Genomic DNA, 111,181 nt, shown 5'->3' on the forward strand with positions numbered 1-111,181 from the left:
TCCCTGTCATGGCGGAATTGGGCGAGGGAGCAACTCGCATGCAACGTACCCACGGGTCAGAACGCCTTTATTTCAGCGAACCTTAGCACCATGCGGTCACCGGAGACGTCGCGCATAGTGACTCTGGTCGCTGGTCAACCTCAGACATTATCTCTCTGAACGGACTCAGGAAGGATACGCATCCCCACGGGCGTCATCAGGTTTCGAGTAAAACGATTCAAGCTTACCAGCACACCAAGTCGGCTATACACACGCGCACCGTCCTCTAGAGTCCCTGTCTCAGCGCTACAGCTTCGCGTCGGCTTTGCTAAGTGAATTCCTTGTTGCTATGCAAGCACACACCACTTGTGACGGTGCATCATCTGTTTCCTTGCTGCGGCGCCGCCCCGTCCGAGGCACGGAGGTGTGAACACGACATCTGGGGCCTCTCGCCCCGAACGGTAAGCGACCGGCCAGTGACCTTGAACATGTTAAGAGGAAGTTGCCCACTAAAAGCAGAATGCTTTGTTTGGGAAACACAACGTTTTCACTGAGTAAGCACAGCGGAGCATGTCACTAAGTCATACGATGCACGAAAAACAACCCAGCCACCGTTAGAAAACAGTTTCCACGGCCTGAAAGAAAAAACTGTTTATCGGTTAGCCTTCGCCACACGCTCGATTTCGTCCTTCTTCTTGATGGCGTAGGCATTGGAAGACTCCTTGGCGCAGTTCATGATCTCGTCTGCCAGGCACTCAGAAATGGTCTTGATGTTACGGAAGGCCGCCAGTCTGCAGGATCGCCACATGCACTCGAAATAACGGCGCGTGGAGACTCCAAAGACTCGAGTTCTTTCCAGGGACCCCGCACACCCCGAAACTCGCGACTGTCAACCAATAGTGTAAGAGAAGAACTTGCATACAAAACCCAAAAGATGAAAATCGAGCTTCGACCCTAAACGCGGATATACACATACATATATATATATATATATGCATCCATACGTATATAAAAGTGAGTAGATTTATTCACACGGGAACAGACAAATTGGAGAACTTTGACTGCGGGTTGGGACTGACCTTGCGCCGGTGCAGATGAGGTAGATGGCCTGGTTGACTCTGCGGAGGGGAGACACATCAACAGCCTGACGTCTGACAACACCAGCGGATCCGATACGCGTGCTGTCTTCGCGGGGGCCGCCGTTCTCCACAGCGTTGACGAAGACCTGGATGGGGTTCTTGTCTGTCATGAGGTGGATGATTTCGAAGGCATGACGGACGATACGGACGCAGAGGGTTTTCTTTCCGTTGTTGCTGCGAAAAGACACAAAGGCAACACGCCGGATCTACAACTGACATGAACCCGGGACCTGAGCTCCGGCGCCCTCGACGTCTACGGCCATTCAGACGTCACGGTCGCACGATCTTCACGGTTTTACGGTCGCGGTGGCGTTGCGTGTAACCATAGACACACATGTATACATATGCGTGCACGGTTCCTCTCCTGCCAGCGACCAGCCGGCTAACTTCTCAAACTGGAGATTGTCCCCCGAAAAAGAGAACTTACCGGCCGTGCATCATCATGGAGTTGACGAGGCGCTCAACAATGGGGCACATGGCCTTGCGGAACCTCTTCTTCTGGTAGCGGCCGGAAGTGTGAGGCACGAAGACGCAGGCCTTATCCTTGACCGCGATGTAGTCGACGAGGGAAAGATCACTGACGTTCACATCGTCGTACGACCAGCGGCCGAAAAGCTTCGCCTCGGTCGCCATCTTGTCAACTCTCACAACGCGTCTTGATCTCCTTTTCCTGTCGAAAAAAACAGACACAAACAGTCTTCCAGACGTCGAACTGAGACTCGCGCAGCGCGAGGTCGGATGCGAAACGCGATGCACGCATCAACTCCCTGTCAGTAAACACGCGAGTGCATATTGACATAAATATGTACATATACATCGATGCCTAGAAGCCCCGCCGACCATATGCGACGGCTTCTGGGGTCCGAGAAGAGAAGAAACTGGAAAACTGGACGGAAACGACACATAACAGAGAACGCGGACTTTGAGGACCGAAACCCCGGTAGAACAAAATGAAAGGGCATGCAAAAACATGCGAGCATCCGCCTGTCACTACACATGAGATGCATGCTACAGAGGATAGGCTTCTTTGACAGATGTCATGCATGTCGGGAGGCAACCCGTGCCATCGCGACATGCATGCCCCGCCCACACAACACGCTTTCCTCTGCAACGAGACAGGAGAAGGTGTATGATAGATCTATGAAAATATAAGTGACGGGCTTCCGCCAGTCACACACGCGGGAGTTGGGAGGGTAGCGTAGGTCAGGCGCGCCGGATTTCTCTTCGGACGCGGATGTCGAGAACAGAAATGGAGGTTGAGAGATTTTCCCGACACCAGAAAAACTCAGTGCTCAGCACAGAGTGAACTGGAAGATCGAATAAAGCAGATTTTCTACTCTTCCGTGCGTTTCTCATTGCAAAAAATTCACCGCCGGTTTCCTGTCGAGACAGTGGGGAGGAGCGAGAAAAGGCCTCGAGCGGGTACTGCTTGCCATCTCTTCCCCAGATTCGAGCGTCGCACGAGAAAGATGGCCGAAGCGACAAAAAATCGAACAAAAATAATTCTCTTTCACGGTGTCAATCTGCCCCACCACCTGAAGAAAAGGAGACAAATACGAACGGAAAAGTTCAGTCCCCACTGTGGAGAGAGGGAAAGCAGGCGAGCCAGCAGCAGACGCTTACCCGTGTCGAAAGGGCTCAGTACTTCGAGGGAAAGAAGATCTTTTCCATACACATATATATACACGTCCATATATATATGTATATTTTCCTAGTTGTGGCGGTTAGAAACTCTGGAGCTGTTGGAGAGCGCCCCCCCCCCCGAGTCCCATTTTCCTTTGCTACGCTAACGTCTCTCGACTCGGTTAAACCCAGCGCAGAGATGAGGTAGGGTGGATCTCGCTCTTCCCCACTGTATTTTTTGCATGCGCACGCAGTCGTCCTGAAAAGAGTGGGGAAAAGAGGGGTCAGAACGCCGCAGCACACGAAACGGTGGCAAGTCAGCCGCGTGCTTATATTTGAATGCGTTGCAGAGACACCCGGTGTATGCGCATGTGAGGGAGGCTTAACTTTCTGAAGCCAGGGAGGGACCTGCTACAAGCTCTTCACTTTTTCGGGTGTCGTTTCATCTCTGATCCATTTTCTCTCGCGTTTCTCCTTTTTCCTACTCGCCTGCGGCACTTCTCAAAATGACGAACCTCTTCAACACCAGACCGAAGAAATACGGACCCGGCAGTCGGCAATGGTGAGATTCTTCGAAACTCAAAGCACGGGGAACTCAACTTCCGTTCTTGTTTCCGCGTGGGGATTGTTGCAGAGGTCGCAAGAAGGTCTTCGTGTGTGCAGAAGTGCCCGTTTAATTTTTTTTCCCGTGGTTCTGTCGTCGAATGACGCAGGAGTCCTGGAGTAGAAAAGGTGGGGAAGATGGGACGCCGACGGTCGATGGTAACATCGTGGTGTTGGCGCCGCGACAACCACGCCAGACCCTATGTTTAGAACTTTTGCCGGTCCGTTTTGATGGGGAAAGCCTCTTTTCCGAAAGCGCGTTTTCTTTAGTACACCGGATTAAAGCCAAGAGGTCGGATGACAGACGTGGAAATCGCGGATTATGTGGATCTTCGGTTTCTGCATGTGTAGATACCGTACTTCGAAGCCGGCTGGCCCTTTGTAAGGAGGTGCGCACATCCATACAAGCATTTATGTCGGAAGATTTACCATTAGGAGTGCATGCGTAGTGGTTTTTGTTTATCTGTTTGGGCGAAGGAGCTGATAGGAATAGAGGATGATCTGCGCGTGTTTTCTCCGTGTGATATTTACCTGCAGCCGGGTGTGCTTCAACCGCCACGGTATGGTGCGCAAGTATGGCCTGATGATGTGCCGTCAGTGCTTCAGAGAGCGCGCAACCCAGATCGGCTTCGTCAAGGTAAGCTCGAGGACATCCGCCTTCCCTGCTAGCTTTGTCGCCGCGTTTTTCTTCCGGGGTATGGGTTCGACAGGGAACAAAGAAGACTCAAGATTCCACTAAACGCGGTGGAGTGTCGGACTAGAAACTTTCGTCGTGCTCGGACGTACACGCACTACGGGTAGCCATTGTCCATGCGTTCATTCCTGCTACGTTTCCCACAGCTGCTGCGTCTATCGCGGATACACACGGCCTCACATCCGTTTGTAGAACGCCCTTCTGGCTTCTTAATCGCACGCTTTGCAGACGCCAAGGTTGTCTTTTTCCAGAGGCTGACACACAAGTTGAGGGGGTACGGCGAATGGAGAAGATGGCGTCAAAAGTCGATATAACTTTTGGGCGTCAGCAGCGGCAGGCTTGGATGCTGTGTTGAGTGTATGCAGCCAGTTGAGGCATTAAAGGACGCGATTTTTTGCGTACCACACTCTGGTGGATTCGCGCAAGAATGTTGTCATATGCTGCGCTTGGCTCATGGCGGATTGTGTTCTTTTTGCAGTACCGATAAGTCAAGGTGTTCTGCGCTGACGACGCCACCTTCGGGCAAGCCGTGATACGATGCAACGGAAAGGCACCAGCGGATGGCAGCACTGCTTGTGTTAATCCTTAATGGGCCGCCCCGTACACAGCTGTGTCTACCCGCAAAAGCGTCTGTGTATGTGGGTGTACATAGTAGAGTGTGATCGTGCGTGCTGCGGAGGGAGAGCATTCTTAGGCGTGAATTAAGGGAGAAGGAAGTCCACTTCCGATCCTGTTTTCTCTCAGTGCGTGCCAAAAGTTCTGGGAGAGTGTCTGTTGTTTTACTGACTTTCGTGTGTAAGGATTGAAACGCACAGCGACATCGAAGCTCGCCCTAGGCGAGCAGTTGACAAGCTACCACGTACAACGGTATACGGGAGTTCCCTGTCCTCGATGCCGCGAACTGACAGTTACGGTGTGAAGCAAAGCTGGGTTCCCGCTTTTGCTTGCGACAGATATTCGGCGTAGAACCAGACGCACTGACACTAGCGAAGCGTTGCGCTGTTCGCCAGCACATTTTTCGTATTCCAGGGAAGAGGCACGACGTAGTAATCGTTGCTCAAAGGTGACAACCCAGTGTCATAGTTCGCCGCGTCGTGTGCTGGCCGAACAAGTTGTTATGAAAAGGAGAATCAGCGATGTGGCTTAGGGGGTCTAAGCACACAAAGTGCTTCGTAATGGTGTTGTTTTTCAGATTGGTACCGACGGCTGCATCTGCAGAGCTCGATGAAGAAACACGTCCATGGCAGTTCTTCTTTTATCCATATGAGACGCTGTTTCTAGAAGCCCATATTCAGAGGACCGTAAAGTTTCAACAACTCGTGCAAGCATCACAAGTCCGTGTTCAGGTCACTGAATCAGCTTCGAGTATACCCACAGTTGGTTTCCTCACCACTCGGAGCACTGGGTTTCGTACTCAGTGTCAGTGATTTTTAGATCAGAGAAATATGCTCTTCTTCGTTACAAAGCTGGGTTATCACGAACTCACGCACGATTCCTTTGCCGCCTTGGGTCTACGAGTACCTACTCGTAGTTCCCTGGGAGTAACGCCTAGCTGTTCCACGACCACTTAAGTAGGTGGTCTGTAGGCGCTATAGGCGCAGACATCTACGGGCTTTGTCCAGAACTTCCTTCCGGATTTTGAGGAAATCTGGCTTTTGCCGCAAGACTGCGTGGCATGCAGTGATTGCTTTGACGGGCTGTTTAGCCTTTAACAAGGTGTCAGCCAGTCGGTATCCCACTGTCAAATTCCGTTCGTTGCCGAGCTTCCACGCCTGCGCAGGGACAATGGACCCTACATGCCGTTCTTTTTTCTGTCAGAACTGGCGTTAGATTAGCTTGAATATACTAGTCACATTACATCAGTGCTAATTCACAAACGCATGACAATGAAAATACGACCAGCAAACCAGAAATCTGCCTATCGGCACGTTATTTGTATTCTTTTTGAAGACCTTCAGGGGTTTCCTACAGGTCATAGGTGTGTTTTGGTGACGTCGACTAGGAAAAAATGGGAAAGACGCTTTCCTACGGAAACTATATCGTAACTCCGACGTGGCACAACCGGAGTGGAGCCAGCAAACGTTCACAAAAACATATGTATCTGCCTACATCTTATATATGCAAAACGTACACCTTTATTCTTGTACCTACCCGCATGAATGCGTATATATATATATATATATTTATATCATGTGATCACGATATTAAAGAGCCTTTTACCTTTCCATAGTGATCGGCACTTTGTTCGTATTGTCCTCGCTTTTCGGCGCACATGCCCAGGAGCTCCCAAGCGCGGGCACACTCTTTATTCCTGTTCGTGACGAGGGTGATGAGAGGAATAGCATTGTCAGTCTTTCCGGCCTGAATATGCAGTTCAGCTAAGAGTAGCGAGGCTCGTTCTGTCTCTGCCTCGGCAATTGGATCGATACCGACCTTCGCCAACTCATATATACGCTTGAGATGCACGCGAGCTTTGCTTGTTTGTCTCATCACAAGCAACGTTTCGGCAGCAGCGAGTAGGAGCGGCACATCGTCCCGATGCTGCAGCAAAAGGTCTCCGACAGCCTTCAACGCAAGATCCATCTTCCCTCTGTCCTTCGAGAATGCGAGTGCCTCAATCTGCCACGTCATCAGCCGTCGCCGCATTTCCACGGGCGGCCCCGCAGCATGCCACTCTTGCAGGAGCCTCTCTGCCTCGAAAGCGTTGGTGGCGTGAGCTTTTGGTGCAGACGAAAGAGTATGCTGATCTGCATCATTCGCCACTGAAGAAGCCAGGGAACAAGAACCCCTTCCGAGCGACGTCGTACTCGACCACGAAACGAAGTTGCGAAGCGGTAGGAGCACGCCGCCAGTGCCGCCCAATCCATCAAGTGAGGCTGTAGGGGAGGAGCGGAGCGAAAGCGTTAAGCGGCCACAAAGAGCCTCAACTGTGATACGGTCACCAGGATCCAAGCATATTTCCACCATATGCCTCATGCTGTCATGGTAGAAACTTGAGTGACGGCGGGCGACGTTCAGGTGCTGAAGAGCTTCGTGAGGAAAATGCCTCCACCTAGTAGAGAACTCGAGAAGACAATTAACTCAACTGTGCTCCTTTAAAGGCAAGAAATCTCTGTTCCAACGAGGATACCGGGAACCCTGCCAGGCTACTCGGTCGCCGACCACATCGCTGGCGCTGGCTTTTTTCCGGCGGGCAGGCGCACGAATGTGAACAGTCTTTCAGAGTGTTGCAAGAATTACTTTGTGGGTAAGCTCCTTTGTTTTACATTGTTTCTAAGCGATGGTCAAAGCTGACAACATCAGAGGCTCTATTAAAAGATAAGCCTCGGACAATATACCTCTATGTTTTGACAGGAAGCTGTTTCTCTGAGAGGTTCATCAACGACTTGTGAATGGACTCCGAAGTACGTCGAATCAGGGTGAGCGCTGTGAGCCTATGTGACTGCTCACTCACACTTTTGTGAAGAGACAAAAGTGGTTTTTTACTGGGATACAGCATCGCAGGCACACTCCCGCTGCTGGGAGCGGCTAACGGTGAACATGTGCCGTCTGCAGACAGGGAGTTTGTGGCGGTGGTTTTGTCACTCTACTCTCCGGAGTTCCGCTGCTGGCTTGTGTTCAGAGGAAAACAAAATGCTGCGTTTTTACAGCGCACCTCTTGATGATGCCTAGACAATAGTTTGTGCCTGCCTCAATGTAGAGGCTCCCGGTGCTTTGTTTCAAGTTTTCGATGGCTGTTATAATGGTACTGTAGTTCTCGATCAGAAGGCCTTGCTTCCTCATCAGGGCAAGAGCGTCGCCCAGCGCCTTGAAGTGTGGCAGGTGAAGACGCAGGAGAGAGAAACAATGGCTGACGAGATCACAGGGACTGTGTCGTACGTTGTCCAAGAGAGCCGCAGCAACAATCTCCGACTTGATAAGTGATACTGAGAAAGAACACAACACCCAAAGCTCGGAATGCGCACCTTTAGTTTGGGGGCTCCATAGCGCGTCAAATGTGCCACACATATTCGTGCTCGAGTGGCTCCTGTGTGCCAAACCTCATACATTAACCACTGTGCTGCGTGGTCTTTTTGTCAGTTGCACAGTTTTTCTAAACTGAGTTTTCAACGACAAAAAAGGACAGTGGGTTGTTGCGTCCCCTGCAGGTCTGCAGGTCTGGCGAGTTAATGTTTCTGGTGCAGCTCTTTGTCGTGGGATACTCTCTGTTCGATACGGTATGTGGAGGCGTATGACGAATCTGCAACTCTGTGGAAATACGCCATGACAACTCATGGAAACCTGCTCCATGACTCTCCATATTTATGTCCACTGTGGCTGAGTTACACATTTAGTTCCTTCTTTGGATTTCTTTCGATAAGGACGTACGGCAACGGCTTCCTCAAAACGCCATTTTATAGCGTAGACCCAGATCCCGCTTCTGTCTCATGAGCTCCGGTTCTACCAACTCGGTCCGCACCTTCTCAGGCGTCTATAACGTATGTATAGTATCCTGTGTTGCAGGTATCGACTTCACCATTTTTATCAAACTTTCCCCCTTTCCATGACCTTAGCACAGGCAAACGTTAGCTGTTAGCTGCCATGCCATGCAAGTCTATTCACGAGTCCTATTTGGATTTGAATGCCCAGTCAACTGCGACTGGGTCCTCCAAAGGCATTCATCCTATATTTCGTCTGTCAGTAATGCGTTGTATCCGGTATGGTTAGCCACTGTTAGACTCCGACGATTGGAAACCAGAGACACGTTACGAACAAAAGGCAAATGAGTTAATACGTCCAAGACGCGTGCCGGAAATCGAGAACCACTTTTCACTGTCCAGGTTCTGTCAACTACCGTGTAAAGCACCATATTCGAGAAAACAATCCGTCTTTGTAAATTTTGCTATCTGGTTAAATAAGAGAGCCTCAGGTTCATTTTCGTCAGTCACTCACCGCCTTCATTGGTCGGATCAAGGCGTTGGAGCGCGGAAAGGTATTCCTCGGCAGCTTGCAGGTGGCCCTGCCTCAAACGAATTCTGGAAAGAGCAAGGAGCGCTGACGTTCTTTCGCTATCTAGCTCTCGGGCTTCCTCGAAACACTGGGCTGCCTGCTCTGCCTCGCCTTTCCTCCTTTCCAATATCGCCCCGAGCTGGCAGTAGACATCCGCCCCTAAACGGGATATTCGCCAGGCCCCTTCACCGGACGCGGACTCAGCACTGCGCTGATGAAGCTCGAGATACCTTTTTATCGCAACTCTACAGCGGTGAAGGGTACGAAGGGCACTGTGGAAGCAGCAAGGGAGAATGAACATCAAAGTGCCAAACTGTTGCTGACGATAAACCGGCAGGCGTAGAAAGTGCGACGGGGGGTTCTTGCACAGGAAAGACATTGACAAAAGACTCATTAGTGGGTCACAGCATCTGCTACTGGCCAACCTCCCTATGAAGGTCGTACGATGGAGCCGGCTTCATGGAAAGCATCATAGATTTGGCGGAACAGATTGCTGTGGGCGGTTTATGGAGCAACATCGTTTGAGAGCTCGTGTAGCTGAACCTGAGTGATGGGTACCTCTGCACTTTATCTGGCGGAACATCCAGCCAACCGACCCTAGATCCACACCTCTACCAAGCGTTGCTTCACAGATGTCATGGACTAACAGTGCATTAGAGCATCAGCGTAGGAATGCTAATGATATAAAGAATATGTCTGAGGGGAACGGTTGATTCACGGCAGAGATCAACTGCCAGATGTGTGATATCGAGTCATCTGGTGAAGAAATGCTACTTCAGCTGTCAACGCCGTAGACAAATAGTGAAGACCTGGAGAATATCTCATTCGCGACGTTGTGCTTGGTTAACATGAGCGCTGCTTCCGCTGGAGTAAAATGTCTGTGTCTCCCAGAGGAAAATCCTGGCAGCCTTCCCACAGTTACAGAAATACATATGTTGTGGCGATCTGGAAGAGATCTCTTCGCAAGCTCCTGGTCTTGTGAGGAGGTGCATGTGCCCGTGTACGGCAGTTCAATTCTCTGGTTTCTACGGTAGCCTACTCGGTGCAGCTGTTTGGTGATTCTACACTGCGGCCAACTCCGGATCGTCCTCGACGACCTCTTCAGAAGTGCGTTTAAAGGGAGTTTGTCCAATGCACCGCCATACCTGTCTTCTAACTCTGCTTCATCTCCCCGAGCTGAATACGAGGATGTTTGAGAGAGCAGCGCCTTGACCTTAAGAAGCAATATTTGGACTTTTGCACCAAGCGAAAAGGATCCGTCATACGCAGTGTTATCACCGTCTACAACTGAAGCGGTTTCGATTGCCTCCTGCCATCTTCTCAGCCTGAAAAGCAAAGCTACCAAGTCTAGTCGAAGCTCCAGATCTTCTGGCTGTTCACGAAGAGAATTGCTGGCGTAGGTACTTGCTCTTTCGTACTGGTGCGTCTTCACAAGCGCCGCGACTGAGAGAAATTGAGTTCAGAGTTGGAGCGAAGGAAAAAGTTTCACACACACAAAAAGCAAATGTTGCCACAACTCGTAGAGTGTATAGTGTAGACGAGTGAGACGCTCTGGTCTCCAAATTGGGTGAGAACGTGTGCTTCCGCCACATGCGCTTTAAATTATGCGGCCCTGGATCGGAACCTGCTGTTGATCTACAGATACTGTACGCTTTCCTGATGCAGTGTGAAGAGAGGCACGTTCAGGGCACCGTTACATATAACAGATTCTATTTTCCTTTAGGCGCATTGACGTAGACAGGAAATCTTGCACAGGTCTTGGAGTGTGGCTCGAACCATTGCAAGCTGCTTACCGATGCGTCTGATGAGCTTGCGGTCCCCCGGCTTTGCATGTAACGCTCGTTCAAACGCTTCAACAGCTCCTCGAGGCTCGTAGACTTCTAGAAGGGCCTCTCCGATGGCTGTGAAGTTTTCTGGTGTCGGCTGAACAGCAGCTATGTCCCGGAAGCAGCGTGCATATGCCGCCCTATTCTTTTCTTCTGTCAGGAAAATCTGGGCAAGGCTCATTTGTGCCTTCACATAGAACGGATTAGATGAAGGGACAGAGCTCAAAAGCCGGGCTGCCTCAGCACTGTCACCTGAATCAGCAGCTATTGACGCCCTGCATAGGACAATCTTCCCTTCAAGAGGACTTCCTGCCAACGACGAAGAAGCGCGACTGAGTATTTCAAACGCTTGATCGCCACGATTATTCTTTGCGGCTGCAGTTGCCAGAAGACAGTGAAGCTCCACCCTCTCAAGATCAGTTCCTCGAAAACATAGATATTGGTAAGGACGCCGCGAGGACGGCCCTATGGCCGGGTTCGCCGCCGTTGTAGTAAGATCAGCTGCCTGCCGCTCAGAGTTTATTTTCTGGGGTGTTTCCGATCTCACAGTAGCCAGCTTCTGGGACTCTTCCAGCGTACTGACAGCTTCATCAAATTCCGTCTTCTGCAAGTGGAGATCAGCTGAGGTAAGCGGACAGAGGGTCGGCATCGCCCGTGTGGCGTGAACGAGGCGTTCTCACATTCTGAGACGGGTTTACTACAGTAGCGGTGGAAAAAAGGACGTGGCCAACTAGACAGTACCTTCCTCTTTTTACTCTGACCCTTCGCCGGGTGCCGTCACAAAAATGCAAGTGTTTAATTTCCAGGGGCAGTTTAGAGCCTTGGATGTCTGACAGTAGAGAGACCCCCTACTGCGCGCGACTGTGTCTATATCTACTGTTACGCCGCGGATGAGTGCCTGAAGTGTCCGAAGAAGGTCATACATTCCTATAGTTCTCTCTCCCTCTGCGACGTGCGCATCTCTTCGCAGTGGCGTTGGTTGGATCACGTATCTCTCTACTTGCAAGTTAACCTACAGTCAAAAGGTGTTTATCTACGAAACCGAGATTTCAGGGGGAAAACAAGTGTCAATTCTCCAGGCCTCTGGAATAAAAATTAGTATCAACAAGAGAAGTCATTTGTGTGGGTCGAACCAGTAGCCACTCACACAAGAGAGGGCAATCGTTGCCATAATCAATCAGCGACCTTGCCATGTCCAAGAGTATCCAGTCGTGTTTAACTGCATAAATGCACCGCAATGTCCTTTCGCTAGTAACAGCCTGCTGGGAAATGTGGATGCTAGTTGCAAGTTTGCCTATCTGAATGGCGAACCTATACGATGGATTTCTTTGTCCGGTATTCGCTTGGACAACACATGTCGAAGTAAACTTGTGTGGCGTGACCAAGCAGGCGTACATCCGGTGTTTTCGGTACCTTTGATGAGGTAGTAAGGCAGGGTGCTCTTCAAATGAAGATCGAAGGATAGAGCCTTTTCCAACTGTGCCAGCCCTTCCGCAGGCTGACCTGCGAGCTGTTCTAGGCGAGCCAACATAAGGCAAAAGTGAGCTGCAATGCTGCTTTTTGTGCCTCCTAGATCGTCGCTGAAAGCCCGAGACGATAAGGCATCCCTCAATGTTCGGCGTGCTGCCTCCGTATCGCCTTGCAGGAGATGCACCCGAGCCATCATCGCCTGGCGAATACAAATATCACAACAACGGGCGTCCTGCGACGAGTGATCAGTTGGAAGAAGCAGGCAACCCAGTCGTCGAGGAGATGGGGTATGTATACCAGGGAAGAAGGTCCCCCTGCAGTGCGTCTTAGTCTGATAGGAATTCTGACAGACCCTTGTTTTGACTTAGGGCAGTACAAGCTTTAGAGTTGCATGGTGGGGCGCCGGAGTCAGGAAGAGAGGAGTGCCGAGGGCTGCCTGGTAGAACCACATCTGGTAGAAGGCCAACAGTGACATGAAATGGGAATAGCATGGACGTATTTTTGGAGTCGCTTGTCAATGTCGATCCGTGACCGTCGATACATATTTTCCCAATTCTTCGGGTTCATTATAAATGCTTACCTTCGCCATTCCATGGCCCGGCATGAAGTGACACAGGGTCCCCAACACTGACGAGGCTTTGGCGAGAGCTTCAGCAACGAAACTAGTGTCCTTCGAAGGTGTTGCCGTTGTCAGAAATCCCACACTAAGCTCAACAACGCTATTCCCGGTTCTGCAGGTTTTGCCACACGTTCAGAGAAAGAGCACGAACGAGCAAGTAGCAACCCCAAAGATCCAAGAATTGCTGGGTGACAATCGAGCGACCACCGGCAGATGGTAAAGGTAGGGAAGTGAAAACGACCTAGATCACCTGGGGTGGATCAACGCCTTTCTGGTTCCGTCCTTTGGGCCCGGGAGCTGGAATTCGACGCTTCATGAAATTACAGTCAATATAACTCAACTCCACATAGTTTGAAACTAGAGTTAGAGCACTTTGCAACATCCTCGATATGAATTCAACAACCATAACTCCCGCGCGGTAGTCCGACAGCTTCATTGGTCTCGCCAACTTGCGTGAGCTAAGGTGCTGCCCACCCCCCACAGGATAAACCAACGGAATACAGCAAATCTTGGGCCAGTCAGAGTGTAGAATTAGCCCCTCCGCGCTCTGAGTGGTGGGGAGGGGAAGTTCGGTTCGGTCTTAACCGAGTGTTGTTTGCGTGAACTTCACGGCACTTCGTTCCCCAGTGCCCGCGCGGCTACGTGCTCGCTTTGATACACGTTTGATCATTTTAAGCTTTGAAATTGTCTTCCCACACCACTTTGCCTCGCATGATCCTGGACGCCGAGAGTCCGATGTCTCCGTCGCTTACGATGGTTTAAGAGTTTTGATTAGTGACCCATAGCATGCCAAGTCCAAATACGTGCTGGCCGCATCGAAGAGAAGGTTTGCTCGGAAAGCGGTGAAAAAGTACAGCCCGAATGTTGACCGGAAATCGCGGACCGTGTAGGATACTGCCTCATCGACGTGTGCCATAGCTTCTTGGAGATTCACGAAGACGTTCTCATCAGCCACATCGACTTTCAGACCTGCGCGGACTTTGCTCGTACTGAGGAGTAAGCTGTGATATGGCGAGAGCCGTTCTCTTTTCTACAAATTCCACAAACGAGGAAAATGACAAGCACGTGCTTCATTTGTGGTGTCATCCCCGAGGTGGCCGCTCGGCGCCACCTGCCTTCACTCGCCCGCCCTGTCCCTCACGAGCGTTCGGCACGCGCACATGAGAGGCAGCCACAAGGAGCGTGGTGTCAGTGAGATACAGTGACACGGAAAGTCATGAATTCCGGCTGTGAGCATCGAGGTCGTCCCGAACTCGCCCAAACTTATCGCAGATCCAGATGAATACAGCACAGCGTTTCAGCTCTGCTTGCCTCCTTGAACCGTATACCATTTGCTGAGCGTGCGATGAGATCTGTCGTCAGGTGGCATGTGCTTGCTGGAGGCTCATGTGCATCACGAATACTCTGTCGCGCGCTCAGTGAGGACGACACTGGAAAAGGGCATTCTTCAAGCAGATATTCGCAAGGTGTCGCAGGTGTATGGTTTTCTTAATGCCCGAAGTAGATCGCTGACGAAGTTCTTGAGTAGAGAGCGGAGAGACGACACGCATTCAAAAACCGTGCTTGCTACCATCGCGCCGCGTGCCACAAGGTGTAGCTGAGAAGCAGCGATTTCAAGTTACACTTCCAGCGCGACAACTAACGCTACTGGGTGGCGAGCAGGCCCCAGCGAACAACTCGACTCTGGGTGTCTTATGCGCACTGGGAAACGTCCTCCGGAGGAGATCCACTCCGTGACTCACTTTATGTTGCGCGTTGGCACGGTCCAGCTGTTCTTGGCAATCGGCAACGTTATTCTCTGCCAGAGAGCAAGCAGCTAACCCAACCAACGCTCCAAAATGGCTTGAATGGAGCCGTTCTGCTTCTAGGAATGTTTTTCTGGCATCGCTGGTTTTTCCAAGGCGCAGAGTCAAGAAGCCGATCTCCACGATCATCTCCATCAGAAGTGTACTGCCTTTAATCTTTGTAATCGTGGCATGAGATCGCAGACGATCACACGCACCGCGGAGAAATGACAGAATCGCCTCAGTAGCGTCATCATGGATACCAACCATCGAAAGAAACAGCCGCGCGCTGTCGAGCCAAAGGGCGAAGCTGTAAGGTTCCTGAACGGAAACAAAACCATGTTACACCGAAAAGGTTCAGACATCAGTCTGAGCTTCTGGTTGTTGGACGTTATGGAGCTATGCCACTTCTTCCGTTTTTTATGGTGCTTTCTCCTGCCTGTAAAGTTGTTACCAGCTGGCATCACAATTCTTCAAAACCGCAGGCTTTAAACACGTGGTCGTGCACGGGTGGGAGGAAAACTTTCAGGAAGCACCGTCACTTCAACCCCCTATCTCACATAAAGAGTTGATAAACAACCGTCTTCCTGCTGTGTAGATGGTTCCCTAGGTGCAGCTACCCCGGAAACTGAGAGCATGTTGGCTCCCATGCAGAAACGCAAAGTGCCCACTACAGCATGTTGCAACATGTCCATTACATTCTTATCTAGATCTACGTGGCCGCATATGCCTTTATGTGCTCATGTGCATACTGCATGCACAGGACACACAGCCGAGCTCCGTGCTCGTGAGCCCACCTGTACAGCCAGCATCTCGAAGAATGTTCGAACTTGCAGAACACCCTGGTCTAAATCCCCTTTCTGTGCGACGGCGTGGAGAAGCAGAACTGTGTGGCTGTCCAAGTCATCTTCGTCGATCCGGAGCAAATTTCTAGCGCACTGAGCTGCCTCGTCCCAACGGGAAAGCAGCACCAAAAGTTCACTTTTGCATACGGAGGCCGGCCAGAACCACGGATAGTGCCGCAGTGCCTCCTGTAGAGTATCTTGCGCCTGTCGAAGAGGCAGTAGACAAAAGTTCATGCTTATTGGAACCCAGTAGAAATATGCCCACGCGCCACTGGTTTTGTGACATCATTACAAATTCGTGTGCTCCGCAATTCCGGGGAAAAATGGACCATCGAGACCCACCAAACGACCAGAAGACAAAAGACCACATCCGCATTCGTACAAGTAGTGACGCTCTCAATGTCATATGTTCTAGGTGATGGGGCTTCCGTAGACTTTTTGTTTAGGTTTGCTATTCTGTACCAACCGATCTAAAATCGTGATGTCTTTGTCGTTTATTTAAATCTAGTAATGCTTGTCAAGTTCCTTGTATCTAGTTAGCTCCCGGTACACCCCGACCTCCCGGTGTGCTGCTTACACCCGACCAAAAGTTGTTCAATATTTGTACGGTGGTCTTGCCCATCAAAGTAGAAGGGGCAGGTATTCTTTTGTCACTGGCCAAAACGCCTTTGTCGTAAGCTCTCTCGAATAATTCTTCGCACTTAAGGGTCGCATGGCTTGCACCAGCGCGCTCCTTCACGTCAAAGGCGTGTTGAGCCTCCCCGGAGACCCATATGGCCGGCCCACTCCCGTGGTCACAAGAGCGAAAAGGACGCTGTCGCCGAAGTTCGATCCACCCCTCTACCTCATAGGACTTCTCGGAGGGAGACGTAATGTCCTGCACGCACATCATTGAAAGAGCAAGCACCGAGTACATATTTAAGTTGACTGAATGAAACTCATCACGGAGATCGGTGCCCTTTTTCGGATACAGGGCGAGGCATCGTTGACCAAAATGGTACCTGCGTTAACGCCTTCCAGGAAGATAGCTAGCGACGGACCTCAGAAGACCTGGGGCAGCCGTCGTCTTTTTCTCGTAATCAACAAAGTTAACGGCACTTGGACCCTACTCGTGATTCGCTCCCAATGCAGCAAGCGACACACATATTTGCGAAAGGTCCCGCGTGAAGCGCTGACTTTTATGGTCTCAGGCGAAGTGTTGGCTGTAGCAGTCACGTTGATTCCGTACCTTTCGTGCAGACAAAAACAATCCGGTTATAACGCTACCGATCATTACAGCAGTTCTCTCTATTTGAACAACCTAGTAGCAGTTCACGAATTCGATTACGCAGGTATGCGTATACAGGATCAAATTGTGGATCGACACTCTTGACACATACTTTATCGCCGAGAAACTCCTCTAGGAAATAGACACTGACACCTCTTTGTGGAATTTATACCCAGGGAATAGCTACTTAATCGAAAACTAGGGAAGGACGCCGATGCTCTGTTGAGCCACCTCCAGGGAGAGTCGTCGCCTCATCTGCTGCCGCCAGTCTGTTTGAAACGTCACTTGGCGGGCGCAATTTGGTATGGTTCCCATTTTAAAGATTAGGCCTACGGTGATAAGAGACGAAGCCGTTTCTAGCTCCCCCACTAACAGAAAGAAGCGGGCCGCAAGGAGGAGTGCGGCATCATTGGCGGTAGCTTTCTCCGCAAGTGCCTTGCATCGTAATTCATCAACCTTCGCGTCGCTGCAGCAGAGAGGACGCAAGAGGTGAATAACATCGACAGCTTTTTCGTTTTTCTGTCACCGAGAACAAGGATCTGCAATCGGGCGCTGCCCAGAAGTGTGCGTCTTCCCACATATTTCAGTGCAGTGATTGGTGTTTAAATACGCGACAGCGAGTGAGAAGAGGAACAGACGGATGAAGAAAACAAACACAATATCTCGGAAATCACCGTTGTGTGTCTGACCGAACGCCCTCATGCAGAGAAGAGTTGTGGAAGGGTTTAGGGCATGAAGACATCCGGAGAAACTCAACGCCCTAGATACACAGCAGCCTCTGATCGTGTTTCACTGTAGCAACAGTATAAGTGGTGTCGTATAACTACCGCGTCACCTATCTGTCAAAAACTCTACGTTTAGTGTAGGCTTGTGAGACGGTGTCTGGTGAATAAGGGCATCGAGAGCCACAAGGAGGTGTCAAGAACCTATGTGACAGAAGCCAGGCTCGCTTATTCTGATTGTTGATATGTCTATTGTACCTTGTTCCATCACACGCTGACTGTAGGCTGTAATGATGGAGAGCCGATGCAGCTGGGAAGGCGACCCTTTTCTTGTTGAGGAGACTTTGGAAGTTCTGCTCCGCCTCGGCAATGCTCCCTTCTTCAGCCAAAGCGAAGGAATGCCAGAAGAGAAGCTCTCCACTGAACCTCACAGTGAGCTCGCGCATGCACAGCCGCTGCATTCGGCGATACTGGTGCCTTTGTGCAAGGAAGAACAGCACCTCCAACAGCGGTGCCTCCGACAAACTCTCACTCATATTGTGTAGTGCTGTCTCAGGTCGCCTTGCAGAAACCAAGCCACAATACACGGGAGGATATATTTCCCGGTTTGTATCTCCACCACATGGCCCACGGCACAAGCCGTTGTAACTCTCCACAGGCAGGATACTACACAACGTTCGGCTGTTCACTGGACAAGAACGGCAAAGGCGGTCAAAAATAAGTTGCCTGGTACGACGCAACCACCCGTTGTGCTCGATGCCACATGACGGCCTGAGTGCCTGTGCTGGATGGAAATGTGACCGCTGCTCATAGAAAGTGTGGTTCACACGAGTCTGCCTGGGTGTTACTGTTAAACATCCTCCTGTCGAGGAAAGTTGGGTTACGGGGGAAAAACTACTTCAAAGCGAGGGTTGCCTGTTCGAAAGTTAACGACAAAAAAAATTCCGGAATCCTGATCTCGCGCGTTATGAGGACTTGGAGGGAGAAATCAGCATAACTTTGCCAATCAGCACGAACTGGCACCCTGATTGGCTGACGGAAAACCCCCTATGTCGAGAAGACGGCTTCATGCTTCGTCCTTTTCCTCTCCCTCTCGCGCGCTGCCGCTCTTCGCGGCAGAACACGCGCGTGGGGATACCTTGAAACGATACAGCCAGACCAAGTTCTAAAACTGTAGCCCATTTGCAGAGAGAGAAAGGCACCACTGCAGTTCTTGTTCTTTTTCTCCCATCGCCGTATATGCCGCCGTCCCTCTACTGGAGATCACAGGCTGAGGAGAAACCGGGTACCGGTCATTACGGTTCCATACACAGAGGCTACACTAGTCTCCAAAACGGGTATCAAAACAAGGAGAGTCATGTCGCCGTGAAGTGTACAGAAGAACTGTAGGAGAATGGTATTTCCGACGAGGTACTCAGACGGATTTTGTGTGTACCCAACAGCGGAGGCAAATTCTGTTGCCGTGCACTCGACGGTCAGTAATGTGGCAATGGCGGATGGAGGAAACGCCTTGACGCCAAGGTTGATCTTCCGAAGGGTAACAGGAAAACTAGGACGACCTTGAACAATCACGGAGTGTTGTGGCAATGTTCTTCCAGTTTGGTGTTCACCGGCAATTTTTCCTGTCGCATGCAATGGCCCAGGTCATGGCACAACGCATGCTCCAGAATCTGCCACGAGCCTCTAGCGTGGTCGTTTGCGTGCACTGAGCCGGGGGGCCGTCAAGTGGCGATGCCATATCTTGCGTCGGTCTAGTTTTTTTCAACGGTAAGCCTCAGAATCACCGTAGTCGCATCGCAAAACTCTTATCAACCCTGTTGTGTCTTGCTGCGTCAAACTTGTTTCACAGTCTGACCTCAACGGTCATCCCTTTTTTCCTGCTCACGCCCCAATCGTTCGTCGTTACAAGTATATTATTTTAGACCACATGGGGCGGGAGGTGAACATCTTCCAGTATTGAGTCAGCAAGCCCAATGCCCAGCCCACTGGCGCGCACTGCCAGCCTTGTTTTGAGACTGTGTCTGATACTTTTGTCGTTCGCGAGTCCTAGCATTCTTTTTGTGAACGTCTGTGTACGTACGTCAGCACCACACTTCAGAACGGCGACAGTTCAGCCACGTTTATCACCACTGGCCACTGCACCCCAGCACAGAACGGCTTGCCCTGTGCACGGAAGCTGGCTGTTTTTTAGCATCTGTTTCAAGTGCCGTTGTGAAAAATTTACTAGCTTTCATAATAAAGTGACAGGATGCTGCCACACCGTGGCAATTGCGAGTGGACCTACACAGTGACAGGCGAATCTACAGCTGATTAATTCTTTTTATGCTGAATAAACGTGATTTCATATACATGCCAGTCTTTCTCTATCTGATGTGTGGTCTCTGAGCTAAGCGCATCTTGCTCTTCAGGGTGCTGCTGCAGCTTTCTGTGAATATCCAAGGTACACACACTGCTGTTGTCTTCCGTGCTGGTGTGCTTTTCGCCTTTCAGGCACTGTTTTTTGTTCATTCGATAGTTTATACGCCTGCATCTGCCTCCGATTCCACACTTCATTTCGCATTCCTATCCCTGAGGGTTGGATTATTCTCAGTTTGCCCCCAAGTCCACACCACACTCAAGTGGATGTCACCGAAGGCAGCCTGCACACCTCGCCTTGTCTTTGGTGCGATGCCGAACACGATCAGCCGTCTTGTAGAGGCAATTGCGCACAAGTTTGTTCTCTTGTTGCATCGTCCCGGTACTCTTCTCTGTCTTTTTCTCAGAAGCATATAGGAGACTGGTTTTCCTGATTGACTGTACGATGCTACCGATTCGCTTACGATTGTACGCACCAATGGCATCGTTTCTCTTATATAGAGCAGCTCCAACAGTTTTTTCTGTACACCTGTGGCTTTATTAACTCCACTTTTCTTTCGTGGGATGGGAGAAGTGAAACTCATTGTGTGTGTTCCCGTGCTTAAGCCTGCGGTAACTATAGAAACTGCCGCAGAGACTTCTTGACTCATCAGCGCGATCGGCTCTCTTTTGAAAGCGTGCATTCACTGGCTCTCCGAAGATGCAGGGAAGAATAGTGTATGCCATTATGGATCCCCCGGATACGCACATCCCAAAGACGTGCTGAGGTGGTGTTCGCTGCCGTCCTACGGAAATCTGGATCCGGTTCTGACCACTTTGCTTGCAGCGTGGTCGCTAAAAATGAGGCATTCCATCACTTTAAAAAGAGCCGGCGTCAAAGCCAGTACGAGCACACGCAGATAGAATGGGGTAATATGGTCATACTCGCCGGTCAACAATTTTTCATGTCGTCGTTACCCCACTAAACTGTCCACATGCATCGTAACCCGGCGCATGCGTTACAGAATGTTAAGGCTACAGGTGTAGCTACTCGTGTGAATTGGGCTGGGATGTTGGTTCGACATTACAAATGATGCCCGGGAACGAAGCGTCATAGGGAAGCTTTTTTCAATATCGCAGTGACTCGCCTAGCTCTATCTAACATGCCGTCGTATACTCTAATTGACCCAGATCCCTCTGGTCCCCCAGCTAATCTTGGTTCCTGGCTTTGTCAGAGTTTGTCTTACTGTTATATTTTGTTCTCTCCCCAAACTTAGTCAAGTTACACAGAAGAAAGCAAGAGTTTCGTTACCTACTTTCTTTGGCTGCAGTAGCTAGCTTCATGCATAGCAGCATTTCTTGTGACCTGTACCCCGACAGAGAGGCTACGCAATGCAGTAACTGTTGTGTGGCGTCATGTCCCCCATTGTAGACATGGACATGCTTGAAGTGTTTTCTCGGATACTCGCCTCAACTAGGTCCTTGGGGGTCAATGCTGGATACATTTTGGCAAACGTATTAGGATGACGGAGGCGTGCGCCACCTTCTACAGGTGTTTCCCCGTTGGCCCCACAGAAGTGGCTTTCACGATGGACAGGTACATGACAGGAGACAACCAGCTGAGAAAAGATGCAAACAGGCAGGTACACTGCTTGCAAAGGTCCTTGTATCTAGTTAGCTCACTGTGTACTTAGGATCAGACCAAAAGGTTCACTAATGGTACTAGGAAATACGAGATCGCGTTAGTTCTTGGGAAAACGGCTTCCGAACCGGCATTGCGCTTTCGCTTCTCAGCAATCAATGCCCTGAACGGCGGGCATGCGACTTTAAACGCTCACAGCGAGAAACAGGGGACTCTGTACAAGCTCCTTGCTTTGTTCTGTCAACGCGCGAATCACTGCACAGACGCTCCCCGTCCCCCCTGGGCGTTTTGTTGATGCGGGCTGTTGCTTGTGGGGGCGCTCTAAAGTTGCCTATCATTTTCTCTAAAATGCAGCTCCTCCAGAACTTTCTGGGAACGGAGTCAGGCGACAAGCGAGAACGGCATTTTTGTTCACCCTGATATTCTACCAGTCTTGAAGCGATTTTGTCAGCTCGTCAAAATGGCGGCTCTGCTAAATACGTGCCCAAATCGATTGGATTGTCTCAGCGCGCTACGCATTCCGCTGCTGATTGTTCTTTGATGCGCTCGTTTGCGAACGTCATCATATTGCCGTAGACAGTCACGGAGGGCAGATGGCTCGGATACTCCTGCGCAGCGTTGTCGCATACCTTTCCTCTCTTTGTCTCCATTGACCTGTCCGAGATTTCGCGGGACCTCTAATTCAAACGTTTCTAGCAGCCCATCGTTGTGGTATTGTAATTTACATTCAGGGTACCGTGCACACTAGCTGAGGCTACACAACAGCCATATTAGTTGTGCAACGTCCAGGTTCTTCACCCTACTTAAGTATGTTGTTTGTTGTATTCTTGGCTGCATCTGTTTCGATCTGACCAATCTGAACAAGTACCGAGTTGTCCGTCCATCTCGATCACCGTGTGGGGTCCGAACCATCTACGACAGCACTTGAGCAGAGAGGACGCTTTCGTTCCAGAGGAGCGCGAACTGAGCCTCATCTGGACATAGTCGTCAATTCATGAGTTGACATACACCCCCCCAGTCAACACTGTTTCTATTATTCGACAGTTTCATGTATTGTAGATCCAAGAATTGCCATACATCCTATATCTGTAATTTTACGTCTTTGCTCTTGCTGAAGGAAATGTAGTCTACCAGGGACTTGAATAAACAACTTCAGTTATCTTGTACCGACACATTCATGTGTGGGGCAGATAGAATGAACTGGTTCATATATTTACCGCTTCACTATCGAGAACTTTTACGCTGGGCAAAACAAGTATATCGGTCATGTTCGTTGGTTCTGCTTTGGCCAGCGCCGAATTCGCTTCCAACCGTTATTACGCATATATTACGCATGACCATACGTACGTGGCTCATGACTGGGGTCCTTGCCAGACGTGACTATATTGGTTCTGGAGCGACAACCGCCTAATGTTGAATCGGTTCGATTTCGCCTAACCTGTACCACAGACAGCTCTCTTACAACTGTTAGTGGTCTGCAAAATGCGGCGTGTCAGTCGAGCGACGCTGGCAGTCGAGAAACTCCGAGAGCTAGACCAGATCCAGAAATTCAATCATCTTCAAGAGAAGAAACTCGAGGCTGCTCGCCAGCAAAATTTGATAAATGAACCGTCGAAGCAGGCACGATTCCGGCGGCGACAGCCGCTGCTGTCAATGCATATCCCTTGTAGACTTCAGACATCACAGTCAGCCACAGAACTGGGAGGGCACCACGAAGACTTCGCTCCTGCGTTCCTCACGCAGCCTCATGGAGGGGCAACTGAAGACGTGTCGTCGCCAAGGCTTGCGACGGTGGCAAAATGGAATGTTCAAAACACTTCTTGGGCTATCATCAGACCATCAGCAAGCGAAGCAACACTCTCCTCACCTGGCAGCAGCACGCCTGATGGGGAGTGCCGAACAGCAGTGAAAAAGACGAAACTCGACAGGAACATCGAAGCAATGAAAGCAAAACTGGAAATGCTCAAAGGTATTGCTTTCCGATCCTAAACCCAACTGAAAACTAATTCTTACGGGGCATGCATCTACGATTTTCTGATGCTCCAGTTTTGGTATAACTCCATTCGTCTATCCTGTGTTTCCGTAGGTTCAACCTCTCTACTGACTGAATTTTCACATAATACGCTCTTGACCCTTACAGCCACCGAGTTGAAATCAGCGTGTATGACTGTCTCTTCTCTGTAGTTGCAACGTTATTTCTGGGCTCGGTACTTTCTGTGAGCACCGCACGCAAAAACAGTCGTACATGCGAGTTTCCCTGTAGGAGCCTGCAACAACCGCTGCATTTGACCTCTAGATTTTTGCCCCTTGAAGCAGCACTTTTACTGCCTTCATGCGCGTCTAGTGTGTTCTCGAAATTGTTCTCAAATCAGTCGGAGATTGTTTTGGATAGTGCCGGGGTGTGGCCCTTCGGAGCACTCCACACGAAGAAACATTTGTTAGCCTAAAGTAAAAGCTGACTTCCATGGGTATGTCCCCGGAAGACAACCCAACTCGTGGCGGCATCAGCGTAAAACGTCAGCTTCAAGATAATACATTCGTCCGTGCAGTCCGTGAGATGTGAGAATAAGACGTCTCCTTTCCGTCTTCTAAACCCTTTTCTAAGCTGAATTGACAGCAGACATGCTGTGCAGTTGCGGGCAGTAGCGCCGCCGATGCAGGTGCTTCGTCCACTGTCATTTCTTGTCGGGCCAACTTGCATCTCATTCCCCGCAAACCGGAGACCAGCGGTGTCGCTCTTCAATGCCACTGCGCAGCTGGAGAATCATTTGCTTTCCTCGTGTCTGTCAAGGAGCGGGAGTTCGACAACGTCCAGCGGCTGCTTACCAAGACGAAGGCCGACTTCCTTGGTCGCATGGATGCCTGCAATAAACACAGGGAGGTGCTGGAGGCCCGGCGTGACCGGTTCAAGCAGGTGGGTGCAACAGTTAGCGTGACAGTGGTCTGCAACCATCAACAGCAGAAACAAGAACCGGCTGCAGGGACGCTGGTAGCAGACATCCTACATGCAAGTTCGCCATCCATCAAACTGAAGGGGAAATTGCTGGCGCCGTTCTGTTAGTGCGTCACGATGGCTCCTCAGCCAACATAAGACAGTTATGATTGGGGACGAAAGCCTGTTTTCTTGACGGACCGCTCAATGTTAGCAAATAGGTTGAGCACCGGAACAAGAGGTCGTCGGCCACTAAAAGCCATGACTAGGTCCGAGGGCGTCACCACTGCAGAAGGCGGCGGCTACCCGAAAAAAATTTTAATTCGTGCCTATGCGTTTACACTGTCGGTCGTTGTTTCGTCGTTCAGCTGATTTTGGCTCGTAGCCGGCTCCTACAACGGAACATTGAGAAGGCACAAGAGAGCTCGAAAGTATCTACAACGAACATGTTGACCATTCGGCAAGCGGAAGAAAAGATCGCCCTCTTGAGCGCGAGAGCTGCCCAGATGGAGGCCCACTGTCGCCGCGTTCAGCATGCGGCACGGAAACTGGCCCCTGTCAAGTGAGTTACCAAGCAGAAAATCTGTCCACGTTAATAGGAACGGGGAGCATTGCAGAACAAGTACAATGGATGTGAAGAATTGCCATTTCACCCATTTCGATGCTTCGGAACGGCTTTGTGCTGGCAGAAAGTATGTTGAAGCCGTATCAGAGCTCTTGGGAGAGACAGCTGAAGGCTCAGGAGAGAGCTTGATGAGACGAATGGTAACACTGCAGAGTACCAACGAGGAGCTGAAGAGACAACTCAGCGACGCTGTGGGTGAGCGAAGCTTTCTCATCTTCTGGGCAATCGATTCTTCAAATCGGTAACCCTCTGTTGACGCGGCATTATGCTGGTATTTCAAGAATTTATTTTTTTGGGACGAGTCATCTACGGAGACATCCTCGTTGCTCCAGCTGATCCTCGGCACAGTTATACGGGGAAATAACTCTCAACTTTTTTTTGACGATCTGGACCATCAATGCCTGGTCCAAATGGCAAACATGGACTCTGAGACTAGCATAATCTTGGATTCTTTCCTCTCTTTCTCAGGGACAGGATCAACCCTCAATTATTCATGCCACTGGGAAAGAGACGTGGATTTTGCTGTTGTCTCCTGCGGAATCTTACGTTCTGACTGGCTTAGATCGGCTGGAGCAAAGACGCCTCGAGAGCAAGGCACGGCAGGTGGATGCCTCGAACGTTGTCCTGCACATGACTTCTCGATCAAGTCCGTCATTCCCCTTGTCTTTCCAAAGCCCGCTGATATTTCCTTGGACAAGGTCTCGAAAGTATTAAGGGCATTTTTCAGCGCTACCAGGACTACCAAACAATACGGACACGGGTTGCAACTTGAGGTCAAATTTTGTTGCTTATGAAACACAGCGCCTGCCGTCGTAGATTCGACCATGCGGACGTGCAACAAATACCCGCACAGCTAACGATGTTAAACATAAGCGCGTAAACACCTGACAATACCAGGATTTTCGCTCATAGCAGTGGCCGAGCCGCTGTCCCAAGAGCTAGCAGCATGTCCCGCCAACTCAGTACGGTAGACGAGTGGAAAAGAGGGGGTTCTTCGACGTGGCAGCTCAACGGTCATCACTAGACGTAGTGTTCAGATAGCTTGCATGTCATTTGAACAGTGCAAAATCGTGAGAAACCTGCCAGTCCTGTAAATAAGGTAGCAACGGGCACCATCCTGTATATGCAGGAGGGCCGTCACCCTGTTGGCATGGATCCTGCTATGCTAGGCGAGCTTCAAAACGAAGTAGACGGCCTCCGGCAAACTCGGCAAGAGCTCGAACAGGCACTGGCTTCTGAAACAGAGAAGGTCTCCACTGACACAGCTGCGATAGGAGCCATCTGCGCAAATGTGCAAGTTCTGCACACGGTGCGAGCTACGAAAAACGACTCTACACAGTATGGGCACACGGGGAAATGGCCTCGTCAAGCCACTAATGCGGAGAGTACCGCAAGATGCGTCATGTTGAACCGGTTCAGTCTGATAGCGTACCAGCGAAAAGTATTCCAGGCACCGAAAGATGGAATTGTTCCTTCGGCGTACACGAAAAACGTTTAAGGTACTATTTTGTGTGTCTAAGCTCGATGATAACTGCTATCCGATCTCTCTGGTAAGGCTGTGTGCAGTGTCCAAAACAATGTGTAACTGACAAGAGTGTTGCCCCTACGACACGCCTGATTATGAGGACGAGCTCGAGAGGCCAGTCGGAACAATACAGGCAGTGCCACGTGCCTCGCACCAAGCAGAGATCTCGGGATCATATGTGTTGAGGCGCATATGCAAGCTGTAGCTCGTTACAGGTGCAAAGGAGAGTTTGTCGCTTCTCCCAACAAGCTACAAGCCACACACACGTTCTGGCAGTGCAGGCCGCGACACAATGAGCATCTCCAAATCCCCAAAAGTTATCAGAAAAATCGGAGAGCGTCTGTGGAAACAACAACGCCCAGTGCGTAACATGGTAATTTTGAGGAAAGAGTGATTGTTTTTGCCACTCTGCATGTGGCGTTCAGCGCCTCCACCAATCGCGCTTCGCGCCAAAGGTTTACAACCAGGAGGAGCCGAGTCCAACCTCCTCTACCCCGAAAGATGCCGCGTTGCCCCCAGCCCGGTTCCTTGATGTTCTGCAAGCGAAAGAGTGCCTAAAACAGATAGGAGAGCTGGCGCGTAAATACAAAGCTATAATCAAAGATGCGGACGCCGAACGAGAGAAGACACGAAGACGAGGTAACAACGACGCAGGTGGACTGTGCCGCCAAGCGACTAATCGATACAGTCTATTTTGCATGCCACAGTCGTGGCCCACTGCAGGAACGAGTGAGAGCCGAAACGTGTACGTGGTGAGTCAGTAAATAATTGATCCTGGCCACAACGATGGAAGGCCTGTTCGAGAAACCGTCTCATTGATCGTCCTGTTCGTGTTCCAAAATGCCACGAACAGAGTTGTCAATCTAGCTTCTTCTCTGTATACTAAGGGATTTCGTGGTAGGTGACCCAGTGAAAAGAAGCGCGAGAGGACAGTTGGTATCCGTATGCCTCGCCTGTCCTTCGTCGGTAGAGGCGCGCGCGGCTCAGGAGTTGCCTTTCGTCCTCCCTCCGCTCTCGTTCTTTTAGATCTCACGTACGCCGACAGAGGACAAGAGCGTCTGGAGGGCGCTGTCACCACTACGATATATTCCTTTCCTTGAATTAGTTGTCATCGCCTTTGAAATCCTGTTTCTGCCCCACCCCCCCCCCCAAGCTATAGGCCAGCGTTCGGCACTGCCCTGGTCCTTGACAAAATTATTCTCCAGCCGGAGCTCGCCCCGTGTAGGACCTCTGGAGACGTGTAAAACGGCGACGCTGGTGGCTACGTCACGATCACCATCTGCGGCCCGTGTTGCCGGTAGTCCTGGCTTTGTCATTAGCAAAGGGGATCGGTCTGAAACTGCAGCTGGAGACAGTGGCAGGAGCAGTCCTCAACCTCCCTTGGTCGTGCGGCAGCCGCTTTCTGTGGAGGTCGAAGTCCCTTCGGTGGTTGCAGGGGAGGACGTGGTCGAGTTTGTCTTTATTAAGATGAATGGAGGAAATCACCGCTCGCGTCCGCAAACCTGCAACACCTCAACGCTTAGCACTTCCGTGTATCAAACCTCTGTCAGTGGACGGCAGTGCACCCAGGGGTCACAGTTGCATTTCGGCTACTCCTCGCAGCAACAGCGACTGCTGCATAGTCCTGTGGGGTCCGTCAAGACAGCCACACTTTCGCACAGCTCCGCGAGCGACAGAATACCACTACCGTCGGAGTCGGGTAACATGCCCGGGCAAAGAAGAGTGGTTGTTTCGCACAATAAGCTCTCGCGAACGTCCTGGTTGACGCAAAAAAACAACAGAAAACGTAGCAAAAGTGCCGAAGAGGCATCACCGGGTAGGAATTCGTCTTCTCGGTGGGCAGTGACTCGAACAAAGGCCGCCCTCCAGCAGCAGAAAAAACGGGACAGCGCGGTGTCACTGCCAAAAATCCTGGCTCCTGATTCTTCGGCAGTAGAACGACGGAAAAAGCAGCGGAATACAACCAAAACTGCGAGGCCGACGCTTGTGCAACCAACATTCGGGTGTATCGGAGCTGATCTCGGAAGACCCACCGTTCCAAGAGCAGGAAACGGGAGTGTGACGCTGTCTCAACGCGTTAGATTCGCCTGCGATACCCCCCTGCGAAACTCGTCCTTTAGTCCTCCAGGCAGTTCGGAGCCAAGCAGGGGAGAACAACGTCTTAGAGCTTCTGATTTAACGACAAAGGTTTCCCTGGGCAGTGGTTCAACAAGACCACCAAGCATTCAAAGATTCGCCGCCTGCAGCGATTCAATATCAATAGCGCGGATGCGTACCAAAAAGACTCTAGGGATTTCCTACAGCAACAGTTGCACAGAACTAAGGAATATTAAGGGTTTTCAAGCTGGTCAAGTACGTGAGCGCATCGAGGCAATGGTGTGACCGTTTAGAGCAGACTTGGGACAAAATAGCTGCTTGCTAGAAAAACAAGGCAAGAAAAAGGCAATGCTTCCTCTTCACAATACACACATTAGCTTCGTCCTCCTTGTTCTGCTTCCGGGATACACGCTGCGTTTCCGAAGAGCGATGTCTTCTTACGCAAAACTGCCGTAGTCTGGTGCCGAAGTAGGCAATTTGACCAGACCACTGGGTGAAAAACACCCAGTGCTGCCAAATGAATACCACTGTTGTTGTCCCCATCGTCCACACTTTCTCTCGGGTTTGTCTCCTCTTTGTTACCATACTGGCTACGACTTCGATTGCACTGCAGTCAAGCATGAAAAAAACGCCGTGCACGTCACTCGCTCTGGCTAACTGTGTGATCATGCCCCACCTAGGCTCACAAAATGCCGCGGGTGTCCCTTGTGTCAGCCACCAGTCGCGAGCGAGGCTTCCCTCGTCCGTGCGCTGCACATCGCAGGGTTATTCCCTAGTTATAGTAACTTGTGTGAGAATGTTACTTCCAAGGACATTCTCTTTGGGCGGGAATTTTAGATATATGCATGCACAAGCGATCCTGTGTGGTTTGCGTAGTTAGAAGACAGAGACTCGAAACGTCTGTTCCACATTCACTGGATCCCGGGACAATAAGCTGCACTACAGCGCTTGCTACCACAACAGTTGGGGGCGCAAACAACCAGCCGATTGGCGCCTTTCCCTGGCCACCGGCCGATTTAGCTCCGAGAACTCGATGAGTATCCAGTTTCACGTAAAGTCCAACAACCCACACAGTTTACTAACGCGCTATGTCTAGTCGAGCGCTTGTCTTCGATAGAAGAGTTGGAGTGTCGGTCCTAAGTTTCGTGGAAATCACTGGCGTTGAGTGCATCGCTCTTGCAGCCAATCCACTTCATGTTTGGGATCCGCTTGCGCGCCCCCTTCAGACAATCGCTGGTAAACGCGTGTATTCGCGTACAGGAGATGATCACCTGCAAGCTGCATTTAGGGCATTGTAAATGGGAGAACGTCCCCACATACACACAGCACGCAAAACGCAAAGAAGGCGCCACTTGTACGGCTACGCGCCCGTGTCACTGTCATGGCTTTCGTGCTGGCAGCCTCGACACGTAGCGGAAGCCTCACAGGATGACACCGACCTGCGAGTGTGGCTGTATTGGATGGAAGGGCTTTCAATGAAGAATTCAAACTCCTGGTGACCGTTGCTGGCCCACGGGACAGGAGCAGGGAAGATTTGCAGTTACCAAGCGGGGAACTGCAGCACTAGAAGTCCTCGGAGAAAGGAAGCCTTTTCAGTCGGGCTGAACAATTCGAGAAGTTCCTTCGGTGGCCACGTTGTCCATCCCTCAAATGACTCAGTCCGCAACGCACATTACACTAGTGTGCTAGCAAAGAAGATAATCACCTCTGACTTGGCCGCGGGCGAACACTGTGGCAAGTCGCCCCCTGTTTCGATGGTGTCTGTCGGCCCGAAACGTTTTCCCGTATTTTAATCTGTCCCTCAGTTCAAAAAAACATTTAAAACGGGTAACACTAGTCGTGTCCCATTTTTCTATACTGCACCTCGACGGGCCAGCAGTGGCATGCGTCAGAAGACGACGCTGTTTAACCAGAGTGACCTGCAGAAAAAGAACCGTCCAAATGGTGGGTTTGTACGACCGAGTACCTTTCCCGGAGAGCTAGCGCGGCCCGAGTTGGGTCCAGCAGGCTCTGAGCGTCTCTGCGTCTGCTGCACCGGCTGTGCGAGCAGTCGGTTTACCGTGTGAACAGTGTGCGAAACCGTGGAGCATTACCAACGCTGTGGTGGGACTACCAGGGGTGTTTGGTCGATTTATACTGGGGTGTGATGGGTTTTTGGACTACTTTTCATCCCTTCTGTGTCGTGAATGTGAATGAAAGGGCTTTTTTGCTGTTGTCATATCTTTCCCTTTGCCGGGTACCCGGTATTCCTTCCGGTTATACAGTTTGTAGTCCTCGCAGTCCGCTCGTAAGAATCGCCCGCCTGTGCTTTTCCCGGGGCCTCCAATTCCGGGTGTCGTGGCTCTCCCCCGAAGAAGTGTGCGAAAGTTTGCGCACATGTTGGGCTGGTTTTTTGTCTACACACATCAGACGTGTACAACAGTCCCAGTCCGCACGACATGGCAAGCACGAAAATGGCGCCCACAATTGTTGACGAGCCACTGATTCAGCTGTTCACAAACAGCTACCAGCATTACCGACAGTTCCTCCTTTCGCAAGCACATGTCGGCCCTTTCTTGGAGGCATCAGATCGGGCCCTTTCGTCATTACTGGACTTTTATAATCCTACTCTTCCAGTTTCCCAGCGGGTTTCCGCCTCGTGGCCTTTTATGCGGCCAATGGACTTAGTCATCGTGACTCTCACGTACCTCACGTTTGTTGCCGGCGCCGCAGGCATCAGATTCTTTTCTAGTAGGAAGGAACAGAGTGGAAGCTCTGCAAAGTATGATGTTCCTCAGCCAGTGAAACGAGGCCATGAGGTGCCCTCGCGGCCGACTCTGGCAGAGAAAATGAGTTTTATTTTGCTCCTTCAAATTGTCTACAACATCTTCCAGGTACGTGACACTGAGGAGCAATTTGCCCTAGAGGAAAGGTTTTGAGACTCTCATTCACTACCTTTTCGCAGATCGTTGTTTCTGTTGGGTACCACTGGCATTCGGATGTCCAAATTCCATTCAGCTCACGGTCTTCGCTGCACGCGGGTAGTCACGTGGCCTCTCGGACAAACCCAGCTGTTAAGTCCATGCGCCGGGAGATATTTGCCAGATCTGCCGTTGAAACCTCCACAGAAGGCTGAACAGTTACCTGGAGAAGCTTGGCTAAGTTGCAGCGAGTGGAAGGTGATGGCAAAGCCACGTGGGGAACATTCTCCGCACGCCTCTGTCTGCATACATGCATTCGACCCCAGTGCTCTGCGGCACAAGGCAATACGGCACAGAGCGTCGATCGCCCCACATGCTATCTCTTCACGGCAATCCGATCTTCCGTGTTTGTCTGGTTTCGGCGGTGCCAAGCGTTTGGACGTGGTGGGGGCTGCCGTACCTTCTCGAAAGTTGTCAGGAACGTTCCTCGTCTCACACGCTGGATGACCTGCAGGTGCACCGCACGCTCCCAGAGGGCTGGCAGACTCTTGTGTCCAGCACTGGGTGCTTGACTAGGATGTTGCCTTTTCCAAGCACTCATCCTAGGCTTCGTGCCACACATAGGGAACGCCCCTGCAGTTTGGGAAACCATCCGGTACGATGGGTCTTGTCGCCCCCGTGTGTGTGCGTGGCTGTGTGCAGGTCGTGACTTGCTCCTACGTCGTGTACAAGGCCATGTCTGTGTACATAGCAGAGGGCTACTCGCTCGTATTCAACAAGTTCGACCCCACACGAGAGAACATGGCGGAGGTTGTTTGGCTGTTCTACTTGTAAGACACTCTTGCGGAAAACGGCGCCACCTTCATTGACAGAGTTCGAAGCTGCATAAATCCGCACGGGCTGGAGACCAGATGCTTTATCGGGTCTTCATTTTCGCCTCAGCCGCAGTGTGTAGCGGACCCACAGAGGGATGTGGAAGCTGGCACCTGCACCGAGACAACCCGTTCTGAATGCACTCTCTCACTGGAAGCAAGGGAACCTGAAAGCGTTGTTTTGTTCTTTGGGCCAGGAATCGAGAGCGTGACTATGCGCTGGCGAGCAAACCGTTCACGTCCGGTGGACCTGCTGCCAAGGCCGTTTCAGCTGTGTCGGCACAGTTTGCCGGGGGTTTCTCGCCATGGCAATGCGTTGTAATCCCGAGACGACACGGACCTCCAACACCTTTAGATGCCTTTAGTCAGCTCTGGCCTTCCCACAGGCTTTGCATACCGAGAGTCGTGGTGAGATGTGCGCCCTTTGCAGGACGAAGGTGGTCGACTTGCTAGACACAGTATTCATTGTGTTTCGAGGGAAATGGGCTCAGTTCTCGTTCCTGCACATCTACCACCACGCATCGATCTTGTACATGATGTGGGTGAATGCGAGCGTCGGCTACGACGGGGACATCTACTTTGCTGTCATCGCCAAGTGAGTCGACTGGCCACATGCGGGCCATCAAGTGGACTGGTATCACATATCTGATGGGCTCTGTCGCTGCCTTTGACCTAGTGACAGAATCCATCCGTTGTTACGGAGACGCGGGCCGCGTTGTTCTCACTCCGAGGCGTCCCCAGCTGCAGGGGGATGATTTTTTAGCCGTGTTCCACCAGAAGCTGTATATGCAGTTTCCATATCTCCGTCACCCGTCGGATTCTGCGATCTATGAGGAACAACACAGTTCCCTTCCCCCTAGCCGGTTTCGAGAAAATTATCGCAACTATGCTGCGCTAACAGTGGCGAGTACTACTCTGTTTACATACCACGGGAAGAGCTTCAGTGACCGTCGCAACACCCTGCGATGTCGGGGCGTTGCTCTCCAGTCTCTGTTGAAAACAGGTTCACTTAGGAACGTTCGTTCACCGTGGCGTTTCTCTGTGCATTCCTGACCCAGCTCTGTGGACAGCCCCGGAAGGTCGGTGATGGCACAGAAATTCGTGAGGCTGTGGCCGTAATTCGTGAAATGTTTTAAAAGGAAGCGGCGGACTGTTTCACTCACCATAATGCTGTACCCCTCGCTTTTAACCTTGTATGCCCCAGCAAAGAGTCCTTCTGCGGCCGTGTGTGTTTGTGTTTGTGTCGCAGCGGCTCGATCCACGTGGTGATGTACACGTACTACCTGATGGCCTCCCTAAACATCGGAGTGGCCAGACATATCAAACCGTTTATTACGCGACTGCAGATGACACAGTTTTTAGGGATGCTTGGCCAGGGATTTTATCATATGTGCTTCTATCAAGACTGCGAGTATCCCATTAGGATTGCGGTGGTGTACATGGTCTACATTGTTTCAATGTACGTCTTGTTTGATCGATTCGCGAAGCGTACTTATGGCCATAAGAAAGCGGGCAAGGAAGGCTCAAGTCAGAGTGCTCGGGTCGTAGGTGCTTCGCCGCGGGGAGGGGCGCGGAAGACAGATTGATTCGCACCATTTTAACAATTTTAGAGACAGAGGAAGTGTGCAGGGGCACAAGGATGTGCTGTCTGAAGATCGGAGGTCGCCCCATTTCAAGGCCTCAGAACTTGTTTGCTATCTTCTAGTCTGCAGCTTCGTGTTTTGTATGCGTACCAAAGCGTACCGTGCCAAGAGCTCTGTAATTTCATTTCCATTATGGATTGTGTTGCTTTGTTCGTTTTCTTTGGGTATTCCCCATTCAAATTCAGAAAGGAGCCATTTCTCTTGCGGCGTGGTGCTTTACGGTGGCATAGACACTTTTCTGCAGACGCAAAAATAGTGTGGACCTTGTTTCGTTCGATAGCAAGCTTCAGTGTGGCACTTGGGGTGCTCCGGCAATCAAAAATACGGGAGTGTGCAGACAGTTGTTTTCTTCATTGGCGAAGGCTTCGCGGAGAAAGGCAAGGAATTGTTGGTTTGTTTTCTGGTTTTTCCATTCAACAATTGAAACGTTCTCTTGTCCGAGGTGAGACAGATAAATGTCAGGACGATGCATCCTGGTAGGCAACCGACCGTCCGCCCCGTCTTGGGCCTTAGAATGGCTTGGAGCGCTGCTGTAACCTAGCAGTGCAATCCTATTGTTTCCTGGGTGGTTATTAAAGTACTTGTTTCCATCCTGAGCCCAGAGGAGACAGCGAGATTTCTTTGATGGACCCGCCAGGCGCGTCCGATTCCCCCCGTCGTGGGACAGAGCTCGGCATTGCCAGCCGCTCGTGGCTCATTGGATGCAAAGCAGAAGCCGTGGCAACTGGTTCTTACACCTCCTCGTTGAGGCAAAAGCACGACAAGCCGTTCCTGCTTGCAGATTTTTGAAGTACTTTTTGTAGTGACTGACTGTCATGTGTAAACGTAACTCATTGAGATAGTGGAGAAAAAGGATGCCGGCATGATATATGTGAGGGGGGTGGCCGGGGCGGTCAAAGGGGGCGAGGAACCTTTCCTCATTTGCGTGAAATGTGATGTTTCCCACGTGACAGGAGGAGGGGCACGGACAAAAACGTCTGCAGAATCATTCTGCAATAATAAATCTTGCTGACGGGAGAGCGGCTTTGTCGCTGTATGGCAGGCCAGGGGGGAAGGGTTCCGCTCGTGCTTTTTCCCGGAGGGTTCTCCCGAAGAAAACGAGGAACGTTTCAGTCCCTTGCGCCTTGCACCCACTGTCCCTTCATGGTGTGTAGCAGCTGCGTCCTAGTTATCAGCGTGGTTCTGACGGACTTGTCGCAAATTTCCTGTGCATCTGCTAAGGGAACACTTCGTGCTCTACCACGTTACAATTGTTTAGACAGAGAAACCTGACCGGTGTGTGGAAGAATACTGGGAGCTAGATGGCTCCACAACAGAGATTGTAACCGGATTGCATTGCTGCATCTTCAAAGGAGTCGACGACTCTGTCAACTGCCAAAGTCATTTGAAAGAATGCCATTTTGTTATCCTGAATGGTTGCAAATACGTGGTCAGCAGGTGCCGTATCCACGGCTGTCTAGCCACATTAGTTTCAAGACGTGCAACGGTTTCCCACGTCTACTACTTTCCTTAGCGGTCACCGTCTCAATCGGATTCTTCGCCTACAAAGGAAGGAACTATACTAAGGCGCTGTGGTCAGCAGTTTCTGTCCTACCTGATTCAACAAAAATCTAAAAACCACACAGAAAACCTCTCAGTATATCGCTGCGTGTATATATATATATATATATATATATATATATATATATATATATATATATACTCGCTGCGTATGTATGTATATATATATATATATATACTTGTGTATATGGGGAGAAAGGCAGTTGCCTATCCGGCGAGAGACGGACTCCCTGCCCCACCAGAGTGGGAGGCGATGTGAAGCCCCTGCAGACGCAAAGGGACAGTGCTTGAAGGTATTGAGGTGCCGCCTGGACCACGTCAAGGATGCGGCCCCTGTTTTCGGGTAACATATAAGGGACTGCTGTCGGCAAGGGCCAAGGCCTTTTAAAAGATGCTGGAGAGACCCGGAATGGCTGCATTTCTCCAGCCCATGATTTATCCTGGACAATGTTATGCTTGATGAAAGGAAGTTTTATACGAAGGATTCGTGTCGATTCTTCAGATCCACTGTTCATAGGAATGGAGATCTCTATAATTCCACTTATGGAGGGTAGCAGGAGTGGGCGCGAGGCTGCTTCGTTCGAAGCGCAGTGTAGTCACACCTGACTGCCGAAGAACATATGGGGTTCTCGTGCCAGCTTCGGGGACAGGCTTGGCAGACAGTTTGCGCCGCTCGGAGTGTTCTTCCTTGGGTGCTCGAAACGCTTGGCCTGCAAGGCTGAAACACCCATTTTGTGTGGTGTCAGTGAATGTATATGAGTTGTTTGTATCTAAGCACAAAAAAGTGCATCTTTATATCGATAATGTGCTTGTATGTCTAAACACACATATATGCGCATATATATAGATCTTAAAGAATAGATATTTGTACTCTTGAACCTGCGAAAATTACCGGCACGCAGTTGCATGGGAGAACAGTTTAGAGAATACTAGTCCGACCATCGCACATGACAGAGGATTCATACTCGAACACCATGTGCCTCCTCTGTTCTCGTTTGCTTCCGCCTGTTTCAGGACCACGTTCGTGGAAAGGGAGCACCGAAGAGAGATGTGTGCGAATAAAAAAACTGCTGTGTCTAACTATCGAGGAAACGTATTGCAAATGATGCGCTGTGGTCCGGTGCCACTGTCTTGCAACAGCAGGCAGTGGTAGCATACGTGTTTCGAAAAGAAAGATCGACTGCATGGATTCCTTCGCGCGCATCTCTGTATAGGGGCATATGCACACTGTTTCCTGACACGGCCGACAAGTCAGCGATCTCGAGAAATCATCTGCGTCATGTAGGGACACTATGCAGTCTACGAAGCTGTAAAGGAGGCGAACGGCACAGTCGGAGACCACATTGCACCACAAATGGCATCCGAGAGACAGAAAAGGCTCTCTCTCGAAGTCTTATTTAACTGTCGGAGGGACTACATTGCTGCAGGGATCGATCCGGTACAATATAAAACGACGCCTCGAATCAGGTCTCCCCTTACGCAATGATAGTAACCGGTCAAGCGTCATTCTCCAAGCCAACAACAACCAATAATACCACACTGAGGCACCGCAGAAGATGGTTGTCCCGTGTCCGCGGCCGCGACCGTCACGAGCACATGGCATTTTAAGACGCGTTTGACAAACTGGTTTAGAGAATGTGGGACACGAAAGAAGCAAACAAAGTGTTGGACAAGCCCACTGACCATGGATACTCGAGCTGAGGACCTGAAATAAGCAGAGGGAGCCGGCGTCGCGTTGGGAGACCGACACAGGCGTCATCCATGTACTTGCATCCGGCAAAGGAATGCATCTCGATTGCAGCGGGAGAGCAATGCCGAGTGTAGGCGGCCTATGAGTGGGTATTCTGGTTGTACAGTGACCACACAAGCGCCTGACCCCTCTCGAACAAGTCATGTCTCTCTCAGAATAGCAACGCGCCTTCAGACGCAATAACTCCTTGCGTCGCTTTGTACGAAGGCTGCGTGGTCAGCTTCACGAGCAGTGGCGCTTCTGTCGACACTGGAACCGCAAGCATCCACTGAAAGCAATGGCTCATGGCACTTTACAACTGGCTGAGTACGAATGTGTATGATGCTTTCAGTATGCCTATTACACGAGTGCGTGTACTTGTGTGACTGCCATGCACATATGTGCTCGCGAATAAGAGAAAAGCGAGGAAATGAGGGCGATGGTGTATCCAGAAGACCATCCCTGACGAAGGATTCCTCTTTATTCGGCCGCGCAGGCCACGCGATCTACTTTGAGACAGAAACACACCGTCCGTCTGGCCCCCACCATCACCGACGTTCCAAACCCTGCAGGGGCTTTCGGATAATGAAAGAATATCAAACCACTCGCGAGGTAGCCTCGATTTCTTCGGCAAATAAATTAAACCTTGGGTGAAAACATTCTACACGTGCTCACAGCTTCGGCCTTGTTGCCGGACCCCGTTCCTTCATCTTCTCAATAAATTCGGCAGCCGAGCCGGGACCTTCATCGAGGGCCTTGAGTTCTCTTGCGTAAATTCCGCGTTTGATGGAACTGAAAACAGACCGGACAGTGAACGTGAACTACTCGGGCGAATACGTCGCGGTTGTGCGAGTCTTACACATAGCTGCCTATGCAATAACATAGATGGCCCCATTAGCACCAGTGCGTCTCATTCTGCGAAGGATCCGTCGACAGTGTTGAAGACCGAGGGAAAGAAACGTATGTGTTGCAGAGCAACACAGAGAAACCTGTATATCTAGGCGGTGGAGGTTACTGTCTTCCGTACGAAGCAGATGATGGACATGACGCCGCAACAGATATTGCACAAGGTTCTCGCAGTCAATCTTGTTGGACGCCACATATGGTTGCGCACCATGAGAAGCGAAGGAGCTCTCTGCAGAACTGCCACACCTACCCTAATATCAGATTCTACTGGAGGTGAAACTTCTCATCTTCCGCCCCGTCACTGTGCTTATTAAAATCGTAGGTTGTGATTCCACGTTGCGCGAGCTTTCGTGAAACAGAATAAGCCGAAAGGGTACGGTTCTGTGAGGCTCACCCGTAGACGACACGGTTTTCTCCAAGTGCTGCAACCGAGGCGGCCAAGCTCCTTGCAGCCTTGAGTACTTCAGCGTCACCTGCGACATAGCAAATCGAGTCGCCAGTCCACATGGAAGTACACACCGGTTGCCTGCAGTTCGCTAAAAACATACTCCGGGTCTCAACACCTGAACTGTTCTGTATGCCCACGTACCAGTTGCCACTTGATCCACGATGCGGACGACTAACGCCTCAGTACCCGACCAGCGGTGTCCTCGTAGCATTGTCGATGTCCACAAACTTCTGTCGATTTTAGATTGTATGACAGCGCACATGCCTAAGAATGGTACAGAGGATAGGCCGAACGATAATTAAACATTGTGTGTTTCGAAAGCTTTTGGAAGTGGAATACGGCAGCGTCACGCTTGGGCCACGGGCATTTTGTGAAATGTTAGGACGACGCGAATATTAATGAACCATGAGCGCCGCTGGTGCAAATAACCCCGTCTGTAGTGCCAAGCAAGTTAAAGGGGAAGTTGTTGACTGACAGAATTATCGTGCTTGTACCCAGTAGATGGTAGTATGTATACGTTAATACTGGTACATCTGTACAATCTCCCTTTCTCTCTTTCCCTCCGTCTCTCTCTCTCTCTCTCTATATATATATATACCGGTACATGCAGAAAGATAGGTACCCAAGTAGATAGAAGGGCGTATATCTGGTTGATTGTGGCACACCGATTTCCGTGGGTACGAACGGGCCCATATATATTCTGTTGATTCTAGGGAACTACCAACCTGGTGTCAAAGGCAGACCGATGAGGACTTCATTGACGCAGAGGAAACCCCGGTCTTTACTCATCACCCGGTAGTCGCAGACACAAGCCAGCATGGCTCCTCCTCCAAACTACGCACACATATTTAAACGCAGAAGTAACAATTCCATTCTGCCCTCATTGGGCGGACAGTGTATTGTGAGATGGACGACAGCGAGGTATACTGAAAACTGTTGCACATGCTTATGATGTCGTTTTACGCTAAGAATAACGCATTGTCTGATAGAATTAGACTAGAGAAATCTACCAGCAACTTCCAAAAGGCCTTTAAAACGTGTGGCGTGGCACCGTCGCCTTTGCGAAAAGGAGTAGGAACGCAAGCTCGAATTCGTTCACTCAAACTGGATCCTCACCGCATGGCCGTTGATTGCTGCCACGAGGGGAACGGGGAATCCGAAAAGCCTTTTCAGCACTGAACACAAAGAAGAGAAAAGAGAAATTAGTTTTCTGGAGGATTCGCGTAGCTGCCGTTACGGAGTTGGCCATAATTTCTCTGAGGTTTCTTTGCCAACCCGTGGAAAGCGACACATGTTACTATTGGTGGCCGCGTTTGTAACCAATATACGTTTTTGAAATATGGACACGGACGATGTATATATGTTTATACATCTACCTGGGACGCGCATCATGTTTCTACTCCCCTATTTATGATGCCGAAGCCACCTGCAGGAAACACTAAACGTATTGCTAGCGACAAATATACACACACTTGTTCCACTGGGCATTTTCACGCACCAAGGACCACACGACATACGAGAAAGGTGGCTGCGGTAATACCTGGACGGACACGACATGGCAGAGCCGCACGTGCCTCAAGCAACAGGGGGTCAAGGGCATGGCTCGAGACTCATTCTGGCCTACTCTTAGTGGTGCATCATACTCCTCCATGTGAAACTAGTGGGTGCTTCCGCTCACGTTGTTGAAAAATTCTTAGGAATTCTTCAGATTCCCGTGACAACTCGCGTATGCTAAGCCCATTGCAAAAGAATTTGCCGCTACTGCAGATAACGCAAGCTGTCGGACCTGCAGTTCGTTCTGACAGAGAAAGAAGACAGATCACGCTTTTATGTGCCAGTATTATACTCAAGGAAGGATGTCGGAAGGTGCACGTTGTCCGTGAGAGGGCAACACTAGCCGCGACCGCGCTTATCCGTCGAACGTCTCCGTCGTTTGGGTTTCTTCATTCTTCATTACTGCGAAACCTCTTGCTCCCAGATTGCCAACTACATAAGATTAATCGTAAGGTCGGAAAAGGAAATAACAGAAACAAGACTTCTCCTCCGAATGGCTGATACCTTCGCTTTTCAGTGAGGACAATTGCTGCAATTCCTAAAAAGGGCGGCTGAAAAAACAACCGTCTCGAGGGCAGGAACGACCTCTCATGCTGCTGTAATTTAGTCGGCTCCCACTTTCCGGACACGCATCCAGAGCATACTGCCAAATACAAAAGCGCAGTAGCTGTTCAAGTCTCTGCATGTGAAAAGGTCCACGCCATCCAGTAATCCATATATTACGTGTATAACATAACCGATATGGAATAACCTTAACGTAGTAGGATACTGAAACCCAAACTGTTTGTGCGCACGACGTCAAACGCATTATGCGATAGAACTTAGAATATGGTACGGAAGGTTGGCGAAATGGCTGCAATAGGCGAAACGGCTGCAATGGGCGAAACGGCTGCAAGTCTTCACAGTAGTGCGCGATTCACTTGTAGGCTGTTCATTTTAGAGTGGTAGTACTAGTTAATATAGTTTTTCAGTATAGTCTTATTGCTTGCATAATAATGTCAAGAAATTGCATCCAGACTCTATCCAAAGGCAAGCAGGCACTGGAACGGCTCCGCAACCGTCCGTCCGAAAGTATAATTGATGCCTGTCCGTTCGTGACCATAATGTGGCATCAGAAAAAAACTGGTGTACTTGAAAGTATGCTTTTTAATTTCAAAATATCATTCCCCCTTACCGATTTGGTCAAGCGCGCTATGGAGTGCAGCTATAGATGAACGCGTAATCCGGTTTTCATTATGGCCTAGATGTAAAGTAAATACACCATCGCCGTCGGGGCCCTCAAGGCGCGGCACGGAGTCGGAAGATCTATCACCCATTGCAAAAGGAAATCCGCGTTCCGGAAAGACAGATGAAATAATGTTGCTCAAATATGGGAGGTTTCAAATGAAAGAAAAAAACAAAAAGCAGTAAAAAGTCACCGTTCTTCTCCCTTTTTCAAATCCTTGTTGTAGTAGAACGTCCACTTCGATGAACTCCGTCAATATTGAACAGAAAATGCACACGAAGTCATGAACATCAGCAGAACGGTTAATCCGTTTGACAATGATTGAGATTGAGTGGAAAGTGGCGCCGTTTTCGGTCACGGGGGACAGGAAAAGAAAAGAGGCAGCGTACACCCAACGGCAAGGACGCAGGGAGCTGCAAGGCTTTGGGAAGTTGGGGGTCTTTTAGGGCAAGCAAGAAGATTTTTTGATTCGCTGTAGCATGTATATGAGCGGACACGTGGGGATGTGGTATTCCTCCGGTCACTATGGAGCAACGTATTACGTCTTCGCCTCCCCTTTTGAGCATAGGTCTCGACCGGTTGCAGCGTTCATTGCCAGAGAACCCACGTGCCACCTCTCCACATCTGTTGACCTTTTTCTTTTCGAACACGCGTTAGACTTGCCTTTGTGCAAGATGCGTACTGGAACATGTTGCCTAAGCTTCCGATGTGAGGGTCGTGTGGACCCGTAGTGCTGCCCGACGAGTACCTCCTGTTGGTAACTCGATGACTGCAGGTGGTCGCGTCTAAGGAAGCGTTCATCCGACAGCCACAGCAGTGAGTGCTGTGGCTATTCCAGTTATCAGGGGACTCTGTCATAAGGTTAATCACAGCATCGATTTCTGTGGGGAAACATTTTGAATCCGGGGATACACACCGAGAAAACCTTGCCGCGCTTCGCCGTAAGCGGGCGTGCGGCTCGCATGGCGAAAGTGGGGTCGTAAAGCACAAAGTGCATTTGCTGGTAATCGTCGTGATGACGAGTTTGGGACAGTACTTGCGTAAACAGAATTGACTGAAGGCACGTGGCCACTAATTCTTGACCGGGATGACCAAGGTCGCTCAATGTGGATAGTAGATGCGACTACACGTTTCGTGGAAGGGTTTCACACAACGGGTAAGCGGTTTTATTATGTGGATCCCTAGAAAAAAGGAGATGTGGGAAATTCACGTCTTTGGATGTCAGGGAATGGCCCTCACACTCCTGAGTTGTTTCGTTACGCAACGGAGGAGACATCTTTATATGAAGTTCGAAGTTGAGACCTATGGCGTGTTTCTCGTACAATTTATTCGACGTGGTAGTATAGTAAGACTGTCGTTCGGCCGAAAAGGATACGGGCACAAAGACCTAGTCTCAGTCCTCGCTGCTGTCGCTCCGCGTGCAAAGGAAAGCTACACCTCATAGTGTACTGAGGCTGATTGACAAGCTAAGAGTTTCATGCATGCATACTTGCGTAGCCGCACATCCGAACGTCGACATATGAACCTGCAATACATATATGAGGGACCCCGAGACACCCACCCCGCCATGGCACTATCCCGAGAAAAGAAAAAGAAATCGCTTCCCCATGTTCCGAACTGGGTGGTCTGGGTCAATAATTCGAATTGGCTATAGTAGCCTCGAGGAAGAGTTCACCGCCGACCTGAAAGCCATACATGACGAAAGTGTTTGTACGGAGGTTCCTTGTAAGGAGATCGCCGAATCGACTATAATCAGACCGATGGTGAAGTCAAAAGCAATCCGCGAAGCGCATTCCCTTCATAGGTCCTTGGCAGAGAGTGAACAAATCCACGTTCGTCTATCTGAATGCATTGGACCCTAAGTGTTCTATACGGAATACCATCGCTCACGTGCTGTGTCATCTGCATCGTATGTAAGTGAAAAGCTCTCTTGGCTGAAGGCACCACAGTTGAAACATCGACTCTGGGAATCACTATCCCTAGCGGCACTCCGATGTACGAGCAAGCTGTGTTTAACGCGCTCTCAGCGTACCCAGAATCCGATGAGGAAAATCAATTCTGTGGAAGCCGAAGAAGCAAATTACCACGGGAGTGAACTCTTGCGGGTCTGCGCCAGCTGGTCTTACCCAGGATCTCCTCTACGCATCATTTCCATGAATTCGTCGAAGTCAATCTGCAAGGAGAAATGAAACCGGTTATGGCAGGAAAGAAACTATGCTGCCTTCACGAGACAAAGAATCCTATTCTGTGCCTTGTGTCGTGTGTTTCTAGAGAGATAACCTTGTTACGAGACCACTATTGAGAATCTTGCCCGCTGGTCCTCCAGAGCAAAACGTTGACACCGCACCCATTCAGTCTGTCCTTTTCTCTAATTTATAACGGTTGTCCGATTTATGTTAATGAGTACGGCGTACTTCGACAGGGGTTGTGGATTGTCAGAGTAGCTGAAGACGATTTATCACCATTTGCTGCAGGTGTCCAGAATGGGATACGGCGCCGTACAAAAAAAAAACCCAAGCTATGCAGGGCTTACTTCTCCGTCTCCATTCCTGTCCACTTCCTTGATGAGCCCCTTCATCTCTAAAACGTTGTGTTTGTATTGTTCTCTTGCGCCCCTTTTTTCCTCCGCTGTCGGTTTGCTCTCAGTGGCTGGCTGCCCTAACCCTTCACGTTGAGGAAACATGTTCTGAACATCTGCACTTAAGAGAACCTGCGCGAGCTCATCGGCCGATATGCGGCCGTTGTTGTCAATGTCAAAGACTCGGAAGGCTGCCCAACATACATCTTCCTGCACAAAAGCAAGCGCCAGGCAGGAGCCAAAGCTGCGCAACGTTTATCCGGTCTACCAAACAAGTGGCCAGGAATTTTCCGAGTGTGAGGAGGAGACACATAAATCCGTGTATACCTGTATGTAACTGCCCAGATGCCAACCTTTAGTGGGACGCTAAACATTTTAATCATCGTAGCGTTCTTCGGCTGTTGATATCTGTGTCCAGGTTTCGGCGACTAATTCCGTTTAAATATGCAGGTGGGTTGTGTGTGGCTGCTTCCCCTGAGATGGCTTGGAGACGACACACGTCCAAAACAGGCGAGAGAATGCTGGCGTGTTCACGGCCTCGCATCATAGTACAGTCGTGAATCACCGGACCTGTATATATTGTCTTTTGTCAAGGGACGCAGCGATGAACTCGGTGTAGTCAATCACTCCAGAACCATCACTATCCACTTCGTGCATGAGAGCATCGAGATCTGACGGCATCTCTTTCAACCCGCTCTTGCTCAGTCCCACTGAATTGGTGACACAGAGGCGGAGGGAGTAGGTAAAATTGTTTCCACAGACTGGGCGGGCGTAGCAACAGCGGAGGCACAGTATTGGCAGCACTCAGAAGACCCGGCTGTCGTGCTTGCGTCTCCCCACTGACTGTCTGGAGAATCGCTCGCCAGGCGTATGTGGCGGCGGCACATAGCTTGGAAGTTTGCGTTTCATGTCGGCACAGAGGTTGGCTGGATCGGTGGTTAGCTTGAAAAAACTGTAAATATATCCATCTGCTGATACTTCTAGCCACCAGCAGACTGACGTTTGTGTATCGACATGTCTGCTCAGCTACCTACCTGTCTATCAGGAGAAGATTCATGCCACCAGTAAGTGGGGGTCTGTACAACGCTTTCCTCGTCGTCGCCAGTTGCCACGGATGAAGACGTGTCTTGGTACAGTGCGACCGGTCGACATACAGCTCCGACCAATCGTGTTCAGCTATGCACCCGAAGATCGTTTGTTTAGGTCTCTTTTTTCTCAGTTAACAGTATGTACCGTCCGTTGAAGTCGGAATGACTCTACGGATTCGCGTGTCCCATCACTGTCTCAAGAGGACCAGTTCAAATAAATACACTTTTCTCGCTTCACAAATCTATAGTCCCAGCAAAGGGTTGTTGTTTCACTGTGGGTTAATTTAGCCACGCGCGGGCGACGCTCATGACTAAGACAATACTCTCTCATGGTCCCTAATTTTTTGTTTCCTCCTACCTCTAATCTCGTTAACTGTGAGAGTTCCATCACCATCTTCATCCAGCGCTGCAACCGCAAACTCCGAAAAGTCACCAGACCCGGCGTTCCTTGATGCAATGCCGTCACCGCTTACAAACTCTCAGAACCGCTGGAACGCACATTGGAAGTCAGAACCGTAATATTTGCGTCTGCCCGTCCTGTGGCACGACGACGGGATTCTCGTCGCACAACTAAGCAGGGGACGAGTGGTATAACCGGTAGCTACTTATGCAAGTGAAGACGTGAAATCCCGTACAGGACTCGACACACGTATCTGGGTCTACCATTCTCTTGGGAAAGGCAGAGTACTTATCAAGCCAGGTTAGCCCCTGAGGTAAAATTGTTACCACCGTATCTGAATGGTTTCCGGAGACATCTGGAACCCACCAAGGAAAATGTTTTTTAGCGCTTTGATCTGTCCCTCGTTCATCTGTTGAGCAATTACAGTAAGAGCGGCTTTCTTCAATTTCGATACTGCTCGGAAAGCCTGGGACAGATGGCGACACGCAACAATGACGGATGCGGCTGCCGCGGTCGGTACCTCGTTACCCAGTTAGTTACCGCCGTGCGGTGGTGTCGCGTGGCGAGTATGCTGGGTCCGATTCTTCTCCTACCCAGAAATATGGACACAGACCCTTCATAGACGACACCGTGAAGCTGTATACGCCGTCGCAGTTGGCACGAACTGCTCCCTGGCATACTGCAAATTAATATGCATATTTGCATACACGTGTGCGCCCGCCCACAGACATGGAGGAACGCGTACGTAGTTGAACATTTCTAACCCGACAGAACCACGGAATAGAGACTGCCACGATGTATCTCAATGCGTCATCGTGTACGGAAGAACCTTTGTACCGTATCATAGCCGTTCGTTTGATCCCCCGTTGTGCAAGCTTACATGGATGTATATGCATATTTACTCAAGATATCTATGTGTTTGTACAATCTGACGTATCTGAAGTGTCTCTGAAGAAGTTCAAGCAGTTCTGCTTCGACTTTTTCTCTGGCTGTTTTAGAGGCCCATGTTCGCCGAGAAGCAGCGTTGCTCGACCACAGTCAAGGAAATAAGGGTTCGTGAGTCACTGACCCTAAAATTGTCCAAGATTTGGCTGTTCAGCGGCGAGTCAGCTGCAGGGTTTGCCTTGGTCGCGTAGTGCTTGATCCACGGATGGGCAAGAGCTTGCTCGGCGGTCAATCTCTCTGTCAAGGAAACCGTCCGCACGCTCGAAAAGAAGTGATACCGGTGCAAAGTAATCCTGGCTCTACTGGGGTGCAAATTTGGGACTCTGCAAAGAAATAGCGTAGTCCCCGGATTTGTTATGGAAACGGTTGAGCGTAGTCACCCCACAAAAAAACTCCAGTAAACTTCTGGTCACTTCTTGCTCAGTCTCGTTGCCTCTACGCATGAAATGCGCTGGGCCTTCTCTATCGCTACAGTTACCTTCGCACGTTTCCTGTACATGCGGTAAAACGGGCTGGTTACTCAAAAAGGTGGTAATACCGCAGTGTATGCATGCTGCGCCCAAATAGCTATAGCTAGTAATCCCGAAGCGAGTGTTGATGCATTTAGACACAGCGACAGCAACGGTTTGTCTGTGGCAGCAGTCGGTTCTTTCGACAGATCCGCGGGGTGTGGAGTCAATGCCATTACGTTTTTTTTTGGCAGACTAACGGGCCGGATCGTAAGTGAGGAGCTTTCGGATAAGATCTTTTGCTTCCACGCTGATGTTCTTCCAGTCCTGTTCATTGAACGAGAACTTGCCGCTCTTCACTTTTGCGAGGATCTCAGCGTCATTATCTCCATGAAAAGGAGGGTATCCGCATAGCAGGATATACATGATCACCCCTGCCGACCAGATATCGCATTTGTACGTATACTTGCCCTGCAGCACCTGGGGTGCCACATAATAAGGGGTCCCTGCTTTCGTCGCGAGAACTGTTGTTGGTCCAGCTCTAGCAGCCAGACCAAAATCTGTGTGCACACACGAATACTCCGGAAATGCATATCCTTACTCACGCCACCCATGAAAAGATGTGTGTACACATGTAAACACGCATGTACACCTCGGCACATATCCACGTATGGACGCGTTCAAAGTGCATTACGTTGGGCCGCTACAAAGGCGTATTGGCCCTACTTCTCTTCGCCTGAAACACAATCAATTCTTTGTAAGTCAGAAACACATCATACAGGAACTACCGGCGCAGCAACCGCCGTACCGCATTTGCCCTTCACGCGTCGGTCACTGACACCCTATGGGGTTCGTGATTTCCGCGACAAAATAATGGTATGCTCGTCTGTATTTGTCTGAACATATATATATATATATATATATTTATTTATTTATCTATGCAAATGCATGGAGACTCCGCGTAAGCATCCATATGCCTAAAATAAGCCAAAAAGCGTAATCCGCTTTCCAAGTGCTTCTCCCACGCACAGTCCCGATAGCTACCGTTGTCAGGATCCGCTCGTTTCAAACTGTAAAGGAGCCAAGTCTGCTCGCCAGTTATCAAATTTCGTATGAATGATTTGGAACCCAACCAGAAGCCATACGGAATCACATTTTCGTGCCGTACCGATAATCTTGAGTGGTGCTTCTTTACTCTTGTCGGCGAACAAGAAATTCTCTGGTTTGAGATCTCGATGTGCTATACCGTGCTGATGTATGTAATATAGAGCCGCAAACGCCTGGCGCATCAGCGTTCCGGCATACATTTCGCTGAAATAGCCCTCCTCAATGATACGATCGAACAATTCCCCTCCTTTGCAAAGTTCAAGAACCAGATAGATGTTCTTGTGGTCTTCGAATGTCTCATATAGTTTGCTGGAACAGTCCAAAACCAAAAGGGAAGAAAAGAAAAAAACATTATCCAATATCCATTCACTGTCGTTCCGAAACGCGGACGTCAAGACCGCCCATAGTGAGAGTGTAAGATGACGAAGGAGCTGTCCGTTCGTTATTACTGTGCTTCTGAGCAACAGAAACACTATGCAGCAAAGCAAGCACTAGTGATAATGCTTGCCAACAACGAGGTACACTCTCAGAAAAGTGTCGACTGCGCTGCTCAACTTTCATAGGAAAATCTCTGTCCGCACCCACTGTGTCTGTTGTCAAAAATGAGCTGTTGAAAGTTTCTGCTCTTGAAGAAAAAGTCATTTCGATTGATCGGGATGACCGAATGAGGCACGCAGATCAATCCTCGACAGCTGTTCTGAAGTGCGTAGATGTGCGCATAGATTTGGAAAAATAAAAGTGGATATGAGCATGTTCACGTTATCCGCACATATGCGTAAATGGGTCGGGCTGTTTGTGGGGAGATCTCTCTTTCCAGGCTTACATGATGTTGGGGTGATCGAGGCACTTCATGATGGCAATTTCCTGCTTGAACCTCTTGACGTTTTTCACTTTTGCCTTTGGGATTGTCTTCACTGCCCTGACGTTTTTGGTTGCCTTGTTGACAGCGCGGCAGACGCTACCGTAAGTTCCCTGTCCCAGTTTCTTAGTTTCGATATCGTAGTAATCAGTGAGAGGACCATTGTATGACAGAATAAACCCCTCTCTACGGAACTTGCCGGCGTTGGTGGGAGAGGCACCGCCACCCCCTACATAAGGGAGACCGTCAGGGCCGACCACCCCTCCGGGCGCAACTCCTGCCCCAGTTTGTTGATCGGCCGGATCATTGGCGAAGCCTTGATGCTCGCCCACACCGTCACCCTGGCCACGGCCACCGCTATCGCGTCCGCACCCGGCTGCATTGGTGTCACGATATCGAAAATTACCATGCCTTTGCCTATTCCCGCTATCTTGCTGTGCGAGAAGGGGTCCGCCATCGCTTTCTGCTGGCACCGCATGTTGGTGGGACCTTGGAGGGCAGAAGCAGTGTGGAAAGTTATGCATTTTTACAGCTGAAAAGAAAAATGGTTCCAAATGGTGGAGGAATTCTGAAATTGCCAACGCTGCACCGTGTATGTTGCAATTTTGTCAGCATGCGATGAATAGATTGCATCCCGACACGAATTGTTCTGGCCAGGAAAAGGAATCTGGACGTGGCAGAGGGGCCAAAACACCATTGAACAGAAGAAATAACGCCTGAGCCCCTGCTGCCTCCTCAGCTGTGGCGGAGGCAGGAAGAAAGACGTGCAGCCTTCTTTCAACGTGCACACCTCGAACGCCGGGAGATAGATACTTATACATCTGATGGCAGTCCCTCCGCCTTGAAGCGGAGGAAAACCTGTTCTGCATCCGAACCACCTCCACCAGTGTCACAGGAAGACACCATAGGAACATTTGAGGCAGATGTTTGGGTCTGGTTAATATGGCCACCGATGAATCCAGCTGGCTGAACTGGAAAAACCAGTTGATTGACTCAGAATGTGGTCGCCCCGCATATACGGTTTCCGCGAATTTCGACCTCCCGTTGATTGCGTGGGAGGCCGTTCACGTAACCAGCGGGAGCTGAGATACCCAACTGCACAAAGGCGCTTGAGTTAGTGGAGTTCCCGAGTGAAGTCCAGGCAGTCTACGCCTCTAAAGCTCTTCGGCTCAGTGCAGGCGGCTTTTAAAACATCTATCAGCACTAAATACCAGTTTTGGGGGAAGCTGAGCTGGCCTGAAAAGCTCCTATTTGCATTTGGTGTGGGGAATGTAAAGCGAACGTTCAGCCGCAGTTGTCAGCCACCAGGGCGTACTGCAGCCAATCTGTCTGCCTCACTTGTGGTCCACAGAAACTCACGACATACTCGAGAGGAGAGGCCCATAGTTACAAATTGAATTCACATATACTGGAACTTCATACAGAACGCCACTCCTTTTTTTCAAATTGGGTATTGACTCGCCACCGTTGGACTCATTCTGTTATTGACGTGTGACACGACGAACACTAGCAGACGCATGTAGGTGGCTTATTATTTTTTGCTTGCCCCAAGCCCGAAGAATCCCCCATAGCCTTTTGCCTTCAGCCTGTCACTCAAAATGAGCACACACACACGATGGGGAACTCAGCAGAACATTGCGATAGCAAATTCCTATCGCTGTTGTACGGAGAAGATAATGAAGCGAGCAGGGTGAATCGAATCAGTATTGCATGTTGGCAAAAGAAATTTTCGTTCAGCCCTAGCACATGCAGAAAGTGACCTTGAATTTCCAATCTCACAGCATCGATTCCCAGTGGGGCTGCATCTGTCACAGCCGCGAAATGGGCAGTCGAAGCCCTTTTTCTCTACGGGGAGTCGGTTTGGCGCTTTCTTCCCCTCCTTGTTTCCGCTGGTGAGAGCGATTTCTTTTTACGAATCTAGTCCGCCGAGAGTGTGGATGTTGTACAAGGAAGAGAGTCTGCATGCATCTAGCTTCTTCCGTTTTCTCTCAAGTCAGATCTGTCTCATAGAAGGCAGTGTTTTGGTGGGGGGCTTGTCGTTTCTCCTCAGGTAATGTGTACTCCACAAATATCGGAAAAACTCATGCGCTGTTTGCGAGAGGACTACTTTGGCAGGAATGCAGCAGTCTTGGCAAGCCTCAGGGAGCCACCGGAGTCTCCGCACTGACACACTGTTTTTGCTGCCAAGAAAGAAGGCAGCTGTCCTGGTTCACTCTTGCCGCTGACGTACGCGAGTAACGCGACTCCTCTGTCTCACAAACGGCCGCAATTTTCTGTACACTGTATGTGGTATCAGTCTCGGCAACGTACCGGGTGCCGGTTTTGGGTGCAGTGTTTTCCCGAAAGGGTCCTATTGATCAGCACGCAAACGATGTACAGGTACCCCGCTGTCACTGAATGCCGAGTGATAACAGTTTTCGTTGTTTTCTCTTGTTCTTGCCTGCACGGATCATTCGGTCGTTTCTTTGAACGTGAAACACACGTGGCACCGGCAAAGTAAATTATCCCCAGCACGTTGTTGAATGAGCGAAAATAAATCAGCTGTTTCTCCAGCAGGCGTGTGCTCTACAGACACGCATGGTTATACAAGGACACCGGGGGAGGAAACAAATTCAACAGCGCTTGGCAGCGAGCCTGGTTTCTTCAGCACGAAGGGCTTCTGTTACAAACGAACAAGCTTCGTCGCCCAAAGTGGCTCCGCTGCTCAGTGCCAAGCCTGCAGACGGCTCTCCTCTTCTTTCCGACTCGATAGAGTGCTGCCTCGTCGCTTTGGTGATTGCTATTGCGCGTTGCGTACGCTCAGTAAGAGACTGAATATAAACGTAACACCATTTGTTCAGTGGCTTGTCGGTACTATCGGCCTCACACTGTGCACAGGCTGGCAACACATATAGAATATTTTGCATGCCAATCACCGACAACTATATTATAGCATGGGTCCGACTCAAACGGAAGCAAATAAACCACCTGAGCATTTTAATCAGTCGACACCGCAGTGGACCTGCGTCACTCTGCGGCAAGAATAGAGGATACGGGTACCGTCTGGAACGCTCCCACATCCGCTCTCACGAGGCTTTTGATGTCAAGGCATTCCTAAAGCAATCCGTAATAGAAAAATCGAAGTGCCTGAAACTCTGCGTAATCTGTTGCCTGAGCTCAAGATCTTCCGCTGCTCTCAGGCCGAATATTGCGGTTGACTCCTGGTGAACAGAGCAAACACTAAATTAAACAGTGGGTCAAAAAAAGCCTGCTCACATGTTTCCTGTGACTTCTTGTCAGTTTTTCGTTCTTTCAAGTCGATTTTCGTAGCCGATACAAGCAATCCGCGCTGTCTTAAATCACGCCGATTTCGGTGGTTTTGTGAACCCTGGACGGGACAACAAACGGCTCTGATGACTCGGCGTACTCTATCCGCGTAGTCGATGAAATATGAGACAACGCGCAAACTCACGTTTATGTTGGAGAATCAGATGTTCAGACATTTAGCTGTCGCAAAGCGATACACTGTCCCGTTTGGCGGCATTGCCGCTTCCTTTAACTTCCTGCAGGGATGTCCGTTCTCACCTGCTGTAATTTGCGTACCCTTCTTCTCAAGAACCCCTGTACGCCACGCTTTACACATTCTGTCGGGGGGGCTGCACTCCAAAGGTTTCAAGAATCAAAACATCCGTTTCCTTTTTAGTTGCACACAGAATCAGTGTACATCGGTGCTCATGATATACTGCCAGCCCCCAGCAACCGCTTGAAAAAAAACAACGGGTCTCGCTACACATCCTGACGCCCTCAAGAGGGCTTGATTGATCCAGCATCGAAGAGGAAAACAGACTGAACCCCTCTTTGGGTGAGTGTTCCCGGTCTTGGTAAGAGATACGGTGTTCGCCAACCAGTGGTTGTGGTGTCACCGCAACCGCTTATTTGTGTGGTTCGGGCCGCACGTCACCCCTGTCTCGCGGCTGCATGCAGGAACCTACGTACCGCAGAAGATTCATGGTGGAACAAGTTTGTCTCATTTCCTCTTTTGCCACACGTATTTGCTTCAGAAAACCATCTTTCAGTGTCATTAAAACAGGATATAACATAATATCAACCACTGCATACAGTTTTTTAGCCTTGTGCTGAGTCTTGCAACGAGCCGTGAGCTACAGGACAGGGTAACTTTTCGTGTCGAGCAAGCGGGCTTGGTGTGCTGGCAGTGCCTGTCAAAGTATTCTTGGTTTTCATGCATCTGCGAACATATGAATATGCGTATTTATTTATATATCCGTTAATGTGTGCTTATGCGCCACCCCTCTGAATCTTCAAGAATAGTTTCATGAAGTGACTGGATCCGTTTCTCCAGGGTCCGGGACGGAGTTGGTATATCCGGGCTCGTCTGCACAAAGGAGGTGCCGTCGTTACTTGTTTCCATTCTAGCTTACGACGCAGTATACACGTTCATGTGTATGTACCGCGCCCTTCTGGGCACTTCAGGGAAAAGGGCTGCCGCCCACAGACCGCGGTCACTTCAGGAGGATGTTGCCAGGAACGGCTCCGTCGCAATATTGCCCGACCCTTTTGAGTTTTCTGGGGAGAGGTGTGTGCTAAACGAGACCTTCCTCTTTTTAGAAAACCGAATCCGTGGCACTTCAATGTCCTAAATGAGTTCTGGCGTGAGCCTGGCCGTTCACTCAATTCTTGGGCAACTCCGACTCCCAATCGCCGAATCCGAAGCCGCCCTTGTCTTCCTGCCTCGATGGGCTGGAGCTGAAAAATGGAAGTGGACGGTGCAGATGTGAGGAAAGGAGTCAGGCTCTTGCCTGACACTCCTAAAGTGCCTCCATCATCTTCTGCCTCGTCTGAATCCTCTTCGTCTTTACCGCAACCGAACCATTCTTTGACGCGTTCTGTCCCGAACTCGCATTCAGACGAAGCTACAGGGCTCCCATGCAGGAAGGAAGGAAACAAGAACGCAACGGCAAGCCTGCGGGAAAAAGGTAAGCGAAGAGTGAAGCTGCTGATGGACGCCCCGGAGTCATGCTCGTACGAGAAACGGCTGGACAAACATGAACCGGATACAGAAATCCCACGGAAATGCCACGAAGATGATGGCGACCGCGAAGATGGAGGAGAGGAATCTGGTAGCGAAGGTGGCCTCCCTCTGCGTCGCCGGCTCTGCAACTCCCCGTCTGATTTCCCTGTCTCTTCACATCTGTTTTCCCCGGCTGGACGCCCACAGCGACACGTCATGCGCAGCAAGTACAGGGATATGCTCAAGGGCAAGTGGACGCCGCCTGCGTCGCGATGTCTCGAAGACCCGGTGAAAGAGAAGCATAAACGGAAGAGAAAGAAAACAGATGGTGAACCCGAACAAAGCACGCCTCAGCTTGCGCCGCCTCCTGATCCGGCGCTACAGGTACCTGCAATGAAGAAAAGCCATACATGCATGCGGGTTTTTCTGCGTGAATCAACATAATATGCCTACATGTATGTATGTATGTATGTATGTATATATATATATATATATATATACGCTTCACGATATGAAAACTTAATAACTGCATGACGGAAACGTAATAACTACATGCAAATCTCCGTACAAATGTGATGATCCTCACATGTGTTTTTTTCCAGACCGTGTCTGCCGTTCCCTAATTAGGACGGCCTCTTTTCGAGCTCGCTGGTTTCTGAGTTCTTCTGTGACAGCCCAGGCGTGTCCCAACACGTCCTAACGACCAAGGTTCGCTTGGCCATGGCAGCTACCGGTGGCCTTCAAGCATATTTGTGTCGAGGGAACGAGATGCCTTTCGAAGTTTTTTTTCTTCGCGCCGTTTCACCGTGTTCTCCGACACCATGGTGGAGCAACTCCGCGACAGCAGTCGCGTCGATCGAGACGAGACGCTCGTCTTTTCCTGCTGTGCTTTGCTTGCTTTTTCGTTTCAGCTGAAAAAACAGCGGCGCGTCTCATCTGACAAGGTGACTGGCGAAACAATGGTGAAGGGGGGCGCCATCGGCCAAGCGCGCTCTCAGCATGGGCAAGAGCGTCGGTCCGTCCTGCTCGAGTCCCGTGTCTCCCTGCATTCGTTTCTGCAGTCTTCTTTCTTCCACGAAAGCCAATCTGCGTCCGCGCACTCGCCCACGCCGACCTCACTGAGGGGTCCAAAGAAGATCGGTTTATTCAGTCATCTGGATTTCCTTTGGTCCCATCTGTTCCCGTTCGGCTCTTCGCCAGAGGCATCGCGCCGTCTCGCCTCGCGAACCACCCCTTGCGGGCTGTCTCCCTCCCACGAACACTCTGGTAGATCGGGGCAAGCGGGCGGGATGAAATCTGATTCCCGCTCTCTTCCGTCCAGCAGGTCAGCAACGCCTGGACACCGTGCAAGCGGCTTTGTTTTCCGGAGGGATCAAAGCGCTGTGGCCAGTGGAGGCCTGGGGAGCCCGGCGCTGGGGCTCGCTTCACCGTGGAAAACAGGTGAAGGCTTCGCGTCTTTTGCTGCCCAGTCACCGCCGCAAAGGGCAAAAGAGAAGACCCCCGTTCAGCTGGTCGATGCAAGCAGCGCGTGGTCTGGACCGCCAGGCGGGCAGAAAGAAGCACACCTCCCGGAGAAGGCGACTCTCGAGACGAAAGGCTCCATTCCACTTTGTCGACGAGCGCGTAAGAAAACAGTGTTCTCAAAACAAGGGCTCAGTGCAGCGGTCGGGCTGTGGTTTTCCGTAGGTCGTGGTCTTGGGGTCTGCAGTTTCAGGTGATGTGAGAGCATCAGGCGAAGTGCCGAGGAAATCTCTTGAGGATCGTCCGTCAGCTTGTCACCAAACCACCTGGCAGCCTCTGCGAGAGAAAACGTTTCTTTCCGTCTGTTCTTTCTGCGCTCCTTTTCTTCACGTTGCAGTGTGCGGAGCTGCGCCGCCGGTAGACCTTCTCGGCTTCGGCCTGCCTGCCAGGGAACTGGCTTCCGTGTTGCGTCAGAGACGACTAACAGTTCAGACAACGCACGGACAAGTCTTGCAGGAAGGAACGGTCCCACGCGAGCAAGGCGCGGAACGCTCCGAGGAAGCTGCTGCTCTTCCAGAAGGGCGAAGTGACGGAGCAAAGCAGGGACACCCGGACACGGGACAAGGACCACGTCTCCAGGTATTTTCAGAGCCTGCTTCAACTTTGCCGTCTTCTTTGGAACTGTCAGCTTCGTCCATTCTTCCCTCGTCGAGTGCTTGTTTGCCTTCCACTTCTTTGCGTTCTCTTTTTTCGTCCCTTTCTCCGCCACTGTCACGGGTGAAAGCGGCAGAGACACCCCGCGTGGAGCAGTTCGCCTTAAAGTGCGACTGCGTAGTGATTGGAGCGGGAGTGAGTGGCCTGGCCGCTGCCGCGTACCTCCGGAGATGTGGAGCGAAAGTTCTGCTCGTTGAAGCGAGGTCGCGTGTCGGTGGACGGACGTTCACCACGCGCTTGCCGGCTCGACAACTTCCCGGTGGAAGAACTGTGAAAGGTAAGCCACCTGCGCGTGCAGATTCAGAATCTTTTCCCCCCGTAGTGTCCCTTCCACCTTTGAGGGACGTGGTTCTGAAAAGAGGACCTTCCTGTCCTGATGTGTTGCCCGGTGTCCCGTCTGCTTGTGGAATTCGGGTTTCTGTGTTCTAGGGTTGTGCGCCCGGGTGTTCCCGCGCGCCGTTCCGTCTCTCTGTCTGTAGCGTTTCCTGCAAGACTCACTCGAAAGGGGAAAACGGCCAGCCGCTGCCATGTTGCCTTCTCGCCACTCGCCTGGCCATTTTCCTTGGTGTGCTCCTTTTTGGCGACTTGTTTTTGTGCGGGTTCCTCCCAGACATCCATGTCGACCTTGGAGCGAACTACATGCACTGCGTGACGCGGTTTCGGCGTCGGCAAAAGCGCACGGCGCCGCCCGGCCGGCTAGGAGTCCGGAAGGGTCAAGAGGCTCGTTTTTCGGTCGCGAAAGACGCGGAGTTTCCCGCAACGGCGTCACTGGGAGAGTCAACTGGCAAGGCCCGCGGAGGCGTTCAGTGGCAACCGGAGCCTCTCAGAGACTGCCGGTGGAGACGCGAGCCGTCTCGCTCCGTCAGTGGCGTCGCCGCTGTTCTTCGCCCTTTGGTGGCGGACGTCTGCGGAAAACAAAATTGGGAAAGCACGTTTTTCTGCAAGTAGGTCTTCCCAGCGCCGATCGCTGTCTCCCGCTTCGCTTCTGTAGTGGGACCTTGGGAGCAATCAGCGATTTCCTTTCCCTCTGTGCTTTACGCGCGAGTCTGGCAACACGAGAAAACGGTTGACCGAGGCGCGATGCGAGATGTCTCTCCGTTCGTGGAAAGGATCTTTTCCGCACAGTTCCGTCTCGGCTGGTCTTCTACGTGTGTTTCTCTGAAAGCTCGGGCCTCGTTTCGCCGCCTCTCGGGCTCTCGTGAACGCAAAGCGCAAAGGGTGCGGCTTCCTCGTTTGCCCTTTCCTTTCTTTTCCGACAGTTGGTATGACGACGGGACGGGGTCCCGGATCTCCCCCGCGTCGATCGTTCGCGTTTTCCACGTCCTCGAGCTGATTCGCCAGCGCGCAGCGGCGAAACTTGCCCATTTCCCGGCGCCTTCGTCGTCAGTGCCTGGAACAGCGAAGCGGAAAGCCAGCGACGAGGAACACCAAGGCAGACCCGGAGGGACGCCTCCGAGCCGCAACGAAGCACAGGGAGACACAGAGTACGCTGGCGCGACCTCTGTTCCCGACGTCGCATCTGCCTCAGTGTCCTCGTCTGCGCGCGTGCCAGCGTGTGTTGTTGTTCCGACCTCGGAGGTCGAGGAAGTCGTGCCGGGCCCGACTGCCTTTCCCCTGTCTTGCTCGTATGCAGCTGACTGCTTTGCACTTCCGTTAAGAACGTACCTGAATCTGAGGTCGAGCTCCAGCCCTCCGTCTTCCTCTTTGCACCTCCTTCCGCACGCTGCAGCGCCTCGCCTTGTCCACAGAGGCGCGTCCTTGACCTCGAGCAGCCGGGGAGAAGGCCACGAAAAGGCAGGTTCTGGAGGCGCGGCGGAGGTCTGCCCGTGCGTCTGTGGCGCCGAAGAAGATCTTCTTTCGAGCGGGAATCCGCGTTCAGCGGCACGGCCGGGTTTTGGTGCGGAGACAGCCTCCGCTGAGGCCGACGACGGGGCCAAGAGCCGCGAGAAGAAGCGGAAAACGCGGACTTCTCTGATTGCCTCTTCCGCGTTCCCGTCCTACTACCCCCTCGGCGGGGCGTTGCGGTGTCAATGCACCGAGGCAGACGAGGAAGCCGGCGAAGGCTCTTGGGCGCCGGAGAGAACGTCTGCCGCTCTGCCGCCCCAAGCAAAGACGCGCGCGCCGGGCCAGGGAACCGTCACGGGCATGTCCCTGTCCACGCCAACGTGTTGCGCTGTGTGTTGCACCGGTCAGTGTCGAAAAAGGAGAGGTGGAATGGGAGTAGCTCGGCGAGAGGAAACGTTCCCGCGTGGTTCCCTCATCGGACCGGGCACCCCGGCCGGAGCCGCATCCCGGTCAAGCGACCGAAAAGCGTGTGTGGCCTCTCTGCGTCGGGATAAAGCGGGCGGGAAGGAGCGCGACGAGCCGAGCAACGCGGGAGGGAGACGCGAGACGACCTCGCCGGTGAATCGTTCGCGAGGCGACGCCAGTTCGATGGGTCAAGAAAAGCAGGCTGGGGAAAGCGCGGTCCAGCTGCAGGCGCGAGGGGCTGACCCGACCGGCACAGGGACTGACTCTGGCGGATGTCACTCGCCGCCGAGTCTTGGCGACGGAGGCAGGACCGCAAAAGGGTGCATTTCTGCGGCCAAGGGCGCACTGGAAGCTCCAAAAAGTCAGGCTGCTTCCTCGCCTTCCCTCCGCGTGCACGAGCATGCAGTTTTGCGGCCCGTGTTTCCAGCCGCGCTGTGTACAGACAGTGGATGCCGGCGAAGCGCGTGGGACATCCTCGAAGAGTGCATTCGGGAAGTGCTCGAGGAGGAGTGCCTGCCTGTGTGTGAGGGCCCGCAGTTGCGGCCGGGAGAAGAGGAAGACCCCGATAAAGCGCAGGCCGCTAGGCCGTCGCTGAGCCTGAGCAAGCAGGGATCTGACAAAAAGCTCCGGAAAGCGGGCCTGGCGGGAGACGCGGAGGCAAGCAAGCGTGGAGTCTCTCAGACGCCAGTGAACAGGCCGGCTCCTCCGTTTGCTTTGGAAGATACATCGGGGCAGACCAAGGCTCCAGTGGGAAATGAGGCGGACGCCGTCGCTGGGCCAGCCGAGAAAGGAAGAGGGAAAGCGGGGGCTCGACCCAGAGGTTCCACCTTTCCCCTGACAGACCAGGAAATGCGAATGCTGTTTGTGCAGCTGCAGTCGCGACTGGGGTACGTCGGGGACCTGAGGGAGCAGTCCGTCTCTGCTCTCCGAAACTTCCCTTTCGAGGTGGCGGTTTTGGCCCATCGCGGGCACGACCGGCTGGCCGCAAGGTCCTGCGGACCGCTTTCCCCCGAATCGTCCGGCCCGTCCGAAGACGCTTCTTCTTCCCTCTCGCAGGTGCTCCCCTTTGGAGCGGCCGTCGCGGCGCCCTCCGCGTCTCCTCCCTCGTCTCTCCCGCTTCCTGCCGCTGGCTCTGTGGTCCTCTCCTCCCAGTCGTCAGCGCGACTGCCGCAGGCGCGCGACGCCGACGCGCCCGCGCCGGCACAGAGTCTTCTACAGAGGCCAGGCAGTCTGCCTTTTTGTGCGGCGCTCCGCGGAAACGGAGAGGGCGACGGGAAGCGAACAGCGCAGACAGAAGAAGTTCAGAGCCTCCTGGAGCCTCCTGCAGTCGCGCAAGAAACGAGCCGTGGGTCTCTGCAGGGGACACATGTCGCGGAGCCGATGTCCCTGCTTCGCCCCTTTCCTATGTATCAGTCGAGTGCCGCGCTGCGCGCTCAGCAGCAGCAGTTGGTCTACACCCTCCAAAGAGAGCAACAACAACCGGGGCCTCGCGTGAATCCCTTCAATGCCTGGACGGCTTCGGGGGCGGATAAAATCGTCGTTGAAGGCTGGAACTTCCTGCCTGCGTTCCTGGCGCTCCAAGTTCATCCGTTCATTCTCACAGGCGCTGTCGCCGACTTCGTAGAAGTTGCGCAACCGAGAGAAGAGGCGACGGGAAAGACAGACTGCAAAGCAGACGAGACGCTCGAAACCGAGGCTTCTTGGCCGGTGCGAGTCCGCGTTAAAGCCCACCCCGCCGCGGTGGAGTTCACGAAGAGCCACGGCCTGCCGACGACGCGGAGGCGGAAGGAGCGAGCGTCGGAGCCTCGCACGGGAACCGAAGAAGAAAGCGAAACGACAGAAGAGGCACTGCCAACAGAGGAGACAGAAAACACAGAAGCCACATTCTTCGAGTAAGTGGGGAACGAGACAGATTTCGAGACGGCTGACGCTTCATCCCTTTTCCGGGCTGGCATATGAGGCACTCAAGCTTCGAAGCCCAGGGAGCATGAGGCTGATACAGCAGGGCCGCGGGTGCAGAGGAGAGATAACTGAACCCGAGAAGAACTTGGCGAGAAGGACGAAAAGGTGCCTGGACGCCTCCAGGCGTCCATGCGTGCGGCACTCTCGGGACCTACCGAGATAGGCGCTTCCGTGTGTTTCTTTCCAAATCGGGCATCCTTCCTGCGTCGGTTGTGCGAGGGCCTCCGGGTTAGCTCCGCTTGTATCTTTCTTTTGCTACTTGCGGGCGGGAGACACTGGCCGAGAGGGGGACTGCCAGAAACGGGACTCCGTTTCTGTCCTCTACGCGGCGATCCTCGTTTTCTGGTCGCCTCTCTTGTTGTGCTCCCGCGCCACCCGGTCTCGATTTCCGTGTCTTTTTGTCTCTCAGCGTCTACGCCAAGTTCGCGATCGTCGCCCTGCCAGTGTCGCAGTTGAGTCCGTCTTTCCTCGCCCCCCCTGCAGGCTCAGCGGACAGAGCCTCGCCCTTCCACGCGAGAAAGAAGTCTGCGACAGCTGCGAACCAGAGTGGAACCCCCACGAACGCCGAGGGGTCTGCGCTGCCGAGATCCACAGGTCTGCTGCAGTTCTACCCTGCGCTGTCGCTGGAGAAACAACAGGCGTTAACGCGCATCGCAATGGGCGTCCATAACAAGGTGCGTGCCGCGGTGAACAGGACAAGCGTGACTCGATTTACAGAAAGGACATTCCGATGTTAGATCGGGTGGGACTATCTACCCTACAACCAGTTCAGGAGCAGAGACTCGGTTATATATTTTAGACGCTAACTTCCCGGCTAACTTTGACTTATTAAACCAGCCTGGGATTTTTGAGACGTGGTGCCCGTGCCCGTCCACGGCTGTTCGAATGGTTGTGAAGATCAACCAGGTGAGGTGGACCGGGCGGAACTGAGGGTTATGTTATGCGCCCCCACGGCAGAGCGCACGCTCGGACACCCAGGGAACGGCTTGGTTTCGCTCCGACCCCCACGAGGGAAGCACTGTTTTCCTTCGTTTAACACGACTTCTCCGAGTATTTTAGATATATATATATATATATGCAAATGTCTGCACATATATGTACAAATGTATGCATATATATATATATATATATATGTGGGCGCCTTTGCATGTACGGTAGGTTAATTGAGGGTCGCTTTGCCGACTCAAATCGAATACACAGAGACATTATAGTACCTACGATACTGAGGAGGACTCCAGTTATGAGATGCAGCCAACCAAGTTCTGAAACGCTGGAGTCTCCTGCTTTGTTGACGAGTTGGTCTTTTCTATCTTTGTGGAGCTCCTTCGCTTCCGTCTCTGCTCGTTACCGTCAGGTTATCTTGCGCTGGCACCCAGCAGACATTTTCTGGGAGCGCCACCAGCTGCAGCTGAACTGCTTGGACCAGAAGTTCCAGTTTCTGAATCTTCATGCATATGGAAAGGAGGGGTGCCTTCTAGCGCACGCGTTTCCTCCCTTCTCGAACGGCTATGGCGGACTCCAGTCCGACGACGCGGTAGGGCTGCAGTCAGTTTACGGGTTTGTTTAGGATCTCAAGAGGTGTCCCGTCCTCAAGCTCGCACAGTCAGGGAACCAAACGTGGGATGTGCGTGTGTGGCTAGATGGACCACTTGTCTCATGTGTTCGTTTCGCGGGCGCGGCTGCTGCGTCGCACATATATATATATATATATATAGGTAGATAAATATACATGTATAAATTTATATATATATATATATATAGGTAGATAAATATACATGTATAAATGTATATATATATATATAGGTTGAGAACAGGCTTGTATCTGTCAATTTGTTTGTTCGACAGGCACTACGCGGTTCAGCTCCGCTCCGCGTAGGCGTCTGGCTATGTGTGGATCTCTGCTGAGGAACTAGCTTTGTGTTGTTGTTCCGCTGATTCCTGGACTTCTCTCGTGTGAGTCTGTGTACGTACACTTCTACTTACCTCGCTGTCTCTTCGTTCCCCGTTCCCGTTGCTGCTTTCTGTGGCCGCTCGATCCTTCAACACGTCGACTGTACGTGCACCGGGATTTCCGCTGTTCTGTGCGTCCACAGGTTGTGGCCGAAGTGCTTGCCGTGCTTCAGCGAATGTTTGGCCTCCCCGACAAGAAATTCCCTCCTCCCGTGGATTACATTGTCACGCGCTGGCAAGACGACCCTCTGGCTCGCGGATCCTATTCGTTTCCAGTACGCCTTCGATATGTCCGTAGAAGCGTTTAAACAGGCAGAGCGGAAGCTACGGAAGACAGTACGGCACAAACAGGCATATTGGCGCAGCGGGGGCGCCGATGCGAGTAGAGGTATCTGCGTAGACTTGTATGCGCGTTGAGGGGAGCTGCACATAAAAAGGGAGGTTGCGCTTGACGCGTGCCATGAAAAACACACCCTTTTGGGCCCCATTGGTGCGGGCCGTTGACGTAGACATCCAGCCTCAAAGAGAGGGCGGCCGGCGCTCAAAGACTGGGGCTGCCGAGTACATATATTTACAAGTGACACGTTGACCAAGCACTTGTTTATCACACTAATATTCGTAGACACGTGTGCGTACTACGAAACAATCTTGTTTTTCTGGGGGGGGGGGGGGGGTGGCGCACACAATGCCGCGCCCAAAACGGCCGAGAGGCGCCTGCCCCCGTGTGCATCAGCTCTGCCTGCGTCTTTTTGAGAAACCCGCATGTCTGTGCCCATGCGTTTTTGTCGCCCGGAGGACCCTCGACTGTGTGTGCTTCCCAGGCAGTGAATGCCTTTGACGACGACACCGAGATTCTCCGTGCGCCGCATCCCGCGGAGAATCCGCGGGTTCTCTTCGCCGGGGAGTATGTCAGCAAGGCGTACTTCCAGTGCGTCGATGGCGCCTTCGACACGGGTGAGATGTCAGTTCTCGTTGTCTCCTGACGCGAACTCAGGCGCCTTAGAGAGGCGCGTTTCCCCGTCTTTGTCGACTGTGTTTGCGGCAGCGGTAAATTGCGGCGCAGCCGAGTGTGTTCCAGATCTCTTTGTTTTCCCTTGACCACGTACACCCGTACGTGTCTGTGTTGTCTCGTTTTGCGGTCTTCCCTGCCGTCGACGAAAGTGACTGTTGGACAGCCGAAACCCGTGCCTCCTGTGTGGCGTGAACAGGGTTGCGCGCGGCGGAATGCGTGGCCCACGAGGGTTTGCATCTTCCTCTGCCTCCGCGCGAAGACAAAACGCCTCTTGCGCTGGACGTCTTCACAGGGTGTTTGTCGCCCAGGCTGGAGGGGGGGGCTGCTGCCTCCGCAACAAAGGCGAACGGGGAAAAGGAGGAAAACGACGCGGAGTCGGGACACCGCGAAAGCAGACCTTCCTCTTCTGTCTCGACCAGGATGTTGACTGCCTGTCCTTTCACAGGGTTCCCTATGCCGGGTGTACCGACAGCTCTTCGAGGCTACTACATTACAGACATGTCCGACGCAGGACTGACGGATGGCGAGGGGTCCGAGCCGGAATCCGCGTTTACCGCCTCCGCTGATGGACGCCGCTGCACAGCTGCAAAGCGCGCAGAGCTAGAGCTGTGCGAAGAGAACTTCTTGCGGCGGTGCCTCGACTTCTTGCGGGCCGGAGGCGAAGAGGAAGAGGAGAGAGACGGCACGAGAAATGACGTGGCGGGAGAGAGTTTCTGCACGTTTCTCTTCCCTTCCCAGAAATTCTTCTACGACGCCTTCCTCGCGCACGTGCCGCTGGTCGCCGGCGAGTCGAACACCGACCCGGCCTCCGCGGAGCTTCCAAGTTCAACGTCTCTCGATCCCTCAGAGACGCTGTGCGCGGTGCTTGCGAGCGCGGTCTCGTTCACAAAAGAGGAACTCGAAGAGGCGCTGGCAACTCGCTCGCAAGACCGTTTGCCGAGCCTCGCGTCCCTGGGTTTCCTGCGAAACGCCGACGCGTGCGCCCCGCACGAGAAGAACCGTGGAGCTGGTCAGAGACACTCCACGTCGCGTGCGGGCGAGACCGAGGCGGAAACCGTCCCCCGAGACTTCCAAGAGCTCAGGGATTTCCTCGCATTTCTTGCGCAGCACGACCTCTTTGCTCGCAGACGCCTCCTGCTTCCCCTCTGGCTGGCAGCCAACCGGACGCTCGATGAACGTCGAACGCGGCGCGAAACCCCGAAGGGAGTGAAAGGCGACCCGGTGGAGGGAGGCGACGAAGCGGTGGAGGGAGGCGACGAAGCGGTGGAGACAGAGGAGACAGTCGAGTGGACGGGCCGACGAGCCGCGGAAGCAGGGACAGCAGCCCACGGCAGGGTGGGAAGGCGTGCCAGCGTCGCACCTCTTGCAGAAAGACAGCGGCGAGGTGACGTAGGAGACGAGGACTGCTGGAAGGCCTCGAGGAGGGCGGAAGCGAGCGGGGAGGCCGGGTCGCATGCAGATAGTGAAACGGATTCGGAAGGAGCAGAAACCGAGGAAGAAAGACGTCGCCTGCGCTGGGTGTACTTGCGGGCAGCCGAGGTGCTCACGCGCCACGCACGAGCGGCAGCTTTCCTGCCTTCTCTGTCAGCCATCGGTCTCGCTAGCTTCCTTGTTGATTCGCTTCCTCGTCTGGCTCGGAGACCCACGGTCGCCGCGTCGGGCCTAAGAACGGCACGCGACATGTGGACCCGCTCAACAGAACCTAGGGAAGTGAAGCCCGAAAACTGTCTCGCTTCGCTTCCGGAAAACGGGAATGGAGAGCAACTCCTTCGAAAGCCTGACCGCAGTGCCTTCCCGTCGTCTCCAGCGCCCCACACTTCTCCGCAAACTGCTGAGAAGGAGCTCGCCTCAGGGGCGTGTCCGTCACAGACTCCGCCAGGCAGCGCACCGGCGTCGTGTGCGGTGGGGCGCGAACCTCCCGAGAAGGAAAAGACTGGCAGGTCGCGGGAACTCTTGCGAGACGCTTCGAGATTTCGGCGACGCCCGACGGCCTGCGAGTTTCGAAGAGAACTGGAAAACCGTCTTCTCCACCATCTCGCTCGGAGCGCCTTTCCGTCCGCCGACATCGCAGCCACGGCGCTGCGCGAGTTGTTGAAGGCGGCGCAAGACGGCAAAGGTCTGAACGAGGACGTGCACTTCCGTGAGGGCCGCGAGGGAAGCGCAGGAAAGGCCTCCGACAGGAAGGCGAGACGCGGGGAGTCGACCCGTGTCGACTCCTGCATGCAGAGCTGGAAGCGCCCGACACGGGGTTGTGGACAGGACGCAGGTGCGCTGGGGAGGCAAGACGAAGCGGGCGAAGCTGCGAGGCGGAACAACGACTCGCGGGGCAATCCAAAGACAGAAGAGGACGAACTGGGGGAGGCCGAGCGAGGGAGTTCAGACGATGTCTCCGACGAAGGAGCCTACCATGAACGGCTCTGCTGGATGTGTGGGGTCGGTGGAGATCTTCTGCTTTGCGACGGCGACGGGGAACCGGAGCGGTCTCGAGCGAGTCTTGAGAGAGCGAGGCGGAACTCAGAAGAGGGCGAGCTCTCGGCTGCTTTCTCTCGCGGACGCAAATCTTTCGAGCAACGCCAAGTTCCTTCTCCGTCTGCCATCGGCCGCCAGCCCGGTCAGCAGGATCCCCCTCCGTTGACTGCCGCGGGTCGTGGTGGACGTTCCCCCTCGCCCCGGCGGTGTCGGCGCGTCTTTCACCTGGCCTGCGTCTTCCCCCCGCCTACGAACGAGGAACTGCAACAGGACGCCGTTTGGAGATGTCCGATTTGTCGTTTCAAGAGCGATGACAGACGCGCTGCGGGACCCAGCGTCGGGCGCGACAGCGGTGCGTCGAACCTCGAAGAGCGCCTTGCGCAGCCTGAGGGGAACGACCCGCGCAGCGAAAGTGAGGTCAGGCTTGGACAGTCTCTGTGTGTGCCTGTCTGGGAGGGACATCCCTGGGAAAGGGCTTCCCAGGGAGAACGCGAACAGCGCGAGAAACTGGCCAAGATGCGTCGCTTCGGAACGCTGTCGAGTCTCGCCCTGCACCGTGTGTCGCTGAAGAAGCTGTTTGTCGAGGAAGTCAAGTGTCTGCTGGCTACCACGAGGCGCGTGCGTCGCCGTTTCGAATTCCTCGTGAGACAGCGTGAGCGTCGCGAGGAAATGCAGCAGCGAAAAGAGCAGCGACGAAGGCGCGCCGAGCAGAGGAAAGAGGAACGGCGGCGGAAGAAGCGCGGAAGAGCCAAGGCTGCGCCGGGCGGGGCCGGAGACCCCACACCGGGTCTGGGCGCGGCCGAAGCGCTCGCGGAAGCAGGAGGGGGGCACAGTGGAAAGGCGGGGGAGGGACCTGCCGGGACTGGCGCAGAGGAACGCGCGCGAGAAGAGACGCGCAAAGGGCCAAGTTGCCGAGCTACCCTTCCCGCCGAGACGCGTGGCCAGCCGGTGCAGACGATAGACGACGCAAAACGGAATCCGCGGGGACGTCCTGCCGTCGCGAGAGAGACACCCGATGGAGAGGAGAGAAACGACGAACAGTCGGATTCAAAGAAGAGTTCTGCCTCGGAGCCGAAACGCACCATTCGGACGCGCGCTGTAGTTGCTGCGAGCGCGCCTGCGGGGAACGTCGACAGCGACGCGGGCGCTGAGAAGTCCGGTGGCGACGACGAAGACGAGAGCGACGATGACGCCCTCTTCACAGAAGACGGACGGCCGATCAACCCGTTTGTGACTGCGTCGAAAGACTCCCGGTTCTCCTTGGCTCTTCAAGTTTTGAAGGACTTTCGAGACGCGGGGGAGTCGGGCCACCTTCCGCTCTCGCGTCTCGCCTGGCATATCCAAGCTGGCTGCCGCTGCTGTCTTGACCCTGCAAGGCCCGAAGACGCATGCACGTCGCTCGATCTCGAGGCCGACGCAAAGAAAGAAGATGCAGGGGGAAGGCTCAGTTCGTCCGCAGGCGGGGTTCACGGCCAGAGCAGTCGAGCGTTGCGAGCGTCCGACGAGCGCGGGGCCTGCAAAACGCTGGAAGGTGGATCCGGCGACGTGCGCCGCTGTCAGTGCCAACGGGACGAGAACGCGGAGCGTTTCGAGCGCACAAAGTGCAAGTGTGACGCTGCAGTGCTGGCGGCTGCAGCTGAGGCAGTCGCCAGTCTCGCGTGTGAAGCAGGCACAGCGCGAGATGGGGGGGCGTCGCCTGGATGGGACATGTGTGCGTGGGAGAGGGAGGAAACGCACGGCGAAAAGAGACAGAGAGAGGGAATGGACGCGAAACACGTCCGTCCACAGACTGGCTCCGGTGTGCAGCCTCCGGAAGACGAGGGGGCTCCACTTCCAAGTCCAGGCCAGGCGGAGAGAGTGCGAGTTGTCAGGCATGTTTGCGAATCGGACATCCTGGAGGACGCGACGCCTGCGCGCAACAGTTTCGCATGGCCTACGCCTTCCCTCCCCTTGCATCTCCTCTCGCGCTTCGCCACTTCGCCCTTTGTTCCTCGCTGCTCCACGCCGCCTCCAGTCCCTGCGCGAGGCCGTGAAAGTCTCTCGACACCCAAACCCTCGACTCGTACCAGCGCACCCAGCAACCTACCGCCTGGCGCCCCTGCCCGAGCACCTGGACTGCCGCAGGCCTCCGGCGCGACCTCGCCCTCGCCTCCAGCTCCGCCCGATTCTGTTGCGCCCAACCTGGGGTCTGTTGCTGCGCAAGAAAAGCCCGCAGGTGCCTGTCCAACCGCACCTGTTCGTGGAGAAAAAAAGGTCGAGCGCCTCTCTCCCGTTCCGGACCCAGTTGCGCTGCGGCCGAGCGCGTCTCCCCCCATGAAAGTCCCTTGCTTCTCGCGAGGCCCGATGAAGGCCGCCGCGAAGGCCACACCGTACCTCAAAGGCTGCCAGAGCAGAATGCAGCCTTCCAGTCACGGGGAATTCAGGCTCCAAGGCGCCCACGTGTCGGCTGAGCGGCGGCTCCCGTCTGCAGACGCAGCGTTGCGCTTTTCTCCACCTTCGGCAGCCTCGAAAACGCCGGATGACGCGTCTCAAGCACGCCTTCTCCGTCCCACGTGAAGGCCTTCACCGGCTCAAGCGCCCCGCCTCAAACGTGTGCGCCTCTACATTCCCTGCGGAGTCCCTGAAGAGCCTGAAATCGCCGCGGGGCGACGGTCGCAGCGCAGAACGTGTCCGCTGCCTTTCACACGTTCGCACAGAACCCCAGAACCCCCTGGGTGTCCCAAGAGGCAAATACAGAAGAACTTGCCGGGAGACGAACTGGGAACCCCAGAGACCGCCGTGAGACATCTGCGTGGACGTCCAGCTGTGCCCATCCGTCGGGAAGCGAGCGTATTTTAAAAAGAATACGCTTCTCGTCGGTGTGGCGTGTGGGGGCTCGGACCCGCCCAATGCAGTTTGGATGTCTGTGGCGAGCGCCGTGGTTCCTCGTGCTGCCTCTCCTCCTGAGGAGGAGCGACTCGATTGGCATTTGGCTAGCCCGCCGCAGCAGCTCTATACAGTTTGCGTAGTTTCGGGAATCCGCAGCTGAAAACCCAGCTTTTGCAGAGTCCCTCTCGAAAACCAGTCGGTTGTGGTGTGGCATCTTCATCGCCGACTGCTACAGCTGTCGTAGTGCTTCGCAGAGAGTCGGCCATATCCTTTCATCTGAGCAGCCCGGACACGTTTGAAACGGCCTCTGAAGGCGGCCCCGCATGCAGTCGTTTGATATTGCTGTGCATGCGTTCGAAACGTTCTTCGGAGAGAAGCGCATCTGTAGCTTTTCTCTTGTTTGGCATGTGTGCAAAAGGCCTCTCTCGTGATGTTTCACTGGCTCGAGCTGAAGCACTCTTGGCCCTGGGAGGTGGGTGTCCGAAGCGTGTGCGATCTTTGCCTTTTTCCGTCGATTCAACTGTTCTTGTCAACGCATTCTTTTTAAACGCAAGACAATGCGGAAACTCGAGACACCACGGAGCTAGAGAAAAGAGTGATCTCTCGCTGTGCCAGGTACAGGCGCGGGTAAAAGTGCGTGGGGAGGATGCCACCCCAGTGACGCACAGTTCTGTACGCGTAAATCGGCGCAACCCGTGCCCATCTGCGCATCTAAGGTGATACTCGGGTATATATCTTTTAGACGCAAACTTCCCGGAGAAGCATCCCTGCTCCTAACCTCGCAGTTATGATCTCAAAGCACCAGAAGCCATCTGATCTGTGTGGTATGACGGGACACTAGACCGAAGACCTGCGACAGATCCATCTATATCTTGGATTTGTATGCTACGCGGGATTGGGTTCCCACTTTTGGCATTCCGCGGCACACACACAGCGCCTCGGACTGCCCACAGGGCCATGCAACACGGAAATGGGCTACTTTGTATCATCACGCAGAATCGATGGATGAGTTCCATGAAACTGTCCATGCTGGAACGCCTGGAGTGTCGAGTAAGGGCGCGTAGTAAAGACCAGTCCAAGTCTGACGCGCCGAAGCAAAGTCGAAGGCACTCGACAAAGCGAACGCTCGACGGTAGTCTCCGCCGGGGGAGCGTCTCACGTACCACAGGCGTCAAGACAAAAGGTCTATTTTACGACGCTGTTTCGAACGGACGCATGCGGCATTTCTTGAAAATTCCTTGACGCAAGGAGCAGATAGGCACATACTGAATTCGCTTGTCAGTTCGCCTGGGACAAAAATCCCACTTTTGGCGCATGGCGGCCGTGCACGGGGCATACTGGCGTCGGGATATCGGCCAGAGGCCTTTCCGGTACACCTGGGAATTGCAAGATCAATTCGCCTCGCGTACTGAGGCCCTGTAGCTGGCTGCATCGGGGAGAAAGTTGCGTGGTTGAGCCGAGACGCACCAACTCTTTTTTCGCTTTGCGGGAACGCAAATCTCCAAGAAACTCTCAGCGAACGCAGTGCACGCCTGAATCTCGTGTCACGTCCTGTGATTCTTCCGGCGTGGAGTTACATGAATGCCGGCGTACGCACGCATGTATTATCTGGGCACCACTGATCTTCCGGAGCGTAAACAATTCGAACCTGGCACTTTTTTCGTGCGCAGGGGATCTGCCAAAGATGAACCCGTCTTCGTAGGAGAAGCAGCCCTAAAACGTCCAGAGCTCATTTCCGCTGGGCTGAGAATGACCCCGCCGGCTTTTTGCGGTACATCGGTTTCGACGCATCGGCCGTCTTTGTGGATTCCCTTTGGCCCAGAAAACTGCGAAACACCCTCGTGGCTCTAGAGCGGCATGGCTTTCTGAGCCTCGGTGACCTCGACAAAAGTGGAGCTCTTCTCCCCGAGAACTCCGCGGTCTGCGTCGAGCGGAATCGCCTCGACGAGCAAGCAGGGGAGCGTCTGCATCGCTGCATTCAGAATGCAAGTGTGCGAGAAATGACGAAGGCCGCCTGCATACGGACCCGGCCGCTCGTCTTCATCCGCCGCACCGCAGAAGGCGTCAGCGGCGCCCGGGACAGGCTGCGCAACCGGGATGTCCTCGATGGCAATCACGTCTTGATCTGGGCAATCCAAATCCAGAGACACATGCAGGGAACACGTTTCCCACGACACTCGAGGTCGGCGATCCGCCTGCGAAGATTATATGCATATATATACATATATACATTATATATATATATATATATGTTTGAGTGTAGGCCTGTCTGTTTTGTTATGGCGGCACATAAAACGTGGCAGATTTCCCTTGGTGGAAAGTCCCTAACATAGATGTATCGCGGTCACAAATGCATTTCTGCATGTCCAAACGCCCGAGTCAAATGGGAAGGCACAGCCTGGTTCAGAATCACGTTCAAAGACCTGTCTACAGGCATTCGTGGCGAATGAAGCCTTTGCCTTCCTCGATTCGTACGGGAGGGTAAAACGAGCGAACTGTATGAGATGAGGCAACCTTTAACCATTTATCTGCCGTGATCCTCCGTAGCAAATCGATCTGTTCCGAGGCGGCGTACACAGGAGACAGAGATCCAGGACGACGAAGTGGCAGAACCACGCGAGGCACAAAAACCACGGAGAAAAGGAGAGAAGCAGTCAGACGCAATTTCTGTGAAAAAGTGTGTTGTTGCGGCAGAACTTCCCCGCAGAGCCGCTGTCTTCACAGCTGCCTCAATCTTCTCTCACCTCGATCTGCTGCACGCAAGGCACCGTGCAAGGCCGACTGCTGAAAGAAGCCTTGACCCGTTGCGAGTGAAATTCGAAGCCTCACGAACGCCCACGCCGCGATGGTTTGCGCCTGCATTTTCCACGCATGCAACAATAGGAGAGCAAAATCCACCTCTCCCTAAGAGGAAGGCTTGTTTCAATCGAGCCAACCCTCCCCAGCAAAAAACAGCATAAAAAGGAACCTGTGGGTTTTGCCGCAATGTCCTGTCCAGCGTTGAAAGGCAAGCGCCACCTCTGCCACCGCCAAAGTTTCCGCGCATACGCCCAGCCTGCAGCGTAACGCAGAAGAAAGCTTTTTTCGGCAGTTCCCAGCATCGAGGCGAGGCCCAATTAAGGAAGCCGAGACTTCCAAATCACGGCCACGCGCGCGCAGCCTTTCTTACCTCCGCATCACGCAACTCGCCCGTGAACGTCACAACTGGGAAGACACATCGGCCACGGGCTGCCTCTTCCTGCATCCAGAAACCACCGCATCAGAGATCGGGAAAGCGTGTCTACGAGGCGCGCGAGCGCGTTTTGAGCCTTCATGCGCGTGTGTCAAATATGCGCTGGACACCACTATCCGTTACGCACTTAACATGGTCAAGAAAAGCGCCGGCTTATTCGACACCGCAGCTGAACAGTCGCGGAAATGCCCCTTTGCACAGGAACGAGGACGTGGCCGCATATCCAAATCCGAAACCCTCCACGCCTCTCGTGGCGCTTTGCGTCGCACGCGTTGCTCTCCGGTGGCTCCTGCGCCGACCCGCAGGACACGGAAAGTGTGAGGCGGCGTCACACTCCGCCACCGCGCACGACCTGAGAGCATGTTCGAACCTTGTCGGTTACGTGGCGAGCCCCTGCAAGAGAGAGTCGCTTTCGCCAGAGAAGGAAGTGTGTCTACAAGTCTTTGCCGTCTTGCCGGAAACAAGGCCTCCGCCTCGAGACAGAGGAAAGAGACAAGGCCTACCTCTCCACTTAGAGCTGCTCTCACAGCGACCCAGGGAAGACACTTCGGATTGAAGATCCGCGGCGGAAGAGGAAACGGGGTGTACAAACACTGCTCGATCAAGGCCACAGCTTGTTCAAGCAGCTCTGGAGGGAACGCTCGTCGCAGGAGTGGCGATGATCCTCCCTCCGCTTCGTCACTCCAGCAGAAGCTGGGCTCTGCGGCGTCCCCGAGCTTTGGTGAGGCTTCCTTCTTCGCGTTCGTCTCCCAGAAATTTCCCTGGTGCGTCAACCTCGCGTGTGCGACCCTCGGAGGCCGCGCGGACCGAGACGCGCTTGTTGTCGCAAGGTGGGCCGACGATGCAGACGATGCAGACGACTCCGTCGAAGCAGGCACAGAGGCTTCCAAGTCTTCCAAGAATCCCCGCCGTTCGGTGCGCTCGCAGCTCGAGCCATTCATCTCCGAATCCGACACAGCGCCGTCCAGAAGCCCCGGAGACGCTACCCTGTCGAGTTCTCTCGCGGGACCTGCCGCTCCCGGCCCCAGAGAGGCTTCGGCCGCGAGCGGAGCTGAGCTGCAGTCGACGCTGGCCTCAGTGGACACGCCCCGGAGGCCGTCAGAGTCGCCCGACGGCGGCTCGCGAACGAGGAGCGGCGCCGCAGAAATGCGGAGAAGGGGAAGCAGCCTATCCAGGAAGAAGAACGGCCGGACGCAGCACGCGCATTTGGGTGCTAGCGAGCCTGGAGACGAAAGCGAGGAAGAACCTGTCTGCTGGACCTCGACCTCGGCGGAAGCGTCGGCAGACCCTCTCATATTATCCACTGTGACGTCTGGAAGTGAATGGTGGCCTTCTTTGTCACCTGGAAGAGACGCTTCCGAAGGATCGCTCGGCTCGGTTTCCGCCTCCCGCTGGCACTTTCCGACTGGCGCTCGCGACGGCGAGAAGGCAGAAGATGCCACGGACTGTACCGCATCGAGAGAGACGAGACAGGAGACAGGCGGCTCCGGAGGACACTCAGACGCCTGCAGGGAGGACTTCGGAACCGGTAGGCTCTGTGGCATTCGGGCGAGACGCGCCAGGCCTGGACGATGGCAACAGCGCTCTTCCTGCTGAGAGCTAGGAGGCTTACCCTCATTCGCGCCGGTCGCCCCGTATTCGGTTCTCCGCCGGCTTTCTTCCACCGCCGCCCAGCAGCTGATCTGCGAACCGGCAGCCCTGAAGGGTGCCGCACTCGCGTCCATCCACACAGGCAGGAAATCAAGAGTTTCCTCGCGGTCGGTCAGTTGCGCCGGGCACGGCAGGTCTTGGCTGAGCAGCCAGGCCGCTTCTGCCGCTTCGGCCACTGACTCGAGGTCTCTCGGGTTCCCCACACTCCGATTCGAAAGGAACAAGGCGCCCAGAAGGGGTAACCGAACGCACGCTGGTCCCTCTGGTGACGCAAACGATTCGCTTAAAGAGGCTGCCTTTTCCGTGGAGGCAGATGCTTCTTTCCCGACGTCAAACGAAACTTGCTCAGACTTCGTCCAACCCGGGTAGGCCCCACTGAGTGCGTCGGTGACGGCAGCGCTGCCGGCGAGCGCGTCCTTCGGGGAAACGCGCAAAGATGAAGTTTGAGTCTCTGCGGAGCTCTCGCAGAGGCGACTCTCTTCTTCTGCGGAGCCGCCGCACCTGTCCGGACAGGGGCAGAGACATCCGGAGAAGCCCTGGGCAGCGAGAAGAGAAAGCACCTGGGATTTCAGAAGGCGAGCCATGAGGAATGTGGCCAAGAGGCAGAAGGTCCGACAGAGACAAGTCTGGAGGTTTAGGAGACGCCGAGAGGTCGAACAGAGTGGGAGAGGTTGCGAGCTGAAGAGTCCAAACCTGCGAAACACAAAGCGCGGCGCAAGGCGTCCCAACCGTGGAGAGGAAAACGCGTGACGAGAGACGGCGCCGCCACGAAAAGGACCAAGCAGTGTTTTCCAAGAGGCAGTACACAGCACCACGCACAACTTTCTCTAATCGCAGCTCAAAATGACGCAGACACTAGCAGGCCCCGGGGCACGAGCTACAGCGAAGGGAGAGTCGGCAGCGGTAGAGAAAAAAGCGCAGCTTGATCAGGGCCATCGGGGAGCGGAAGAGGAACCTATGCAAACGACAACGCTTCACCTGAGCAAAGCCCAGAGTCCCGCAACGGATTGCGAACAGGACGGCAGACTTGGCACCCTCAGAGCTACCGGCGAATCATCCCAAAGTCGACACGGAGCGTAAGATGCAACGAACGCAAAAGGTTCAGTGGCTGAAGCCGGCACACAGACACGCGCTTACTGCATTTCGAGGCTTGCAAATTGGCTTCTGAGATTCTCCAAAAGATGAAGCGTTTCCTCGAAGACTTCGCCTTCGTTTTCCAGTCGCTCTCCGTGACCCCTTGGCGAGCTGTCACCTGCTTGAGTCTCTGGCGCCTGGCTGAGCGTCGAACTCTCCTCTGGACCCAGCGCCTTCCCGTCACTGTCCACAAAACCTTCAGGAGTCTCGCCCGAGTTCCCTCTCTCTCTTTTCTCGCCGTCGAGTGTGTGTCTCTGTGCCTGATCTCTCCATCCGCCAGGTGGAGGAAAGAAAGGCGCCGCTCGTCGGAGGCGCTTGACGTGCGACACATCTCGGCAGAAGCCCAGAAAAGAGAGGAGAGCAGTGGCGACGGCCAGCCGGCCCTGCAGACACAGACGGTCAAGAGCAGAGACACCAAATGGCGCAAAGAAGAAGAAGCAAGCGGAGCCTCCCTCAAGCGAAGCAGTCAGGCAGTCAGAGCCAGCCTGCTGACGCGAGAGAAGAATAAAGCACAGAAAAGGGCGGGACAGGCACAGCAATCGAAAAGAACAGAACAAAGCGACGAAGGACGAGAAGCGTTTCAAAACGATCCAGGAAGGAACGGCAGAGAATCGAGAAGCGCCGAACCTCGACACCTCGGCCACACTCATGCAGAGAGAGTTGCACCCGACACAGAACAGCGCGCAAGGCCTCCCACGCCACCTGGCGACCCCAGTTCTGAGAATGCGAACGGCCGCTAAACTGAGTCGCAGCCCAAACAGTCAAACGCTGAAACTGGCTCGTCACTCCCTCCACAACAGGCACCGAACCGGCGTCAGAACTGCAGCCTAGCTTTTTTTCAGCACGATGTGTGTCCCTTCGAAGCGCACCTTGATAAAGGCGTGGAGCAGCGGCTGCGGCTTTCCACCGGTGCTGCTCCTCCCTTCCGCCAGAAACTGTTCTTCCCGTCTCCTGAGCGCCTGAAGGTTCTCGAGCGCGAAGCCCCAGTTCGCCTCGGCCTCTCGAACTGCCTGTCTCGCCTTCGCCACGGCCTCCGCGAAGCAGTCCGTTCCAGGCGTGCTCGCCACTCCGCGTCCAGGCCGCCCTGCGCCCGCTGAAGAGTCGGAAGGCCTGCCAGCGACGGACCAGAAGCCTCCTTGGGGGGCTTCCACGGCCTCGGCGGCAGATGCATGCACGTCGCCTGCGGCGCCACGCGCTTCGCCTCGGCTACCCGCAGGGCGGTTGCGGTCTCCCGAGGATAAACTGAGTGGATTCGCTGGACGCGGAGATCCCTGCGAGTCTGTTTCCTCCGCGACACCCGTCTCGCGTGCGGATCCCAGAGAGCAGGTTTGCTGCCCAGCGTTCCGAGCAAGGACAGCCTCCGCACGAAGGCTCCCGGCCACGGCAGTCAGCCAATTGAACGTCTCAGGCGTCATGGCAACGGCGGCGCATGCGCCGAAACAGATGGCGGCGACGGCCGGGAAACCGGCAACGCCCGCATACACGGCCGTCTTGTAGAGAGGTCTCCGAGAGAACGGTCCGCCGGCGCGTGCGCGGAACTCAAACTGTGGGGGGGGAACGGGGCGCAGATGTGACGGCGGTTCACCGACTTCGCCGGCGGGACAAGACGTCTGGGGATCTGCCTTTCCTGCTGTGGAGACGCCGAGGCGACTCTCCGGTGCAACCTGCGAAGCGTTCGGATCCGACTGGCGTTCCAACCGAGCTCGCTGCGTTTGCCGCCTTGATGAAGCAGTGGATGAAGCCGAAAAGCCTGCCAGGCCGTACGCGTGAAGGACTTCTTCCAGGAAGCTCTCAAGACCCGCTCGGAAGGCATCGATCCAGGCAAAATGCGACTCCCACGAATGCCTGAAAGCTTCCAGTGCTGCCGGCGCAGTCGCTTCGCCTCGGACAGCCGCCGCGGTGTCGCGCATCTGGGCTGCATCGCCGCCTTTGCTCTGTGGACGCGGCAAAGAACTGGGAAATGCTGCAGCGCCGCCAGCGTCACCTGTCCGCCTCTCCCTCAGAAACCTCCGCAGCAGAGTGAGAGCGATCCCAGGGAGCGAGCCCTGCACCGCGGGCTGGAAAAGATATTTGAGACTTACCAACCCATCCTCTTGTCGATCGAAAAAGACGGCCGCCCTCACGATGTGCCGACGATGCGAGGAAGACGTCACAGGTGAAAAGGCAGCGACAGGTGAAAAGGCAGCGACAGGTGAAGAGGCAGCGACAGGTGAAGAGGCAGCGACAGGTGAAGAGGCAGCGACAGGTGAAGAGGCTGAGGTCGTGTGGGACAAGGCAGGAGCAAACGGAACTGCGCCGGCACAGAGTAAGCATGCGAACGCTGTGGAAGGAGCCTGGCGGTGAGGTGACAAGACAGCGAGGCGACTGAGGATCTCGGCCACGCGGGGAAGGAGAGATGGCCAATGCACTCGGAGGGACAGAAGGCAACGCCCTATCCACGCGCTGATGACTGGCTGCACAAACACCGCGCCCCACACGACAGAGAAGACAGAGGCAATCGAAGAACCACTACAAACGGCCCGTACGCTCAGACCAGAACGGAAAACCAAAGGACACCGGGGATCTCTCAACGCCACAGGAAAGTATCCTCAGTGTCGCGGTTTCCCAAATTTCCTAGTCTACCTTGGCGCGATGTGCTCCACCGGCTGTCTCGTGTGAGGGCTCGAGAGGCCCGCAGGCGCTTCTGGGGTTCAGTTGAGCGCCGGCGGCACCGAACCAAAACGCCCCGACCCCAGAAAAGCCATAGAAGGAATGGGCAACCTTGGACGGTTTGCAGGCCCCCTCAAGAGGCCTTATTTTTATCCACATCCGCGAGATAGATACATATGTAGATATACATATGTATATACGTATATATGTATATTTATGGCATGTCCGCACACGATCAGGAATTCCACAAGTTCCCCGCGTTGTCTCTCCGCGTTGCCTCTTCGCGTTGTCTCTCCGCGTCGCTGTCTGAGGCAAACTTCCCAAGTCTCGTCCGCCTGTCCAGCTGCAAGCATGCTTACCTGTAGGGCCTCTTCCTCGTCGTTCAGCAGCTCGGCGAACGTCTCCACCGTCCGTGAGACGAGGTCTTCGATCGCGAGTTTTTCGGCCTTTGCGGTTGCCCAGAGCATTGCTTCGTCCACGCCGCCTGCAGCGGTCTTTGCAGACGAAGCACTCGGCAGGTCCGTCTGGGACTTCGTCATCGCTTCGCCGCTTCCTAACAGAGGCTGGGTCGCGCCGTCCGCTCCGCCTCCGTCTCCCTCTCCGGCTTTCTTACTCTTCCCTTTGGTTCCCGGCGCAGGCGCCTCGCGGGTTTGCTTCTTCCGCGCTAGAGCTTCCAGCGCTCGCACAGGAAGAGGTGCGACCAGCCACGAGACAGCTTGTAGCGAAACCAGGAGAGCAAGAACTTGGACTCTCTTTGGAGACTGTGACGCTTTGCGTCCCAACTGGAGAAGAAGCTCCAAGGTCCTTTTCAAATCTTCTCGGCTCGAGGCGTGGTCTTCCGCCTCGTCGATTTCCGCGTCCGTCGCTCCACCCAGATAAGGTAGACTGCCCCGCAGGGGCTGTGTCGCTCCTGACCGTCCGGAGTGGCTGGGCACCTTGCACGTTCCCTCACGCTGTCCCAACGCCCGACTCAGCCTGGAGAGAGACTTTCCCGCACTCGACGCGCGTTGCACCTTCGGTCCCGAGACGCGCGTTTCTGGTCGGCCGTGTGATTTCTCGCCGGAACCGACGCCCCGCCTCCCATCCAGCCGGCGCGCGTCGTCGGCCGGCAAGAGACTGGGACAGCACACCGCACACTGACTTGTGAACGACCGCAGCGGGAGCGCTTGCGAGATCCAGTCCTGCTCACTCTCTTTTTCGCTTTCTTCTTCCAACGAGGAGGAAACGTCGGAGGACGACGACGGAGACTCGGAGCTGGCCACGCCCTGGGCCCTTGTCTCCGTGCCCGTCCCTCGCGCAGAACTCGCGCTCTTCCTCCACCCGTCTACCCAGCCTTGCGGCGTCGCCTCCTGTGCCGCGACCGCACGGCTCGCTCCAGGAACCTGCGCAAGTCCATAGGCAGACTCTGTTGATCCGGCAGGTGGAGCCAGCGTCGCCGCCGCTGGGGAGCTCGTGGGATGCGTGGCTGGTCCGATTCTCCCTGAGACAGAGACACTCGAGGTGGCCGCACTCCCCCCCTGCGAGGTCGCACTCGTCGAATGCATGTCTTTTCGTCTCGGCGGAGAAGGTTCATCATCGCTGAGCTCACCTTCCTCCTTTTCCTCCCCTTCTTCCTCACTGCTGCTCTCTGCCTTCTTTGCACCCACTCGCGCCTTCGTTTCACACTTTGTCGAGGCCTCTTGTGAATCCGGCCTCTTCCTCTCCGCCTGCGACGTCGCGCTGGAGCCGTTGGAGACCGTCGCCCTCGCCTGGCCCGCCGACGGCGCATACTCTTTGTTCTCGCCGCTTTGCCCACGGGCCCCGCCGGGGGCGACGGGACCCGCTCCCGTGGCCGGAGAGGAAGAAGACCCGGTCAGGAGCGCAGCGCCCATCTGGCGTAGGTCCGCGAGAAGGCGCGCGCCTGTGAGGTGCTGCCCCAGAGCGGCCGCTCTCTGAGCAGCTTCGAACGGCGCAAAGTCCGCGCACGGCGTCTGGGCACCGCCCGCAGCTCTCCATTCCTCGACGCCGTTGGGAGCCGTCGACGACTGCCGAGAGGCCGACGGATTCGAACTCTCTGTGTCGCCATCCTCCTGGTTCCCTGACGGCGACGTGCTGCCGTCAGCACGACTTGCATCTTTTCCTGTTTTCTTAACTTTGACACTCCCCTGTTCCCATTCTTCTCTAGGCCGCTTCTTCGAGGCGTCTGGCTTCTCTGCTTCGCCGCCACAGAATCCTTTTCCGTTTCCAGCTTCTGCGTGAACTCCCACTGGCTCCGTCTCCACGTCGCTGTCTTGGCTCGCCTTTCTTGTGTGGAAGGACGCGTCGTCTTTGGTCCTCTGGAACTTGTCCCTGTGGAGCACCTCGCCCGTTCTCGTCCGGAAATGCTTCTTGGATACGCCTCGCGGATGTAGCCGCGGGGTGTCGTGCCGACAGCAAACAGCTGCGCCCTGGATGCGGCAACCACACGGCCTCGCGCCGGCGCGGAGAAGCGAACGTGAGGTCCTCGAAACCCGAGGCCGGTCCACGCGCTCAGGGAGACACCAGCCGAGAAGGGCGCTGAGCAACGCCAGGAAGGTGCAGACTGCGGGGGCGCCTTCAAGGGCCGCGACTCGAAGCCAGAGCCAGAGCTCTCGATGGCGAAGTTCGTTTCTTCCAGTTCCCCCGCCAAGCAAAGAGAGCGACGAATCGACCGCGTTCCGCATCTTCCGATCTTTCTGTTCAGAGGAGTTGAGGTCCCTGGATGGAGATCGGCCTTCTCTGCCCACACGCCTCGTTGCAAACAAGCTCGAGGAAGACGAAAGAGAGCCGGAAGAGTGGGATACAGACGAAGACTGAGAACCGCCAGCCGCTCGCTTCAAACCCGGCTTTCTGTCGACCGTCTGGGGCACGCCCGCAGACCAGAAAGGCGCTAAGAGCTGAGGGGATGCTGAATACCACGAGAAATGCCGGAGCGGGGGACAGGGACGAACGCAGCCGGAATGCACGAGGTCGAGAAGGCAGCGAAGAGCAGTGGTGGCTAGGAAGCCCTTCGATACTGCTTGCGTCTCGTGATCCCCGCATGGGCCTCCCGGAATCCCTGGCCCCCCCGTGCCCACGCAGCAGCAGCTTTCCAGGACGCGCTTCAGACAGTGTAGCTGCGAAAGAAACGCAGGAGTCGCCACGCAGCGAATCGATGTGTGAGGTGTACCTGGAGGTGAGCTGCCAGGTGCGTCTCTCCAAGATACGAGACAGAAAAAAGTAAAAACCACAGAACCAGCCAGCAGGAGGCGGTACGGTCTCCCGCTTGGCTTTGGAGCCTCTCGCTTCTCGCCAGCAGTCGCAGGTTCTTCGCTGTGCATCTGTTCGCTGTGCTGAGTTTCTTCCATTTCGCCGTCCCACATCGCATCCACCCCTGCCTCGGTCTTTCTCCCATGCGTGCCGGAAACAAGCGGTGGCACCACGACTCTCTCAAAGATGTTCTGAGCGAGACACACCGATCCCGAGATGCCTCCCTCCTTTCGGAGGATTTCGCGTCACACGCATTGAGTAGTCTGCAACATTTCCACTCTAGCGTCCGGCTAGGTGCGAACTCGCCGTTTCTCGTTCCCATGAAAATGTGCCGTTCTGCGCGCCAGCTCACACCGAGAGGCTCTATGCGACGGAGCTCCACCCGAGCCGGCGTACGAAAACGAAGCAGGTAACGGGTTGCGCAGGTCCACACCGAGGCCGCGTGCGCACCCCTCAGCGTCTCCCGCGCTGCGTGGCCAAGCACATTAACGGACTCGGATCGGTCGAAAACGTTGCTAGCAGTCACCTGTCACGTGCTTACTTGAAGAGGCACCAGAAGGTCGCCGTGGTTTAGCGTTAGGAAGTTTGCGGCTTCCAGAGAAGCGCATGCAGTGTCCTTTAGAGCCTGCCGGACGATTTGACTCGGCAGGTCTGACAACGCGACTGGCGTGCTGAGTGCGCCGCTCTCGCGTTCACGCATCGCTCCGCTCCCTCCGCACAGCTCTGAGGACGCTGGAGATGGAGCTGGAGAGTGGCCCGGTGGCGCGGCTGCTGCCGGCTCGGTGCGTCGACGCACGATCGGCGGACATAACGGAGAAAGAGCAGTTTCGCGAAGGCGGTCGATGAGCCGCCAAAGAAACCGCAAAGCCCAGACAGCAATATCCTGAAGGACGCAGACGCAACCACACAGGTACTACCGTTGGAAACGGAGCATGGGACTCTCTATTTGCCATCCGGTGGTTATCGCTCGCTCTCCTCGCATTCGCCTTCACAGACCAGATCAAGCCGTGACAGCCGAAGCCCCTGGAGGTAGTTAAGGACGGATCGCGCCCTCGTAACGTCCGTCCACCGGAACTACCTAGATCGCATAGGCGAAACGAAAAGACACAGAACGTGTCACAGCAAAACGAGTAGCGATTGAGGCAGCCTTGCGAGGATATGGAGAAGCCTTCACGCCTGGAGCAAGAGCAGGTTCGCCGAGCCAGGAGAGACGGCTCCAGCGTACGCTCGGCTAATGTCGTTGCACGGCCCTCAAGACGCCTTCAATGGATCCTGTCGCCTCATCAAAACTTGCCGTCAGGACGCCTCGAGTCACTCGGCACCTCGCTAAGGGGTGTTTCAGCCTGAAGCCCAACCAATGTGGCGGGCCCCGGGGATGGCGTCCGCGCTGCCGCGCAAGTGTTTGGAGGGCAAAACGCCGAGAGGGGATAATCGCGCTAAGATCTGTGTACGTACGAAGGCACACAAAATAACCCGTGAATGCGAGGGGCCTTCCTGAGTGCACTATCTGTGGTGTCATCAAGAAGTGATATTTGGACGCAACGCCTCTTGCGCCTCTTTAAAATAAGACAACAAATGGACTCGGACGAATCTCCCCTCTCCCCTCGCCTCACAGGTTGCAGCGGCGATGTGTTCGCCAAAAGGACAGCCAAGCTGGACGCCCTCTGGAGACAAGCCGGCAGGTCTGGCTGCCCTCTGCAGCTCGCGCGCCCGACGAATCTGGTGGGTTCATCCCCTGGGACGGGAGCGTTCGAAGCTCCATCCGTGGGGTTTCCTCTGTCTCTCCCTTCTTCTTTTTCGTTCTGTTTGCTCCCCTCGTTGCCTTTCAGATGTGCGTCAGCCTGCCCTCGTCGCGCGTGCTCTGCGTCGAGTGTGTCTCCTGTCTCGCGCTTCTGAATCCCCCACACATAGGCACAGACCCTCTCCAGAATTCGGATCGCGGGATCGCCGCCGAGGAAAGGCAAGAGAGCTCCGAGCGCCTCGATCGCGAGCGCAGCCGTTTCCGGGGCACTCGCGGCAACCAGCAGGGGACTTAGATCTCTGTGTTCCGGGAAAAGCGAGAGCCTGTCTCTCCAGCGCGCCAGGTGCGCCTCCATCGGCACGCCTCCCTTCGGTCGCTCCTCCGCCGTTTCGTCTTCGGCGATTTCGGTCCATTCGAAGCAGCCAGTGCGCCCTGAGGAATCTCCCACAGCTGCCGCGGCGCCCCAGAGAGACGCCAACGTGTTCAGGATCGCCTCCGTGAGCGGAGCATCCTGGGCAATGACCGGAGCGGCGCCGTGGGCGATGAGTTGCAGCGTCATGTCTCGAGTTCTGCCTTCCAGTTGCTGCTGGAGCAGGCACAGGAACTGGCGACGGACAGTCTCTGCGGCGACTGCTTGCGAGGGGAGAAGCAGATACGGGAAGAAGTGCCGGTTTCTCCACAGCTGCAGATACGCAGCAGACCGGACGACTGGATGTGTTGTGCACGCAAACATTTCCATCAAGAGCGCGAGGCACTGGCCGACAAGGGAACCCCCGATCAGGCACGTGGCCGACACATGGGCGCCTGTCTCTTCCGCCTCGGCTTCCGCAGCCGCCAGCTGAGACGCAACCGCGTCGGTGGCGGACGGCGCGACTCCCTGCGGGCTCCCGTGAGCATCCGCCGCCCCCGCGCCTCCGTCGAGGTGCGCTGCAAACGCCGCCGCGGCCTCCTGCGCCTGCTGCTGCTGGAGTTTCTGCAGCAGCGCCACGTGCGCGTTCTGGGCGAGGGCGCGAGAGACGAGCGGCAAGCCGCCGTCTCGGTAGTGTGGGGGCGAGGCAGCGAAAAGCAGGTGGCCGAGGTCGGCAGCGCAGCTGCACAGCACTGCGAGGCGCGGGTGCGGCGCATGCAGCGTCTCTTTGATGTGTTGCATGAGGAACTGCTGCGGAGACTTCGCGGCCTCGGCTGCAGCCTCCGCGACGAAGTCCTCTTCGGCTTGCTGCTGACGCTGCACGGCCGCGGCCACTGCGGACGCCAGCTGGGGGCGCGGTTGGAAAGCGGCCCCTGCATGCGTGGAGGGGAAGCCTGTGGAAGCCGCAGCGGAGGAAAAAGAAAAATCTTGCGACGCCGCTGCGAAGGGGGAGATGGAGGGCGAGAGTGGCGCTGGAGAGGACGGCGCGCTGTCGAACGTCAGCCCGGACGAGGCCGCCTCTGGAGGGGAAGGGAATGCCATCCCGAGCATCGCCGCAAGACAGGGAGGGATTGCTCAGCTCGGTGCGTATTCACGCCCTTCCGCGGCGTCTTTTCTCGCGCTCTCTCTCCCGTTGCAGAGGCGGAGGCGAAGAGACGAAGTCCTGTGCTCCGAAAGCGGACGGAACGCGCGAGAGGGAAAGCGCAGCTTCCCGGGGTGATCAGTCTTTCGCAAAAGAAGCCTTCCAATCTTGGATTCCCATTCACGCGGATGGCCGCAGCAACTCGCCCTACAAGGCGTCTTCCAGCTGAGCAGCGTCTCCTTGAAACGATTACACTCTCGCTCAGGGGAGTCTTCGGAAGTTGCAGTCCAGCCCCTCGATCCGTCAAACAACCGCCGCCGAGAAAAAAGATCGCGGCCACAGCCTCTCAGGGACGGATGTCACAAAGACACGCCTGTGCCTTTTTTCGCCGGCGGCCTATTCGGGTCATGTCGAAAGCCTACAGCAAGGACCCAGATACGCCAGCAGCGGAAGACGGCCTGAGCGGGTGTCGGGCGGTGCGGCTTTTTACGCAGGACAGATGACAACAGGAAAAATCCACCTGTACGCAGCAAAGCTATCTCTCGGTTAGGTTTTCCGGAAGAAAACGCAGGCGTCCAAAGCTACGGAGCGTCACGGAAAACGCATGAGGAAAGGCAAGCCACGGCAGCTGCAAGTGTTACGAACCCGAACCGGCACTGTTTGGTCTCCATGGGGGGAAAATGTGCATTCAGAGTGAATGAGGAAGAAGTATCTACGTTGTGTACATGGGTAGTACCGGAACTCTTTGCTTGCTTCGTTTCCTTTCACCCATGCAGCATAAGTTGCAGATGAAACTTCAGAAGCGAAAGAAAAACTGTTTCCCTTTTTGTCTCCTGAAAGACCTGTCATGAACAAATCAACGAATTCGTGACAACCCTCCTCTCGTCATGAAACGTCTCGGTGAGCTTCGCTGTCGTGTCCCCGCACGAAAATGTGACACATACGGTCTTCATCCGCCGTACTCGGCTCAGTGTAGCAGCGTCCAAGGCACCATGTTGTGGATTATGGAATTTGACAGTGCCTCTGTCCAGCAGGAAATTCAGTTCCTTGTCTTGCAGAAGAGAACCGCCCAAGGTCAAACTCGCCCGCATGCAGAACGAAGGTAGCCGGCCAAAATGCATGCTGTGCGAATCGCATGCCTCATACGGAGGTTGCTAGTCGTCCCGCGACGGTGGCAAATAAAGTGGGAAATCTCTCGTGGACGAAATGCCGACGGATGCGCATATTCGCCTCTTTACAGGAGGCTTGGCCTTTCGCAAATAGCATCGTCGTTGCTCTGCCGTGTGGGAAAACCTGCAGCATTCTGCTCAGTGTCTTGGAGACTGGCCCGGGGGCTAGCTGTTTGCCTATTGAAGAGGAAACGAATCAGGCCGGTTTTTCCCAGCGCTACAATACAGCCTTGGGTGTAGAATTCTCACACACAGAGGTTAGAGAATCAGGTACCGGAGACGCAACGGGGCGGCGACAACCACACAGTCACTACAGACCCGTCGAGTGTCTACTTCAGCTTGTTATGTAGATTCAGCGGTGCGCCTGAGGCCTGCTCTACGTCCGGTCGACGTATCCTTCGCTGTCCAGCCGATGCATATATACACGAAGAGAGAGTGGCAGGAATCGAAACAAATACGTAGTTTTAGTGCATTATCGTTGGTACATACGAGAAGCACAGTGGACCTACACGTCTTGAGCACCCTAAGAAATAGTTCTGGCTGCAGACGGGGATTGATATAGGCAGGCACACGAACCGTACGGGCGACTACAGGCATGTAAATCGGATATCGGACAGCGCCAGGCGTCATCGCGTTTGTTACTGTTGCATCCAACGATGACCAAGATCCACTCGTCCGTCAAAGTTTTGTGACCACCATCGCCAGGACAGCCGGGGAGCCACTGGGAGTTATGGCCCCTACCGTGAAATAATGAAGCTGTTCCTCTAACCTTGTTGATCACTAAGATTTCGCGAAGGGGCTTTAAACTTTAGAGCGAAGCATATGGCAGAGTTACTGTCCTACAATACCGTACGAGAAAACTTCGCCAGTCTTCGTCCGGAATGATGATTCGGCCCAGGACTTTTCCATGTGCCATAATCTCTCGGCTGTGACTTCAAGTTCCCGGAGACGTTGCGAAGTTCAATAGCTTCGAGTGAAAGGCAAATCGAGATTGCTCTCGGGAGTTCGTTTGAGACGAATTGCACCATTGCCTATAGTACTGATCCTCGAAGCATAACAAATACAGGCCGCTGACTATGCAGTACACTGAATTTCTGTGGTAATCAGCGGGAGAGCGGGCGCAGCTACACACCTAGCCGCCGGCGACTGCATAGTCAGTTGACAAAAACACTCATATACAAAACTTGTGGGTAATTAAGCAGCATGCCCCCCCTCCCCCCCGCGCACCGAAAGGCAGCCCCTGCGTTACGCCAGCTTTGCCATGTGTGCGCTTTTGGAGCCGCCGCGAACGGTCGAGGCCCGCCCTTTGAGTCAGAAAAGTGTGTCTATGCCGCTCTAGCCTTTTGGCTTCTCGAATGCGCCAAGATGAGTGACAGCATTTCACCTGTTTACCTCCCCCCCCCCCCCCCCCCCCCGCAAAAATCGGTTGCCTCGAAAGTTTTTTTCAACAGCATTGACGACACTCGTTCCCTATTTCCCGTGACCTGTTTGGTAGTGTCAAAACCCGGCCGTCACCGACCGTTCAGCACGATGGTTCTGTGTTTCCCTGTCCAAGAGCGGCCTCTAGTCCTGGGTTTCAGCTGCTACGGTAGATGTGAGAGCCTGTTCTCCTGTTCCATCAAGCTTTTCGCCACCGATTTCACCGGAAGCACCGTCCAAAAAAACCCCGTTCTTCAGCAAATTGTTTGCGTCGGGAGCTCGCACGTTCCACCGGCCGGGCAACACCCGCAAGTACAGAGCCTTGAAACCGTCATAGCCGCCGAGAAAAAGAGCCCCACCCAGGGCAACCCAGATCACGCGGATTTTCAAGCCGCGGAACAGCGCCGCGTAGCCTTCTCGCTGCAAGATTGTCGAAAAGCAGTCGAAATACCCTCGATACTGCAGAGAGAAACGCACACCAAGATGTGGGAGAAAGCATGAACAGCGGTAAATAGGCAAAAACCCACGGTCATACACCAGGCGCACCAGCACACACATCGACACAAAGCATCCAGGTGGTACCTACGCTCACCAGTAGCCCACGACTTGTATCTACACGGGACGCTCCAAAACGCGTCGACAGTCCAGGTGGACAGGCTACCATTTCCAGCCCTGGGACTCCACGAAGTGCGCGCGTTACCCTTGAAAAACTCTCAGATGGGCGACGCTGAATGCTCCGTGGTTCTCTGTTACTGAATGGGGGTATGGACACAGGGAAACCACGGTTCCGCTGCAAAAGAAAATGCGCGAGTGTCCTCTCAAAAAAGGCGAGACACGCGGCGAGGCTGCTGGCTCTCACCTGGTACCGGCCCTCCTGCTGAGTCATGAGGCGCGTCTTCACGACATCCAGAGGCGTCGTAGCAACAGCGGCTCCAGCTCCTGAAATACCGAACAGGACCAGGAAAAGCTCCTCCATCCGAACTCCCCGCGCACACTCAGTCCCGAACTCTGCTCTCTCCAGCTTTCCGACTGTAGGCTGCGGATTCAAAGCCGAGGTTCAGTCCTGTTTTTCTCCGGCATGCCAAAGAAACCAGCAAACGCTGCAGGTCCTGACACGCGGGCCAGCGCGTTTTCGCCCATCCCCTCCCGAAAAAGGACTGAAAGCGTGCAGCCCCTCCACGTGCACAACGAAGAACAAGCGCTGGCGAAGCGTCGACAGCAAACGTGCACTTGACAGACACATAAATTCCGCTCGTCGGGGCCGTCTTCCCGTCTGCGCATCGTCTCGCGTGCGAAAGAGAGTGTATCACGTGCTTCCCCCCTTCGACAACTGTCGAGTCCAGGGTGGGCGCTCACTGGACTCGTGGGCATCACACTTACCAGCCAGGAAGCCCGCCAAGCCTGACGAGAACGACGTCAAGGCAGCGCTCTCGGAAACCCCTGAACGAAGCAATCACGCAGTTTCGACACAGGCCGCGGGGAAGTTATCTGTGCACTGCTGCTCCAAAGTGTAAATATGGTTCGCCCTCAACCCCTCGAACTGTTTTGCAGAACTCAACTTCTGCAACGACCTGGAGACGTGGCTCTTGTTCTCTGCATCGTTTCACCGCAGGATGATGTGGCAACAGGTTTGTTTTCGTCTGACTGGGTACACGCGATCGAAGTGCCATCTTTGCCTTTTCGGCGATGCATGCTTGCATCATTTGGTCAGTTCACGAGAAACTCTGGCTGAAGCGGCACATACGCAGCCACGAACTACGCCCATATACACTTCCACACACATGTCGACGGCCTCCGCCGAAAATCGCTAACGACGCCGCTACGAACAAAGCACAGTTAACGGGAAAAGCGCCTTCCTGCCTCAGGCTCTCGCTTTCTTTCTGCATCCGCTCTGCAGGCAAGGTTCACCACGGAGAAAGTGGTCACACATTCTCGTGGAGTGCGTCTTTTGTGTCAGCTCTGAAGAATGGATGCGTACCAGGAAACGAGCAGAAATACTTTTTCAGATGTTCCCACAGTCCCATTTCCACGCCGACAAAGGGCAGATCTCGAACAATGGTGGCGTTGAATCCGACAAAGAAGCCTCGCCAGCCGTCGCGTTGCCAAATCGCTTGAATTGCTTTTGTTGTCGTCGCATGCATCCCCAGCTGCATCTGCTGCTTGAGCATCTCAAAAGGGGTTCTGGAGAGTCCACACGCGAACACAAAGACGTGTCTCCAGGCAGCCGTCTCTGGGCCACCTCTGCCGACGGCCACGACGAATCCTGACTGGAAAGCCGGCAGGCCGCTAACCCCGCTCCGCTGTCCTGGATCTCTCGAGGGAGACCAGTGCCTCAAAAGCATCTGATTCTTCCTCGATGCCTCAAACGAGTACCTCTACGACAGCCAGCAAAGACGACGCTTGCACACAACTAGCCTATCGCGAAAGGGCCCTCAGTTGATGAAACAGTCCTTCTCGCCGGTCGGGGCTCCTCCTACAGCTATCCTTCGCTGTTTTCGACTGTCACAGTCTCGCCAGAAGACCAGCATCTCTCTTGCGGCCCGACGTCTCTCGACGGAAGGCTGAGCAGGAGGCTGACTCTGCGTGTGTCTGTTCTCGAAGCCGAATGGATCCGCTCCCGCGGAGAGAGAGCACAGAGACGCCAACTTGTGCAGAAGCTGTTTCCCGCCACCCGAAGAGGCCGGGTCCACAAAAACGTACCTCACACAACAGGATGCGAACTCCGCGAGTGTGCTGCAGACTCCGTAAGTCACAGCGGGACTGAGCTGCCGACCGGCTTCCTCTGCGCACGAAACGGGGCAACAAAAAAACGCGGCAGATGTACGGACGACCTGCACGAAAACCAGCCCCGACGAAACGCACGAGAGCCGAAGGACGAGCACCAGTTTTCGGGAGTGGGGCTAAACCCAAGTCCACGGACACGTGGGGGAGATGAGGATGGCTGGCCGGCATCAGCCACCTCTTCCATCATACACAGGTGGTCGAGCTTTTCGGCAACACACTCATACACGCCCGGCAGCCAAGTGCATACGAGACCTTTTGGAGTTGAATTCCACGACGGCTGAGACGACCCTTCCGACGTGCCTTCTCGTTCGTGTTCTGTTTCGCTCTCGCCATTTTTTTCGACTGTCTGGGCAACCGATTGGACTGAGCGTTCCGGAGAGTCCCTGTTCCCGAGGAGTGAAGACGTTTTCCTTTTCTCCACTCCGCTTCGCTGCTAAAACGGTGAGTGCCAGCTACGCCACCATCCCTTCCATTCTGCTCCCGCAACTGGGTCAAACCCCGAGTGTGGTCAGCGAACTGCCTAGAGGCGACCTGCAAAATTCTACGTGAAAACACATCGCCGCCGTTCTCCGTGCCGCCGCAAGCAACGCCCGATTCCGAGAAAGTCCTCAGAGTTCTACCGCTTTGCGATCTACAGCATCGCCTGCGGACTGCGGGACGGGCCAGTGACAACGCTTACGCTCGGCTAGGAATTGCTTCGAGCCTTCATAGGTGACGAAAAAAAGCGCAGAGGACGGAAATGCGCCAGCAGCAAGGGCGCCAAATCCTGGGTAGTAGCGTCGCGCGAAAGAGCCCAAAAACCCGAAGTGTTCCTTTCCTCCAATAAGGCCGGAGAGGGAAAAGCGTGTGGAAGGCTTTGGGCTCTCACGGCAGGGACTTCTGCCCTCAGCTCGAAGTCGGCCATTGTCCGCCAAGTTCGTCTCACTGCTCTTTACAAGGCCATTCAAGCCTGTCGCGTTCGACGCCACATCTAGCGCCGTGCGCATGCCCACACTGCTGCTGCTTAGCGCCCGAGCGGTGTTACGCGAGGACGACACAGAGTCAGGCCCTCTTGCGGAGCCGACACTGAAACTGTCCTTGCCTGTTTGACTGCGGGAACTTGACGCTGAGGCTCCTGAGTCTCGCTGATGAGAGCCAGGAAGAGACAGAGAAGACGACGAGAGGGCGTGACCCGGCCTCGCGGGCGACTCTGCCGCCACAGCTCCGGACCTCGCGAAGGATGTGGCCGCGCTCGCAGGAGTGTTACAAGGTCCAGAAGCTGGCGACGCGTGAGCCGACGCCCCAGCGCTAGCCCGTGAGGTGCGAGCTTCCGAAACAGCCCCCGCGGAAGCATGACCTGCGGTTGTGTTCGCAACGGCCGAAGAAGCCGTTTGCGGCAGAGCAGACGAAGCTGAAGAGGTCGTCTGCCGCCGACACGACGTCTCAGCCTGTTTCCGTGTCTTAAATACATCCAGCGGAAAGAGCACTGCGTCCACGAAAAGGCCAGTGCACCCTCCAGCCAGAAGGCTCGCCCCTACGTTCAAACACAAACAGGAAAGCCAAGGACTGTCAGAGTGCTGGCCAGTTTGAAGCCTCCGTTCTTCCTCTCCTCCCTTTCCTTCAGTTGGTGCTTCTCCGGGAATGCTACTTCAGATGAGTAGCGCATTCAAAAGCCACAAATCGCCGGGACGCCCTACACTAAAGGGTCCAGCGCGCACACCGCACTCCGCCGAACCTATCGCGGACTTTCCCCACACGAGACGGCGCCGTGACGGCCCGGAAGAAAATGCGCGGCACGTGGGAGCTTCGTGGCACACATCTTTGCAGTTCCGCCCAAGCACATTGGATTGCCACGACGCAGAGGCAGTTCGGACTATGCAGCTGTTGTCATTACCAACAGAAATTGCTCGATACACAGATTACTCGGTGCATAGGTCGACCGCGCGAAAAACAGTGCATCTCTACCGCACGCACCTACCTCGAGTGCATCGATGTACGGGAATCGGTATGCACGCAGAATATATCACAATTACGTAATTCGTGTTTCTGTTTACTTACATGCGGGGTTCGCTCCTAAATGGGAGGAGCCCTCCGATCACGCTGTGTGGTTCAGAGTCTCAAATGAACAATGCACGAAAAGAGCATCCCACGTAGCATGTCCCGCGACCCAAATATGCAAAGGCCGTTTGCAACTGCTCCAGTCGAAGAGTGGCCGCAACTCTCTTCGCCGGGCATCCCTCATCCTCAGGGGAGCTGCAGGTGCGTTTTCGCGAACTCGCCAGTGCCCACCCCAGCTTTTTTCATTTGCTTACAGAATTCCGATCCTGCTTGCGCCATTCGGACGTCAGTTGTGCAGCTACAGTCGGCAATCCGCTTGAGAAGTGAACAGGCGGCGAACCTGGCCCGCAGCCAGTCGAGACCGGGAGTGCTTCCTAGGCAAACTCAACGTCCCCGTGACAACCTTCGCTCGTCGTGAGGATGTGGACACAAGGATGGAGAAAGCGATAGTCCACAAAAAACCTTTTCCCCACCAGATTTTCCGCAAGCGAAAACGCAGCATTCCAACTACGGCCAAATGCCGGGCGGCCCTCGCAGATCACGAGCGGAAACGAAACCCCAGACGCGGGTTGTGCTCGCGTAGCCGGTCGTCCTGGACGGCAATCACCGGCTGCCTACTACCTCCTCACCATCGGCGAAGCAGAGAAAAAGAAGAGTGAATGAGGAGCGCGGAGGGACAGGGGAGACGGCGGGAAAAGGAGGAACAACCGAGAGACAGGGAGGCGCACGGGAACAGCAGGGAACAGGGCAGAGGACGGGCAGGGAGAGGAAAGAGGAAAGGGGAAGAAGTGAGCGAGGAAAGCCAATGAAGTGAGTGGAGAGAGGACAACAGAAGACAAGTTGACGGCACAGAGGGAAAAACAAAACTGGGAAAGCACAATGGAGTGTGCTCCAGTGACCGCGTACACAAAACCACGCAGTGGCGGTGCAACGCCGGGGTAGGTTATACACAACTTGAGCGAATTCGAGGACAGAAGACGAACATAGAGGGGCTTCGGAACGGCAGGTCTGAGGAAACAGTCATGACCAAAGACGGCCTACGCGGGTCGGACACCGCCATACCCGGGAGACAAAGGTGGATCAAATCTCACGAAGAAAAGTGTATGGGGGTGAAACAGAGCCAGTCGCTGCTTTGAGAAGCATACGATACTCGCCTGGATAATTAGGTGAAGGTACTACGGTCACAGAGCAGGAACTGTCGTGGAAGAAGTTGATTTCAGGGCGAAAGACGCGCAGCTGGTATAAACGTTGACAGCAAGCCCACATGCCCGAACTTTTTTTTCCACGGTGCATGCGGTGTCAATCGAGGTGTCCAACGACGGAGCAATAGAAAACTTGACGCAAAAACGGACCGCGCAGTGGACACACCTTTGAATATAATGCCTGCAGAATATGGATATAAATAGAGATCTAGGAACTCTATCGTACATGTTTTTTGGGTCAGCTCCACGCCCCGCATGTGTCTAGAAAAGTATTAGGCAAGGGATGACCTCGCAGTCCGACCGTGGTGACTGAGAAAAAAGATCTCAACGAAAAGCGGTACGGCGTAACATCACGCTACGTTGCCTTAGGGTCGTCATTCTTCTGAATTGGGCGCTAGCGGGACGGTTTTTAATTGTGGACGCCAACAATGTTGCCGTCGTATTTTCGGCGCCGGTGCCATCGTGTCAGTCGGAGACGGACGGCAAAGCCATGGCGCCTAAGATATGAAGTTACGTATCGCAAAATCTCTGGGAGCTTTCTGTCCGTCACATTCGAAGGGCGGACACGGATGTCTTCTGAATATACCCGCCGCTGTGGCTTCTATGGGGCAGCACCGACGCTTTACCCGTCGGCAAGCAGTAGGGACACCCCTGACGGTACAGAACAGTATAGAAGCAAAAGAAGTTGTCGCTTTTTTCGATATCCAGTCTTTTGTGTGATTACGCACTTGTAAGTAATCTGTACTTGACAAGGATTGGTCGACTAGCAGCAGTTGTTGTTGAACAGCCTCAGCTGGCCCGTCGATGTACGGGACAGGGCCTCGACCAGTGTTCTCGTAACCGCTCGCGGGCGGACTCCGATGGAGTCCTCCTGTAGGTAATGCCAAGGCGCGCACGACGGTTGAAGAGTACATTTTAGTACTGTTCGCTTGCCCTAGCATCCATTCGGACCCCCAATTGCCTCGAGGCCGAGCGTGGCCATCCATCTGCCAAACTCCTCTGAAAAAGCAAAGCGGACGATCTCATCCACTTGGAAAAACACACTGTTTCTCCTGTTCAGGTGCCCTCCTTCATTGCTCTGCTGTGTTTGTTCACCAACGCTGAAAACGCTGGATATGATTTTGAAGCAGTGGAACGTTCTATATAACGCGATCCCAGTGCAAAAGCAGCATTCTGCTAGATTGCCTCATCATTTACGGTATGAAGAGCTCTTCTCTGCAGCCCAATATCTTGGGGGGTACAGTTGCGCGGCACAGTCGCACCATCCCTCCACGTAGCGCAGACTCTCATCTAGTAGGTTATGCATGGTAACGAATGCAAAGCAGGAAGTTGGAAAAAGCTGTCGAGAGAGATGCACCAATTCAGTACCTTCTCAGTGGCCAAGCACATGCACCGGGTACGGCCATATCCCAAGAAGTAGCTCTGACTCAATGCCACTTTGCATGCGTTGGTTGGATCCTGATATAGCAAGGCGTCCGATTTCCTTGTTCTGCATAAAATGGCCATCTGGTCCATGTCGAGCCAAACGCGAAAAATAAAGCGCTTCATGGAGCTACAGAAACGCTGCGTTTCTTTGGGGGGGGTGGAGGGGGGGGGGGGGGTTGCTCCAAATTGTCGAGCTCTTCTCACATATGGATGAGGAATGGATTGCTGGTTGAGGCAGGAAAGGCCTTTCTGTGGGCCCGAGAAGACGTAAAATGCAGCGCATTTCACAGCCGTTGTCGCGTGCACCGCCCCAGCTGATCCTTTCGCTTGCTGTATCCCGGAAAAGCATGGCCGGCTGAATACTAAGATTTAGCCATGTGTTACGGTGGAGCTGGATAAGCAAAGTGGTGTTTGAGTCCACACCAGACAAACTTTCTTCAGTCGGAGGGAGGTTGTTCTAACTGGTATGCAGAGCCCTACACATATATGTATACTTACGTACTGTGCACTGCGTGAACTGGCCTCTTCGGTTGTGCGAACCGGTTACAATGCCGCTTTAGTCTCCGTGGTACCTGAGTCGAAGGTCCAGATCCGTTGACGCACCTTCCCTTCTTCCCTTCCGTTCGCGTGTTACCTGGACAGAATCCTCCAACACTGCTTTGCAAGAACTTGTCGCGGCCCCTTCACAATCTCCGTCCAAGATACAAGCTCAGCTGACACGTGCACGCTGTCAGCCTGTTACGGTAAAACGGCTCTTTGCTGGTGCCAAATCGAGTCTATCAGACATAGCCACGACCGCCACTTTTAGTGTTGCGGGGAGCCGTCGCATGCAACATGACATCGCAGCCGACGGCTCGTGGATAAACAGACACGAACCTGTTGTCATGTATGTAGTACGAAAAAACAACGAACGAGACAGCCGCAGTCGATGATGCTGGACGCTTATCCTAAACAAACATGCACTCCAACGGCCCGTTAGTGCGGTGCTAAGAGTACCCGTTTCCCAGCAGCGGATGGTTGGTGATAGACAAGCGCATCCGTTGATGGCTGTCTTCCCCGCTAAAAAGTTACTCCATCCTACTGCGAACGTCTTTGGTCTGGAGCTCTGGCTATCGGGAGAGACGTGACATATTTCTGTACTGGTTAGCATAGATACGGGGCTATGGTGGCCCCCTCCCGGCGGTGTGACATCCCTCGCTTTTCCCTCGTGCTTGAAGATCATCTGCAACTCATTCATGCGTCTGCGTCCGCGCCAGCTGTGCAACACGTGAGAGGCATGTCACAAAAGCAAAAAAACTCGGACGCCCCCCACGGTTCCGCCTCCTATGGTCGGAACCTATTTCAAATGGTGTCTAGCGCCGACAAAGTCACGCCTGTCGAAATATTCGTCTTTCGTCGACTACGGAAGAACTCCCACGCATCAGTAACGCAAGCGTGATCCTAAAAAATTTTCGGGCGGCACGGCGGGCCAATGTCGCATTGCCACCCTGTGCTTCTCACATTACAGTGCATGTGACGCGTAGCTTAGTTTAGGATAATCAATCGCATTCTCCTGCCTTTTTATGGTCCTGGAAAGGGCTTGGTTGCTGATGTGTTAAGTGCCTTACAACTGGGCCATCTTTAAAGCGCCGCAGTCGCTTGGGGCTGTTGCTCAGGCATTTCAACAGCGGGATCAGGAGAAGCACAGGACAGCTCAGGAGAGGTTAAATCGCCTGTCGTTTCAGCTTCACTTGGTGGGGCAGCGCCCAATACAGACCCTGCCGGCATCGAACAGCTTGCCACATCTTTCTCCATCAGTTGTCCTGCATCACTCATAGCCGGTAGCTGCTCCACAGAGACAATGGGAGTAGCCTTCGCATTTGCGAAGCTCGTCAACCCTGGAGACGCTCGCGCCGGAGATTGTCCTTCGTCAGGGGTAAGCGCTGGCAGTGTCCCCTCAGGGGTTCCTTGGCCCGCTTCAGAGACCGGCAGAGACAGCAGCTCAGGTGTTACCTTTTCGGCAGACATGCCGTCACTGTCGTGTGTCACAGACCGCGTACGCAGCGTCAGGATTGGCAACGGAATCATCTCGCTGGATTTTGTTGACTGGATATTGTGTTCGGTGTTTCCATCTGTCAGACGATCTACTACACACTCAGTGTTCTCGACTGTTTCGACCGGCGTCGGAGACGTCGGCGACTGCGGCCCTACGCAGTCTTGTGCCGCTGCCGGATCCTGATGACATGCGTCGCTCTTAACTGCGGTAGCTTCCGACCGTGGTCCTTGGTCTAGCTCCCTGGATGCATTCCTCTTCTCTTCATCAGAATCCTCCTCGTCAGCTTCTTGGATGGGCTCTTGACAGATAGCCGCTATATCTGCGGCCGAGAGGGGCACGGGCTGGAGAAGGCGTCTAAGTCCCTCCGCAAATTGAAGGACATTCGCGTATTTGTCGTTAGATGATCCCCCAGTTCCTTCGGTCCAAGCAGACGACGCCGAAGATACTTCTGAATTCATGTTTTCCCCATACGCCTCAACAACCTTATCCGCGAACTCGATGCCTTTCGCATCTCTGCAAACAGCGGAAAAATCCAGTGGCGTGTGAGACATACAAAAACCTCGGACACACACTATCGAACCGCTGAGCCCTCGAGGGAAACGTCTTTCCTTGTTGAGGATCCCCCCACAACGCCCTGTACCAGCCTCCAGGGAATCAGGTATTGCTAAGGCAGGACGACCTAACGGTTGTCGCAGCGCCCGCCGCGAACGTCTCGCGCATCTATTCGGAGTCGGAGTCCTTTCCTCTAAGAGCAAATGGTTTAAGTCTTCGGGCGTGCGTCACGCACGCACGTTGCGGAAGATTCGCAACAGCCAATACCTACCGTAGATTCGCGCAGGCCTCCGGACAGTATGAGCAGGCCAGGCCCACGGTGTACAGGCCTTGGTAGACGACGTCAGGGACTCGCATCATTTTATCCGTGTTGAGCCACGAAAGACATTTCGTCCACACCTAAGTAGGCATCACGAGAGGAAAAAAGCAGAAAAGCGACGAGGCTCGAGATGTCACACGGAGTGTACTGTACCTCGCAAAACGGTAGTCTACAGTTTGCCTGTCGGACGGCACTCGGCAGTGACTTACGTCTGGAAGTTTAGACAGGATTTCTGCGTGAGCGGGTTGAGCGCGCTGGTAGTTGGCTAGGACGGCGAAGCCATTTTCGAGTACGAGTGGTTCTTCGTGATGCATTTCCATTTTCTTTAGAGTCCACTGAAATAGCTGTCGACGTCGAACGAAGTCCTCGCACAACTCAGCGTTGTCAAGAGGAAGGAAACGCAAAGCACCAAACACCCAGCAGACGTAGGTGGCCGAACAGAAAACATCCAGGTCGGATGCTACACTGTCGATTGCTGGTTCGGCCGCACCAGCCTTTATCCACTTCTGAACAGAAGATGAGCACGGCACACGAAACAAGAGTAAAGCGAAATGGACAATGCTGGGACCCGGAAACGATTCAGTAATGAAAGGTGGGAACGGAGGCTCGCTGGGTCAAAATAATGGCGAAGTCTCCTACAGACCACTAGAAGAACGGGCGTGCAGCAAATTCCTCTTTGCTACCAGGAGAATTTGATCGGAATAAATTTCTACAAAACGATTCCGCTCCATAGTGAAGACAGACGCTGGACGTACAGGTGAAATGAAGCCGAAAACGTACCATTTAGATAATTGCGACAGACCCTCTGTATTGGTGCAGCCAAATCGGTATTCAAAACTTGCTTCCTAACCCTCGGCAACCGGCATAGTGCGATCGCTAACCAAATCAGTTAAACAATTAGTCGAACACACGGAGCGCATTGACTCAGGTTGCATACAATTCGTTAAGTAAACGTACGCGTACCTGCGCGTACTCGTCGCCGTCCAAGCTAGTAGCAAAGATCAGCCGCCAGACGAGGGTGACCAACTCAACCGCAAGAAGTTGGCCTTCGTCAGTCTGTAGGTTCTCTGTCATAGAGGCACCAGCGGAGTCCGACTTTTTGTTGTCATCGCTCGCTTGTTCCCGTTCTTCTTTGGGCCCTCCGGCTGCGCCCACTTCTGTATTCTGAGCTGGAGCCAGGCCCTTGGCAGATGCTCCTGTCGCATCGCTGTCTCCCGCAGGCGAGCTGCTACCCTTTGGGTCGCTTCCGTCCGACGTTTCGCCTTGCTCTGGACAGCCGCTTTGTGCTGCTTGTGGTTGCGCTGGTTCTCGCTCCTGGCAACGCCTGTAGTACTTCTTCAGCAAAATCGCGATGTCCTCCAGGCCCTGAAACACAACAAAGTTCGCACAGCGGAATACCACGGAAGGTACGGCAGTGGTAGCAAAACAGAGCTTGCGGAGATTGAGAAAACGACACTGTTAGCGTATAAGCAAGCGGGCCAGTCCAGCTTAGTGGAAGCATTCACCCCCTGACCGTATCTGCAAGGGACTAGAAATCTGGGAGCCTCCCACCGTCGAAAACCGAGTGACGTGAGACCACAACCACTGAGAGCGTTAACAACCCGTTAACTTTGACAGAAAGAAGTATAAGCATCTTCAGCTTCCATCGATCACTCCCGAACGATTCAGTTGTACTTGGAATCACGAGGTTTGTAGCTACAAATCGTGCACGGAGTAGGATGCTCGCATTTCCCCTCTCTTCACACACAACCATACTGCGAACGGTCTCCTCCCGCCCCAAGAGCTTACATGTGAGCTGGCGAGTTTCTTTGAGGTTTCATCGTTTAGAGACATGTGTACTAGGATCGCAAGGGCGGAGACGCACAAACCAGCATCATCCTGATTGTCGCGCAGACAGCCCAGGCAGAGCTCCAGAACCCTCGCCTCAAGTAGGGCATGACGCGTCTGTTCACAGAGGCACAAGACACCGGCAGAGGAGAAGCAGTTTACGTTCAGGCAGGCTGGCGATCATATTCACCTCTCCGCCGTTGGAGTCACTGCAAGGTGGGATAAAACAGGTTATAGCTTCCGGACCTGATCGCTTTGCATCCTTCTGCTAGCTCCGCCTACCAGCTACCAACAAAGCTCTGCTAGATTTCTCATCTAACATTGAGAGAGAAAGAAACCCCCGACGATCAACGCCTGCCCCCTTCAGAGCTGTACAAAAGGCACATTCGTTATGGGTTTGCCTATTCGCGCGCTGACAAATTTCCGATGTTAGAGTGACTCGCCATCGACATCTCCTACAACTTTATGTGTCTTGGGAAGCAAAAAGCTCCAGACAACTCCTCGTTGTGGAGCAAACACATCCGCAGTGGAATCCTATGTCTGTAATCGGCTCGACTGGAGTCTCTTGCGCCGAAATGGTGTGGCCTGAGGCAATACTTACAGGATGGTTCGACTCCATAGGGTTCAGCCTGACGAGTAGCCATTCCAGCCGGTGCAGCCACTCAATTTTCTGTTCAACTCTGTCCGCACAGCTCGCTTTCATGACGCACCACACAGCGCGCATCTCTTCCGTGGTTGGCTCGGCACCTGTTGACGAGCCATCATTTCCACAACTAGATCTCTCTTCACTCTGAGCTGTCAATGCTGTCCGAGAGGTACTGTTGAACGCCTTAAAGAATGCGGATGCTTCTTCCATGCAAGCTGAATTGTTACGGTTTCCGCCGGAGCCTGACGCCTCACTGCACGCTGGATCACACACTCCTTTTGTCTCGCGTGGAGTCCCAGGGTCTTGTGAGCTCGAGACGGTATCTCCGCTCCCTGATGAGCGAAGGAAATTGCGAAAAGGAAATTTCCGGTTGTTCAATTTCGCGCCGATGCTCTGGCGGAGTGAGCGGCGCGGACTAGCCTGATCCCCAGTCTCCTGTTCAGGCAGCTCCGCACGGCCTACCTCGGCCGTGCCGTCAGCACCGTCCAGCAAGGGGACCTGCGTCTCGGCCTGTCCTTTTTTTAGTATCATTGTTGCTGCTGGGTCGCCATCTTCTCCGTTCATCTGCTGGGAGGCCCGGCGGCCAAACAACCCTCCTGCAGCCACTCGTTTCTTTAGACTCGAAGATGGCCCCGCAGCGCACGCAGCCTTCCTCGCCAAGTGGCTGTTGGGCAAACATGAGCAAACCTGGCCGGGGGCTGACTGCGTGCACCCCATTGTCCTCCGCTTTTGTGGTGTGCGAGCGGATAGAAGGAGAAAAGTGGAATCACCCCCTCACGAGGTTATGACTTCCTGACCGTTTCGCCAGGGGTCTTAAAAAGGTGAACGGTGAGAGACGGCATACGACGGTCAAACCGCATAGTCGAGTGAAGATCGAGTCTTCGATGACAGGTGGTGCGCACTCCTTTCCTGTGCAATTTCACGTTTTTCCTGTGCACGACAGCATCCCACGTAGCGCCTCGAAAGCGAGGGGAAATGCTGGAAAAAAGTCAGGGCTGCCACTTTCCGCAGAACAAAAGAGACTTCGTTGTACACATTCAACCCTCGTCGTATCCGTGCATGAAAGAAACCCTGAGGCGCAATGAACCTCGCTCGCTCGTATCGGGGCGGTGAGCGCTCGAAAGCAGCAGCTGCAAAGTCCCGAACCGCGTGGCTCACCCGGACGCGTGAATAACGTGATGCGCATAAATTCGCCCTTTCCTCATTTTTGTGTGGAGCGAGTTTCTGCAGCGGCATATACGCTAGGCAGCTACCTCCATTCTTTTGCTAATTTTTTCAGCAGCCGGTGCTGCTTCTGTGTGTGCGTGTTAAGTTCGGCCTTCATCCGGCACTGAACAGGAAGTGTCTTGACGGTGTTTCGCCGGCTGCCGCTCATCGGCATGCACGATATTGCTGCTCTCCGTCCATTTGGAGCTGGACGATGGGCGTACTCGCCCTAACAAGTAATTCTTGAAGGCTTATTTATGCTTCCCTGCGATGACCGTTTAAAGGAGGGAGCGGCTCCGCCACCTGTAGGACATCAAATTAAAATTGCAGCGCCTGAGTTGCTAGGGACCGAACCTCACCTCGGTATCCATGCCTCTGGTCAGAGGAGAGACAGCCGGCAGGCTATCCTTTGTTGTCCAGTAACAAATGCATATTAAGGATGCTCGAGTGTCCGTCTTTCTACAGTCACTAACACAGCGTCGTTTCCCCAAGGTGTCATCTCTTTCCGCCGGTCGAAGTCGTCCTTGGTTCGTCCGGTGCACAAGAATGGTCGTGAAAAAAAAGTTGTTGCCCTCGAGTGGAGATTTCGCGCCAACTGCAGGTTTAAACCAGTGCCGCCTTTCGAACGTCCTTATAGGTCCCTAAATGTAGCAACACTGTATTACGCCGACAGCCCAGTTTGGAAGTGTTCGGCCTCAACAAGCAACTACCTCCAAGGAGTATTACATATCATCAGCATTTTTTCCCGGCTACACTTTTTTTTCGCGTGCATGGCTCGACTGATCACGGTATTCACACGACTGTACAGATACAGACCACAAACTCCACACCGAGTTCTTTCAGTGAAAGAACAGACACATCCACAACCCATGGGCGGACACTGAGCATCAGACGCAGTTCGCTATCCTTCGAATGTAACTGCCTACACGAAACTATCTCTCGCAAACAAACCACGCCGTACGAAATGTCTGCCGTCGAAACACAAGTTCGACATCGTGCTTTGACAGCGGTCGACGACACGGCCCTCCGTGCCAATAGCCTCGTGCTGTCACAGAGCCCCTTCGACGCCAAACAAAAAAGTTAACAGCCGCTGTCGCGAACCTATACACACTTTTAAAATGTATATCGTCGAGAAGACTCTCTCTTGATGGGACCCAATTTGGATTCAGAAGTTTTCATCCGCAGCTTCCATCAAATTGTAGGGGGTGTGACTCCAGTCAGCAGTTTACTCTTTTATATGTGCTGAGGCAGCCTCGCCTCTCGTGCCGACACCTGTCCTATTATACGGTCTCGTACGTGCTCTGGGACAGCACGCGTGCCCATTCCGGTCATGTGCAACGTCAGCATCGCAGTCTGTATCTGTACAGTCGTGTTAATACCGTGACTAGTCGAACCACGCACCCGACTGTAACGGGGAGAAACACTTACAGTTCCCTCCAACCAACCGTTCGATCAACAAGATCACTGTACCTCCTGCAGTCTTCACAAACTCCACACCGAGTTCTTTCAGTGAAAGAACAAACACATCCACAACCAATGGGCGGACACTGAGCATCAGACGCAGTTCGCTATCCTTCAAATATAACTGCCTACACGAAACTATCTCTCGAAAACAAACCACCCCGTATGAAATGCCTGCCGTCGAAACACAAGTTTGACATCGTGATTTGACAGCGGTCGACGACACGGCCCTCCGTGCCAATAGTTCTCGATCAGCGACTTAGTATTTGGCAGTAAACGGGAGTTTGACAGCAAGAAAGAGAGCGGAACGGAATGTGGGAAAGTGGCCACAGCAACTGATTCGCCCCTACCGAGGCTACATGCCGTAACTGCGCCCCAGTGGCACCTGTGAAATCACAACGCTCATCGGTTCAGATCAGCCATTTCTCGTAACTCGGGAAAGCCTAACATAACCGGCAGGGGATTATAACACGCACGAGGACAGCCGATATACCCCAATGGTCAGCTGGACACCACGACTTCCCGATGCCCCCGCAAAAAAGTACGTAAAAGGTATGTTAGAGACTTCGACTAGCGTTGGAGCACACTGTTTCATTCGATAGTCCACGCAGACCAGTGTAAACTTGCACAGTCCTGCAGCGCTATACTAGTCACGCGGAGCAAATTTGGCGAGTGTGCTGCCACCGTGGGGGCGACCGCAGACAAATTCAATCCTACCACTTCAGTGACGCCATCGTTGCACTGGAAGATGATGCAAATGTATGAGAGACGCTCTTGAAATCGGTGTACAAATCCTCCCACTCCTCCTCTTCATTCATCGCACCCTGCCACCAGTCAACTGCAGCTTCGCTTTCTTTACGACCCCGAACATGGCGCAATTGACTCCATTGTCTCTTGTTCATTTTCGCAGGCTCTTCTGTGACTGTCTTTGAAGCACTGGGCACACGACCTTGAAGATACGTGTACGCCTGCTCAACCTCTCGCCAACGCAGCGGGTCATGAAAAGCGAATGACGACTGAAGAAGTTCTGTCAGATATGACAGGGGCTTTTTAGCTTCACAGTCCGGTCTCACTGATGAAGCGTCAACTTTTCCCGGCGCATCTTCCTCTCCAGCATTACCTCCTGACGGGCCCACCACATCTGAATCGTTCGCCCGTTCTGCCTTGTATTTGACTTTCCCATTGATTATGACCTCATTACTTATCGAATTCCGGGAATTGTAACCATCTGAATTATTTGAAGCGCCACGCTCGGTCCCCCACTGGGACAGAGTTTGTCCTGCTCCATTAAGGCACCCCCCCGGGCACGCTGCAAGCTCGATGAAATGGGGAAACGGCCTCTGCGTACGCTTGCTCCTTCCGCGGGACATACCGGTTAGATTTGGAGCTGTACCATCTATTAGAATATCATCGTGTGGAGGGGCAGTACTTTCGAGGTTTGAGGGATCCCACAGTGTCGAACGGACGCGGTCACGGCTGTTGTGCCCTGATGTTTCTTCACCGACCTCTCGTTTGAGCCTCTGGACGACATTTCGGATGTTTCTAAATCCGTATGCAATGGCAAAACGCAACTTTTCTTCCCCATCAACGACCAGAGCGACTTCTTTATAGTCCTCATTTCGCCCATGAGTAAACTGTAGGGGGCCCTCGACACGGACGCCAAATAGCTCCCATGCAGCTCGCCGGAACACGCGATCCGTATAGCCTCCGCTACCCGAAAGGAACTCCGAAGGGCGGATTAGTTCGGCATCCATCCGTCTACTTTCTGGATCAAGGTTGACAGAGGACGTCGTGGATTTCTCCTGGTCACTGGGGCGTCGGGTCATCTGCAGAGTAGAATCTTCTGGCGCAGCACCTTGCGTCAGAGAACAAGTCGCGTCACTGACCAGGGGATGATCCGCTACGGATGACCCCAATGAGAGGCTTATTTGACAGGCGAGCCGGGAGAAATCATCACAGAACTCATCTACCGGCGACTCGTCGAGTTCATCGAACGTGAGGTTCAGCCGCTGCATGAGTGTCAACACCTCATTGGTAGCGAGCACCAGGTCCACGTCCGGAACGCCACCATCGGACTGACTAGTCCTGCGCGGCGATGCAACAGCTTCGTCCGAGGAACCAGAGAGTGGTACGTGTCTTGACACTGCTGAAGTTGACACGCGGCCATCGGATGCCGAGGCCACGTGAGTCCGAAACTCTGGTCGGGCCGCTTCCAACTTTTTGTCGAAACAAGGCATTACACAGACATGAAATATGTCCTTTGGTGTCAGTTCCTCACTCCACCTCCGCCATTCAACGTTGGCAGGAGCGCCGGAGTCTCCTTGAACTCTAAATCTGGACACGTCGCCGTCCGCTGAGTGCGTATCGCCATTCTCCGTCATGACTAGGCTGTTGAAGGCTGGCGACTGGTACACGGGTCCGTCTGAAGCCGCAGTGAGGTGACAGTACCGAGACAATGTACATTTCATCATCGTTGAAACAAACCAGTTTGTCAGTGGATTGGCAACCCGCCAGCGGAAGAAGAAAGAGCGGGCGTTGTGAGATTCACGCAGAAGGCCTTTCACCAGAACCCCTTGGACCTGCTGGCTGCTGCGGACGCGGCTAAAATACGGGAGCAATGAAGGGTGGAGACTTTTCTCCGCGTAGCACACGAGCCCTGGACAGAACGATGTGAGTACAGGCAACAAGCCATTGCCAGGAACACGCGGGAGGGTTGTCTCGTCAATCGAATGGCCCGTCCTGGGTGCTGAAGAAAGGTTGCCTTGCTGCTCCCTGCTGCCCTCATCTGTTGTTTTAAGACGGGCTGTTTCCCTTGCTGCTCGTCCAGCTGCTTCCCTGTACCGTCGAACAAACTCGCGCTCGGCTTCTAAAACGGCAACTGCATCGCTGACTTGGGTATGCAGAACGTATGTTGCTCCGGCTAGTCGAAATAGCGTGGAAAGCCTCCGCAACGTCTTGCCTGGAGAGGATCTGAACTCATGAGCGAGGGCGATTATTGACTGGAAAGACACTGACACCACGGTAACTGACCTGGCGGAAGAGTTCCGGACCGACTGCAGAAACTGGTCTACAGAGTGATGGTCCAACAATACTGCTTCTGCTGATGTAACACATCCGCTGCAGGCCAAGCAGTCATAGAGTGAAACTTTGGCCACAGCTGTGGAAGGCTCCAGGCCATTGTCAATCCCCCCGTCCACTGCATTTTCCTTCATTTGTGCCGAGCTATGGTACGGCGCATTGTTCCCAGTTTCCACGCGTGCATTGGCAACGCCCTCTCTGTTCCTGTTCCCCCCGGCTAGCGTACCATGGTCGGCACCAACGCTTGCAGTTGCCCGGCTGGGCCTTGCCAATCGAATAAGATTTGCCCGCTGATGTTCCCGCGTGTCATTGACACGTGGTCCCTGGTTGAATTCGTCTCTGTGGACAGAGTCAACAGGCTGTATCGCGGTTCGACCGAGTCCTGCGGGTCCATTTCTTCCAGCGCGGCCGCTAACCGGCGTGGTTGACGCTTGATCATGTTGAGGTTTCTCTGTCAGAAGCGGGACTACGCAATTCTGAGCAGGTGCCAAATAGTCGTCCAAGTCAGCCAGCTTCACAGCTGCGCTGAAGGATGGGTTGGCCCCGATCACTGGTGCCATGAAGATCAACAACCACAGGACTGGCTGGAATAGTGCGGTGTCCAAGTTTTGGCGGCATCGACCGGAGACAAACCATAATCTGAGGTCGCCAAAAAGTGCGTATTAAATCGAAGAGTGGGCCGGTGAACTGCTCCCGGGATTTCTTCTCGATGAGCGTACTTCCACCACCGTTCGGAGGGACTACGACGCCGCATCTACGAACAAAAAAAAAATGAAGGGTCGCCTGCCACAAAAAACGAATACATTGAGTACAATCACTCTTTCGCATAACATTTCCTGGGAGTTTTTGGGAAAAGATTCTTTTAAAAAAGCAGATACAAAATTGAATGAGGGATTCCGTGGCAATATGGCAATACACTGCATGCGATTTTTCACTGCGCTACTACGCCCAGACGCTTCGCCAGTGCCAGCACAGCGATGTAGGCGTTGCATTGACTTGTCACTATTGGCTTGCTATTTGCGAATCCTTAGTCAGTTGTGATGCAGGACTAACACTCTTTTTGTGTCTATAGCCGCATGTATAGAATGTCGAGACCGCTTCTATCTACAGCTAGTTGCTTGATAAGCGACCCGCAGCTTCATGTACTTCGCGTACCACAGGGTCATGGCGGTCAGTAAGAGCGTGCTGGACGATTAGCTTCAACTCCCTAAATGACTGCAAGTCATGAGTTTTCCGGACAACATACTGCGGGTTACCCATAAAAGCCTTTTGGGAAAACTCTTGCTTACCTTCGACTGGACCATGTCTGTGTCCAGTGTATGTACAGCACACCGATCGTCGTCCACAGGATCGCATCCTGTCGAAATTGCGGCCAGGTTACAGCAGCTCCTCTGGTGGCGTAAACGATCATACTCTCGTGTAGTGAACAGAAAAATTTGAAAAGATGGGAATATCGAATATATTTTTCCTGTTTCTAGTTTGTGGGGTCACGGCTAGAGCGTACCGAGTTCTCCCGGGGCACCAAGCGCCTGCTGATGCACAACTTCTGGAGTCTCCGCTTTATGGCCCCCTGTCAGGGGTGGCATTCCACTTAATCATGATTTCTGTGAGCGTTCCTCGAGCGCAGAGACAAGCCTTAAACGACGAAGCCCTTACGAAACTACTCGACTCATTTGAAACCCGGACGAATAGGCTCAAACCCCTGCTGGAAAATGTCAGCTGAAAACAAGCTTCCTCCCCCCCCTATCCATTCTCTGATCTACCACCGACAGGTGTTCGTGCTGCTGTCGAAGAAAAGTCCTGCAAGAAGTGACATTGAAATGCTGCAAACGGACTTTGACGCCATACAAAGCATATTTTCACAGGTAAATTATACCAAAAGTATTCGGATAGAGAGGCGAACACTCTGTGTCTGCGAAGCTGCAACGCTACGGTCAAGAGATGGAAGCCCTGGAGGACAACAAGTCACCGCAAGGGCTTTGTGGTTCGCTCTTGCTCCATGTGCGTGAGGGATTGCAAGAAGCTGCAGGTAGGGAACGAGCCTTCGTTCTGCTTCTGTTCTTTTGCGATGGATGGCCCGGTCAGGATTGCACTCTGCGGGCGTCAGTCGTTTGGAATCCATTCCCTCAGTGATCACAGATTTCATTACTGCTGATTACCTCCCGGGCGCCGAACGAGTTTATAACCTGAACAGAAAGCTAAACGACTTTGACTATGGGAAACCACATGATGATTCTTTTTCCGACAAGTTGTACTCTGACTGGCAGAAGGCACACACTGGGATTCAGCGCTCAGGGGAAAAGATCCTGGCCCTGATCGCCAAAGTGAAGAATTCCATCCCTCGGATACCAGCACCAGATGAGCAGGAACGACTTGCAGCGGCATCCTATTTTATGCCAAAAGTAATTAGTACTCATGTGTTTATGCCAATAAGGAGCTTAAGAACTGTGTGTTCATCAGAGTATATCGGATAAGATCAAGGTGCGCTGTTAAGAGAAGATTTGCAGGGTGCAAAAAGCTGAGTGGCATATGCCCGCGACAGACCCAGAACTGGCAGACCCTACAATACAGGCTGAACGAAGCAGAGAAAATGGCTACCGAGGTTGTCCACAACATGCGGCCTACCAAGCCAAAGCCTGGAAAAGTGGTACAACTGAATTTGGCTGAGGTAATCTTTGCGTTCTGTGTATAGTTGATCTCCCATGATAGGGCTTGTGCAGAGCATCGCCCTAGTTAGTCAGATTGAGAGCATTATACCCAGGCTCATTGAAGTGCACGACGATCTGCACCATTTCGAGGGCAGAGTAAGGTAAGGATATCAGGCATACTCAAGTGAACATGACTTACCTTGGAAGTTTCCAGGTTTATCTGTAACCGAGCCAACCGTGACAGAAGAGAAAAAGAAGAGCCGCTGGAGAGAAATAATGCACTGAGGCGGAAGCTCAACAAGTATCACCGCGATTCGTTCCTGAAGATCACTTCTGAAACACCTCCATTTACCCTTTCCAGGCTAAAAAACGACCTCCTCTCAATGACAAAAGGCCTGAGGCAGGAGATGGCTCTTATGCATGGAATCAGCTCCGGGCGAGCCACAACCTACGCTTCCATCGACCTGATGGAGCCTTTGGAGAGATTCGCTGAGTTGGAAAGACAAGCACACCAACAAAGCCAAAGGAGCAGGTTCAGCTCTGAGTTCAACCAGTTGCGCGCATTGTTAAGCGATTTACATCGCGACGCCTCACACCTTCGTCGGTTTATTCAAGTAAGTCCCGTTTCCTCGCAAGGTATAATTCACAGCTGCAGCACGGGGGATTCAGGTTGGAGATAGCGAATTGCCTCGTGTAGAGGAGCTCTGACCTACGGGACCTATTTTCAGTGGACCTACCTTCATTCGCTGCTTTTCTCTTTACGCGGACCGCTGCCCATAGTGGAGCCCAAATTCCACTTCGCCGTCATCAGCAGGGCCTGTGTTGTAGCGGTGAAACTCAGACACGCCCGGTCTCCCGCAACGCGAGATGAAGCCAGACAGGCGCACAGTCTCCTCATTGGTTGACCCGTTTTTCCCCGTAGTACACGCAGGTTTTTGTGTAAGCTAAGCCATCATTGTAAGGAGCTGTCGTAGTGAAGGTTGGGCCGCCAAGCCATATTCGACGTTACAATTTCCCGTCGTCCTCTGTCCGATTGAACTCTAAGGTACACTCACGTGTGGCACCGATGCGCCTAAACTTAACTGTGCAAAGGGTTCCACCAACTTTTATCCGGAAGGGCGGTGGCCTGAGATTGTGGTTGCCACGAAAACCAACACTTGTTGCGGTACCAGAATCAGGAGTACCATCCTCGCCAATCCTGCCCCAGTAGCATGACAGGCAAAGAATAAAGTAATACGAACCACCACGATTCTGCAGATATGGCCAGGCCTGTTGTGCCCGACACAAAATATCGCGCGGTTTCATATTAGTTGAAGGACTTTGGCCACGACGGCAAAGAAACGACATTGACGACGTCTTTATTGATAGAAGGAAGCAAGCACAGGCATTCCAGCGGGCTTCTCAAGTTCCGCCAGTGGCTTCTAGTGACTGATGCCTTTTTTTTGGTTGTTATTGTTCAGGTGACGCGTGTCACCGGATATAGGCGCCAGTGGTACTTATGGATGCTGCGAACACGGAGTCTGACAAGCTTCAGCAGCCCAAGCGACAAAAATAGTCCAGCGAAAGTGGATAATTTCCTAATTTCCACTTCTTTTCTCCCCTAAGCTTTACCAAAGAACACGTTGCACTAGGAGAGACGGTTAAGGCGAGGTGACTGCGGTGGAGCTTGTCATGCGCACCAGCCGGTCAGACATCGCCCAGTGGTGTGGTCAACCATAAGAAGCAAAACCTGATTAGGCTCCATACGTTGCACATGGCATCTCCGCATTTTAGTCCCTAATTTGCATACGGCGGAAAGAATCCCATGGTTGCTACATGCCGATTCACCGGATATCTAGCAGAGCGCCAAAGTACGCACTGTGCATACAGCCCTCCGTCTTGCCTTTGTTTAAATCAAGCGCCTGGAGCAGCCGATGTGACCTTGGTGGCTTTTATTTGTACAGGTTGTGACCGCACCATAGATAGATGATATTTATAACAGCCTCTTGTTAACTGCTGGCAGTCCCCTAAACTCGAACGCCTCGTTGCTACTAATTCTTTTCAACCCGCTTGATTCGATTGTGTTCTACACCGACACGGGATTTAGGCTTCCAAGATAATCACCGCAGAGACACATGGTAACCTCCCAATTGGTACAGGGCTTCAGAACTCCAGACTATTCCCTCTCCGGTGTATTCTCGTCGGGCAACTGGGTCATGACATTACACATTGTAGACAGGAAATTCCTGCGATCGTTATCATACACATAGACGTATATACGCGTCTATACCAGGCTGACAGCGCCCTCGCACTCCGGGCATAAAAATGCGGTCAAGCGGAGAGCGACCCCCATGGATTTTTTGCCATGCCTCCGACAGTGTCATAGCGCAAGCGACCAGCAGCCGCTCGCAGCCGTGCGCACGGATATCGAAGACAAGGCAAATAACACAGGACTGCGACCAGGCCAGCTTTGATAAAGACCGCCCTACAGCAGCGTCGAGACGGACATAACGGATTGAATGGTGGTCACCTGAAGAGGGAGAAAGCTCGAATCGAAAACAGACAGCCACAATATGTTCGCTCTACAGACGCTTGTGGGTACCACACCAATCAATTCTGATAATCGTTCCCCGGCGTTGCTACTACGCAGCATCTCGTGGACCATACAGCGAGAGTGGCATAGAAAAAGTTCGCCTCACGACCGGGCCGTCGCGCGAAGGCGGTAGGATCTCATGCCGTTTTGTCCATTCATCTATTCAACGAGAAGCGGTGTGAAGAAGCAACATATGATATGCGCTGACGACACCTTTTTTTCACAAACCAATGCTATCCACCATAAAGAACACTGCCTTTAACGAAAGAAGCTTGCTGCTTTTTGTGTTCCTTTTTGTGTTCTATCGGAAATTGGAAGAACAAATACAACAATGATTGTGGAACACTCTAATGGAGGGGACTGTTTACAGGCAATGTCCTGTAATCTCCAATTCAAACTTGGCTATCTCCGTGCGAATGTGCACGACGGCTAATCTTTGTTAGCTCGTGTCGACCGCGACCCGGATGGAGGCACGTAAAAGGTCGACATGAGTATTAGCTGATAAATCGTCGCTTTCCTTATGGGTCAAGCCATGGACATCAGTTTTACCCGTGCATGTTGGCAAACCACATAGCTGAGGTAGCTAGGTTCCTGAGACTCGGTTTTATATCCTGCATCTGCAGGTTGATGATCGATTATCGATCGCAAGCGAGTGAGGGCCGTAGTGTCCCGACATTACACCATACTCGGCTGTGCCGGAATTTACAGAGAGCGCAAAGGCTCGGTCTGTGACCCGTGAACAAAAGCAGGAGAGACACCCGAGGAAGGCAGAAAGACAAATGAATTGACTGGTCATGACGTAGCACCACTACCTGTCACGAACTGAAATTCAGGGACACGGTACTGCAGTTGATCCAAGTGTTTTTTTGCACGATGGAAATGCCATGGTCAAAACCAAGCACAAGTCTGTGCAGGCAATAAACCATGAGAAGATCTCGAATCCCGGCAGGCGAGCACCGGGTCTGAGGACAACACACATGATCCGCT

At 53.6% G+C, this 111,181-nt stretch overlaps 13 protein-coding genes across 13 annotated transcripts; 5 read left to right on the forward strand and 8 right to left on the reverse strand.

Moving 5' to 3' along the window:
• Positions 1–631: 631 nt before the first annotated feature.
• On the reverse strand, positions 632–1,751 carry NCLIV_017500 (hypothetical protein; the record flags this gene model as incomplete). The annotated part of the gene is made up of 3 exons (XM_003881942.1): positions 632–770; positions 1,059–1,292; positions 1,546–1,751. 3 exons carry the CDS (start codon positions 1,749–1,751, stop codon positions 632–634), a joined length of 579 nt encoding a protein of 192 aa, XP_003881991.1.
• Positions 1,752–3,247: 1,496 nt separating this feature from the next.
• On the forward strand, positions 3,248–4,525 carry NCLIV_017510 (putative 40S ribosomal protein S29; the record flags this gene model as incomplete). The annotated part of the gene is made up of 3 exons (XM_003881943.1): positions 3,248–3,303; positions 3,882–3,981; positions 4,517–4,525. The coding sequence occupies 3 exons, from the start codon at positions 3,248–3,250 to the stop codon at positions 4,523–4,525; spliced, it is 165 nt and encodes a 54-aa protein (XP_003881992.1).
• Positions 4,526–6,234: 1,709 nt separating this feature from the next.
• NCLIV_017520 (putative TPR Domain containing protein) lies at positions 6,235–16,844 on the reverse strand (the record flags this gene model as incomplete). Its single annotated transcript, XM_003881944.1, has 15 exons — positions 6,235–6,800; positions 6,954–7,090; positions 7,694–7,964; positions 8,971–9,299; positions 10,173–10,470; positions 10,821–10,950; positions 11,401–11,474; positions 12,267–12,522; positions 12,904–13,054; positions 13,695–13,972; positions 14,685–14,740; positions 14,945–15,047; positions 15,524–15,775; positions 16,149–16,448; positions 16,800–16,844. The coding sequence occupies 15 exons, from the start codon at positions 16,842–16,844 to the stop codon at positions 6,235–6,237; spliced, it is 3,246 nt and encodes a 1,081-aa protein (XP_003881993.1).
• Positions 16,845–24,914: 8,070 nt separating this feature from the next.
• On the forward strand, positions 24,915–29,000 carry NCLIV_017530 (conserved hypothetical protein; the record flags this gene model as incomplete). Its single annotated transcript, XM_003881945.1, has 5 exons — positions 24,915–25,030; positions 25,158–25,288; positions 25,656–25,696; positions 27,044–27,257; positions 27,778–29,000. The coding sequence occupies 5 exons, from the start codon at positions 24,915–24,917 to the stop codon at positions 28,998–29,000; spliced, it is 1,725 nt and encodes a 574-aa protein (XP_003881994.1).
• Positions 29,001–31,372: 2,372 nt separating this feature from the next.
• NCLIV_0175a (elongation of very long chain fatty acids 4 protein) lies at positions 31,373–34,073 on the forward strand (the record flags this gene model as incomplete). Its single annotated transcript, XM_003881946.1, has 4 exons — positions 31,373–31,588; positions 32,318–32,445; positions 32,918–33,082; positions 33,737–34,073. 4 exons carry the CDS (start codon positions 31,373–31,375, stop codon positions 34,071–34,073), a joined length of 846 nt encoding a protein of 281 aa, XP_003881995.1.
• A 4,017-nt stretch (positions 34,074–38,090) lies between these two features.
• NCLIV_017550 (hypothetical protein) lies at positions 38,091–41,643 on the reverse strand (the record flags this gene model as incomplete). Its single annotated transcript, XM_003881947.1, has 6 exons — positions 38,091–38,211; positions 38,720–38,798; positions 39,499–39,607; positions 39,890–39,948; positions 40,452–40,571; positions 41,502–41,643. The coding sequence occupies 6 exons, from the start codon at positions 41,641–41,643 to the stop codon at positions 38,091–38,093; spliced, it is 630 nt and encodes a 209-aa protein (XP_003881996.1).
• A 2,031-nt stretch (positions 41,644–43,674) lies between these two features.
• On the reverse strand, positions 43,675–49,502 carry NCLIV_017560 (Calcium-dependent protein kinase 2, related; the record flags this gene model as incomplete). Its single annotated transcript, XM_003881948.1, has 9 exons — positions 43,675–43,725; positions 44,086–44,340; positions 44,701–44,840; positions 45,577–45,624; positions 45,985–46,084; positions 46,688–46,800; positions 47,273–47,572; positions 48,259–48,428; positions 48,943–49,502. 9 exons carry the CDS (start codon positions 49,500–49,502, stop codon positions 43,675–43,677), a joined length of 1,737 nt encoding a protein of 578 aa, XP_003881997.1.
• Positions 49,503–54,202: 4,700 nt separating this feature from the next.
• On the forward strand, positions 54,203–68,360 carry NCLIV_0175b (amine oxidase, flavin-containing domain-containing protein; the record flags this gene model as incomplete). The annotated part of the gene is made up of 11 exons (XM_003881949.1): positions 54,203–54,370; positions 54,898–54,930; positions 55,456–55,609; positions 55,845–56,438; positions 56,772–57,105; positions 57,421–60,303; positions 60,783–61,047; positions 61,728–61,907; positions 62,467–62,598; positions 63,145–63,277; positions 63,532–68,360. 11 exons carry the CDS (start codon positions 54,203–54,205, stop codon positions 68,358–68,360), a joined length of 9,705 nt encoding a protein of 3,234 aa, XP_003881998.1.
• A 2,159-nt stretch (positions 68,361–70,519) lies between these two features.
• Positions 70,520–83,474, reverse strand: NCLIV_017580 (conserved hypothetical protein; the record flags this gene model as incomplete). Its single annotated transcript, XM_003881950.1, has 9 exons — positions 70,520–70,797; positions 71,417–71,528; positions 71,842–71,910; positions 72,408–74,247; positions 74,692–75,071; positions 75,558–77,141; positions 77,697–80,450; positions 81,125–81,466; positions 82,197–83,474. The coding sequence occupies 9 exons, from the start codon at positions 83,472–83,474 to the stop codon at positions 70,520–70,522; spliced, it is 8,637 nt and encodes a 2,878-aa protein (XP_003881999.1).
• A 3,072-nt stretch (positions 83,475–86,546) lies between these two features.
• Positions 86,547–90,172, reverse strand: NCLIV_017590 (Mitochondrial carrier protein-like, related; the record flags this gene model as incomplete). Its single annotated transcript, XM_003881951.1, has 6 exons — positions 86,547–86,861; positions 87,262–87,341; positions 87,783–87,842; positions 88,381–88,583; positions 89,103–89,184; positions 89,866–90,172. 6 exons carry the CDS (start codon positions 90,170–90,172, stop codon positions 86,547–86,549), a joined length of 1,047 nt encoding a protein of 348 aa, XP_003882000.1.
• A 5,298-nt stretch (positions 90,173–95,470) lies between these two features.
• NCLIV_017600 (conserved hypothetical protein) lies at positions 95,471–99,307 on the reverse strand (the record flags this gene model as incomplete). Its single annotated transcript, XM_003881952.1, has 6 exons — positions 95,471–96,398; positions 96,709–96,836; positions 96,966–97,262; positions 97,720–98,121; positions 98,545–98,700; positions 99,185–99,307. 6 exons carry the CDS (start codon positions 99,305–99,307, stop codon positions 95,471–95,473), a joined length of 2,034 nt encoding a protein of 677 aa, XP_003882001.1.
• A 3,302-nt stretch (positions 99,308–102,609) lies between these two features.
• NCLIV_0176 (iron only hydrogenase large subunit, C-terminal domain-containing protein) lies at positions 102,610–105,534 on the reverse strand (the record flags this gene model as incomplete). Its single annotated transcript, XM_003881953.1, has 1 exon — positions 102,610–105,534. The coding sequence occupies one exon, from the start codon at positions 105,532–105,534 to the stop codon at positions 102,610–102,612; it is 2,925 nt and encodes a 974-aa protein (XP_003882002.1).
• Positions 105,535–106,418: 884 nt separating this feature from the next.
• On the forward strand, positions 106,419–107,666 carry NCLIV_017620 (conserved hypothetical protein; the record flags this gene model as incomplete). Its single annotated transcript, XM_003881954.1, has 5 exons — positions 106,419–106,688; positions 106,747–106,839; positions 106,931–107,003; positions 107,060–107,376; positions 107,517–107,666. 5 exons carry the CDS (start codon positions 106,419–106,421, stop codon positions 107,664–107,666), a joined length of 903 nt encoding a protein of 300 aa, XP_003882003.1.
• Between the last annotated feature and the right edge of the window lie 3,515 nt (positions 107,667–111,181).

The sequence above is a fragment of the Neospora caninum genome, chromosome VI (assembly GCF_000208865.1).
Source record: "Neospora caninum Liverpool complete genome, chromosome VI".
Taxonomy (NCBI): Eukaryota; Apicomplexa; class Conoidasida; order Eucoccidiorida; family Sarcocystidae; genus Neospora; species Neospora caninum.